The 144,179-nt window shown below is 45.5% G+C and overlaps 1 protein-coding gene, 2 long non-coding RNA genes and 3 other non-coding genes across 7 annotated transcripts; 3 read left to right on the top strand and 3 right to left on the bottom strand.

Moving 5' to 3' along the window:
* Positions 1-4,859: 4,859 nt before the first annotated feature.
* trnan-guu (transfer RNA asparagine (anticodon GUU)) lies at positions 4,860-4,933 on the bottom strand. Its single transcript has one exon. It is a non-coding gene; the product is annotated as a tRNA-Asn (tRNA).
* Positions 4,934-20,982: 16,049 nt separating this feature from the next.
* trnan-guu (transfer RNA asparagine (anticodon GUU)) lies at positions 20,983-21,056 on the top strand. The gene has a single exon. It is a non-coding gene; the product is annotated as a tRNA-Asn (tRNA).
* Positions 21,057-23,832: 2,776 nt separating this feature from the next.
* LOC140460053 (uncharacterized) lies at positions 23,833-24,639 on the top strand. Its single transcript, XM_072554459.1, has one exon. It carries the CDS (start codon positions 23,833-23,835, stop codon positions 24,637-24,639), a length of 807 nt encoding a protein of 268 aa, XP_072410560.1.
* Positions 24,640-46,770: 22,131 nt separating this feature from the next.
* On the top strand, positions 46,771-96,101 carry LOC140460957 (uncharacterized). Its single transcript, XR_011954419.1, has 3 exons — positions 46,771-46,903; positions 51,897-58,831; positions 95,003-96,101. It is a non-coding gene; the product is annotated as an uncharacterized lncRNA (long non-coding RNA).
* Positions 96,102-102,936: 6,835 nt separating this feature from the next.
* On the bottom strand, positions 102,937-122,158 carry LOC140460958 (uncharacterized). 2 transcript variants are annotated; one of them, XR_011954420.1, is made up of 3 exons: positions 122,029-122,158; positions 114,312-114,523; positions 102,937-103,245 (listed from the first exon to the last, which is right to left on the bottom strand). It is a non-coding gene; the product is annotated as an uncharacterized lncRNA (long non-coding RNA). The 2 variants fall into 2 exon arrangements; XR_011954421.1 differs by lacking the exon at positions 102,937-103,245 and adding an exon at positions 112,046-113,507.
* trnaw-cca (transfer RNA tryptophan (anticodon CCA)) lies at positions 108,642-108,713 on the bottom strand. The gene has a single exon. It is a non-coding gene; the product is annotated as a tRNA-Trp (tRNA).
* Positions 122,159-144,179: the final 22,021 nt, after the last annotated feature.

Genomic DNA, 144,179 nt, shown 5'->3' with positions numbered 1-144,179 from the left:
CAAGGCGAGGTGCAGAACAGAGCGCCCTTAGACGGGTAAGCTGCTAAAGACGACGTTACGTGAATAGGAGAGAATAGGACATGGCGGATCTCAGGCCCTAAAGTCATGGAACTCGATATTGAAGACTGGGGCGCTGTCGGTCTTCAAGTGGAAAATGAGGCGTTGTTCTTCAATCTGGAGCTGAGCTTTGCATGTCTGAGACAGAGATGTTGGCCAGGGAACAGGGTGGCGTGTTAAAGTAGCGGGCAACCAGAAGCTCAGAGCCTTTTTTGCGGGCAGAATTGAGATGATCTGCAAAACAGTCACCCAGGTTATGCTTCATGCTACTTTGGGAAAACCACACTGTGAGCACCGAATGCAGTAGTCTGGGTTGTGGCAAATGTGCAGGAAACGTGCTGCTTTACCTGGCGGGTATGTTCGAGCCCTTGGATATTCAGGAGGGAGCAGGTAAATGGGCAGGTGTTACACATTCGGCAGGTGAAGCGGAAAGTACCTTGGGACAATGGGAGGTGGGTGTGGAGTGTTGCGAGTGAAGGAAGAGTGGACCCGAGGTGTAACCCTGCCCACTTACCTCCTCTCATATATAAATCCGTGAAGTTGAAAGAACATTCCATACAATGATTCAGTACCACGTGACTCACGAACTAATTTGTATTCATGTTCCGGGGCCAGCATCATTATTGTGTCACAGCAGCTGCAGGCCATCACCGGGGGCTCGCCCTATGACGTCACGGTACGGTTGGACGCCGCCGGGACAGTTTATCAAACTGTCCTGTGGGTCAGGGCAACCCTGCATCGGGAAGCACTGAGATGGTCAACCACGACCAGTTAACATGGGGAACACATCTCCACATTCCGCAGCCTCGAGGCAAACTTCCCGTTCTTCTACCTCAAGTTCAAGAGCCCTCAGACCGAAATTCCCCAGGTACGTTTGGAAGATTTTTTGCCACGTGTTCGCAAAATATATCTGTGAGCAATTTGTTAAAGTTTGAATTTTGTGAGTGTTGAAATTTTGTGCTTTTAAGCGAAATCGCAGTTCGAAAAAACAGAATGTGGGAATTGAGACAGAGTTCATACTTGCACGACGGCGATATGTCTGCGGGTGCATGATGGGAGCATCACCCAGAAGGGAAACCATCTCTCCTATTCACTCAATGTCCTCTTTAGCAGCTTTCCCGTATAACGGCGCACTGTTCTGCACCTCGCCTTCTCATCTGCTTCCCAAACCACTTCGACATAAATATTTCACATTGATACACAGGCCCAATGTGCACAGTTGAGATGACACACTCGTGGAGGTCTGCGTAGTCTTCTCCTGTTCTCTGTTGAGGAGGGCAATGCTTGTCACTGGTCACTCAAGTGTCAGAGAGAAGTTTCGAAACAAAAAGGTTTAATTTTCTGCCAGTAGAGAGGGCTCGGATCCTGAAGACGGGACAAACGGCAGCAGAGAGACAGAATGAGAAGCAACTGTTCTGGAAATTGTTTGCATGACCCCATTAAAAGCAGGCAACTTCGAAGCCAAGGAAGAGCAGCGAGCACACCGCCCTTGGGTGGGCTCGAACCACCAACCTTTCGCTTAACAACAGAACGCGCTGACCAATTGCGCCACATAAACAGGTGCAAACGGGCCTCCCCGCCAGGAATTACAATTGTCGTCTATCTGATTTACTTGTCCACAATCAAGCCTGGGAAATGTGTTGTGGAGATACCGGGAACAGTCTGCAGACACATCCATGTCACGAGGAACTAGCTTTCTTACTCCGGGGCCGGCGCCCTTCCAGCCTTTCAGTGTTTTGCCTGTTCCCGAGTTCTCTCATTGGCTCGCAGGGGAGAAGGGGTTTGAATTCCTGATGTGCAGGAACGACAATTCTTTCAATGTCTCAGATCAGGTCATGTGCCGAGAACATCAGAGTCAACCTCCCGGCCTCTTCAATTAGGGGACGGTGTCTGGACTGTCTCTGCTCAGTCGGACAGGTCATCTTTCATTCTCCTCTAAATCCGCTTCCCAAAGTGTTTCTAAAGGTTCACAAAGCTGGAGACTGGGATTTCTGTTTTGCTTCATGAACATTTGAACATTTTTCCATTTCCAAACTGACAATATTTTGCCAAATTCTCTTCCCTTGCCTCATGTCCAGGGATGAGGAATTTCCATTCTGGGGAGACATTCCCAAGGTTGAGAATGTTCGCTTTGGAGCAAAGAAGGATAACTGGAGATTTCCTGGGGCTGTTGGTCATGATGGGAGAAGAAGCGGTGGGAATGGGCAGATTAATGATCAGAAGAACCAATTGCCACTGACCAGAGTCAGTTACCTGAGGACAGGGATTGAAGTTCTTGAATGAAAAGCAGCACTTGTGCCTAATAAACACAGAGAATACTGCAGAAAGCCAACAGGTCGAGCAGCATCTGTGGAAAGGCAAACAGAGCTGACGTTGTGAGTCTGATACGTTGTTTGTTCAGAACCCGAGTTTCCTGCATGGCAATCAATTCCCAGACATGAGAAAACGGGTCTTTATCGAGACGGGTTTTGTGAAGTTTGAGCAATAATGCAACCAACAGGAAGTCATTTAAAATCGCCAGCGAAGAAAGCATAGCCAGCAGGTTACCACCCTGGGCGGGGAGCCCCAAATGATCTCTACGCCAACACCTTAAATGTTCGGCCACAACTACACGCCCAAAGTTGTGGTCTAAACTTTCTCATGGAATAGTTCTAACAGGAAAGGTGAGTATTGGGCTTATCCTGTCCGCACCATAGCCCCAACGTTTCCTGTTCCCCTGGATTTGATCAGGACAGAGGAGGCTGATGGGAGATCGAATTGAACTAAACACATTGATGAGAGATAGAGCGGGTGGGAAGGATCCATTCCCATGCGTAGAGAGATTAATAATCAGGGCCGAAAATAAGGAGCCACTTCAAGAAATTTGGGGTTCATTCAGCAAAGCTAATGTAGAACTGTTCAAAGAAAATTGTGATGAAAGTCTCTCGAGTTATTTTGATGAGAAGCGTTGATGATGCGAATACAATCGATAGGATGAACGTAGATTGGTAAATGTATTTGGTGACAGTTCTGTTCTAGCCCTGTGAGCGAAACCTGGATCTGAAGGAGTAGAAGGGACATTAACAACATCGATCTGAAATTGGACACGTGACAAGAAGCAGAGCCATCATGAACAGTTGGCTTTTGAACTGGAGAAAGTTTCTCGTGAAATGAGCTTGAGGATTGAGTTATGCAAGGCCAAGATAATTTAGGTAAAACACAGAAACGCTATCCTCATTAGCAGACAGTGAAAGGATTACAAGACACAATTTAAACACTTTCGACAAGTGATACAGGGGACTGGGAAGATAAGTATTATAAACTGTGAACAGCAAAGTTCTGGAGCACAACACTTACTTTCAAAGACCGAAAACATCCAGGTCCTGATTAATCAGATTGCATTGTGGTGCTTTTTTTGCAAAACATCCACTTGCAATGTCCTACAAAAGAGTGACAAAACCCATCCCTCTCAGCCCAGGATAGAAAATCCGAAGGGATGAACGTTTGCTGATTTTCTGAAGATTCAAAGAGCTTAGACTGGGTTTTGGTGATTGTTTCTTTTCCACTGCCAGGAGCCGCAGTGGTTGAGGAGTTGAGTTGGGGAGAATAAAATGTGCCCGTGAGCAGCATGTGGGGCTATTTCAGCTTCCCCTCATCTGACTGCGCTGTGAGTTGACTCAGATGTTCTCAGGGACATTTACTGACGCGAGACAGTGAAAGGATTCTCATTCCCGCAGATCTGGAATTCAAACCGTGTGCCGGCTTCAGGACAATGAGAAAGATTAATTGGGGTGTGTGAAGAAGCTTTGAGCTGCATTTCAAACAGGTAGGTGGAGTCAGATGCATCATCCATTGTGCCCCGGGCCTGTGCATATCTCACGCCACCATGCTGCAGAGTTCTGACGTTAACACGGACATGCGCAGCAATGGGAACATTCACAATGTGAACAACCAAAGATAATCACCGTCACTGATTCCCTTCCACAGGCCCAACTTTGTGAAGCAGTATCTTTCACTGGCAAAGGAAACTCCCTTGTCCTCAGGTGCCTGCTTCATTTCGATCACGATTTCAAGCTCCTCACTCTTCTAGTCTCATTTCCAAACACTTTGCTCATAGCCTCAAAAGAAGCTCTGCGGGTATCTGCTTGTTCCACTCGAACAGGCAGTGGGTTGCAGATTCCCACCAGTCCCAATTTGAGTGAAATAGTTTTCCCCCTCCACTTATTTGAATCTTAAAGAAGAAGCCGGGGAGCAAGCTCCCTTTCTTTTCGACGACATTTCTCATTTTGTTCTCGGAAGGGTTCACACCTGCGTGGGGAAACCGCAATGGATTTCAAGTCCAACGCATTAACCACTCGGCCCACGAATACAGAACCACACTGACAGCTTGACTTTCCAGGTCTGTCTGCCTGTGGAGCTGAGAAAGAGTGAATCATCGCAGAGTTTGTTTGAATCCAATCACTTCAGAGTGATTCGAAAGCGTTAAATATCTGCACATGATGTTTGCAGATATTTAGGTGTTTCACCCCAAAAGATGAAATGAACTTTCAGTTAGAAATTGCAGGAGGACCTCAGCAGGTCAGGCAACATCTGTGGAAAGAGAATCAGAGGCAACATTTCAAAATTGTGTTTTCTCCGACAGGTACTGTCAAACCTGCCGAGTTTCTCTTTTGGTCTGGTCTTCTCAGCAGACGCAGTCCCTTCCATTAGACATTAATTCAATTCAGAAACCCCTTTGTGTAGAAGATTTCAGTTTGGGCAAAATTTTCCTGACCCCATGAAAAACGCACAGGTTCGAAGCCAAAGAAAGGCAGCGAACACACCGCCTCTGGGTGGGGTCGAACCACCAAAATTTCGGTTAACAGCCGAACGCGCTGACCAATTGCGCCACAGAGACAGTCGCAGGTGCTGGTTGCAGCATTGTCGTCTATCTGTTTTACTTTTCCATAATCAAGCCTGGGAGATCTCTTGTGGAGATACCGGGGACAGTCTGCAGACACATCCATGTCACGAGGAACTAGCTTTCTTCCTCCGGGGCCGGTGCCCTTCCAGCCTTTCAGTGTTTTGCCTGTTCCCGAGTTCTCTCCTTGGCTCGCAGGGGAGAAGGGGTTTGAATTCCTGATGTGCAGGACAATTCTTTCAATGTATCAGATCAGTTCATGTGCCGAGAACATCAGAGTCAACCTCCCGGCCTCTTCAACAAGGGGACGGTGTCTGGACTGTCTCTGCTCAATCGGACCGGTCATCTTTCATTCTCCTCTAAATCCGCTTCCCAAAGTGTTTCTAAAGGTTCACAAAGCTGGAGACTGGGATTTCTGTTTTGCTTCATGAACATTTGCACATTTTTTCCATTTCCTAACTGACAATATTTTGCCAAATTCTCTTCCCTTGCCTCATGTCCAGGGATGAGGAATTTCCATTTTGGGGAGACATTCCCAAGGTTGAGAATGTTCGCTTTGGAGCAAAGAAGGATAACTGGAGATTTCCTGGGGCTGTTGGTCATGATGGGAGAAGAAGCGGTGGGAATGGGCAGATTAATGATCAGAAGAACCAATTGCCGCTGACCAGAGTCAGTTACCTGAGGACAGGGATTGAAGTTCTTGAATGAAAAGCAGCACTTGTGCCTAATAAACACAGAGAATACTGCAGAAAGCCAACAGGTCGAGCAGCATCTGTGGAAAGAGAGATAGAGCGGGTGGGAAGGATCCATTCCCATGCGTAGAGAGATTAATAATCAGGGCCGAAAATAAGTAGCCACTTCAAGAAATTTGGGGTTCACTCAGCAAAGCTAATGTAGAACTGTTCACAGAAAATTGTGATGAAAATCTCTCGAGTTATTTGATGAGAAGTTTTGGTGATGTTAATGCAATCGATAGAATGAACGTAGACTGGTAAATGTATTTGGTAACAGTCCTTTTTATAGCATCGCCCTCTTGTTTAATTAATTCGACCCTCCTCATCTCTATGTACAGTAATTGCTCCCCAGCCTATGTCGCAACTCTGTAACAAAATGCATCAAAATTACTTAGTAAAGTCTGAGTACCAGATCAAGGCACAATCCAGTGGTTCCATGAGCATTGAAAGTAACATAAAACGGACCAAAGCAACGATTGCTCTGAGATAATCTGGGTGACGAAGTTTCTTAATTTCTTTCCTCGAAATGAATCACATCTTACTCATTTCAGTGTTCTTTAATATGGACTGGTATTAATTCCCATAGCACTTGACCGTTCTGATTCTGTGAGTGAGCCATTTATTGGCCTCGATGCATGAGTAGAATCTGTCAATTTTCAAGTGCCACCGTTAACGCACAACTACAAACTTGTCTCCCGTTCACTCTCAGCTTTCCCTCATAACCGAGCAACGGGGACAGTAAGAAAACGAACGTGAGTAAAACTCAGTTTGAATATGATTCGATTGCCAGTTGAAGAAAGAGCGAATTTTCCGCACAAAAAACAAAGTTTAACGGGAACATTGCACAATATGGATGTCAAACTCACGACCTCAGAATAAAAATCTTTTGTTCTACTACTGAGGTATTCGAACATATAGTCAGGGTGTGACCAGTTCTTTTATCAGGGCGAAATAACTTTTTAAAATTTACGAAAATACATACATTGATCAGCAGAAGTCCACAGCTCCAATGCTTTCTGCTCAAAACTCAGGAAAATCATTAAGATTCCACTTCCTTTTTGCTTCTTTCTCAACGCTAACATCCAGTTTCTTCAGTTTCTCTTCTTGAATTTAAAGTTGTTTGTCTTTTTTTTGCCTTTTTTTGAAAGCAAATTCGCTTCAATATCAACAAAACTGACAGGCAAACCTGACATACAAACAGCCATTCGCGACCACATATCCCCAATTCTCACTTTCAGATTTGCAAAGGTCAATAAAATAAAGGAAGTAAGCAGTTGAGCACGTTTAGAAAGTAGATGACTGACTTTTATGGGTGAGTCGCTTGGGCCTTTGCCAACGCTGCTCGCAGGTTTCGTGATCAGGCCATAATCTCCCTCAGTTTTGCTGAGCCTGTGCTCGGTTCATTGGGAGATTAGGCCCGGGTTGCAGTCGACCCCAACTTAAGTTGCATTGTTGCTTTTCACTGGCAGCAGAAGATTGGAGATTATAGGACCAGAACATTGCTGCTTTTCTATTTTTTCTTGTGTCGTTCCATCTGGGACTGAGGAAAGCGAATCATCATCGGGAAACCAAGAACAATACGTTTCTAATGATTCAAGTGCAGGAATTCAATCAGTTATCTGTTCTGTGACTGTGTTTGTCCGAATATTGGTATAAGATGCCTGGGTATGCCTGTATTCGATATTTCAAGAACAAATAACTGGAGAATATTTTCTTGCAGATTGTGTCCCCAATAACAGGCCGGAAATGTGCAACAAGAAAACGGTTAAGATTATAGGAACATAGGAATATGAGTAGGCCATTTAGCCCCTCAAGTGTGTTCCAACGTTCAAAGAAATCATGGCTGATCAGAGGCCTAACTCCATTTATCTGTCTTTGGCCCATGTCCCTTAATACCTTTCCTGAACAAAAAAAATCTGTTTCGGATTTAAAGCTGACAAATGATCCTGTACCCACTGCCGTTTATGTAGGATATTTCCAAACATCTGACAAACTCAATGTGTAGAAGTGCTTCTGAACATGTACCCTGAAAATCTGGACCTAATTCTATAATTTTGCTCCATTTCGACTTCCAACTATTTTGGTGAACAGCCGGACTTGCTGACTAAATGCACCAAAGAGTCTGAGATGTAAAAAATCAGTAAGATCACTAAACCCGAGTGTTAGCATATTCCAGCTTCAGACTACAATTACTGAAATAGCAATTGTCCTTCATCAGTGTGACTTTACCAAACTAAAGGTTGGGACATTCATTGTAAACAGTCTGACCACAGACACTGCAGACACACTCATGTCACAGAAACCACCCCTGTGTGGGGATACAAACAGAGTGGTATGGCAGCCTGTCTGCAATTTCGTTCGTTTCACTTGCATTGTCACTATTGTCTCGCTTTAGAAACACGAACTGTCTGAGCGGAATATAGTCTTTCTCAGCCGTAAGCATACGGTGCTTTTATCGCACGATCACTGCTTTAAGTATTGGTCGAGTAATTCGGGAACGTGGTTTAGAAGCCGATGGCTCTCACCGTGTTCAAACTTTACCAAATGTCTGCAGAAATCATTAGCCAACATCGGGAAAAAGTGCTTTTAAACATACCTGAGGAATTTCGGGGTTTGATAGGTCTTGAACTTAAGTGGAAGGAAGGGAAGCCCCGATGCAGGGCCTGCCTGACCCTCTTTAAAAAACTGTCACCAGAAATTCCAGCCGCAACACGACGTCATAGGACAGGCCCTGCGATGGCCTGCAGCTATTGTGACGCAATAATGATGCTGGCCCCAGCAACATGAATATTAATTCGGCATGGGTCACGTGGCGCTGAATCAAAAAAACAAGTTTTCAGAACATCTGCTTCTCATTCTGTCTCCCAGGACCCGGGCGGGTCTCCACTGGCGGATAATTACACCATTCTGTTTTTAAATTTGGCTCGAACACCCTAGTGGCCAGGGACAAGCATTACCCTCCTCAACAAAGGGGACAGAGAACAGAAGAACACCACCCTGAACTCCACAAGTGTGTAACCTCAACTTTCTACATTGGGCCAGTGTATCACTGTGATGATATTTAGTTCACATCTTCAAAGATTTGTTGGGGAAGCGGGTGAGGAGGGAAAGCTGCAAAAGATGACACTGAACGGATAGCAGAGGATGGCTTCTATCCATCATCCTCCGGTTATGGGCCCAACACGGTCCCGATGCACTACTCTGCTATGCTACGCTACAGCCTTTCCAGACAAGTTTTCAGCTTTTCATATGGTGTCTGACAAGCACGTTCGAGATTGATGTCAAAAGATCTTCACTACTCTCGTGAAATATGCTGTTGCAAAGATGTATCGCTGTTGTGCAAATATAAACGTTGTCTAAATTCCATTATTCTGCTTTTCGAAGTGTGATTTCGCTCAGAACTACATAATTTCAAAAATCACCAAGTTCAAACGGAAACACAGTGCCCACAGAAAGAATTAGCCATCCCAATGCTTCCCGATGCAGGGCTGCCTGACCCTCAGGGAGGTTTCTTTGATAAACTGTGTCCAAGCATTCCAGCCGCACGTCATTGGGTATGCACGAGGATGGCATGCAGCTATTTGTGACACAATAATGATGCAGGCCCCGGGAACATGAATAAGAATTAGCCGTGGGTCACGTGGTAGTGAATCATTCAAACGAATGTTATTCCATGTCCAGGGTTTATTTGAGGGATGAGGTAAATGGGCAGGAGTTACACCTGGGGTTCACTCTTCCTTCACTCCCATCACCCGCCCATAGCCCCATGGCACTTTGCCCTGCAACGGCCGAAATTGTAACACCTGCCCGTTTCTCCCACCTTCCTCAGTATTCAAGGGCCCGAACATACCTTCGAGGTGAAGCAACAGTTTACCTGCACTTTGCACAGCCAAGACTACTGCATTCGCTGCTCACAATGTGGTCTCGTCAACATTGGAGAAACAAAGCGGAGACTGGGTGACTGCTTCGTAGAACATCTCGGTTCTGCCCACACAACGACCCTGAGCTTCCAGTTGCCTGCTCCTTCAGCACACCACCCTGTTCCATGTCCAGCATCACTGTGTCAGGCTTGTTGCAGTGTCCCAGCAGAGGAATTTTGCACTTGGGGGCCCTACAGACCCCCTCAATATTGAACTCAATAATTTTAAGGCCTGAACTTCCCCACATCTTAGCCCCGTACCACGCACACAAGGCCTTGTTATCACGTAGTCTGCCATTACATATCACATATTATTAGCCACTAACAGTTTCCTTTAACAGCTATTCACCCTCCCAGACAGTTCGTTATCAATTCCTTTGTCTGTCCAACCATTCTTGTCTCACTTTGGGCTCTATCCCTATCTATCATTTACTCCGCCCACCTTCCTCCCACCCTCCCATCTGCATATTAACCGACATTTTCCTATTCATCACCAGCTCTGTGGAAGGGTCACCGGATTCTTCTTCACAGAAGCTGCCAGATCTGCTGAGCTTTTCCAGCAACGACTGTTTTTGTTTCTGAAATACAGCATCCGCAGTTTTTATTCAGAAAGAGTTGCAAATTGGTTTGAGAGACAGAGTGAGAGAGTGAGTGAGACAGAACAGCCATGAACCGTTGGTCTCCGTTCTAATCATAAAGTAAAATCATTGTAGTACGATCATTGTAGTAAGGGCTTGTGGCTTGTGGCGCAACGGGAGCGCGTCTAACTGCAAACCAAAAAGTTGAATGTTCAAATGGTGTCAGCCTCAGTGTGCATCATAGGAGCTCCATTCCTGCTGTTTCAGCTTAGAATAACAGAATGTGCCGCAGCCCACCCTGGCTCTGCTGCTTCTTTGCAATGAGCAAGTTAGTGTCTTTTTTCGTACCGTAAGCTTGCCTTCTCCCTGTCAGTCTCTGCTTTGTTCCTTTGACCATGACCACCCCGAAATCCCTTCTGTGTCCATTGAATCTGCCTCTCTGTCACTGTCAGGCAGCCTTTCCTGATCCCAACCACTCCCTCTGCGAAAACGTTCTTCTTAATATCACTTTTCCTACTGACTTTCAGTCTCTGCCTATTCGCTTTCAATCCTTTCAGGCATGGAAGCATTTTCACCAAAGCGGGAATCATACGCCTGGACCACTCCACCATACATCGTGGGCCCTCTCACCTCCCGAAGCAACTGGGACTTGGTCACTATGGAATACATTCTACATTCCTTCAATAATTGCAAGGATGCAACGGTTTCCAGAACATCTGCTTCTCATTCTGTCTCCCAGGAGCTGGGCTATCTACACTGGCAGATAATTACACAATTCTGTTTCTAAATTGTTCTCTCACACCCGAGCGGACAGGGACAAGCATTATCCTCCTCAACAAAGGGAACAGATAACAGGAGAGCACCACATGTGCGTCACCTCAACTTCCTATGTTGGGCCAGGATATCGGTGTGAGACATTTAGTTCGCATCTTAAAAGGCAAGATACAGAACATAGCACCAGTGTAGGGGAAAGCTGCTGAAGGAAACATCGAGAGGAGCATCGCGGATGGCTTCGACCCATCGACTGCTGGGTTATGAGCCCAACACGCTCCCGCTATGCCACTCTGCTATGCTGCATGGCAGCTTTTCCAGAGAAGTATTCAGCTGTTTGCCCCATGTTTGCACCAGGAACATAAAGAGATCCGGAGTTGAGTGATTTTGCTCAACTGGAAGTGAGATCTATGAGCACGATATTGCAAAGCAAGTGCTGCCTGATGTTATTGTTGTCGACTTGTTATCACCGATTGGGAATAACAATCCATCTTTCTGGCGAACACAATATGGATGCTCTGTCAAGCAGTCACCCAGTCTGCACTTCGTTTCAACCGGGTCCGATCCATCTCCCGCAATTCTGCCTTCCCACTCTCGTGTGCAATGACGTCACGATGCGGCTGGAAGTCTAAGGGACAGTTTATCAAAGAAACCTCCCTGTGGGTCAGGCAGCCCTGCATCGGGAAACATGGGATGGCCACCCATTCTCAGTTTACATGGGGAACACTTCTCCATATTAAACGGCCTCGATGCAAACTTCCCTTCCTTCTGCTTAAATTTCGAAATCACAGTTCGAAAAGCAGAATGTGGGAATTTAGACAAAGTTAAGTTTGCACAACATCGATATGTCTGTGCAACAACATATGACCCGACAGCAGTGAAGATCTTTTGACATCAATCTCGAACGTGCATGCCACAGTCCAGATGAAAAGTTGAATACTTCTCTGGAAAAACTGCCATGCAGCACAGCAGAGTGGCATAGCGGGAGCGTGCTGGGCCCATAACCCAGAGGTCATAGAGTCATCGAGATGTACAGCATGGTAACAGACCCTTCGGTCCAAACCGTCCATGCCGACCAGATATCCCAACTCAATCTAGTCCCACCTGCCAGCACCCGACACAAATCCCTCCAAACCTTTCCTATTCACATACCCATCCAAATGCCTCTTAAAGATTGCAATTGTACCAGCCTCCACCACATCCTCTGGCAGCTCATTCCACACATGTACCACCCCCTGCGTGAAAACGTTACCCCTTAGATCTCTTTTATGTCATTCCCCTCTCACCCTAAACCTATGCCCTCTAGTTTTGGACTCCCCGAACCCAGGGAAAATACTTTGTCTATTTATCCTATCTATGCCCTTCATAATTTTGTAAACATGTATAAGGTCACCCCTCAGCCTCCGACGCTCCAGGGAAAACAGCCCCAGCCTGTTCAGACTCTCCCTGTAGCTCAGATCCTCCAACCCTGACAACATCCTTGTAAATCTTTTCTGAACCCTTTCATGTTTCACAACATCTTTCCGATAGGAAGGAGACCAGAATTGCATACAATATTCCAACAGTGGCCTAACCAATGCCTGTACAGCCGCAACATGACCTCCCAACTCCTGTACTCAGTACTCTGACCAATAAAGGAAAGCATACCAAACGCCTTCTTCACTATCCTATCTACGTGTGACTCCACTTACAAGGAGCTATGAACCTGCACTCCAAGGTCTCTTTGTTCAGCAACACTCCCGAGGACCTTACCATTTAGTGTATAAGTCCTGCTGAGATTTGCTTTCCCAAAATGGAGCACCTTGCATTTATCTGAATTAAACTCCATCTGCCACTCCTCAGCCCATTGGTCCATCTGGTCCTGATCCTGTTGTAATCTGAGGTAACCCTCTTTGCTGTCCACTACACCTCTAATTTTGATGTCATCTATAAACTTACTAACTGTACCTCTTATGCTCGCATCCAAATCATTTCTGTAAATGACAAAAAGTAGAGGGCCCAGCACCGATCCTTGTGGCACTCCACTGGTCACAGGCCTCCAGTCTGAGAAAAAAAAAGCTTCCACCACCACCCTCTGTCTTCTACCTTTGAGCCAGTTCTGCATCAAATGGCTAGTTGTCCCTGTATTCCATGAGACCTAACCTTGCTAATCAGTCTCCCATGGGGAACCGGATTCTGGGTAATCCAAGTTGGAGGATGGGAACAATTTCTGGCTATAAGAGCTGCTCCTTTTTTGAGGTATTTTAAGTGTTGGAGCCGATTTCCTCCCATTCCAGAACCAGCAATTACTGTTTTATATGCTGTTGCATTGTTTTGGAACTTTTGGAAAAAAAGACAAAATAACAGCTGTTTTAATGGGGAGAAGAGCAGACAAAGGACAGTGTGAGGACAGTGCAGGAGACAGAGAGAGGGAGAGAGAACCTGCACAGTTCCCGCCTTTGCTGTTTGAATTCGTGTATCGCTGGACATCGGAGTGCATCTGGGAAGATTAACAAACAGTGAAATTCACAACTAATCTTGGAGTCGATGGGTCGAAGCCATCCTCGACTCTCCTCTCGATGTTTCCTTCAGCAGCTTTCCCCTACACTAGTGCTATGTTCTGTGTCTTGCCTTTGAAGATGCGAACTAAATATCTCACACTGATATACTGGCCCAACATAGGAAGTTGAGGTGACGCACATGTGGTGCTTTCCTGTTCTCTGTTCCCTTTGTTGTGGAGGATAATGCTTGTACCTATCCGCTCGGGTGTGAGAGAACAATTTAGAAACAGAATGGTGTAATTATCCACCAATGGAAATAGCCCGGGTCCTGGGAGACAGAATGAGAAGCAGATGTTGTAGAAACTCTCGCTGCATGCAATTCTTGGAGGAATGTAGAATGTACTCCACAGTGAGCAAGTCCCAGCTGCTTCAGGAGGTGAGAGGGCCCACCGTGTATGGTATGGTGGTCTAGGCGTATGATTCCCGCTTTGGTGAAAATGCTCTCACGCCTGAAAGGATCGAAAGTGAATAGGCAGAGACTAAAAGTCATTGGGAAGAGTAGGAAAAGTGATATTAAGATTAGATTACATTACATTACAGTGTGGAAACAGGCCCTTCAGCCCAACAAGTCCAGACTGACCCGCCAAAGCGCAACCCACCCATACCCCTACATTTACCCCTTACCTAACACTACAGGCAATTTAGCATGGCCAATTCACCTGACCTGCACATCTTTGGACTGTGGGAGGAAACCGGAGCGCCCGGAGGAAACCCACGCAGACACGGGGAGAACTGATATTAAGTAGAACGTTTTCACAAAGGGAGTGGTTGGGATCAGGAAAGGCTGCCTGACAGTGACAGAGAGGCAGATTCAATGGACACAAAAGGGATTTCGGGGTGGTCATGGTCAAAGTAACAATGCAGAGATATATAGGGAGAAGGCAAGATTACGATACGAATAAAGGTACATTGCTCATTTTGGAGAAGCAGCAGAGCAAAGGTGGGCCGTGACACATTCTGTGATTCTGAATGAACTGTCAGTTGGACCAACATAAGGTGGCAATTTATCCAAAGGTTATGTTTACACAGCCTCGACACCAGCAGCGTGAGATCTAACTTCTTGATTTGAAGCAGCAGAAAATGCGCCCCACTGAGCTTGATGCGACTTGAACGCGCTCCCGTTGCGTCACAAGCCAACACGACGCAGGGTGAGGGAAGTGATCGTACTGCAATGATTTTACGTTATGATTGAGAACGGAGGCCAACGGTTCATGGCTGTTCTGTCTCACTCACTCTCTCACTCTGTCTCTCGAACCAATTTGCAACTCTTTCTGAATAAAAACTGCGGATGCTGTATTTCAGAAACAAAATCAGTAGTTGCTGGAAAAGCTCAGCAGGTCTGGCAGCTTCTGTGAAGAAGAATCCGGTGACCCTTCCACAGAGCTGGTGATGATTAGGAAAATGTCGGTTACTATGCAGATGGGAGGGTGGGAGGAAGGCGGCGGAGTAAATGGTAGATAGGGATAGAGCCCAAAGTGAGACAAGAATGGTTGGACAGACAAAGGAGTTGATAGCGATCTGTCTGGGAGGGTGAATAGCTGTTAAAGGAAACTGTTAAGGGCTAAGAATACTGGGTGTGAACTGGCAGACTACGTGACAACAAGGCCTTGTGTGCGTGGTAGGGGGCTAAGATGTGGGGAAGTTCAGGCTCTAAAATTATTGAATTCAATATTGAGGACGACTGTAGTGTCCCCAAGTGCAAAATTGTTCTGCTGGAACACTGCAACAAGCCTGAGACAGAGATGCTGGACAGGGAACAGGGTGGTGTGCTGAAGTGGCAGGCAACTGGAAGCTCAGGGCTTTTTTGCGGGCAGAACCTCGATGTTCTGCGAAGCAGTCACCCGCTTCGTTTCTCCAATGTTGACGAGACCACATTGTGAGCAGCGAATGCAGTAGTCTTGGCTGTAGAATGTGCAGGTAAACTGTTGCTTCACGTCGAAGGTATGTTCGGGCCCTTGAATACTGAGGAGGGTGGGGGAAACGGGCAGGTGTTCCAATTTCGGCTGTTGCAGGACAAAGTGCCATGGGGCGAAAGGCGGGTGATGGGAGTGAAGGAAGAGTGAACCCCAGGTGTAACTCTTGCCCATTTACCTCATCCCTCAAATAAATCCCTGGACATGGAATAACATTCGTTTGAATGATTCACTACCATGTGACCCACGGCTAATTCATACTCATGTCCCGGGGCCTGCATCGCTGTTGTGTCACAATACCTGCATGCCATCATCGTGCATGTCCGATGACGTGCGGCCGGAACGCTTGGACACAGTTTATCAAAGAAACCTCCCTGAGGGTCAGGCAGCCCTGCATCGGGAAGTATTGGGATGGCTAATTCTTTCTGTGGGCACTGTGGTTACGTTTCAACACGGTGATTTTTGTAATTGTGTAGTTCGGAGAGAAATCACAGTTCGAAAAGCAGAATGTTGGAATTTAGACAACGTCAATATTTGCACAATATCGATGCATCTTCGCAACAATATTTCACGAGACTAGTGAAGATCTTTTGACATCAATCTCGAACGTGCATATCGCACGCCAGATTAAAAGCTGAAAACTTGTCTGGAAAGGCTGCCGCATGGTATAGCAGAGTGGTGCAGCGGGCGGATAGAAGCCATCCTCTGCTATCCGCTCAGTGTCATCTTTTGCAGCTTTCCCTCCTCACCCGCTTCCCCAACAAATATTTGAAGATGTGAACCAAATATCATCACAGTGGTACACTGGCCCAATGTCGAAAGTTGAGGTTACACACTTGTGGAGTTCAGGGTGGTGTTCTTCTGTTCTCTTCCCCCTTTGTTGAGGAGGGTAATGCTTGTCCCTGGCCACTCGGGTGTTCGAGCCAAACTGAAAAACAGAATGGTGTAATTATCCGCCAGTGGAGACCCGCCCGGGTCCTGGGAGACAGAATGAGAAGCAGATGTTCTGAAAACTAGTTTTTTGGATTCAGTACCACGTGACCCATGCCGAATACATATTCATGTTCCTGGGGCCAGTATCATTATTGCGTCACAATAGCTGCAGGCCATCACTGGGCATGTCCTATGACGTCGTGTTGCGGCTGGAATTTCTGGTGACAGTTTTTTAAAGAGGGTCAGGCAGCCCCTGCATCGGGGCTTCCCTTCCTTCCACTTAAGTTCAAGGCCTATCAAACCGAAATTCCTCAGGTATGTCTGGAAGCACTTTTTCCCGATGTTGGCTAATGATTTCTGCAGGCATTTGATAAAGTTTGAACACGGTGAGAGCCATCGGCTTCTAAACCACGTTCCCGAATTACTCGACCAATACTTAAAGCAGTGACAGTGCTATAAAAGCACCGTATGATTACGGCTGAGAAAGACTGTATTTCGCTCAGTCAGTTCGTGTTTCTAAAGCGAGACAAAAGTGACAATGCAGGTGAAACGAACGAAATTGCAGACAGGCTGCCATACCACTCTGTTTGTATCCCCACACAGGGGTGGTTTCTGTGACATGGGTGTGTCTGCAGTGTCTGTAGTCAGACCGTTTACAATGAATGTCCCAGCCTTTATTTTGATAAAGTCACACTGATAAAGGACAATTGCAATTTCAGTAATTATAGTCTGAAGCTCGAATTCACTAACACTCGGGTTTCGTGATCTTACTTTTTTTTTACATCTCAGAACAGATAACTGATTGGATTCCTGCACTTGAATCTTTAGAAACTGAATGTTCTTGGTTTCCCGATAATGATTCGGTTTCCCTCGTCCCACATGGAACAACACAAGAAAAAAATAGAAAAGCAGCAATGTTCTGGACCTATAATCTCCAATCTTCTGCTGCCAGTCAAAAGCAACAACGCAACTTAAGTCGGGGTCGACTGCAACCCGGGCCTAATCTCCAAATGAACCGAGCACAGGCTCAGCGAAACTGATGGAGATTATGTCCTGATCACGAAACCTGCGACCAGCGTTGGCAAAGGCCCAACCAAGTCACCCATAAAAGTCAGTCATCTCCTTTCTAAACGTGCTCAACTGCTTACTTCCTTTGTTTTATTGGCCTTTGCAAATGTGAAAGTGAGAATTGGGGATATGTGGTAGCGAGTGGCTGTTTGTGTGTCAGGTTTGCCTGTCAGTTTTGTTGATATTGAAACGAATTTGCTTTCAAAATAAAGGCAAAAAAAAAACCAGACAAACAACTTTACATCCAAGAAGAGAAGCTGAAGAAAGTGGATGTTAGCGTTGAGAAAGAAGCAAAAGGGAAGTGGAATCTCAAAGATTTTCCTGAGTTTTGAGCAGAAAGCATTGGAGCTGTGGACTTCTGCTGATCAATGTATGTATTTTCGTAAATTTTAAAAAGTTATTTCGCCCTGATAAAAGAACTGGTCACACCCTGACTATATGTTCGAATACCTCAGTAGTAGAACAAAAGATTTTTATTCTGAGGTCGTGAGTTTGACATCCATATTGTGCAATGTTCCCGTTCGTTTTCTTCCTGTCCCCGTTGCTCGGTTATGAGGGAAAGCTGAGAGTGAATGGGAGACAAGTTTGTAGTTGTGGCTTAACGGTGGCACTTGAAAATTGACAGATTCTACTCATGCATCGAGGCCAATAAATGGCTCAATCACAGAATTAGAACGGTCAAGTGCTATGGGAATTAATACCAGTCCATATTAAAGTACATTGAAATGAGTAAGATGTGACACATTTCGAGGAAAGAAACTGGTAAACTTCGTCACACAAACTATCTCAGAGCAATCGTTGGCTATGGTACGTTTTATGTAACTTGAAAAGCTCATGGAACCACTGGATAGTGACTTGATCTGGTACTCAGGCCTCACTAAGTGACTTTGATGCATTTTGATACCGTGTTGCTACATACGTTGGGGAGCAATTACTATACATAGAGATGAGGAGTGTTTAACCAATTAGACAAGAAGGTTATGCTAAAACAGAACAGTCACCAAATACATTTACAAATCTACGTTCAAACTATCGATTGTATGAGACTAGAACAGTGAGGAGCTTGAAATCGGGATCGAAATGAAGCAGGCACCTGAGGACAAGGGTGTTTCCTTTGCCAGTGAAAGATACTGCTTCACAAAGTTGGGCCTGTGGAAGGGAATCAGTGACGGTAATTATCTTTGGTTGTTCACCTTGTGAATGAACCCATTGCTGCGCATGTCTGTGTTAACGTCAGAACTCTGCAGCATGGTGGCGTTAGATACCCACAGGGCCGGGGCGCAATGGATGTTGCATCTGACTCCACCTACCTGTTTGAAATGCAGCTCACAGCTTCTTCACACACCCCAATTAATCTTCTCATTGTCCTGAAGCCGGCATACGGTTTGAATTCCCGATCTGCGGGAATGAGAATCCTTTCACTGTCTCGCGTCAGTAAATGTCCCTGAGAACATCGGAGTCAACTCACAGCGCAGTCAGATGAGGGGAAGCTGAAATAGCCCCACATGCTGCTCACGGGCACATTTTATTCTCCCCAACTCAACGCCTCAAACACTGCGGCTCCTGGCAGTGGAAAAGGAACAATCACCAAAACCCAGTCTAAGCTCTGTGAATCTTCAGAAAATCAGCAAACGTTCATCCCTTCGGATTTTCCATCCTGGGCTGACAGGGATGGGTTTTGTCACTCTTTTGTAGGACATTGCAAGTGGATGTTTTGCAAAAAAGCACCACAATGCAATCTGATTAATCAACCCTGGATGTTTTCGGTCTTTGAATGTAAGTGTTGTGCTCCAGAACTTTGCTGTTCACAGTTTATAATACTTATCTTCCCAGTCCCCTGTATCACTTGTCGAAAATGTTTAATTTGCGTCTTGTAATCCTTTCACTGTTTGCTAATGAGGATAGCGTTTCCGTGTTTTACCTAAATTATCTTGACCTTGCATACCTCAAGCCTCAAGCGAATTTCACGAGAAACCTTCTCCAGTTCAAAAGCCAACTGTTCATGATGGCTCTGTTTCTTGTCACGTGTCCAATTTCAGATCGATGTTGTTAATGTCCCTTCTACTCCTTCAGATCCAGGTTTCGCTCACAGGGCTAGAACAGAACTGTCACCAAATACATTAACCAATCTACGTTCATCCTATCGATTGTATTAGCATCATCAACACTTCTCATCAAAATAACTGGAGAGACTTTCATCACAATTTTCTGTGAACAGTTCTACATTAGCTTTGCTGAATGAACCCCAAATTTCTCGAAGTGGCTCCTTATTTTCGGCCCTGATTATTAATCTCTCTACGCATGGGAATGGATCCTTCCCAGCCGCTCTATCTCTCATCAATGTGTTTAGTTCAATTCGATCTCCCATCAGCCTCCTCTGTCCTGATCAAATCCAGGGGAACAGGAAACGTTGGGTCTATGGCGCGGACAGGACAAGCCCAATACTCACCTTTCCTGTTAGAACTATTCCATGAGAAAGTTTCGAGCACAACTTTGGGCGTGTAGTTGTGGCCGAACACTTAAGGTGTTGGTGTAGAGATCCTTTGGGGCTCCCCCGCCCAGGGTGGTAACCTGCTGGCTATGCTTTCTTCGCTGGCGATTTTAAATGACTTCCTGTTGGTTGCATTATCGCTCAAACTTCACAAAACCCGTCTCAATAAAGACCCGTTTCCTCATGTCTGGGAATTGATTGCCATGCAGGAAACTCGGGTTCTGAACAAACAACGTACCAGACTCACAACGTCAGCTCTGTTTCCCTTTCCACAGATGCTGCTCGACCTGTTGGCTTTCTGCAGTATTCTCTGTGTTTATTAGGCACAAGTGCTGCTTTTCATTCAAGAACTTCAATCCCTGTCCTCAGGTAACTGACTCTGGTCAGTGGCAATTGGTTCTTCTGATCATTAATCTGCCCATTCCCACCGCTTCTTCTCCCATCATGACCAACAGCCCCAGGAAATCTCCAGTTATCCTTCTTTGCTCCAAAGCGAACATTCTCAACCTTGGGAATGTCTCCCCAGAATGGAAATTCCTCATCCCTGGACATGAGGCAAAGGAAGAGAATTTGGCAAAATATTGTCAGTTAGGAAATGGAAAAAATGTGCAAATGTTCATGAAGCAAAACAGAAATCCCAGTCTCCCGCTTTGTGAACCTTTAGAAACACTTTGGGAAGCGGATTTAGAGGAGAATGAAAGATGACCGGTCCGATTGAGCAGAGACAGTCCAGACACCGTCCCCTTGTTGAAGAGGCCGGGAGGTTGACTCTGATGTTTTTGGCACATGAACTGATCTGAGACATTGGAAGAATTGTCGTTCCTGCACATCAGGAATTCAAACCCCTTCTCCCCTGCGAGCCAATGAGAGAACTCGGGAACAGGCAAAACACTGAAAGGCTGGAAGGGCGACGGCCCCGGAGTAAGAAAGGTAGTTCCTCGTGACATGGATGTGTCTGCAGACGGTCCCCGGTATCTCCCCAACACATCTCCCAGGCTTGATTATGGAAAAGTAAAACTGAGAGACGACAATCGTAATTCTCGGCGGGGAGGCTGAATCATAAAATCACTAAGCGATGGCGCAACCCACCACCGCGCCTGTCTCTGTGGCGCGATTGGTCAGCGCGTTCGGCTGTTAACCGAAAGGTTGGTGGTTCGAGCCCACCCAGGGGCGGTGTGTTCGCTGCCCTTCTTTGGCTTCGAAGCTGTGCGCTTTTAATGGGGTCAGGAAAATGTTCCCCAAACGGAAATCTTCTCCACAAAGGGATTTCCGAGTTGAATTAATGTCTAACGGCAGGGACTGCGTATACTGAGAAGACGAGACCAAAAGAGAAACTCAGCAGGTTTGACAGTACCTGTCGGAGAAAACAGAATTTTGAAATGTTGCCTCTGATTCTCTTTCCACAGATGTTGCCTGACCTGCTGAGTTCCTCCTGCAATTTCTAACTGAAAGTTCATTTCATCTTTTGGGGTGAACCATCTAAGTATCTGCAAACACCATATGCAGATATTTAACCATTTCGAATCACTGTGAAGTGATTAGATTCAAACAAACTCTGCGATGATTCACTCTTTCTCAGCTCCACAGGCAGACAGACCTGGGAAGTCAAGCTGTCAGTGTGGTTCTGTATTCGTGGGCCAAGTGGTTAATGCGATGGACGTGAAATCCATTGCGAGTTCCCCACGCAGGTGTGAACCCTGCCGAGTACAAAATGAGAAATGTCGTCGAAAAGAAAGGGAGCTTGCTCCCCGGCTTCTTCTTTAAGATTCAAATCAGTGGAGGGGGAAAAATATTTCACTCAAATTGGGACTGGTGGGAATCTGCAACCCACTGCCTGTTCGGGTGGAACAAGCAGATACCCGCAGAGCTTCTTTTGAGGCTGTGAGCAAAGTGTTTGGAAATGAGACTAGAACAGTGAGGTGCTTGAAATCGTGATCGAAATGAAGCAGGCACCTGAGGACAAGGGTGTTTCCTTTGCCCGTGAAAGATACTGCTTCACAAAGTTGGGCCTGTGGAAGGGAATCAGTGACGGTGATTATCTTTGGTTGTTCACATTGTGAACGTCAGAACTCTGCAGCATGGTGGCATTTGATCCGCACAGGGCCGGGGCGCAATGGATGATGCATCTGACTCCACCTACCTGTTTGAAATGCAGCTCACAGCTTCTTCACACACCCCAATTAATCTTCTCATTGTCCTGAAGCCGGCATACGGTTTGAATTCCCGATCTGCGGGAATGAGGATCCTTTCACTGTCTCGCGTCAGTAAATGTCCCTGAGAACATCTGAGTCAACTCACAGCGCAGTCAGATGAGGGGAAGCTGAAATAGCCCCAGATGCTGCTCACGGGCACATTTTATTCTCCCCAACTCAACGCCTCAACCACTGCGGCTCCTGGGAGTGGAAAAGAAACAATCACCAATAATTCATAAGGAAGAAAAGCTAATTGACAGATCTGTGAAGCTTGACTAATTACTCCTACAGACCCTAAGCCATTCGTGAGGTGGGAACCTGCTAGTGAGATAAACTCCTCTCATAAAGAGGTGACAGTCTCAGCTAATTGGAGAGTTCACAAGATAACCTTGCACAGCTCACATTGTCAGATACAGTTCTTTTATAAAATGGCTTCTTAGTAAGGAGGGCAAACGTTCAATCATAAAATGGCTTCCCGACACATTGTGCAAGAATCTCTTCAATATTCAACCTTGAATATTTTCTAAGCTAGGAGCAGACTCTTGCTTTTTCAGCTCTAAACCATTCTGTACCTGAGGCAGAGATATTACCATAAGGTTGCATTCAAACTGATTCATTCGTCTTCAAATGAAACATGCCTACTTTTCAAGTTTGTGATTCAAATTCAAATAAGACATAAGATCTAATTAGTTAGAATTGACAGTGGGGCAGTCTGTAAAAACAGCAAGTAAGTTAACGCTTTATCAGTATTTCTTTTTACAGAATTTGCACTTCAGAACCAGAATTGGCTTCTCAAAATGCAATTAAATTCAGTCCATACCAGCTAAGCACTAAGAGTTAATTTTCTGCTGGATTCAACAGCCTCAGCACTAAAATGGTGTCTCTCTCTAGTGTCCTTTTGAACTCTCATGTCAGGGTTTTGTAACAGCAAAGATTTATTTTCTCTGACTGCCCTGCTTGCAAGGGGTATACGAATCCATTATAATTGACAGCAACTGAGTGTTAATTCCAAAGTTTTTGATAGTACCGAGTTTCGTTTCAGGGTCAGAATCAAATACTGTCATTAATTTCACAAGGGAACGGTTGTGAATGTTATCACTTGGTGTCCTGTTCATACAGATTCACCGATGCAAAGGCAAACCTTCTTAATTGTCTTACAGCATCCTGTTATCACTTGGTCAGCCCAGGTGTCCCTATCTTTTGCATTCTTTAAGATGCCCCCCTTTTCTGAGTCTTGTTGTCTGTCTATTTTGTGTTCTATAATTCAGCATTACATTTAGTCTAAATATTTAAAGACAAGTTTTAAGGCTATAGACCTTCTCAGTGACAATGATGACTTTTGTAATCTCTTTTTACAGAGTATTTGATCTGAAAACTGAAGTTTAAAAATCAACAGATGAAGGGCTTATGCACAAAATGCCGACTCTCCTGCTCCTCAGATGCTGCCTGACCTGGTGTGCTTTTCCGCACTTTTTGACTCTGACTCTCCAGCGTCTGCTGTCCTCAATTTCAAGTCAATGTCTGACTGTCATTCAGTCCATTGGAACTGTAACGAGTTTTGACTAAGATTCTGTGAGAAGGATCAAAGTTTTTTGGTCCCTGTTTCAGTACGTTTTCACCATCAATGGGACTGAATGAGAGACCCTACTGTTACAGCATACTGAGTGTGGAACCTAAAACAGTTATCCAGCCTGGAAAGAGGAATTCACAGCAGGGACGGACTGTACACGTATTTGTGTGCCGCTGAAGCTTCAGCCATGGAGAAACCAGAGAAATCCCGCCCCGTGGAGAAACCTTGGAAGTGTGGCGAGTGTGGGAAAGCCTTCCATGTCCCGTCTGTCTTGGAGGCTCATCAGCGCAGTCACACTGGGGTCAGGCCATTCTCCTGCCCAGAGTGCGGGAAGGGGTTCAGCAGTTCCTCCACCCTGCTGAGGCACCGACGGGTCCACACAGGAGAGAGGCCCTTCAGCTGCCCTGAGTGCAGGAAGGCTTTCAGCAATTCCTCTGACCTACTGAAGCACCAACAGGTCCACACCAGGGAGAGGCCATTCGCCTGCCCAGAGTGTGGGAAGGGGTTCAGCAGTTCCTCCGCCTTGCTGACCCACCGGCAGGTCCACACAGGGGAGAAGCCCTTCAGCTGCCCTAAGTGTGGGAAGGGCTTCACCCAGGCCTTTTCCCTGCTGAGGCACCACAGTGTCCACACAGGGGAGAGGCCATTCACTTGCCCAGAGTGCGGGAAGGCGTTCAGCGATTCCTCTGCCCTGCTGACCCACCAGCGGGTCCACACAGGGGAGAAGCCTTTCAGCTGCCCTGAGTGTGGGAAGGCCTTCACCCATGTCTCCAACCTGCTGACCCACCGGTGGGTCCATACTAGGGACAGGCCCTTCAGTTGCCCCGAGTGTGGGAAGGCCTTCAGCAATTTCTCGCACGTGCTGATCCACCGACGGGTCCACACCGGGGAGAGGCCATTCGCTTGTCCTGAGTGTGGAAAGGCCTTCAGCAATTCCTCTGACTTACTGAAGCACCAGCGGGTTCACTGGGGAGAGGCCCTTCAGCTGCCCTGAGTGCGGGAAGGCCTTCACCCAGGCCTGCAACTTGCAGAGACACCAGCGGAGGCACCAGCACTCCCAACAATCGAATTCTGCCGGTGAGGCTGCTGTGGGTCACCCCCAGGACAGAACCTCCTGCCCAGTCTGACAGTGGAAGAGTTGGTGGGCTTGTTTTGTTTTCTGCTGGACTGTACCCACTCCTACGGTGGCTCAGTGGTCAGTAGCATTGCCTCACAGTGCCAGGGACCCAGCTTTGATTCCACTATTGGGGCAACTATCTGTGTGGAGTTTGCACATTCTACTTCTGTGCCTGCGTGGGTTTTCTCTGGGTGTTCCGGTTTCCTCCCACAGTCCAAAGGTGTGCAGGTAGGGTGGATTGGTGAAGTTAAATTGTCCCAGTGTTCACGGATGTGTAGGTGTGGTGCATTAGTCAGGGGAAATGTCGAGTAATAGGGTAGGGAAATGGGTCTGGGTGGGTTACTCTTCAGAGGGTCAGTTTGAGCTTGTTGGGCTGAAGGACCTGTGTCCACACTGTAGGGATTCTGTGATTCTATGAACTTTGATCCATTGGGCGCTGCTGCTCGTTGAGCCCAGGACTGCACATTCCCACTGAAACAATCCGCACAAACCCAAGCCTGCGAGACCTTTGGAGCAGAAGTTAGGCCATTCAGCCCATCGAGTCTGCTCTGCCATTCGTTAGAGACAAAAACAAACTGCAGATGTTGGAATCCAAAGTAGACAAGCAGGAGGCTGGGAGAACACAGCAAGCCAGGCAGCACCAGCAGTGAAGTCAGTGTTTCAGGTGTTAACCCAAATCATTGACTTCTCGACCAGAAATGATTTACCAGGATGTTGCCGAGTGTTTGGGCTACAGGGAGAGGTTGAATAGACTGGGGCTGTTTTCCCTGAAGTGTCAGGGGTTGAGGGGTGACCTTATAGGGGTTTATAAAATCATGAGGAGTATGGATAGGGTAAATAACAAGGTCATTTCCCTGGAGGTTGGGCAGTTTAGAACCAGAGGGTTTATGGTGAGAGGGAAAAGATTTAAGTGGGACCTAAAGGGCAACCTTTTCATACAGAGGGTGACACATGGATGGAATGAGCTGCCAGAAGATGTGGTGGAGGCTGGTACAATGACAGCCTTTAAATAGCATCTGGATGGGGACATGAATAGGAATGGTTGAGAGGGATATAGGCCAAGTGCTGGAAACCGACCCTTTGGTCCAACTCATTCATGCTGACCAGATATCCTAAATTAATCTAGTCCCATTTGCCAGCACCCCTCGAAACCCTTCCTGTTCATACACCCATCCAGGTGCCTTTTGATTAGATTCCCTACAGCGTGGAAACAGGCCCTTCGGCCCAACAAGTCCTCACCGGCCCTCCGAAGAGTAACCCACCCTAACACTACAGGCAACTTAGCATGGACCTCAAGGGACAGGTTTTCACACAGAGGGTGGTGCATGTACAGAATGAGCTGCCAGGGGAAGTTGTGGAGGCTGGTACAATGACAACATTTAAAAAGCATCTGGATGGATATATGAGCTAAATGCTGACAAATGGGAGTAGATTAAATGTTGGATGTCTGGTCAGTATGGACGAGTTGTACCGAAGGGTCTGTTTCAGTGCTGTACATCTCTACGACTCGGCCTCTCGGGTTCACACACAAAGAATCTGTCAGTAACGTTGGGTTTCAGAGTTCGGTTGAAGCAATGTGGTATCTTTTGGTGACTTCGAGTCAAAAGAGATGCACAGCAGGGAAACAGACCCTTCAGTCCAACTCGTCCATGCTGACTGCACATCCTAAATTAATCTCATCCCATTTGCCAGCACTAGTCCGTATCCCTCGAAACTCTTCCTATTCATGTTCCAATCCAAATGCCTTTTAAATGTTGAAATTGTACCAGATGCCACCACTTCCTCTGGCAGCTCATTCCATACATACACCACTCTCTCCGTGAAAAGGTCTCCCCTCAGGTCCCTTTTAAATCTATTCTCCCTCATCCTAAACCTCTAGTTTTGGATTCCCCACCCTGGGGAAAAGATTTTGACTATTTACCGTATCTGTGCCCCTCAATTTTATTAATATCTACCAGGTCACTCCTCAGCCTCTGATGTTCCAGGGAAAAATACCTGCACCTTATTCAATCTCTCCCTATAACTCAAACCCTCCAACCTCACCACCATCCATTTAAATCTTTTCTGAACCCTTTCAAGTTTCACTACATCCTTCCTGAAGACACAATTTGCAGGTGTTCAGTGTTATGGACCAGGCCAGATCCCCTCAAAACATTCTGGGAAGGTAGCCCAGACCCTAACTTTTTTTAGTTGTTTTAGGCAGAGCTATCTCAGGAGTGATGTAACTGGTCAAATCACTTGGCTTCCAGGAAAACAATTTATTTACACACCGCCGAATGAAACCTTTGTGACCACTCCATTGACCTGTGTTGCCACCTTCAGGGTCCAATCGACTGAACACCCAGATCTCTAACTCCCCCTCGCGAGGGCCAAGAGTCCTCAGTTCTATTGAGGGGGGGAAATTGGATGTCAGTCATCTCTGTATTAGAGAATGTATCATTTAAAAAAAACTGAGAAGGGCATTCCTGACAGAAGATTCAACAGAAGGTGGCACAGAATATTCCAAGAGACACGTAACCTGGCTGTAATCTGAGAGACTAAATTCTATTTCTTTGTTACAAGAGGGAATCATATTTATTGGATCAGCATATCACGAGAATCTTGTTTTATTCCGGAACAGTCAGTAGTTAGAAGGGATTTATTTGGTTTGTTAATAGTTTAGTTCATCTGTTCACCGTTACTGTTAGATAACTAAATGGATTTTTGTTGATTTTAAAGTGTCAGGGATTTATTTTTAAACATTAGAGCAGGTTACACCACTTTTCACATTAATTTGACAGATTATAGGGTGATGCGCTTGTCTTTGGGTGTTTCGGTTTGAGATCTCTGGTGGGGTAGGAGTTGGTGTCAGCTTTCCCTTTCTAACAGTATTGACGTGATGTCATGCTGAATGCAGTGGAGTCAATATTAATCCCAGCCTCTTGCTCTGGTTGTGGGTGAATCGCCTTAATTTGGTCACTGACTCAGAAACAACACACAGAACCAACTGCTGAAACAATGATTCACACTTCATTGCACGTAAAAACTAAAACTAAAAACCCTCAAGTCAGCAAGTTCAGTCTCACCGCTGCCACCTGATTGCTGGCAGAATTTAACCGAGTTTCCATCGACAGTGCCCATCTCTGGAAGGGTCAAGGGGTTTGACGCAATATTGTTCTTCCAATACTGCTGCTGCATTGTTCTGGAGCGAGAACGTAGAACAATACAGCACAGTTCAGACCCTTCAGCCCTCGATGTTGTACCAGCCTTTTATCCAACTTGAAGATGAGACTAGCCAGCACACCCCTCAATTTACTGCCATCCATGTGCTTGTTCAGCAGTCGCTTAAATGTCCTTAAATGTATCTGACTCTCATTCCAACCCTGGAAGTGCATTCCATGCACTCACCATTCAGAGTAAAAAACCTACCTCTGACATCTCCCCTAAACCTTCTTCCAATTACCTTAAAATTATGCCCTGTCATTTCTGACCTAGGGGAAAAAGTCTCCAGCTATTCGTTCTATCTATGCCTCTCAACATTAGTACACCTCTATAAAGTCACCTCTCATCCTTCTTCGCTTCAATGAGAAAGGCCCTAGCTCCCCCAACCTAAGACATCCCCTCCATTCCAGGCAGCATCGAGGTAAATCTCCTCTGTACCCTCTCTCAGCTTACACAGCTTCCTGTTGTGGTTCTGTTCGCCGAGCTGGGAATTTGTGTTGCAGACATTTCGTCCCCTATCTAGGTAACATCCTCAGTGCTTGGCAGCCTCCTGTGAAGCGCTTCTGTGATGTTTCCTCTGGCACTTTCCCACATCTTCCCTAAAATTAGGTGAATAAAAGTGAACACAATATTCCAAGTGTGATCTAACCAATACTCCATACAGCTGCAGCATAACCTTGCAGCTCTTAAGCTCAAACTCCCTGCTCATGAAAGCCAACACACCGTACACCTACGTAACAACCTTCTCAACCTGGGTGGCAACTTTGAGCGATCTTTGGACTTGGACTCCAAGATCCCTCTGTTCCACCACATGGTCAAGAATCCTGCCTTTAACCCCATAGGTTGAACAAACAGAGGAGTTTGGTGAAATGAGAATCATTAGATAAATGCTATTGAGCGAACTGATGGTGCTATGGGCTGGGAAATCTCTGGGTACAGGTGGATTTCATCATAGAATTTTAAAAGGTGGCTAATGAGTTCATATTTGCATTAATGTTAATTTTCCAAGATTTATTAGATTCAGGCAAGTTTTCCTCAGACTGGAGAGTAACATATTTAATATTTCTGTTCTCAAAGGGAAAGATGTGGTCCCTTGGGTCTATGGCAATTAAACATTTGTTTTTGAACCAATTAAGGAGATTATAACCACCATGTCAAAAAGCTCATGGTAATTAAAAGGAATCAGCATGCTAATATGAAAACGAAATGTTGTTTCACCAATTTATTCATAGAATTCCAAGAGTGTGGAAAGAGACCACTTGGCCGATCAAGTCCTGCACCAACCCTCAAGTGCATCCCACCCAGATCCAGACCGCCACCCTACTCCCGTAACCCTGCATTTAGCATGGCTAACTCACCTAGCTTGTACATCCAAGGACATTACGCAATCCAGCATAGCTAATCCACCCAACCTACACATCTTTGGACTGTGGAGCCCCCAGTGGAAACTCACAAAGACATAGACCGAACAAGCAAACTCCAGATAGTCGACTCAAGGCTGAAATCAAATAGGTATCTCTGGCCGTGAGAGGGAGCCACTGTGCCAACTTGCTGTCCTAAACGAATTCTTTGAAAGAGTATGTAAATTGAAGCCTGTGGATATACTGAACTTGAATATCCTAAAGGTGTTTGACATGTTTTCACGAAAAGCATATTGCACAGAGGAGCTCATAGTGTAAAGTATAGTTATAGAACATCAACTGACTGGCAGAAAACAGAATATGCAAAAATGGTTCTTTTGTCAAATTGGTTGTTTATGACAATGTATGGTGGGGTTCCAATAGGCATCTCTGCTGGCTCCTCAACTTTCTACAATTATATAGATGACTTACAGGAGGGGATCAAAGGTATGTGGTTACATTTGCAGGCAACACAAAAATAGATGGAGATGTACATTGTGGAGATGACATATCAATTATGCAGATTGATAGATTGGTTAAATAAATAAGCAAAACTCTTGCAAGTGGTGTACAATATGGTAAAATGCAATTTGCTACCTACTTGGAGAACAACTGCATAATTCTGAGATGCAGAGGGATCTGGGGGCCTTGCAAATAAGTCACAAGTTAGAATGCAAGCACAGCAAGTGATTAGAAAGGCCAATGACAGAAATGTAAGGCGATTATGCCTCAGTTACAGAGCAATGGTGGGACTACACCTTGAACACGGTGCTCAGTTTTGATATCCTTACCTAAGGAAGAATGAAAATGCATTAAAGGCAATTCACAGAAGGTAAACTAGATTGAAACCCACAATGAACAGACTGTCTAATGGAAAATCATGAGACAGACAGGTCTGACTTTCAACCAGAGTTTGGAATAGCAAGGGGTGATTTGATTGAAGTTTCTATGAGCCTGAATGGTCTTCAAAAGATGGATGTTGAGGGATGTTTACTTACTGTTGTGAACGAACAATTAGATCACCCATTTATAGAGTCATCGAGATGTACAACATAGAAACAGACCCTTCCGTCCAACCAGTCCATGCCGACCAGATATCCCAACCCAATCTAGTCCCAACTGCCAGCACCCGGCCCATATCCCTCCAAACCCTTCCTATTCATCTACCCATCCAAATTCCTCTTAAATGTTGCAATTGTACCAGCCTCCACCACTTCCTCTGGCAGCACATTCCATACACAAACCAACCTCTGCGTGAACGTTACCCTTAAGGTCTCTTTTATATCTTTCCCCTCTCACCCGAAACCTATGCCCTCCAGTCTGGACTCTACGACCCCAGGGAAAAGACTTTGCCTATTTATCCTATCCATGCCCTCATAATTTTGTAAACCCTCTATAAGGTCATCCCTTAGCCTCCGATGCTCCAGCAGCTCAAATCCTCCAACCCTGGCAACGTTCTTCTAAATAGTTTCTGAACCCTTTCAAGTTTCACAACATCTTTCCAACAGGAAGGAGACCAGAATTGCACGCAATATTCCAACAGTGGGCTAACCAATGTCCAATACAGCCGCAACATGTCCTCTCAACTCATGTACTCAATACTCTGACCAATAAAGGAAAGCATACCAAATGCCTTCTTCACTATCCCATCTACCTGCAACTCCACTTTCAAGGAGCTATCAACCTGCACTCCAAGATCTCTTTGTTCAGCAACACTCCCGAGGACCTTCCCAATAAGGGCATAAGTCCTGCTAAGATTGGCTTTCCCAAAATGCAGCACCTCGCATTTATCGGAATTAAACTCCATCTGCCACTTCTCAGCCCATTGGCCCATCTGGTCAAGATCCTGTTGTAATCTGAGGTTAACTCTCTGAGGTCCACTACCCCTCCAATTTTAGTGTCATCTGCAAACTTACTAACTGTACCTCTTCTGCTCGCATCAAAATCATTTTGGTAGATGACAAAAAGTAGAGGACCCAGCACCGATCCTTGTGGCATTCCACTGGTCACAGTCTCCAGTCTGGAACACAACCCTCCACCACCACCCTCTGTCTTCTACCGTTGAGCCGGTTCTGTATCCAAGTGGCTAGTTCTCCCTGTATTCCGTGAGATCTAACCTTGCTAATCAATCTCCCATGGGGAACCTTGTCAAACGCCTTACTGAAGTCCATATAGATCACATCTACTGCTCTGCCCTCATCAATCCTCTTTGTTACTTCTTCAAAAAACGCAATCATTTGTGACAAAGGAGGGAAATTTTTTGGAAGGTTGTGCAGCTTTGGAATACTTTGCGACAGAAGATAGTGAAGCCAGGACCATTGAATATTTCCAAGGCAGAAGTAGATTAATTCCTTTGCCAAAGAAGAATCTAAGGATATGGGGATGGATGCGAATGTGCAATGTATAACACAAAGTAATCAGCCATCATCTTCTTGGAATGGAGCAGCTTAATGAGCCGAATGGCTTACTTCAGCTCCTAATTTGGACATTCATATATTCTGCTAGCTATAATGACCTGAGTTTGACTAGCATATATTTCCAATAAGCCCATGTTGATTCTGCTCAGTCCTATCATTAATTTTTAACTGTCCTGTTGTTGTACCTTTTATTATAGATTCCCTGTGCTCTCTTCCTTCTTTCTAAAACAGTGGGTTGACATGTGCCACTTTCCAATTACCACTTTCCAGTGAACTAGCGTTAACCACCAAGCCCAGGGAATTTAGCTACTTTAAATCCTATTCATTTCTCTGATGCATTTTTGTTTCATACATATTAATATCCTTCAGTTCTTCATTTATACTAGCCCCGACATTCGCCATAATTTCTGGGAGCTATTAGTATTTTCCGCTGAATGACATTTCCATCACTGAACCTCTTACCAGCAACATCCTGTGATTTAAACCTGTGACCTCCTGATTCAGAGAGAAGGCTGATCCCTACTAGCAGCTGGTTTGGGTGTATGACTGTCACCAACACTGTGACAGTTTGGGAAATCCATTCTTGTTGGGCCAGTAAATACTCAATTCACGCTGCTCAGTATCAAAGGAGTTGACAGTGTCATGACAGTGTCAGTATCAAAGGAGTTGACAGTCAGTAATTTGATTTATCTGAAACAGGTGAGATGTTTCCTGCCTCTGTGCCAAAAGCAAAGATCATGTCCAAAGAATCTGTCCCTAGTGGAGGTTTCCTACTAACAGTTGGAGTCCAAGACCTTTGTCCTTGGTTACTGATAGCTTATTGCTCGAGGGGTTGGATCAAGGGGACACCTATCCAGTTCTTGGTCAACTATCAACTATCCAGGGACAGAGGGGCATCAACTTGTGCAGAAAGGAGCAGGAAGAAGCTAAACAGCATTCATGGGTTAAAGGAATGAGTGGAAAAAATGTTTAATGTCACCCAATACGACAACATCAGAACCATTTACTTTTCACCCAAGAAAGACTGATTGGAGAACTGCTAAATTATTAGAAACTAAGCACTATAAAAGGGGAAAAAAGACTTTGGAGACCAAGTACACAAATCATCAAAAGTAGCAGACAGGTACAAAAACCAATTGAAAAATACAAATAGAGGTCTCTATTACAAAGGAGATGAAATACATGGGGTTGAAAGTTATGTTTCAGTCCCAAGCATCATAGAATTCTAACATCACAGACAGACACCATTGGCCTGTCATGTCTGATAATTGAATTCTGGTGGAGTTTCCTCGCTTTCAAATTTATGGTGTTAAATTCTAACATCACCTCTGCACACTTCTGGAGACCTCCAGTTTACAGAATCGCACCACATTCCTCTCTACCTCCTCCAGGAATAACTATTTCTCCTGAGATACTGCCAGTTCCTCAGATTACCTGGTACACCGGAATACAATCCGCATGTCAGGAAATCTCTGGTGCTGCCCCGACACCAACAGTCACCCTTGGAACTGAAGAAAATGCAGAAATCTAAGGTGCAAAGAGACTTGGGTGTTCTAGTCCAGGATTCTCTCAAGGTAAACTTACAGATTGAGACAGTAGTTAGGAAGGCAAATGCAATGATGACATTTAATTTGACGGGACTTGAATGTAAAAGTAGGGATTTACTTGAGACTTTGTAACACTCTGGTCAGGCCACATTTGGAGTATTGTGCGCAGTTTTGGGCCCAAATCTCAGGAAGGATTTACTGGCCTAGGCGTGTGTTCAGAGGAGGTTAACGAGAATGGTCCCAGGAATGAACATCTGAACAAATAAGGAATGTTTGAGGACTCTGGGTCTATAGTTGGTGTAATTTAGAACGATGACGGGGGATCTAATTGAAGCCGACAGAATTCTGAACAGACTGGATGTTGGGAAGATGTTTCCTTTGGTAGGAAAGGCTAGGAGCCGAGGGCACAGCCTTAGACCAAAGGGAAGACCCTTTAGAATGGAGGTAAAGAGAAACTTCTTCAGCTAGAGTGGTGAATAAATGGAATTCACTGCCACCGAAGACTGTGGAGGCCAGGTCATTGAGTACATTTAAGCTGTGAAAGATAGTTTCTTGAGTATGAAAGGGACCAAGGGTTACTGGGAGAATGGGGTTAAGAAACTTATCAGCCATGACTGAATCGCAGAGCAGTCACAATGGGATGAATGGCCTAATTTCAGCTCCTATGGTCTTATGATACACTGATGTGTGGAGGGGTGAGGAACGGGGGGGAAAGAGATGAAGAGAGGAATACAATTAAGGGGAAGCTGGATACAGATGAGGGAGAAAGGAAGAGAAGGAAATACAAGAAGTGTACATTAAATTAGAGAACGCATAGGAGATCTGGCATACAGAGGGATCTGGGCATATAGATCCCTGAAAGTGGCAAAGCAGGCAGGCACGTGGTCATGAACGCATACAGCACGCTTGCCTGGAGTGTAAGAGTTAGCGAGTAATGTTACAGCTATTTATTCCAGCCACATTCATAACATTGCGTGCAGTTCTGGCCAGCATGCTACCGGAAGGACGTGGATGCTCTGGGAGAGGGTGCAGAGAAGGTTCACTTGGACGTTGCCTCTCATGAAAGCAAAAATCCTCTTTGGATTTCTTTTGATTAGCGAAAACAGGTACTAATGTGGGTCTTTTGTAAAAGCAAAGTGGCATAAAGCAAACGTGCGATAAGTGGGGGATATCAGTTTGCTGATGAGGGATGGGAAGGGGCGATGAAGAGGGGTGGGTGGAGGCTCAGGCAGAGCGAAAACACTGACAGAGGCCAATTGAGCCGACCAGCCTAGCCCTGTCCTGGAGACTCAATGGGACAGAGACAAATGTATCTATTTCAGACCTACCTGCGGGGGTTGGACAAACATTACGCTCCATCAAGGGTAAAAATGTCCTCCATCTGCTCCTGCAGATCAATTCCGTAGGGAAGGTGCTGTCAGACAGCACTGGAAATAAAGTGGGTGCGAGAGCAGCAAGTCCGACAGAAAGGATCCTCTTGCCCCTCCCACTTCACCCACTAAACAGGGTTCAAGGTGCGACTCAGCAGCAGTAACAGCAGAATATACTGGCACTAGAGTGTGTCCATCAGAGATTCACACGATCGATCCCTGGAATGGTACGCCTAACACACGATGAATGGCTGATGATCCTGGGATTGTATTCATTAGCGTTCGGAAGGTTGAGGAGAGATCTAATAGAAACTTACAAGATTATGCTTGGCTTAGAAAGGGTGGATACTGGGAAGTTGTTTCCATTAGGCGGAGGAGACTAGGATCCAGGGACACAGCCTGATAATTAGAGGGGGTCAATTTAGAACAGAAATGAGGAGACATTTCTTCAGCCAGAGAGTGTGGGCCTGTGGAATTCATTGCCAGGGAGCGCAGTGGAGGCCAGGACATTAAATGTCTTCAAGGCAGAGATTGATAAATTCTTGATGAAGGAATTAAGGGCTACGGGGAGACTGTGGGTAAGTGGAGCTGAAATGTCCATCAGCCATGATTAAGTGACAGAATGGACTCAATGGGCTGAATAGCCTTACTTCCACTTCTATGTCTTATGGTCTTAATTCATTGATGTTGACTAGATATTCTAAATTAATCTAGTCCCAAATGCCAGCACATGGCCCATACCCCTCTGAACCCTTCCTATTCAGAAACTATCCAGATGCCATTCACATATTGTAATTGTACCAGCCTCCACCATTTCCTCTGGCAGCTCATTCTTTACGCTCACTACCCTCTGAGTTAAAAAGTTGCCCTTAGGTTTCTTTTAAGTCTTTGCTCATCCACCTCACCCTAAAGCTATTACACGTTAGTTCTGGACACCCCGAAACCCAGGGGACAATATCTCGTCTATTTACCCAATCCATGCCTTTCATGATTTTATAAATGTATACAAACACATTTGCCACACTCGGGAAAACAGCCCAAAACAATTCAGCTCAAACCCTCCAACACTGGCAGCATCCTTGTAAATCTTTTCTGAACCCTTTCAATTTTCACAACGTCGTTTTGATAGGAGCAAGAGCAAAAGTGGCCTAACCAATGTCCTGTACGGCCACAACATAACCTCCCAACTCCGATACTCAGAGGATTGGGAAAGTTGTATTTTGTGGGTCTTGAAAACTGGGAAAGAATGGAAGTATAACCTGAACTTTTGAGGGTCAGCTTGGAAGCATCAACACTTCGGGGGGGGGGGGGGGGGGGGGGGAAGTGCAGAAAGAAGAGGTGAGGGAAGGAAGCCAAATGTGCTGCAGCCAACACGGAGCAACAACAGAGGATGTAAAACTGTTGCAGCCAGCTTGAAGCTGCAATGTGGATCATTGCACGTGCTGTACTTGAACCTGATGCATTTATTTGTGGGAATCAGATGCATTTTAAAAATAAAAATAAAGTATCTCCCCCTCCCCAATTGCTATCATCCGTCCCTCCTCACCCGGGTAATTAAGACACATACCTGAGTTGGCAGAGTAGATTCCCTCCTTGAATTCACTCCAGTTGCTACAAGTGAACAGATTACCCCCTCCCTCTCTCCCTCCCAGGATGAGGAGTTGCCCAGAGGAGGGTGTTTCACATTGAAACTGATACGGCCACTTCCGCGTTGTGATGTCAAAAAAGGGGCAGGGAGCGGGAACAGGCCGACAGCGGAATTCTGCAGCAGATGGAAGGAGAGCAGTTTGCAAAAATCCCTTCCCTTCAAAGAATCCTCACAGTGTGGAAGCAGGCCACTCGGCCCAACAAGTCCAAACCAATGCTCTGAATGGTAATTCACCCATATCCCTCCCCTTATTGCCCTACATTTATCCCAGAGTAATACACCGAACTTACACATCCCTGGACACTATGGAGGGAATTTAGCCTGGCCAATCCACCCTTGAAGATCTGGATCCCAGGCGGGACCCCTCCGTCTCGAGATCGGTCAAAGAACAAACGGAATGCGGACTGTACAAAGCAAAGTTATCAGTTTAATAAAGCAAGGCAGTCTGACGCAATTCTGTCCAGCAACACAGAAGTTGAAGCTTCTGAGCTCCGTGGCGAAATTGCAGAATTACTTTCAAAATTTACACATCATTTACATGGTTTTTAAGAGACAGCACAGCCTTAAAAGACCAATCAAATGTAATAAGGTGACATGATTGACAGCAGGTTAGTCCAATATTTCCTAGGAAACAGATTGTTTTACACTCAAAATCATCCAGTGCTTGCTCGTTCAAGGTTAGTTCCAATACCAAATTCATATGATTCATATTATTAAACTCCATTGTTTTCATTTCCCCAAAGCTAAGCAACTCAGCAAAGCAGCAATTCAAGTTCACAGTATCAAATCATAACCTGAAGCCATTTTAAATTGAAAAGCCATTCTGTGTGGACTTGCCATTGCCAGCATTGGTGCACAAGAGGGAACAGTTTACCTGTGCGATCCTGAGCAACCAGAGACAGTGCATCAACTGTGCCAGGAAGATGTTCTCGTCTGCTGAGGGACTGAACATTACCAAGAATGACTATTGCAGTGGTCAGAGATTGAACAGTTCATTTACAGAACAAGTCTAAATGGTCTTTACCCTGTAAAGGTGTTGTGTGCCAGTTTGATACCAGTTGTGCTATGAGCTACCCTGGTAAGCCTTGCCCCAACCAAATAGGTCACACCGCAAAAGAGAAGATAGTTAAATGTTATCTTTCGATGACAATTTGTTTCTTCAGCGTCACAATAGAATATTTGGCAGGGATGAAGTGGTCTGTTATGTGCTGACTTCAGCAAAAGACTCTTTGACCCCCGACTGACACCAATGTCTTCCCAATTATGGGATGGGTGGAACTGTTCTGGGACAAGAACTGCATCTCTTAACAAAAGACCTGTCTATTGAACAGCCTCAAGGAAGTCACAAAGACAGGCATGCCTCTTACATGCCCCTTACCTACACTAAACCTGGTTATTATTTTGAATAAACTAAGTACTCCTCATGCTGTAACTGTAGGAATACAGTCTCCCCTGAGTTTTGCATAGAATGGAAGAATCCAAAAGCTCTACAAAACTGTAATATCACTCTTTGGGATATGCAGCTCTCAGTGACTTTTTTCTGTAGGAGGATTTTCAGGAGTTATTAGCCATCAAAACCGTACTTATATCGTTTGTGGTCTCAACCTTTTGGGTAATGAGACAACTGCTGCTTTATTGAGATCAGGATTTAAAATTTGAATTTAGGCTGTTGTTAGGAGCAACAGGTGTATGTAGATTTTTATTAACCACAAAATGGCATTTCAATTGTAAATAATATTTTAAAATAAATATAACAAAATGGCTTTAGGTTATGATTTGACATTGAACTTGAATTGCTGCTTTGCTGAGTTGGTTGGATTTAGAAATAAAAGAGAACAATGGAGTTTGCATAATATGAATCATAAGTAATTTGGTATTCGAACTAATCTTGAACTAACAAGCATGGGATGATTTTGCACGTAAAACAATCGGTTTCCCGGGAAATATCATTGGACTAACCTGCTGTCAATCATGTCACCTTGTTACATTTTATTGGTCTTTTGTAATTCAGGCTGCGCTGTCGCAAAAATGAATAATGCGTAATTTTCAAATGTAATTGTGTAATTTTGCCACGGAACACAGAAGCTTTTAACCTGTGTTGCTGGACAAATCTGTGCTAGGCTGCCTTATGTCATTAAGCTGATAACCTTGCTTTAAATAGACCGTACTCCTGGTGATTCTTTTGACCGATCTCGGATCGAGAGAGCCGATTGAGGGGGTCCAGACCTTCACCCTAACCTGCAGAACCCCGAACACTATGGATAAACTTACCTCGGCCAATCCACGCTAACCTGAACATCTCTGGACACTGGGGGTAAATTAGCATGGTCAACATACACTAACAAGAACATCCTTGGGCATTATCAGTAATTTAGCATGGCTGAACCCCCCCTAACCTGCACATCGCTGGACAGTCTGGGGAATTAAACTCGGCAAAGGCCGAGGTTACCACGAGGTTGGAATTCTCTCCCAGAAATGACAGTTGATGGTGCCCTCACCAAGATGGCCGCCCGCGCTCCCCGTCCCAAGACAACATGCGCCTGACCCTCACAAAGATGGCGGCCGGTTGCCCGGGCAACCCGAGAGCTCCTTCGCCGGTGAAGTAAACACTGGGCCTGTGGTGATTTTATTGGAGGCCTCAGGCCTCCCCCTAGGAGTTTATAAACTCCCCAGTCTCCCTCCTCCCGCGGTTCCCAATCCTACCCCGTCTCACTGTCTCCTCTCCCCGGGGGCAGGAGCCAGGTCTTGCCGCTCGGGCCTGGCGACCTCCCCGGGATGTTTCTGAAACCTGGTCCTGTTCTGAAGGAGGATCACCGGGACCCGAAATGATTTCTCTCGGCACGAGCTGCCGGACCTGCTCAGCTTTTCCAGCGGTTCTTATTACTTCAGCCACCAGCATCATTCTGCTCCCACACTCAGTAACACCGCCTCAGTCCCGCTACAGGACCTGCACTGCACATGCGCCAGCTCGCAAGGGGCGGGGTCCAGGCATGTGACGTCTCCTGGGTTGAGGGGGCGTGGTTGGGGAGGACACCAAACAATCGGTGACAATGGGGGCGGGGCCCAGGTATGTGACGTCTCCTGGGTTGAGGGGGCGTGGTTGGGGAAGCCACCAAACAATCAGTGACAATGGGGGCGGGGCGATCGTTTTGCCGGCCCCCAGCCTCCAGAAAGGTGCATTTTAAAAAAGTTTCAACGTCGTGTTTTTTTTAACTTTTCAGCCTGTTGTGAAATGTTATTCTGGACCTTTGGAAGGGTCAAACATTAGGAAAGTTTCAAACATAAACAACGGCATATTAAAATATATAAATAAAAATAGGTAAGTTAACTTCCAAAAGAGACCTCACGCTAAATATCAAAAAGGACAGCAAAAGCTTCTGTTGGAATGCGAATGGGACCAGAGTCGCTGAGCTCAGTGTGGTACCTTGGAAGATGAAAACTGTGAGTTCATGGGGGAACACTGAAGTGGCAGAGATAGAACATAAACATACAGCACAGAACAGGCCCTTCGGCCCACGATGTTGTGCCGAACTTCTAACCTAGATTAAGCACCCATCCATGTACCTATCCAAATGCCGCTTAAAGGTCGCCAATGATTCTGACTCTACCACTCCCACGGGCAGCGCATTCCATGCCCCCACCACTCTCTGGGTAAAGAACCCACCCCTGACATCTCCCCTATACCTTCCACCCTTCACCTTAAATTTATGTCCCCTTGTAACACTCTGTTGTACCCGGGGAAAAAGTTTCTGACTGTCTACTCTATCTATTCCCCTGATCATCTTATAAACCTCTATCAAGTCACCCCTCATCCTTCGCCGTTCCAACGAGAAAAGGCCGAGAACTCTCAACCTATCCTCGTACGACCTACTCTCCATTCCAGGCAACATCCTGGTAAATCTTCTCTGCACCCTCTCCAAAGCTTCCACATCTTTCCTAAAGTGAGGCGACCAGAACTGCACACAGTACTCCAACTGTGGCCTAACCAAAGTCCTGTACAGCTGCAACATCACTTCATGACTCTTGAATTCAATCCCTCTGCTAATGAACGATAATACTCCATAGGCCTTCTTACAAACTCTATCCACCTGAGTGGCAACCTTCAAAGATCTATGTACATAGACCCCAAGATCCCTCTGTTCCTCCACCTGACTAAGAACCCTACCATTAACCCTGTATTCCGCATTCTTATTTGTTCTTCCGAAATGGACAACCTCACACTTGGCAGGGTTGAACTCCATCTGCCACTCCTCAGCCCAGCTCTGCATCATATCTAAGTCCCTCTGCATCCAACAACAGCCCTCCTCACTGTCCACAACTCCACCTATCTTCGTATCATCTGCAAATTTACTGACCCACCCTTCGACTCCCTCATCTAAGTCATTAATAAAAATTACAAACAGCAGAGGACCCAGAACTGAACCCTGCGGAACTCCACTTGTAACTGGGCTCCAGGCTGAATATTTACCATATTTACTGATGATCTCAGTTTTAATGTTGGCAGACAACAGAACTATTCCTATTAGAATTGGCAAGTCAGAGGCTATAGAAAGGGTAGAACTTAAACAATCAATGTTGAGAGGGTAAAGGTACACAGGAAACTATTTGGATTGAGGACAGACAAGTCCACTGGTGCTGATGGCCTACACCCTGGGTCCCGAAGGAAGTGGCAGCGGAGATAGTGAACTCATTCGTTACAATATTCCAAAAATCTGTGAACATGGGAAAGATTCACTGCGTTTATTTAAGACTGAGATATATATGTGTTCCTGATTGTCCAGGGGATCAAAGGTTACGGGAAGAAAGCTGGAGAATGGAGTTGAGAAACATCTCAGCCATGATTGAATGGTGGAGCAGACTCGATGGACTGAATGGCCTAATTTTTGCTCCTGTGTCGTATGATCTTATGGTTCCATTGGATTGGAAAAATGCTAATGTAACACCTGTATTCAGAATGGGAGGGAGGCCATATGTGGGAAATTGCAGACCAGTTCGTTGAACATTTGTTATAGCGTCATAGAGATGTGCAGCACGGAAACAGTCCAACTTGACCATGCCAAAGGATATCCTAATCTAATGCAGTCCCATTCGCCAGCACTTGACTCATATCCATCTAAACCCTTCCTATTCATCTACCCATCCAAATGTCTTTTAAATGTTGCAATTGTCCCAGCCTCCACCACTTCCTCTGGCAGCTCAAGCACACCCTCTGCATGAAAAGGTTGCCCCTTAGGTCCCTTTTACATCTTTCCCCTCTCACCCTAAATCTAAGTCAACTCGTTCTGGACTCCCCCACCCCATCGAAAAGACCTTGTCTGTTTATCCTATCCATGTCTCTCATTGTTTTATAAACCTGCATAAGGTCACCCCTCACCCTCCGAACCTCCAGGGAAAACAGCCCCTGCCTATTAAGCCTCTCCCAAATGCTCCAACTCTGGAAACATCAGTGTAAGTCTTTTCTGAACCTTTCAAGGGAGAAGGCAGGAAAATGGGGGTGATGAGCAGTCTTGATCGAATGGCGCAGCAGACTTGATGGGCTGAATGGCCTAATTCTGCTCCTATATTTGTGAACTTTTGAACTCTGGAGCACGCAGGACTTGAACCCGATCCAGGGTTAGGGTCGCTACCTCTGTGCGACAAGACATCCAGAAAAATATCAAATCCTCCCCATCGGGGAATTGCACCCCCAGTGTCCTGAGTCACAGATGGGGATACTAACCACTACACTACCGAGGAAGCTGGACACTTGCAAGATGATGGAGATAGGGGTGGAGAATAGGTGGGTGTTTCATGAACTATTATAGACATGAAAGTGTGAATGGCATCCTTATGTACTGTGTAAAAACAAGGACTGCAGATGCTGGAAACCAGAATCTAGATTAGAGTGGTGCTGGAAAAGCACAGCAGGCCAGCAGCATCCGAGGAGCAGGACTAAGCCAGCCAATGATCTGACCTGTGCCACACAAACACAGTCCCCCTGGAGTGTTACCAGAGGTGTGTTCAGGCTGTAGGAAGAGATCCAATTCCCGGTTTGACCTGGAATGTAATCCCCACAGGCACACAGGGAGTGGTGATCCACTTGCTCCACATGCGGGAAGGGATTCACTGAGTCATTCAAACCTAAACACATCATTGACTTCCTACTGGACAGAAAGGATTGAACTTCTCACCAACAACCGCTTTTAAAAAAATTCCATTTTTATAGTCGTAGCGAGAATCATAGTTTTCCAAACTGTGGGCCAATACTAGTGATGTTGAGAGACCAGATTTGGAATGCATGGCCGCCCAGGTAACAATGGTTGCTATGGGGCTCACAGTGATGACTGAGGGGCCGTCCCTTTAGATGCTCAGTTGTTTCTGTGTTGTTGATGAGGCTTGGCCTCAAGAACTGCTCTCTGAAGTCAGATTTAAAAGAAGCTTTGAAAATTATGAGAAAAATCATACCCAGAAAAGACAGTGAAAAACTGTTCACCATGGTAAGAGCATTGAGAATAAGAATGCAGATTTCAAATCCATTACAAGGAAGAAAGTGTGATGTGAGAAAGAAATTTCACACAGTGAGTAAATAGATCTGGAAGACATCGCATGGAACAGTGGTTGAAGCAGATTCAGGTAAGAGAATTGGAAAATTATTTGATGACAAGCAATTTACCATTTTCCAAGGAAACGTCAGGAAAATGGCACATCAGAAAGCTCATTTAGAGAGCTGCATGGACACGATGGACTGAATGGCCTGCTTCTGTGATTTAGTAATTCAGTGGTTCATAATTGCTTATCAGGTCTTCGTCAGTTGTGAACGTCAAGGTAACATCTGCTATTTTGTATGGTCAGTCAGATTGATGTTTTATAACTGCAGGGATTGGGACTAGGACCCCAGGTATTCACAGTATGTGTCAATGATTTAGATGAGGGAACTAATTGGAATATGTCACAAATTGCAGATGACACGAAGCTGGGTGGAAGGGTGAGCTGTGAGGAGGATACAATGTTATTTGGACAGTCTGAGTGAGTGGGCAAATGCATGTCAGATGCAGTCAGTGTGGATAAACGTGAGGTTATCCACTTTTCTAGCAAAAATAGAAAAGCAAATTATTTGAATAACTGTAACCTAGGAGATGGGAAGGTTTACCAAGAACTAATCCAAGATGGAGGATTGGAAGATTTGTGGCTGTAAGAGCTGCTCCTTTTTTGAGGTATTTTCAGTGTTGGAGGCGATTTCCTTGAATTCCAGGAGCAGCAATTAATGTTTTATATGTTGATGCATTGTTTTGGAACTTTAGAGTAAAAAAATCAAGACAACAGCAATTTCAAAATGGAGAAAGACAGCCAAAGGCAGCAAGCACATGGTCTGTAAAGGAGAGAGAGAGAGAGAGAGAAAGAAACGTATACTACGAACGGATATAGCAGTGAATCTGCATAGTTACTGCCTTTGCTGTTTGAAATCATGTATCTCTGGACATCTTGGAAAAATTAACAAACAACAAAATTCACAGCTGATCTTGGAGGAACATGTGTAGGAGAGCTCACAGCACAGGAACAGATTACTGCAGAGTTTTTAACGTGTAACCTTCCCGTAAGTCTGCAGTAGTGAATAGAGTGGGTTCTTTGTTGATTATATGTTTTGAGATTTTAGAAGTTCACCAGCGAGTCCACAACAGGGAATGGCTGATCACCTGCTCCAGGCACAGGAAGGGATTCATCAATTCTTCCAGCCTGGAGACGCACTAGCGGGTCCACACCAGGCACAGCATGCTCACCTGCTGTCAGTGCGGGAAGGGCATCACCCCCTCCTCCCACCTGCGGAGGCACCAGTGAGTTCATGTGCCATCACAGGGTGATTGAAGGAACAAGGGCCGAGTACCATTATCGACTGGACTATCAAACCAGTTCTGGGGACTCCTCGGGACTCCTGGGTTTCAATCCCACCACAGCAGATGGCGGAATTGGAATTCAGTCAGAAATCTGGAGTTCAGAATCTAATGATGAAATCATTTTCTGGGGAAAGAAAACCCTCTGATTCACTCATGTTAGAGTCTGTCTGCAAACCAATCTTGAGTCAGATTGGTTCTGTTTCCAAAGTAGGGATTTATAACATGTCACATGGATTGTGTGCTTTTTGAGCAAAATATAATGTATCTGCAAATAAAATTCTGCAATTGCAATTTCACCCCATAACCTGATGTGTGTGCATGCATGAGAGCGTGTGTGTTTGTGCATAAGAGCATGTGTTTGCTTTCGACCATGCTTGGTAACGTGTGTGAATAATGGGGTACAAGTCTGTGTGAGTGCGGTCACTTGTCGTGTGACATGAAACCAAGGTCCCTGTTGAGGCCATCCTCATGGGTTCCATACTTGGCTATCAGTTATACAACACACATTGGAGAGGGCAGGGTGGGGCTTGTCTTTCAATTTGCAGAAGGTGGGAGGCTCTGGATGCTGTGATCCAGGGCAAACACATCATGGAGGACATTCGTTCAGAGAGATGGAGCTGGAAGCCAGGCTGCAGACATGTTGAGGGTAAAGTGGGAAAGTTAACCAGGCACCTTATTCTGGGAGATGGTCATTCCCTTCTGGAGAGAGCCTTTTGTTTGCATCAGTGGACAGGGTCGGGAGGGTGTAAATGCAGGTCTGGCAGGTAAAGGAGATCTGAGAGAGGGCTGCAGGTGGTAGGAGCTAACTGGTTGGGCAGTGGGAGTAAAAACAACATTGGGGAGGGGGAGGTGGTGGTAAGGGACAGAACAGTGACAGGGATGGTCTCCGTTCTCTGCAGTTGTCAGCAGGAGCACAGATGGCATTGGTGTCTGTTTGGTGCCAGGATTCAGGAACTGATGTGCTCAGGGCTGGAGAAGTGGGAAAGGGAGGTTGCAGTGGGTATGGTCCAACAATGTCAGGAGGAGAGAGCCTCTGCTGAGGGTACATGAGAAGTTAGAAACTACGAGGACAAAGCAGAACATGAAAGCTCTGCGCGGCACAGTGGCTCAGTGGTTCGTAGCACTGACTCACAATCGCAGGGACCTGGGTTCAGTCCCACTCTTGAGCAGCTGTCTGTGTGGACTTTAACACGTTCTCACCCTTCTGTCTGGGTGCAGTTCAGGGTGGATCGGCCGTGCTAAAGTGTCCACATATGTGCAACCGAGGGTCGGTTAACCATGGGGAACTGCAGGAAAAACGGGTGGGTCTGGATGGGATACTGTTTGGAAGGTCAGTCTGAATTTTATGGGCCAAATGGCCTAGCGGGATTATATGATTCTACTGCATTTGCCAAGCATCTATTGAGAAACAATTGCCTCAGGTCTGCTGTGGGTGGAGTGGGTTCCAATTCACGAAACACTGACACCAGTCCTGAGGAAGGTGGGATTTGTGCTGTTAGTCCCCCAACCATTTGGTCCCTGTCCACTCTCTCTCCTCACACTCTGCACCCTACCAATTCTCTGTGCTCAGCCTTCTTCTCTCTCTTCCCCTCATTTTCTGCACCCCACCCTCTGTCCCCTGTCATTTTCTCCCTCTCTCTACCCCCACTCCCCTGTCCATTCTCCCTCCATTCTACCATACTTTCTCGTGCCCTCTTTGATTGCTGTATCTCTTTCTCAGGAAAGAGAGAGAATCGATAGTGATGACTCTACCTGGAAGACAGGGGTGCGCAAGAAATGGCTGATCTTTAAAATTAAGAACAGCTAAAATGATATATTCAGAAACATTGTTAACATCTAAAAGCATATTAATTTATTTTTTTAAAAAGCTGCAGTCATGTTTCTGAAACTTGCATTGAAATAGACGCATAGAGTCATACAGCACAGAAACAGATCCTTCAGTCCAACTCGCCCATGCCCTCCAGATATCCTAAATTGATCCAGTGACCCATTTGACAGCATTTCGCCCATATCTCTCTCACACCTTCCTATTCAGATACCCATCCTGACCCTGATGCCTTTCAAATGTTGTAATTGTAGCAGCCTCCACCACTTCCTCTGGGCAGCTCATTCCATACACACACCACACTCTACATGAAAGTTACCCCTTAGGTCCGTTTTAAATCTTTCCCCTCTCACCCTTAACCTATGTCGTCTAGATTTGGACTTCCTCTACCCTGGGGAAAAGACATACAAAGCCGAACGAAATTCAAAAGGAATAAAATGTCGAGCCACAGGGAAAAATAAAATTGTGGCTGCAGCTTTTTTTCTCCTATTGACATTTGGACGCTGAAAATCTGTCAGGAACGCCAACACCTCCACAGAGCGTACTGCGCATGCTTCTCGGTGTCAGCAACAACTGCGCATGTACTGCGGTGTCTACAACAACTGCGCATGTACTGCGGTATCAGCAAAAGTACTGAGCATGCTCGTCGCTGTCCGCGGAAACAGCGCTTGACTTCCTTCTGAAGGACCAATGGTGAGACCCGGAGGACCGGAAGGAGCCTGGTCCTCCTGCCATTCAGAACAGCCTCTTTGTCTGAATGCGGAAGTTGGGCCGTGAGTTTCTCAAGATGCGGTTGTTCCTCTCTCCCTTTGAACGAAGGTTGAGCTTCACCCCAGACTGCAACTCTGTCCAACATCTGTGGGTACGGCACTCTTTTTTCTCACCCACTTTTTCATTTCTTTTTCGTTCTGGGATTCAGTAGCTGACTTGCACGAACTGAAGGGAAAGGGAGTGAATCCAGGGAGGGGACAGACTTTGGAAAAGTTGGTCCACGTCTGTGTCTCAGTTGGCAAACGCACAACAAATGCAGTACCACAATGTAAACTTAAAGCCTATTGCTTTAAAAAAAGGCAGAAAGGAGGTGCATGGTTTAAATGATAATATATTGGTATGTGGAGAAAGTGAGGACTGCAGATGCTGGAGATCAGAGTCAAGTGTGGTGCTTGAAAAACACAGCAGCATCCGAGGAGCAGGAGAGTCGATGCTTTGGGCACGAGCTCTTCATCAGGAATGATGTGTGGATGTACAAAGGGACCTCAGCATCCTTCTGCATCAGATGTCAGACAGGTGCAGCAAGCAGTCAGCAAGGCAATAGGAATTGAGTTCAAAACTGGGGTTGACTTCCTGCAATTGCGGGGGGGGGGGGTGGTCATTGAATATGTTCAAGGCTGAGGTCATCTGACTTTTGAACAACAAAGAAGTGGATGGTTATGGGGAAGGCAAGAAAATGGTTTTGAGACCATTACAGAATCATACAGCACAGAAATAGACCCTTCAGTCCAACTAGCCCATGCTTTGTTTGCATACTAAACTAATCCCATCTGCCAGTGTTTGGCCCATATCCTTCTGTCATGAAGCTGGTCCTTTTTCTAAAAGCTGGTCCTTCTTCTCAAGGATACCATGTCCTTGGTTTTTTTCAGAGTGGTGGTAAAACGGCCCCGGGCTCCAAAATGGATGGTTTTTTTTACAAAAATGAAAAGGGTATTGGTCGGCTTTTTTGTTTACACGTCAACCGATGACACTTTAGGCCCAAGTTTTTATGTTTTCGAAATGACCTGCATAATGAAAGACAAGTGATCTGTTGTGAAAGCTGAGGCCTTGTTTGAGTGAGTTCAGCAGTGGACTGTGTGGAGAAAGGAACAGCATAATTAAGTCTAGTTTAGATAGACTGAGTTCTGTGGGTATTCTATATTCTGTTCTTTGTGTTTCATTCTGTATTCTTGTGAATACATTTATCTGTTTTAAATCCTGGTAGTCAACCTAGCTAACTTTGGGTAATTTTCACTGTGCACTTACTGAAACAAATAGCAAAGTTATGGTCTGCGCTGCCTGCTTAAGAAGGTTTTGAGTGGTCTGGCCTAGTCCATAACACCTCCAAATCTTTCCCATTCATGTCCTTATTCAAATGTCTTTTAAACGTTGTAACTGTACCTGCATCCCCGCTTCCTCTGGACATTCATTCCACATACGAACCATTCTCCATGGGAAAACAAAGATGTCCCTCCTGTCTTTTTAAAATCTTTCTCCACTCACCTTCAAAATTTGCTCCCTAACCTTGAAACCCCCACTCTAAGGAAAGGACACCCATCATTCACCTCATCTGTACCCCTCATGACTTTATAAAGCTTGATAAGATCACCTCTCAACCTCCTATGCTCCAGTGAAAAAGGTCCCAGCCTATCCACCAAGATGTAGGTATTTTCATATCCAGTTCAATGTTGGTGCAGGCTTGAAAGACCAAATGGCCTACTCCTGCTCCCAGTTCTCTCTCACTATGTCTAGGACAACAAGAGACCATAAGACCTAGGAGCAGAAATTAGGCCATTCAGCCAATCAGGTCTGCTCCACCATTCAATCATGGCTGACAAGTTTCTCAACCCCATTCTCTTGCTTTCTCCCCGCAACACTCAATATCATTGATACACAATAACCTATTTATCTCTGTCTTGAATATACTCAGTGACTTGCCCAACACAGTCTCTGTGGCAATGAATTCCATAGGTTTCGCAATCTCTGGCTACAAAGGTTTCCCCTTTATCTACGTTCTAAAAGGTCTTCCCTTTACTCTAGGGCTGTGCACTTGGGACCTAGTCTCTTCTACCAATGGAAACATCTTCCCAACATCCACCCTGTCCAGGCCAATCAGTATTCTGTATGTTTCAATTAGATCCCCCAAGCGTGGGCTGTAAATCAGCGTAAACCAGACCCTTCAGGGTGAGGTTCAGCATGGATTAGGTTCAGCAAAGTGAGAATGGAGGGAGAAAGTGGGGATGGAGATTTTCAGTGTTTAGGAAATAAGAGAGGAAAGAAAGTTCAATCTAAATTAGAATTGAACGGATGGGCTGATGGGCCAAGGAGTGTCAGATAAAGTTTCATTTAGATAAATGTGAGGTGTTGCATTTTGGAAAGGCACATCAGGGCAGGATTTACACACTGGCTGTGGAGAGTGTTCCTGCATCAAGAACCCATGGAGTGCAGATTTGTAGTTCTGTGAAAGTGGAGTCACAGGTAGACACGGTAGTGAAGAAGGCGTTTGGTGGCACTTGCCTTTATTGAGCAGAGCATTGAGTACGGGAGTTGGGAGTCATGTTATGGCTGTACATGACATTAGTTAGGGCACTTTTGGAATACTGCATTCAGTTCTGGTCTCGTATGTTAGAAAGATGTTGTGAAACTTTAAAAGAGTTTGGAAATGATTTACAAGGCTGTTGCCAGAGTTGGAGAGTTTGAGTTATAGGGAGAGGCTGAAAAGACTGCGGCTGTTTTCCCTGGAGCGTAGGAGGCTGAGAGATGACCTTATAGAGGTTTATAAGGGGCATGGATAGGAGTCCAAAATGAGGGAGAGAGAAAAAGAAATTTACATTGCAGTGAATCTGCACAGTTACTGGACATTGCAGTGCATCTGGGAAAGGTTAATGAACAGCAAAATTCACAGCTGACCATGGAGGAACCTGTGTGGGGGAGCTCACAGAACAGGAACAGAGAAGTGTATAGTCTTTAATGTGTAACTTAGCTGTAAGTCTGCAGTCGTGAATGGAGTGGATTCTTTCTTGATTATATGTTTTACTGACAACTGTCTCTTGATTAAATTTTAAAAATATAAACCACAAGTACTGTGTTAGCCCAGAGCACTATTTTAGAGCAAAAAGACGGTGCTATTTTCTGGGTCTGTAGATTGTGAAGGAGCAAAGGTGGCCTTTGTGAGAGTGATATGCTCTTCCTGTCAGATGTGGGAGATTAGGGAGAGTATCCATGTTACTGATGATTATGTCTGCAGTAAGTGTGTTTGCTTGCAAATCCTATTGGATCGCGTGGATAAGTTGCAGCGACAGTTCGAGGTAATGAGGTATTTACAGGACCTGGGGGTATGATGGTTTGGCAATGATAGGATGGGAAAAAAGCCGCAGCTACAATCTGGGAGATGGGTTAACTCCAGGAAAGGTAGGAGGGGTAGGCAGGTAGTGCAGGAGTCTTCTGTGGCTGTCCCCATTTCAAACAAGTCTGCTGTTTTGGAAAATGTAGGGGGTGATGGTCTCTCAGGGAATGTAGCACGAACAGCCAAGTTTCTGGTCTCGAGACATGCTCTCATGCAATGAGGCGAACATCGGGTTCCAAGTGATCAATTGTGATAAGGGGCTCTCTAGTCAGTGGTACAAACTGACGCTTCTGTGGTTAGCAGCGAAAAATCAGAATGGTGTGTCGCCTCCCTGATGCCAGGATCAAGGATGTCTCCGAGAGGGTGCAGAATGTTCTCAAAAGGGAAAGGGACCAGTTGGAGGTCATTGTACACATTGTAACCAATGACATAGGAAGGGAAAAGGATGCGATTCTGAAGGGAAAGTGTAGAAAGTCAGGCACAAATTTTTAAAAAAGAGGTCCTACAGACAAGAAAAATCTGGATTTTGCCAGTGCTATGAGCTAGTGAGGATTGGAATAGAGAGGACAGAGCAGATGAATGCATGGCTGAGGAGCTGGTGCATGGGAGAAGGGTTCACATTTTTGGATCATTGGAATCTCTTCTGGAGTAGATGTGACCTGTACAAGAAGGATAGATTGCACCTGAATATTGGAAGAGAGCTAATATACTGGCAGGGAAATTTGCAAGAGCTGCTCGGGAGGAATTAAACTAGCAAGGTGAGTGCGTGGGGAGGTACCCAGGGAAATAGTGAGGAAAGAGATCAATCTGAGACTGGTACAGTTGGGAAAGGGAGTGAGTCAAACAGTCAGGTCAGGAAGGGACAAAGCAGAGAGCAAGGTAGGACTGACAAATTAAACTGCATTTACTTCATTGCAAGAGGCCGAACAGGGAAGGCAGTTGAACTCAGGGCATAATTAGGAAGATGGGATATGGTATCATAGCAATTACAGAAACGTGGTTCAGGGATGGGCAGGACTGGCAGCTTAATGTTTCAGGATACAAATGCTCCAGGAAAGAGAGAAAGGGAGGCAAGAGATGAGAGGGAGTGGTGTTTTTGATAAGGGATAGTATTCCTGTTGGACTTAAGGAGGATATTCCTAGGATTACATCCAGGAAGGTTATTTGGTTGGAACTGAGAAATAAGGAAGGGACGATCACCTTATTGGGATTGTGTTGTAGACACCCTCATGGTCAGTGGGAAATTGAGAAACAAATTTGTATGGAGATTTGAGTTACCTGTCAGAGTAATAGGATGGTTATTGTTAGGGATTTTAACTTTTCAAACATAAACTGGGATTGCCATAGTGCTACGGGTTTAGATGGAGAGCAATTTGTTAGAAACGGAGCTAAGGGGCACGTTTTCATGCAGAAGGTGGTGTGTGTACAAATTTGCCAGAGGAAGTGGTGGGTGCTGGTACAATTATGACATTTAAAAGGCACCTGGATAGGTATATGAATAGGAGGGGTTTAGAGGGTTATTGGCCAAATGCTGGCAAATGGAACTAGATTAATTTTGGATATCTGGTCGACATGGATGAGTTGGACCAAAGGGTATGTTTCTGTGCTGTGTCTCTCTCTGACTCTGGCTTGCCACTAACGTTTGCCACGTCTCGATGTTCAGTTTCTATCTGGTGTCGGTGTCAACACCTTGTTGTCTCATTCCGACCCCACCTCCCCCCGGATTGACAATGCTGATTTTTGTAATCTCTTTTTACAGACTATCTGAAGACGGAAGTTTCAAAATCAACAGCTGATGCTTGACTCTCCTGCTCCTTGGATGCTGCCTGACCTGCTGTGTTTTTCCAACACTACACTTTTCGACTCTGATCTCCAGCATCTACAGTCATCATTTTCACTTCGATGTCTGACAGTCACTCAATCCATCGGGACAGCAAAGATTTTCAACTATGATTCTGTGAGATGGAGCAATGCTTTTTGGTTCCTGTTTCATAACGTTTTCAGCATCAGTGTGACTGGATGAGAGACCCTACTGTTGCAGTGCACTGAGTGTGGAGCCAGAAACAGTTATACGGCCTGGAAAGAGGAATTCACACCGGGGAGGGGCTGTACACACGTTTGTGTGCGGCTGAAGCTTCAGCCATGGAGAAACCCGAGGAATCCTGCCCCATCGAGAAACCTTGGAAGTGTGGCGACTGTGGGAAATGCTTCAGTTTCCAGTCTGCCCTGGAGACTCATCGGCGCAGTCACACCGGGGAGAGTCCATAAGACACAGGAGTGGAAGTGAGGCCATTCGGCCCATCGAGTCCACTCCGCCATTCAATCATGGCTGGGCATATCAACTCCACTTACCCGCATTCTCCCTGTAGCCCTTAATTCCTCGAGACAACAAGAATCTATCAATCTCTGCCTTGAAGACATTTAGCGTCTCGGCCTCCACTGCCCTCTGCGGCAATGAATTCCACAGGCCCACCACTCTCTGGCTGAAGAAATGTCTCCGCATTTCTGTTCTGAATTGACCCCCTCTAATTCTAAGGCTGTGTCCACGGGTCCTAGACTCCTCACCTAATGGAAACAGTTTCCTAGCGTCCACCCTTTCCAAGCCATGTATTATCTTGTACGTCTCTATTAAGTCTCCCCTTAATCTTCTAAACTCCAATGAATACAATCCCAGGATCCTCAGCCGTTCCTCATATGTTAGACCAACCATTCCAGGGATCATCCGTGTGAATCTCCGCTGGACACGTTCCAGTGCCAGTATGTCCTTCCTGAGGTGTGGGGACCAAAACTGGACACAGTACTCCAAATAGGGCCTAACCAGAGCTTTATAAAGTCTCAGCAGCACAACGGTGGTTTTATATTCCAACCCTCTTGAGATAAGTGACAACATTGCATTCGCTTTCTTAATCATGGACTCAACCTGCATGTTGACCTTTAGAGAATCCTCGACTAGCATTCCCAGATCCCTTTGTACTTTGGCTTTACGGATTTTCTCACCGTTTAGAAAGTAGTCTATGCTTTTATTCTTTTTGCCAAAGTGCAAAACCTCGCATTTGTTCACGTTGAATTCCATCAGCCATTTCCTGGACCACTCTCCCAAACTGTCTAGATCCTTCTGTAGCCTCCCCACTTCCTCAGTACTCCCTGCCTGTCGACCGAACTTCGTATCATCTGCAAACTTCGCTAGAGTTCCCCAGTCCCTTCATCCAGATCTTTAATATATAATACGAACAGCTGTGGCCCCAACACTGAACCCTGCGGGACACCGCTCGTCACCAGCTGCCATTCCGAAACCATTCCCCTGCCCAGAGTGCGGGAAGGGCTTTACCAGTTCCTCCAACCTGCTGGTCCAACAGTGGATCCATACTGGGGAGAGTCCATTCTCCTGCCCCGAGTGTGAGAAGAGCTTTGCCCAGGCCTCTACCCTCATGGCCCCCCAGCAGGTCCACACTGGGGTGAGATCCTTCCCCTGCCTTGAGTGCGGGAAGACCTTCAGCAAATCCTCCAACCTGCTGGCCCACCAGTGGGTCCACACTGGGGAGAGGCCCTTCAGCTGTTCCGAGTGTGGGAAGGCCTTCAGCAATTCCTCTGCCCTGCTGAGGCACCAGCATCTCCACACCGGGAGAGGCCGTTCCCCTGCCCGAGTGTGGGAAGGGCTTTAAACGCTCCTCTGACTTCCTGGACCACCAGCGGGTCCACACTGGAGAGAGGCCGTTCAGCTGTCCTGAGTGCGGGAAGGGCTTTACCCAGGCCTCCAACCTGCTGAGGCACCAGCGGGTCCACACCGGGGAGAGGCCGTTCCCCTGCCCCAAGTGCAGGCGGAGGTTCACGTCGTCCAGTAACTTGCAGAGACACCAGAGGGGGCACCAGCAGATTCCGTCGGCGACGCTGATGAGGGTCACCCCCAGGACTGAACCTCCTGCCCGTTCTGACAGTGGGTGCAGTGGGAGCGTCAGCGAGCTCTCTTTGTTTTCTGCTAGACAGCACCCCCACACCCCTCCCATCTTCCCCCAACCCCAGGTTGGCTCACAGGTGGCACAGTGGCTCAGTGATTAGTGCCACTGTGTCACATCGCCAGGGACAGGGGTTCGATTCCACCCTCAGGGTGACTGTCTTTGTGGAGTTTGCACATTCTCCCCCCATGTCTGCAAGGGTTTCCTCTGGGTGCTCCCACAATCCAAACATGAGCAAGTGAATTAGCCAAGCTAAATTGTCCCAGAGTGTTCAGGGATGTGTCGGTGCAGTGTATTGTTTAGGGGGTAATGTAGACTAATGGGGTAGGGGAATGGGTCTGGGTGGGTTACTCTTCAGAGGGTCGGTGTGGACTTGTTGGGTTGAAGGGCCTGTTTCCCTGTAGGGATTCTGTGAGCTTTGCTTGCAGTGCTGCTCACTGAGCCTGGGACTGCACGTTCCCACTGAAGTGATCCGCACAAACCTCAGATGGCATCCAAACCAATGTACCAAACTAAAGGGGTAGCCATGGGCACCCGCATGGGACCCAGCTATGCCTGCCTCTTTGTCGGGTACGTGGAACAGTCCATTTTCCTCAGCTACACCTGTTCCTCCAGTACATCGATGACCATATTGGTGCCACTTCACGCTCTCACAAGGAGTTTGAACAGTTAGTCATCTTTATCAACACCTTTCACCCCGACCTCAAATTCACCTGGACCATCTCCCTTTCCAGGACCTCTCCGTCTCTGGCTACCGACTAACCGTGGACATCTACTACAAGCCCACCGACTCCCGCAGCTAGCTAGATTACGCCCCCCTCACCCCACCTCCTGTAAAAACGCAATCCCTTATTCCCAATTCCTCCGCCACATCTGTTCCCAGGATGACCAATTCCACCGTAGAAAATCCCAGAGGGCCTCCTCCTTCCAAGTTCGCAATTTCCCTTCCCACGTGGTCGACAATGCCCTCCAGCACATCTCCTCCACATCCTGCAACACCACCCTTGAACCCCAACCCTCCCAATGGAACAAGGACAGGACCCACCCCCAACCGTCCTCGCCTTCCACCCCACCAACCTCCGGATACATCACATCAGCCTCTGCTACCTACAAACGGACCCCACCACCAGGTATATTTTTCTCTCCCCACCCCTACCAGCATTCCAGAGAGGCCATTTCCTCTGCGACTCCCTCGTCAGGTCCATGCGCCCACAACCAGCCCACACCCCACTCCCGGCCCCTTCCCTGCCACCACAGGAAGTGTAAAACATGTGTCCATACCACTCCTCTCACCTCTATCCAAGGCCCCAAAGGATCCTTCCACATCTGACAGAAATTTCCCTCGACCTCCACCAGTGTCATCCACTGTATCCATTGCATCCAATGTGGTCTTCTCTACGTCAGGGAGACAGGACGCCAACTTGTGGATTATTTCAGAGAACCACTCTGGGACACCCACAAACCCCACCGCCCTGTGGCTGAACACTTCAACTCCCCCTCACATTCCATCAAGATCATTGAGGCCCAGGCCTGTCTCCATTGCCAAACCCTGACCACCTGACACCTGGAGGAAGAACACCTCTTATTCCACCTTGGGACTCTGTAACCACATGGGATCAATGTGGAATTCAAAAGTTTCCTCATGTATCCTCCTCCTCCTCCTCTTTCCCCTCCCCACCTTATCACAGCCCCAAGCCTCCACTCGCCCTCCTGACCTGTCCATCATCTTTCCCATCTATCCGCCCCACCCTCCTCTCCGACCAATCATCTTCATCTGCTCATCACATTCTCAGCTACCTTCTCCCCAACACCACCCCCCCCTTCCATTTATCTCTCAGCCCTCCCGATCCACAAGCCTCATTGATGATGAAGGGTTTATGCCCTAAACGTCAATTCTCTTGCTCCTTCGATGCTGCCTGACCTGCTGTGCTTTTCCAGCACCACACTCTCGACTCTGTCCACTGATGTTGTCAGAGATATAGGACCTGCTCCAAACTGATCCACAGTCCAGTTGATGGGACAGGAAACCGCTTCCTTTCTCGAGACAAGTCTCCCGAAGAGAACTTGCTGGCTAACTGATGTACTGAACTTCACAGTGCCCCACTGCTCTCAGTTATCTGGAAGGTGTCCACACATGTGCCTAAGGTGGTGCTCGAGACCTTTAATATCTCTTTGGGATTGATCCCCATTCATTTGACGCTGTGTCGTCATACAGCCTGGAAACAGACCATTCAGTACATGATCCCCAACTAAACTAGTCCCACCTGCCTGCTCCTGGCCCTTATTCGATAGTCATAGTCATAGAGATGCACAGGACGGAAACAAACCATTTAATCCAACTCATCCATGCTGACCAGATATCCTCATATAATCCTACCGAAGGATGCAGGATTAAGAGTACTCTTTGGCAAGAGACCTTAACAAACTGTAGTAATGGACTCAAAGTATGCGATCATATTTCATCTCATATTTTAGAGACATGGTAACTAGATTTAGACTGTCTACAATAATATATATAAAGAGGAGGGGATCATAACACAGGTAATGGAAAAATGAATAAGGAATGGAAGGGGTGGGGGGGTGAATGGTAGCTAAAATACAGTGAAATGGGGGGGGGATTTCATTCAAAACTAATTTAGAGGTATGTATCAAAATATAGAGACTGCAGTACTGAATATGACAGTAAAATGTCCCTTTCAGAAAGCAGCATGTGCAAGAAATCAGACAGAGATCATAAAATCCCTACAGTGCAGAAAGAGGCCATTTGTCCCAATGATCCTGCACTGACACACCAAAGAGCATCCCACACAGGTTCATCCCGTTCTCCTGCATTTAGTATGACTAATCCACATAACCTACACATCACAGAGCAATTTCGCATGGTCAATCCACCTAACCTGCACATCTTTGGACTGTGGAAGGAAACCCATGCAGACAGGGAGAACATGCAAACTCCACACAGACACTCACCTGAGGCTGGAATTGAACCTGGGTCCCTAGTGCTGTGAGGTAGCAATGCCAAGCACTCTGCCACCTCAATATGATATAAAATTTAAACAAATGCCCTCAGCTGCAAATTTGTCCATGTGAAGAACTTACTGCAAATGATTTGAAGCAAGCTTCATATGAATTGGTGTTTTGGGAGAGATCCAGAACATATTTCATTCATGATTGAAAATCTTCGACCTTTGGAATGGTCTGCGAGAGAGAGTGTTGGAGTCAGATTCAATTATGGCATTCAAAAGATAGTTGGATCATTAAACTGAAAAGGAAAGTAATCAGTGTTCGGTGAAGAGTAGCACTGGATACTGTGGTGATTATAATTAGGTCAGTCAGGTGAGTTCCCTTATTGGGGGTTTTCACCTGCTCTTCTGAACATTTCACTTCAATAACCTTTAGATTCCCAATATCTGTCGGGCGCTTTCTCTGTTCAAGTGTCTACTCGAGTGACTCAGTGTCAAATTTTGTTTATGAATTGTTCCTCTGATATCTCATGAGAGGGGCTATGATATTAACAGTGGTATCTAAATAGTTGTGGGTCACAATGTGCTCAAGTGAGAAAGAATAAACTGACCATTCTTAAATATTCATTTTTAAACCATGGAAATAAAATTAATGCTTGGAAAATATACAACTTGTCATGTATTAAGAAGATCAGAAATAGGAATGGGAATAGGTAATTGACTGTTGAGATGCTCTGTCTTTCATCACCATCCATGGCTGATCGTTTATCTGAATTCTCTTTCCTGCACGTTTTGTTTTCCATGTCTTCACCTGATGAAGAGGCTACGCTCCAAACGCGTGCGATTTCAAATAGACGTGTTGGACTATAGTTGTGTGACTTATGACTGAAAAAAATTGAGTATGTTATTACACAGACTGGAGCAGTGGGATTTAAACCTGAGCCTCAGGGCTCTATGGAACACTACAGCTGCATCACAAAAAAAACCCTGTGTAGTAAATAGGTCCTCTTCTGTTGAATGAATGGAAACACCTTCCCCCTCAACATGAGACATGACCACTGTACCCCCACAGTCCATTACAGTAAATTGAGCCCATCTCCTGTTGAATGAATGAGTGAGAACACCTTCCTCCTAAACACCTCGAGCCCATTGTAGTAAAGGGGCGGGGACAGTGAAGAGCCTGTGAACCTCTCCACCAATCCCAAAGGCTGCGGTCGGTGCGGACGAATCGGAGAGCGACATTCCGGGTTGTGGCTTCCTTTTTGACTGCAAGGCCGGCCGCCATTGGTCAGCTGGAGTAAGGTGAGTTTTGATTGGGCGGGGCGGGGATGACGCGCGTCACTGAAGGAGGAGACGGAAAGAAGAAGAAAAACATAGATGGCGGCGCGAGGCTGCGGTTTTCTCATCGACTCAGCGGGCGGTTTCTGACGGAGGGAGGGGGGCAGACAGGCATCGTTTACCTCAGAAAATACCTTTAAAATACATTTCAAATTAAAGTCGGAACTTTTCAAACAAAAGTTGTGAAGAAAAGGAGACAGTGCCCGGTGGGCTTTATTGTTTATTTTTGTATAATTTCCGGGGCCCGGGAAGGGGGAGGTGACGGTTACCGGGTGAACGAGAAAACAAATTAAAAATGTCGGCGGTGGAGGAGAGAGAGCCGGCGCCCGCGGCTTCTTCGGCGGCGGCCGGAGCCCAGGAGCTCAACAACCCCCCGGAGCTGGAGGAAGGTCCGAGCTCCAAGAAGCGGGGGGTCCGGCTGGAGGCTGGATTTGCTCAAGGCTTGTATCTATTAACTTATTTAAATGGTACCTACTGTATGGGGCTATGGTTTACATTAAAACCGGAGGATCATATTAGAGTGTTTGTTTATATTTAGCAGTTGTAGTTGGTAAAATACACTCCCTGGAGGAGCACCTTCTATGATGCTGCATTTCTTACCTTCTGCCCTTCCCCCATTTGTTATCTCACATCTCGATTTTACATTTTATTTGGTCAAATTTAATTTCATATTAATGAGACTTGGTATTCACTGTGTTATTAATTTGTTTGTTGGATTATTGTAAGAAAAAATTAATGGTGTCATGTCATTTCTGATGTCAGAGTTTGACATTAAATGTGCAGATGTGAATATTAGTAAGTTATGAAAATAAATCAAGAACTTGTGGTTCTAACAAAAAAGCAGTTCACTGATTGTGAGAAACAAAGCTCACACACCTCAATAATTGCAGTCCGAGACAAAATCTGAATCAGCAGTGTCCTTTAGTTTACACTTGCAAGTGGGTGAGATGTCCAGTGCCTATAAGGTAGAGGACATACACACACCAAGTTCAATTCATACATAATATTTATATGATTTGATGTCTTTTGTTTTACATCGCTCCTCCCCTGCTTCCATCGTCCACTTCCCTAAGACCGGTCCCCATTACCCCCGTTTATCTCTTGCCTTATCCGGCCTTGTCTGTGACAAAATGCTTATTCCTGGCCTCACAAGGCTGTTTGACCTCATCCTGCTGTAGGTCATTGTTGGGCATATTCTTTCTTCATCATTATCTACCCCCTTCATCTGTGCCTTTCCCGAGGCTGTTCTGATCCCTATGACCCTTTTAATTGGGGTTTGTTCCTGTGTTTTTGTAAAAGTGGGAAGCAGATGTTTATACCTACTGGTTGTACAGGCGTATCTAGCTTAACTTCATCCCCTCACAACATCTTATCTATTTGCCCGTAATGTCTGCCATTGTTTTACTGGCACATCTCATTCTGACATACAATTTTAGCTAAGACAGAAACAATTATATATTTCCTCCACATCGTTTCCATTCTTGTTGACTCAGCTCGTGGCTAAAACAATTACACACTGGTGTGAGTTCATTTTACTTTGTAAAATGGAATTGCAGAAATAACATTAATTTACCTATATCCCACAATTTCCCCCTTTTCTTTAATTACCATTTGTTATCTTCTGCATTTTTCTTTTAGGGGCACCTGTTTCATCAATGCTGTTTCAATCAGTCTTTGGGTGAGCCCTCGCATACAGGGTATGATACAACAGCCAATGGCCACTAATACCCCGACTACTACTATCAGGGAAGTAAGGATAGAAACCACCATCCCCTTCTACCTTCCAAACCAGGATTCAAGCCATCCTGTGAGAGATGTATCTACTCCTGAATTCTCAGCCAGTTCCTCTGCTAAGGTAGTCAATCCTCTTAAGGCCCGAGTAATTGAACCACCAGGTGCAGTGTTATTAGGAATAAATGTACAACAGCTTCCTCCTAACATCACACACACACATACCCCCTTTTTCTGTTAAAATCCTATCAAGGGCCATTCTGTTTTCCCATACCGTCCTACTTGTCTCATCAAGCTGGTCTGATATTCCTTTAACCGCATCTCTTGTATAATTTATAAATCGCTGTTGATTATAGAAAATGTAATTTATCCAATCTACATTTTTATTAATTGTTACCCACCAAAAGAGAGCTGACACAAAGCCTGCTGCAATCTGGTTACGAGCCTTGAATTCATCAGGTACCCCCCTCGGGACTCCTACAGAATCGAGATAAATCCTGTCATCGAAAGAAGTGTCTAACAGTAATCTCTTACCCCTTCCCTTTTTCCCTCCTATGTTTTCCTTCTCAAATGCCAGGGTAAATGGAATTGTCAATTGTACAATTGCACATATCCCTCTCCAGTCTGGAGGTAGCGTGGGTCTCAATATTTCGCCTCCACAGATCCGCTCAGGCAACCTTTAATGCTGAGTAGTTCCCTCCCTTCTCCGTTTCGGTAACATTCTTAATCTCTGTACATAATTTCAGCTCCCCCAAATCTTACGACCGACTTGTACCTCGTCTACGCACACATGATGTGTGATTTCCAACTGCTGCAGAAAACAGGGGGGGACCTTTTGCATCTTTCTTCTCCAAGGGAGGGAACATCAGAGATAGGGAGGTACAATTCCTATCATTCCACGCAGTCTCATCCTGATACAGGGCTATCATACATTTCATGCCCTTCCTGTCTCGCTTCCACCCGAGCGGAAAGGGAACCACCTGGGTCACTGGCCCACCGGAGGCACATGCATAGCAATTGCTTTTGTTCAGACTTTTCACAGTATACTTTACTCATTCAACCCAGGCATTTGCATCCCCGTACCCAGTTTCTATTTCAATGGTCTGTTTCAAGTCCTTTACCTCTATAAATTTTACTACTTTAGGATCATCGGGAGGGGTGAAAGATTGTATCTTATTACCCAGTAGTTCTCCCCGTTTTCCCTGTCCTACACTAATTGAAGAACAAGAGCCCAAGAAATCCTTCCCATTTGCTTTCATTTCTATCCCAAACGTTTCATTTCATTGTATCTCATAGGTGCCCCCCCCCACCCCACCCCACCCCACCGCCCCAGGATTGTTTTGTGCCATGTAGTTTTCCTTATCGTTAGGTATATTGGGTTACACTTTTTATCAGGACAATCACGAGCTGGTCGGAAGGGGGCCTGGTGTACTGTGACGAGACCATTATACTAAGTACCATCCCCAAGGCCATCCCCATAGGACGTAAGATGTATCTCAGAGCTGCGGTACTGTCTCTGATTATCTACATCCCCACAATTTACTAAGCTGCATACATCAGCGTCTATTACTTGTAGATTATCAGATTCAGGAACCGTTAATAATACATATGAAAATGATATTTGACGAAATCCCAATACTAAAAGGGCTAGCATCATAATTCTAGCAGCATTCCCAGTATTCTAAACATCATGCTGAAGCACAAAAAGACTTAATATACAATCTTACAGAAATAATCCCGCGCTCGCGTCGCCACTGTATAATTAGTTACTCAAAGTCTCTTTAGTCTGAGTTTCAGCGGACCTTGCGTTAATTCGGCTGTCCAGACTTCTTCCTCAACTGGAGATTCCACTGGCCCTTTGATCCGAGTGTAATGAGTCCAGCCTTTCTCCGCTGTCCTTATTGCCGTTTCGGTAGTCAAAAGAGCCTGGTACGGCCCTTCCCAGTCCGGCTGCGATTTAGTCTCTGTCCATGATTTTCCTAAGATTCAATCGCCCGGCTGGATGGGATGAACGGTGAATTCAAGGGGTGGAGTCTGTGCCAATAAACCCTGTTTCCTGAGGAAAAACAAAGAGGAGGACAAGCCCAGTATGTACTTCTTTAAAAACAAATCTTTAGTTTCGGGAATTGGCAATTCTCCATTCGTTCCCAAGTAAGGTAATCCAAATAAGATTTCATAGGGGGATAGTCCCAAATCTTTCCTTGGGGCTGTTCGTACTCGCAAGAGAGCTATAGGTAAACATTTGGTCCAAGGGAGTCTGGTTATTATCAATTTCGAGAGCTGTCGTTTGAGTGTTTGGTTCATTCTCTCAACCCTTCCCGATGATGGCGGGTGCCATGGAGTATGGAACTCCCAGGAAATTCCCAACCATTTCATTACCCCCTGTAACACTTTAGAGGTAAAGTGAGTTCCTTGGTCGGAATCAATATGGTTCACGAGCCCATATCGGGGAATTATGTGGTCCAATATTGTTTTAGACACTCCACTCGCAGTGGCAGTAGCTAGGGGGTATGCCTCAACCCAACCAGATAGATGATCTACTATGACTAGCATATATTTTAGTCTTCCTACCCTGGGGAGTTCAGTATAATCTACTTGTATACTCTGGAAAGGTCTCAATCCTGGGTCTCTTCCTCCCGGGGTCTGTTTTCTCAAGACTTTCTTATTTACCTTTCTGCATATTATACATCCCTCACATTTGTTTAGCAATTGTATATATTTCTTTACATCCATATTCCCTAAGAACTAAATCACACATTGCTTGTACTCCCCAATGGCTGCCTTGGTGTAGGACAGCCATAATTTCTCGCATCATCATTTTGTTTAACATTTCCCTTCCATCAGGTAACCTCCAATGCCCGTCTGCTGTTTTTACAGCCCCTAAATCTCTCAATTCATTTTCTTCACTTTCAGTAAATATAGGAGCTTCCCTAGGACTTGGGACAATAGGTATTAGGGAATGAATCACCACTTCTTGTGGGTTCAGGGCTGCTTCCTTAGCCACTTCATCGGCTAATCTATTTCCCCTAACTTCTAGTTCATTTCCTTTCTGATGACCATTTACATGCACTACTGCTATTTCTCAGGGAAGTAATAGGGACTCCAAGACCCGTTTAATCAATTCTTCATGTACTAATTCTTTCCCTCGGCTATTGATCAGCCGTCGTTCCTGCCATATCTTACCGAAAGTGTGCACAACACCAAATGCATATTTAGAGTCAGTGTATACTGTTCCCTCTTTATTCTCTTATGCCCTAAGGGCTCTTTCCAATGCATAGAGTTCACAAGTCTGAGCTGACCACCCATTTGGCAACCGTCCTGCCTCCACCACACTAATGTTTGTCCCGTCTACGACTGCATACCCATTATGTCTTTTCCCTTCAGTCACCCGGGATGATCCGTCTATAAAAAGTCTAGCCCCTGCATGAAGTGGAACATCTCTCAGGTCCATGCGGACCTTAGTTTGGTATTCTATAATGTCAAAGCAATCGTGCCCTGGATTCTGAGGAGAGTCTCCTTCCCCTTTCCAAAGAAAGGCAGCTGGATTTAAACAATTGTCAGTGACCAACACTAGATCATCCTTTTCTATTAATATTGCCTCATATTTCAGAATCCGCGAGTCTGTCAACCATCGCCCAGCTTTTTGGTTTAGGATTATTCTCACTTGGTGTGGAGTGCTTACTATTAGGGCTTCCCCAAATGTAAGCTTTCTGCTTTCCTCCACCAACAGTGCAGTGGCAGCCACGGCCTGCACACACTCAGGCCACCCCCGGGATACTGGATACAGTAGCTTCGAAAGATATGCTACTGGTTGTCTCATTCCTCCCCACCTCTGGGTCAATACTCCCAAAGCCGCTCCCTTATCCACGGTAGCAAAGAGGTGGAAAGGTTTATCTAGAGAACGTAAGGCTAACACGGGGGCATGGATCAGATCTCTTTTGAGTTTCTCAACTAGGTCTTTTTCCTCATCATCCCAACTTAGACATTTTGGTTCCCCTCTAATAGTTTGAGATATAATTTCTTAGTCTTCTGTGCATAGGAATCAATCCACAATCTGCAATAACCCATTAGACCCAAAAATTTGCGTAACTCCCGTTTAGTGCTGGGCAGTAGCATCCCCACTATTCCCTCCGTCCGTTCCGGGCTTATCTTTCGCTTTCCCTCACTAACTAAATGTCCCAAGTATTTCACTTTTTGCTCCACGTATTGTAGTTTGTTTTTAGATATTCGCAGTCCCTGCTGACCCAGGAAATTTGATAATATGTTAGTGGCTTCTACTACTCTTTCTCTTTTTTTTTTCCTATTACTAAGAGGTCGTCTACATCCTGCAACAGGGTAGTCCCCTTGGGGCTGCTAAATTTCTCCAAAATTTGTTCTAACATCTGTCCAAATAAATTCGGGGATTCCGTAAACCCCTGGGGAAGCACAGTACACCGGTATTGCTGTTTCTGTCCTGTCTTAGGGTCTTCCCACTCAAAGGCAAACAAATTCCTACCTTCCTCTGCCAAGGGACAAGCCCAAAAGGCATCCTTTAAATCTATCACACTAAACCATTTGTGGTTATGAGGGATCTCACTTAATAAGGTATAGGGGTTTGGGATCACTGGGTGCCTGATCTGTACTATTCAATTTAATGTTCTCAAATCCTGCACCATTCGATAAGTTCCATCGGATGTTCGCACTGGTAGAATTGGGGTATTATAAGGAGACATACATGGCTCCAACAGTCCATCTCTAATCAATCCTTCAATTACTGGCTGCAGTCCTCGTTTACCTTCTATGGAAATGGGATATTGTCGCTCACAGACAACGTCCCCTTTTCCTTTTTTTAAAATTTACTTCAAGGGGAGGGATCTGTAGTTTTCCACAATTCCCTTCCCTAGCCCATACAATAGGGTCTATCTCTCTCTCCACATCCTCTGTCAACATTGCCTTTGTACAACTAATTCTTTTTCCTGAATTCCAATCCCCAGTCCTAAGAGGATAATTAAGTCTCTCCCTAATATGTTACTTCCTATATCAGGGATATACAACAGTTCCCCTGTGACCCTATCCTTAGGACCTTCTATCATCATAGGTTCAAATACTGGAACAGTAAATCCTTCCCCTTTTACCCCCGAAACAGTAATTGACCGTGTTGACATTCCTACTTTCTTTGGTTTAAAATTCAGCGATGACTGTGCTGCCCCGTATCTACTAGGAAGACTACCCCTTCCCTACAGGGTCCCACCTTCAGGTTTATCAAGGGTTCCTGGTGGGCCCCCGAGGGCAGGAACCCCTGACACCCCTATTCTTCATCAAAATTCATAAGCGGAATTGCCCTCTCTTCCCTTTTCAGAGCAGGACACTCCCGCTTAAAGTGCCCTATCTTTCCGCAATAATAGCATCCTGCCTGTGGAGACCTCCAGCTCTGCCCCTGTCGCTCGAACCCTCTATCAAACGCTCCCCCTTGTCCTCTCTGTCTGACATGCTGCCACCCACCGCTCCGGTTGCTCACTATTGGTTCCACTCTTTTCTTAACTACCTCATCAACCGCAGCTACCATCATTTTCACCTTCTGCTTCTGTCTCTCATCCTCTCTCTTTACAAACACTTTCTGTGCCTCTCTTAACAATTCATCTAATGGCTTTTCACTCCACCCTTCTATCTTCTGTATCTTTCTCTGTATGTCTGGCCATTCCTTTGTCACAAAATGTACTTTCAAAAGACCCTGTGCCACTGGGTTCTCAGGGTTCGTTCCAGAATATTTCCACATTGCGTCTCTTAATCTCTGCAAAAAAAAGCTGAAGGATTCTCACCTTTCTCCTGTCTAATTTCAAAGACATTAATCAAATTCTGTGACTTCGGAACTGCCTCTCTTATTCCTTTTAGAACCAGGTCTTTCAATTCCCTCATTTCTTCTCTATGCTCCGGATTTTGACTTTCCCACTGGGGGTCTCTGAAGGGAAACTTCACTTCTCCCTGTCCAGCATCCCCATCTCCAATGGGGTGTTCCCTGTCCTATATTTTAATGGCTGCTCCCCATATAAGTCCCCTTTCTTCCCTAGTAAATAGTATATTCAAAATAGACATGAACTCAGCCCAGGTATACAGACTGGGCCCCCAAAATTGATCAATTTGTTCAGACAACCCCACCGGATCCTCAACCAGGACCTTCATTTCTTTTTTAAATGTTCTGACCTCCCCACTGCTGAGGGGGACACTTACAAACCCAATCTTTGTCCCCGATTGGTACCTCCCGAAGGGGATAGGTCATTACGTTCTTCCCCTTTTTCTTTTTTTAAAGAAATATTGCAATATTTCTAGCTCCCCATAACTTCAAACACCAATTCATCAATTCATGCTTGACTAACTTTAAAGCCTGTTCCAAACTTGTAAATATATTTATATATTTATGTTCATTTATTCAGTATTTAATATTCAAAATGTAAAATGCATACAGTTCTCAATTTTGAAATCCACTGTAATCACCAAGTTTTAGTCCCTTAATTTAAATCCAAAATTAGTTTTCTTAAGTAGTCCTGACCAATCATTGCTCAATTACAATACTATAGGTCGTGAAATAATCAGAGCTGCCTTAAAAGAATTTGTCTATTCAAGTTAAAAAAAATATTTCTAATGCATGAACAATGGCAAAATCCAAGGTCACAGATATTAACCATAGAATTTTGTTTTTACTACAATCTAATGTTGAACTGAAACTTCAACTGTCCTCCATAAATCACTTTCATGTAAAGATAAAAGAGATTAGTTAGAAACTGATAGTAAGGCAGTCATGACCTGGAAGAAGAACATTCTGTTTTTTCATAATCTCGATAGAATCCTTAACCTTAAAAGAATTCATGTTAAGTTTCCATAATAAAAATCAGATTCAAAACAGTCCCGGAACTCAAACTCCAGGGAATAAAACGCAAACATTCAATCACCAACAAACAAATGTGCATTCAAACCAAATCACAAAGGGTTAAACTTTCTACCAGCTGTACAGCTCTTTTCATTCTCTCTCTCTCTCTCACTCATTGACAAATAAATTCAGATATTTACAAACCCAGTCTTTGTCCGACCTGTATTTTGGCCAGAAGACGGCAGGACGAAGAATGGATTCCTTAGTCCATATGAAGCAACAATATTTAATCATCTTTTTCCCCTGTACAAGTATTATTTTGCCAATTCCACAACATCCTGCCAAAAGGACTTTCTGGAGGTATGTTGTAAGGGACCCCCCCTCCATTTCCATTGCCTTTTCCTTCTTTTGTTTTCCCGGAGGCTTTTTCCTTACCCACGGCACAACCCATATTGAGTTCCTTCGTTAGTCCCTTATTAACGACTAAAACTCAATCCCAGCCACCAAGGCAATACTTAAAAGTCAGGTTTCTTACCTTGGTCTGTGCACAGAGTTGCCTGGCCCCTTGTCGCCGTACTTTCTATCGAACGCCTATCCCTGTCTGATTCAGATGTCTCTCTTGTGGGATTCGTACCAGTCGCCCAAGGGAGCAGACCAAACCAGGACACGAGACCGCTCCTCAATGGGGAACGGGACGCGTCTTCCCAGTGTCCAAGGCCAGCCACTCCCCCCGGTGATGGAAGAAAATCCCGGACAGCCCCCAATTGTGAGAAACAAAGCTCACACACCTCAATAATTGCAGTCCGAGACAAAATCTGAATCAGCAGTGTCCTTTATTTTACACTTGCAAGTGGGTGAGATGTCCAGTGCCTATAAGGTAGAGGACATACACACACCAAGTTCAATTCATACATAATATTTATATGATTTGATGTCTTTTGTTTTACATCGCTCCTCCCCTGCATACATCGTCCACTTCCCTAAGACCGGCCCCCATTTCCCCTGTTTATCTCTTGCCTTATATGGCCTTGTCTGTGACAAAATGCTTATTTCTGGCCTCACAAGGCTGTTTGACCTCATCCTGCTGTAGGTCATTGTTAGGCATATTCTTTCTTCATCATTATCTACCCCCTTCATCTGTGCCTTTCCCGAGGCTGTTCAGATCCCTATGACCCTTTTAATTGGGGTTTGTTCGTGTGTTTTTGTAAAAGTGGGAAGCAGATTTTTATACCTACTGTTTGTGCAGGCGTATCTAGCTTAACTTCATCCTCTCACAACATCTTATCGACTTGCCCATAATGTCTACCTTCTGACATACAGTTTTAGCTAATACAAAAACAATTATACATTTCCTCCACATCGTTTCCATTCTTGCTGACTCAGCTCTTGGCTAAAACAATTACACACTCATGTGAGTTCATTTTACTTTGTAAAATAAAAATGCAGAATTGCAGAAGTAACATTAATTTACCTATATCCCACATTATCATTTAAACCATGCACCTCCTTTCTGCCTTTTTTTTAAAAGCAATAGGCTTTAACTTTACTTTGTGGCACTGCATTTGCTGTGCGTTTGCCAATTGAGACACAGCCGTGGACCAACTTTTCCAAAGTCTGTCCCCTGCCTGGATTCACTCCCTTTCCCTTCAGTTTGTGCAAGTCAGCTACTGAATCCCAGAACGAAAAAGAAATGAAAAAGTGGGTGAGAAAAGAGAGTGTCGTACCCACAGATGTTGGACAGAGTTGCAGTCTAGGGTGAAGCTCAATCTTCATTCAAAGAGAGAGAGGAACAACCGCATCTTGAGAAACTCACAGCCCAACTTCCGCGTTCAGACAAAGAGGTTGTTCTGAATGGCAGAAGGACCAGGCTCCTTCCGGTCCTCCGGGTCTCACCATTGGTCCTTCAGAAGGAAGTCAAGCGCTGTTTCCGCGGACAGCGACGAGCATGCTCAGTGCTTTTGCTGACACCGCAGTACATGCGCAGTTGTTGCTGACACCGCAGTACATGCGCAGTTGTCGCTGACACCGAGAAGCATGTGCAGCATGCTCTGTGGTGGTGCTGGCTTTACTGACAGATTTTAAGTGTCCAAATGTCAATAGGAGAAAAAAAAGCTGCAGCCACAATTTTATTATTCCCTGTGGCTCGACATTTTATTCCTTTTGAATTTCGTCCGGCTTTGTATGTCTTTTCCCCAGGGTAGAGGAAGTCCAAAACTAGACGGCATAGGTTCAGGGTGAGAGGGGAAAGATTTAAAACGGACCTAAGGGGTAACTTTCATGTAGAGTGTGGTGTGTGTATGGAATGAGCTGCCCAGAGGAAGTGGTGGAGGCTGCTACAATTACAACATTTGAAAGGCATCGGGGTCAGGATGGGTATCTGAATAGGAAGGTGTGAGAGAGATATGGGCGAAATGCTGTCAAATGGGTCACTAGATCAATTTAGGATATCTGGAGGGGATGGGCGAGTTGGACTGAAGGATCTGTTTCTGTGCTGTATGACTCTATGCGTCTATTTCAATGCAAGTTTCAGAAACATGACTGCAGCTTTTAAAAATATAAATTAATATGCTTTTAGATGTTAACAATGTTTCTGATTATATCATTTTAGCTGTTCTTAATTTTAAAGATCAGCCATTTCTTGCGCACCCCTGTCTTCCAGGTAGAGTCATCGCTATCGATTCTCTCTCTTTCCTGAGAAAGAGATACAGCAATCAAAGAGGGCACGAGAAAGTATGGTAGAAGGGAGGGAGAATGGACAAGGGAGTGGGGGTAGAGAGAGAGAGAGAAAATGACGGGACAGAGGGTGGGGTGCAGAAAATGAGGGGAAGAGAGAGAGGGCGGCTGAGCACAGAGAATTGGTAGGTGCAGAGTGTGAGGAGAGAGAGTGGACGGGGACCAAGTGTTTGGGGGACTGACGGCACAAATCTCACCTTCCTCAGGACTGGTGTCAGTGTCTCATGTATTGGAACCCACTCCACCCACAGCAGACCTGAGGCAATTGTTTCTCAATAGATGCTTGGCTAATGCAATAGAATCATATAATCCTGACAGGACATTTGGCCTACAAAATTCAGACTGACCTTCCAAACAGTATCCCATCCAGACCCACCCGTTTTTCCTGCAGTTCCCCATGGTTAACCGACCCTCAGTTGCACATATGTGCACACGTTAGCACGGCCGATCTACCCTGAACTGCACCCAGAGTTAACTCATGCAGGCAGAAGGGTGAGAACGTGTGAAAGTCCACACAGACAGCTGCTCAAGAGTGGGGCCGAACCCAGGTCCCTGACATTGTGAGTCAGTGGTATGAACCACTGAGCCATCGTGCTGCTCAGAGCTTTGATGTTCTGCTTTGTCCTAGTAGTTTCTAACTTTTCATGTGCCCTTAGCAGAGGCTCTCTCCTCCTGACATTGTTGGACCACACCCACTGCAACCTTCTCCAGCCCTGAGCACATCGGTTCCTAAATCCTGGCACCAAACAGACACCAATGCCATCTGTGCTCCTGCTGACAACTGCAGAGAACGGAGACCATCTCTGTCACTGTTCTGTCCCTTACCACCATCTCCCCCTCCCCAATGTTGTTTTTACTCCCTCTGCCCAACCAGTTAGCGCCTACCACCTGCAGCCCTCTATCAGATCCCCTTTATCTGCCAGACCTGCACTTACATCCTCCTGATCCTGTCCACTGATGCAAACAAAAGGCTCTCTCCAGAAGGGAATGACAATCTCCCAGAATAAAGTGCCTGGTTAACTTTCCCACTTTACCCTCAACATGTCTGCAGCCTGGCTTCCCGCTCCATCCCTCTGGACGAATATCCTCCAGGATGTGTTTGCCCTGGATCAAAGCATCCAGAGCCTCCCACCTTCTGCAAATTGAAAGACAAGCCCCACCCTGCCCTCTCCAATGTGTGTTGTATAACTGATAGGCAAGTACGGAACCCATGAGGATGGCCTCAACACGGACCTTGGTTTCATGTCACACGACAAGTGACCGCACTCACACAGACTTGTACCCCATTATTCACACACGTTACCAAGCATGGTCGAATGCAAACACATGCTCTTATGCACAAACACACACGCTCGCATGCATGCACACACATGAGTTTATGGGCTGAAATTGCAATTGCAGAATTTTATTTGCAGATACATTATATTTTGCTCAAAAAGCACACAATCGTCAGGCAGTCAATCCATGTGTCATGTTATAAATCCTTACTTTGGAAACAGAACCAATCTGACTCAAGATTGGGTTGCAGACAAACTCTAACATGAGTGAATCAGAGGATTTTCTTTCCCCAGAAAATGATTTCATCATTATATTCTGAACTCCAGATTTCTGACTGAATTCCAATTCCGCCATCTGCTGTGGTGGGATTCAAACCCAGGAGTTCCGAGGAGTCCCCAGAACTGGGTTGATAGTCCAGTCGATAATGGCACTCGGCCCTGTTCCTTCAATCACCCTGTGATGGCACATGAACTCACTGGTGCCTCTGCAGGTGGGAGGAGGGGGTGATGGCCTTCCCGTACTGAGAGCAGGTGAGCATGCTGTGCCTGGTGTGGACCCGCTAGTGTGTCTGCAGGCTGGAAGAATTGATGAATCCCTTCCTGTGCCTGGAGCAGGTGATCAGCCATTCCCTGTTGTGGACTTGCTGGTGAACTTCTAAAATCTCAAAACATATAATCAAGAAAGAACCCACTCTATTCACTACTGCAGACTTACGGCACGGTTACACGTTAAAAACTCTGCACTAATCTGTTCCTGTGCTGTGAGCTCTCCTACAAATGTTCCTTCAAGGTCAGCTGTGAATTTTGCTGTTTGTTAATTTTTCCAAGATGTTCAGAGATATATGATTTCAAACAGGAAAGGCAGCAACTATGCAGATTCACTGCTGTATCCGTTAGTAGTATAGGTTTCTCTCTCTCTCTCTCCCTTACAGACCATGTGCTTGTTGCCTTTGGCTGTCTTTCTCCATTTTAAAATTGCTGTTGTCTTGATTTTTTTACTCTAAAGTTCCAAAACAATGCATCAGCATATAAAACATTAATTGCTGCTCCTGGAATTCAAGGAAATCGCCTCCAACACTGGAAATACCTCAAAACAGGAGCAGCTCTTACAGCCACAAATTTTCCAGTCCTCCATCTTGGATTAGTTCTTGGTGAACCTTCCCATCTCCTCGGTTACAGTTATTCAAATAATTTGCTTTTCTATTTTTGCTCGAAAAGTGGATAACCTCACGTTTATCCACGCTAACTACATCTGACATATATTTGCCCACTCACTCAGACTGTGAAATAACATTGTATCCTCTTCACAGCTCACCCTTCCACCCAGCTTCGTGTCATCTGCAATTTGTGACATATTCCAATTAGTTTCCTCATCTAAATCATTGACACATACTGTGAATACCTGGGGTCCTAGTCCCAATCCCTGCAGTTATAAAACATTGATCTGATTGACCATACAAAATAGCAGATGTTAGCTTGACGTTAACAACTGACGAAGACCTGATTAGCAATTATGAACCACTGAATGACTAAATCACAGAAGCAGGCCATTCAGCCCATCGTGTCCATGCAGCTCTCTAAATGAGCTTTCTGATGTTGTGCCATTTTCCTGACGCTTCCTTGGAAACTGGTACATTGCTTGTCATCAAATAATTTTCCAATGCTCTTAACTGAATCTGCTTCAACCACTGTTCCATGCAATGTCTTCCAGATCTATTTACTCACTGTGTGAAATTTCTTTCTCACATCACATTTTCTTCCTTGTTATGGATTTGAAATCTGCATTCTTATTCTCAATGCTCTTACCATGGTGAACAGTTTTTCACTGTCTTTTCTGGGTATGATTTTTCTCATAATTTTCAAACCTTCTTTTGAATCTGACTTCAGAGATCAGTCCATGAGGCCAAGCCTCATCAACAACACAGAAACAACCGAGCATCTAAAGGGACGGCCCCTCAGTCATCACTGTGAGCCCCATAGCAACCATTGTTACCTGGGCAGCCATGCATTCCAAACCTGGTCTCTCAACATCTCTATTATTGGCCCACAGTTTGGAAAACTGTGATTCTCACTACGAGTATAACAATGGATTTTTTTTAAAGCGTTGTTGCTGAGAAGTTTAATACTTTCTGTCCAGTAGGAAGTCAATGATGTGTTTGAGTTTGAATGACTCAGTGAATCCCTTCCCACATGTGGAGCAAGTGGATCACCGCTCCCTGTGTGCCTGTGGGGATTACATTCCAGGTCAAACCGGGAATTGGATCTCTTCCTACAGCCTGAACATACTCCTGGTAACTCTCCAGGAGGACTGCGCTTGTGTGGCACAGGTCAGATCATTGGCTGGCTTAGTCGTGCTCCTCGGATGCTGCTGGCCTGCTGTGCCTTTCCAACACCACTCTAATCTAGATTCTGGTTTCCAGCATCTGCAGTCCTTGTTTTTACACAGTACATAAAGATGCCATTCACACTTTCATGTCTATAATAGTTCCTGAAACACCCACCTATTCTCCACCCCTATCTCCATCATCTTGCAACTGTCCAGCATTCTCGGTAGTGTAGTGGTTAGTATCCCCATCTGTGACTCAGGAGACTGGGGGTGCAATTCCGTGATGGGGAGGATTTGATATTTTTCTGGATGTCTTGTTGCACAGAGGTAGCGACCCTAACCCTGGATCGGGTTCAAGTCCTGCTTGCTCCAGAGTTCAAAAATTCACAAATATAGGAGCAGAATTAGGCCATTCAGCCCATCAAGACTGCTGTGCCGTTCGATCAAGACTGCTCATCACCCCCATTTTCCTGCCTGATCCCTTGAAAGGGTTCAGAAAAGACTTACACTGATGTTTCCAGAGTTGGAGCATTTGGGAGAGGCTTAATAGGCAGGAGCTGTTTTCCCTGGAGGTTCAGAGGGTGAGGGGTGACCTTATGGAGGTTTATAAAACAATGAGAGGCATGGATAGGATAAACAGACAAGGTCTTTTCGATGGGGTGGGGGAGTCCAGAACTAGTCGGCATAGATTTAGGGTGAGAGGGGAAATATGTAAAAGGGACCTGAGGGGCAACTTTTTCATTTAGAGGGTGTGCTTGTATGGAATGAGCTGCCAGAGGAAGTGGTGGAGGCTGGTACAATTACAGCATTTAACAGGCATCTGGATGGGTAGGAAGGGTTTAGAGGGATATGAGTCAAGTGCTGGCAAATTGGACTAGATTAGGTTAGGATATCTTTTGACATGGTCAAGTTGGACTGAAGGGTCTATTTCCGTGCTGCACATCTCTATGACTCGAGAACAAATGTTCAACGAACTGGTCTGCAATTTCCCACATATGGCCTCCCTCCCATTCTGAATACAGACGTTACATTAGCATTTTTCCAATCCAATGGAACCATAAGATCATATGACACAAGAGCAGATATGAGGCCATTCAGTCTATCGAGTCTGCTCCCCCATTCAATCATGGCTGAGATGTTTCTCAACTCCATTCTCCAGCTTTCTTCCCATAACCTTTGATCCCCTTGACAATCAGGAACATATATATATATCTCAGTCTTAAATAAACGCAATGAATCTTTCCCATGTTAAGAGATTTTTGGAATATTGTAACTAATGAATTCACTATCTCCGCTGCCACTTCCTTCAGGACCCAGGATGTAGGCCATCAGCATTAGTGGACTTGTCTGTCCTCAATCCAAATAGTTTGCTGTGTATCTTTACCCTCTCAATGTTGATTGTTTAAGTTCTACCCTTTCTATAGCCTCTGACTTGCCAATTCTAATAGGAATAGTTCTGTTGTCTGCCAACATAAAAACTGAGATCATCTCTGCCCCAATGAATGTTCAATGTTCAATGTTCCCCCATGAACTCACAGTTTTCATCTTCCAAGGTACCACACTTAGCTCAGCGACTGTTTCCATTAGCATACCAACAGAAGCTTTTGCTGTCCTTTTTGATATTTAGTGCGAGGTCTCGTTTATAAGTGAACTTATCTATTTTTATTTATATTTTTAAATATCCCTTTGTTTATGTTTGAAATTTTCCTAATGTTTGACCCTTCCAGAGGTCCAGAATACCATTTCACAACAGGCTGAAAAGTTAAAAAAACACGACGTTGGAACTTTTTAAAATAGCCCCTTTCTGGAGGCTGGGGGCCGGCAAAACGATCGCCCCGCCCCCATTGTCACCGATTGTTTGGTGGCCTCCCCAACCACGCCCCCTCAACCCAGGAGACGTCACATACCTGGGCCCCGCCCCTTGTGAGCTGGCGCATGTGCAGTGCAGGTCCTGCAGCGGGACTGAGGCGTTGTTGCTGAGTGTGGGAGCAGAATGGTGCCGGTGGCTGAAGTAATAAGAACCGCTGGAAAAACTGAGCAGGTCCGGCAGCTTGTGCCGAGAGAAATCATTTCGGGTCCGGTGATCCTCCTTCAGAACAGGACCAGGTTTCAGAAACATCCCGGGGAGGTCGCCAGGCCCGAGCGCCAAGACCTGGCTCCTGCCCCCGGGGAGAGGAGACAGTGAGACAGGGTAGGATTGGAAACCGCGGGAGGAGGGAGATTGGGGAGTTTATAAACTCCTAGGGGGAGGCCTGAGGCCTCCAATGGAAGCCCCACGGGCCCAGTGTTTACTCCACCGGCGAAGGAGCTCTCGGGTTGCCAGGGCAACCGGCCGCCATCTTTGTGAGGGTCAGGCGCATGTTGTCTTGGGGTGGGGAGCGCGGACGGCCATCTTGGTAAAGGCACCATCAACTGTCATTTCTGGGAGAGAATTCCAACCTCGTGGTAACCTCGGCCTTTGCCGAACTTCAGCCATGCTAAATTACTGATAATGTCCAAGCATGGTCTTGTTAGTGTATGTTGACCATGCTAATTTACCCCCAGTGTCCCGAGATGTGCAGGTTAGAGTGGATTGGCCGAGATAAGTTTATCCATAGTGTTCGGGGTTCTGCAGGTTAGGGTGAAGGTCTGGACCCCCTCAATCGGCGCTCTCGATCCGAGATCGGTCAAAAGAATCACTAGGAGTACGGTCTATTTAAAGCAAGGTTATCAGCTTAATGACATAAGGCAGCCTAGCACAGATTTGTCCAGCAACACAGGTTAAAAGCTTCTGTGTTCCGTGGCAATATTACACAATTATATTTGAAAATTACACATTATTTATTTTTGCGAGAGCACAGCCTGAATTACAAGAAAAGACCAATAAAATGTAACAAGGTGACATGATTGACAGCAGGTTAGTCCAATGATATTTCATGGGAAACAGATTGTTTTACGCGCAAAATCATCCCGTGCTTGCTAGTTCAAGATTAGTTCGAAAACCAAATTACTTATGATTCATATTATGCAAACTCCAATGTTCTCTTTTATTTCTAAATCCAACCAACTCAGCAAAGCAGCAATTCAAGTTCAATGTCAAATCATAACCTGAAGCCATTTTGTTATATTTATTTTAAATATTATTTAAAATTGAAATGCCATTTTGTGGTTAATAAAAACCTACATACACCTGTTGCTCCTAACAACAGCCTAAATTCAAATTTTAAATCCTGATCTCAATAAAGCAGCAGTTGTCTCATTACCCAAAAGGTTGAGACCACAAACGATATAAGTACGGTTTTGATGGCTAATAACTCCTGAAAATCCTCCTACAGAAAAATGTCACTGAGAGCTGCATATCCCAAAGAGTGATATTACTGTTTTGTAGAGATTTTGTACTCTTCCATTCTATGCAAAACTCAGGGGAGACTACATTCCTACAGTTACAGCACGAGGAGTACTTACTTTATTCAAAATAATAACCAGGTTTAGTGTAGGTAAGGGAGGGACCTTGCCAGTAAGAGGCATGCCTGTCTTTCTGATTTCCTTGAGGCTGTTTAATAGATAGGTCTTTTGGTAAGAGATGCAGTTATTATCCCAGAAAAGTTCCACCCATCCCATAATTGGGAAGACATTGGTGCCAGTAGGGGTCAAAGAGTCTTTTTGCTGAAGTCAGCACATAACAGACCACTTCATCTCTGCCAAATATTCTATTGTGACTTTGAAGAAACAAATTGTAATCGAAAGATAACATTTCCCTATCTTTTCTTTTGTGGTGTGACCTATTTGGATGGGGCAAGGCTTACCAGGGTAGCTGATAGCACAACTGGTATCAAACTGGCACAGAACACCTTTACAGGGTAAAGACCATTTAGACTTGTTCTGTAAATGAACTGTTCAATCTCTGACCACTGCAATAGTCATTCTTGGTAATGTTCAGTCCCTCAGCAGACGAGGACATCTTCCTGGCATAGTTGGTGCATAGTCTCTGGTTGCTCAGGATCGCACAGGTAAACTGTTCCTTCTTGTGCACCAATGCAGAATGGCTTTTCAATTTAAAACGGCTTCAGGTTATGATTTGATACTGTGAACTTGAATTGCTGCTTTGCTGAGTTGGTTAGCTTTGGGGAAATGAAAACAATGGCGTTTAATAATATAAATCATATGAATTTGGTATTGGAACTAACCTTGAACTAACAAGCAGGGGATGATTATGAGAGTATAACAATCTGTTTCCTAGGAAATATTGGACTAACCTGCTGTCAATCATGTCACCTTATTACATTTGATTGCTCTTTTAAGGCTGTGCTGTCTCTTAAAAAACATGTAAATGATGTGTAATTTTCGAAAGTAATTCTGCAATTTCGCCACGGAGCTCAGAAGCTTTAACTTCTGTGTTGCTGGACAGAATTGTGTCAGACTGCCTTACTTTATTAAACTGATAACCTTGCTTTGTACAGTCCTCATTCCATTCGTTCTTTGACCGATCTCAAGACCGAGGGGTCCCGCCTGGGATCCAGATCTTCAAGGGTGGATTGGCCATGCTAAATTCCCTCCATAGTGTCCAGGGATGTGTAAGTTCGGTGTATGACTCTGGGATAAATGTAGGGCAATAAGGGGAGGGATATGGGTGAATTACCATTCAGAATGTTGGTTTGGACTTGTTGGGCCGAGTGGCCTGCTTCCACACTGTGAGGATTCTTTGAAGGGAAGGGATTTTTGCAAACTGCTCTCCTTCCATCTGCTGCAGAGTTCTGCTGTCGGCCTGTCCCCGCTCCCTGCCCCATTTTTGACATCACAACGCGGAAATGGCCCTATCAGGTTTCAGTGTGAAATACCCTCCTCTGGGCAACTCCTCATCCTGGGAGGGAGAGAGGGAGGGGGTAATCTGTTCACTTGTCGCAACTGGAGTGAATTCAAGGAGGGAATTTATCTGCCAACTCAGGTATGTGTCTTAATTGCCCGGGTGAGGAGGGAAGGAGGATAGCAATTGGGGAGGGGGAGATACTTTATTTTTATTTTTAAAATGCATCTGATTCCCACAAATAAATGCATCAGGTTCAAGTACAGCACGTGCAATGATCCACATTGCAGCTTCAAGCTGGCTGCAACAGTTTTCCATCCTCTGTTCTTGCTCCGTGTTGGCTGCAGCACATTTGGTTTCCTTCCCTCATCTCTTCTTTCTGACCCCCCGACCCCGAAGTGTTCATGCTTCCAAACTGACCCTCAAAAGTTCAGGTTATACTTCCATTCTTTCCCAGTTTTCAAAACCCACAAAATACAACTTTCCCAACCCTCTGAGTATCGGAGTTGGGAGGTTATGTTGTGGCTGTACAGGACCTTGGTTTGGCCACTTTTGCTCTCGTTCTTATCAAAAGGACATTGTGAAACTTGAAAGGGTTCAGAAAAGATTTACAAGGATGCTGCCAGTATTGGAGGGTTTGAGCTGAATTGTTTTGGGCTGTTCTCCCGAGTGTGGCAGAGGCGTTTGTATACATTTATAAAATCATGAAAGGCATAGATTGGGTAAAGAGACAAGATATTGTCCCCTGGGTTTGGGGGTGTCCAGAACTAAAGTGTAATAGCTTTAGGGTGAGGTGGATGAGAAAAGATTTAAAAGAAACCGAAGGGCAACTTTTTAACTCAGAGGGTAGTGAGTGTAAAGAATGAGCTGCCAGATGAAATGGTGGAGGCTGTCACAATTACAGTATGTGAATGGCATCTGGATGGTTTCTGAATGGGAAGGGTTCAGAGGGGTATGGGCCAAGTGCTGGCATATGGGACTAGATTAATTTCGAATATCTAGTCAACATCAATGAATTAAGACCATAAGACATAGAAGTGGAAGTAGGCCATTCAGCCCATTGAGTCCATTCTGTCATTTAATCATGGCTGATAGATATTTCAGCTCCAATTACCCACACTCTCCCCGTAGCCCTTAATTCCTTAATCAAGAATTTATCAATCTCTGCCTTGAAGACATTTAATGTCAGAAAGGCAAGGTTACATTGATCATGGGTGACTTCAATATGCAGGTGGACTGGGTAAATAATGTTGCTCGTGGATCTAAAGAAAGGGAATTCATGGAATGCTTACAGGATGGCTTTTTGGAACAGCTAGTCATGGAGCCCACAAGAGAGCAGGCTATTCTGGACCTAGTGCTTTGCAATGAACCAGACTCTATAAAAGATCTTAAAGTAAGGGAACCCTTAGGAAGTAGCGACCATAATATGGTAGAGTTCAGTCTGGAGTTTGAAAGGGAGAAGGCGAAATCTGATGTAATGGTGTTACAGTTGAATAAAGGTAATTATGAGGGCATGAGAGAGGAACTGACTAAAATAGACTGGAAGCAGAGGCTAACCGGGAAGACACTAGAGCAAAAATGGCAGGAGTTTGTAGGTATAATTGAGGACACTGTACAGAGGTTCATTCCCAAGAAAAGAAAGATTAACCGGGGAGGGATTAGACAACCTTGGCTGACAAAGGAAGTCAGGAAATGTATTAAAGAAAAAGAGAGATCCTATAAAGTGGCTAAGAACAGTGGGAAATCAGAAGATTGGGAAGGATACAAAAGCCAACAGAGGATAACAAAGAGTGTAATAAGAAATGAGAGGATCAAATATGAAGGTAGGCTAGCCAGTAATATTAGAAATAATAGTAAAAGTTTCTTTCAGTACATAAGAAACAAACGACAGGCAAAAGTAGACATTGGGCCACTTCAAACTGATGCAGGGAGCCTAGTGATGGGAGATAAGGAAATAGCAGGAGAACTTAACAAGTACTTTGCGTCAGTTTTCACAGTGGAAGACAGGAGTAATATCCCAAAAATTAAAGGGTGTCACGGGGCTGAGTTGAGTATGGTTGCCATTACGAAAGAGATAGTGCTAGAAAAGTTAAAAAGTCTTAAAATTGATAAATCTCCTGGCCCCGATGGGATACACCCTAGAGTTCTGAGAGAGGTTGCTGAGGAAATAGCAGAGGCATTGGTTGAGATCTTTCAAGAGTCACTGGAGTCAGGAAAGGTCCCGGACGATTGGAAGATGGCTGTAGTAACCCCCTTGTTCAAGAAAGGATCAAGGCAAAAGATGGAAAATTATAGGCCAATCAGCTTAACCTCAGTTGTTGGTAAAATTCTAGAATCCATCATTAAGGATGAGGTTTCTAAATTCTTGGAAGAGCAGAGTCTGATTAGAACAAGTCAACATGGATTTAGTAAAGGGAGGTCATGCCTGACAAACCTGTTGGAATTTTTTGAAGAGGTAACAAGTAGGTTAGACCAGGGGAACCCAGTGGATGTGGTCTATCTGGACTTTCAAAAGGCCTTTGATAAGGTGCCACACGGGAGACTGCTGAGCAAGGTGAGGGCCCATGGTGTTCGAGGTGAGCTGCTGGGATGGATTGAGGATTGGCTATCTAACAGAAGGCAGAGAGTTGGGATAAAAGGTTCTTTTTCAGAATGGCAGCCGGTGACGAGCGGTGTCCCGCAGGGTTCGGTGCTGGGGCCACAGCTGTTCGCATTATATATTAATGATTTGGATGAGGGAACCGGGGGCATTCTAGCGAAGTTTGCCGATGATACAAAGTTAGGTAGACAGGCAGGTAGTACTGAGGAAGTGGGGAGGCTACAGAAGGATCTAGACAGGTTGGGAGAGTGGTCCAGGAAATGGCTGATGGAATTTAACGTGAGCAAGTGCGAGGTCTTGCACTTTGGCAAAAAGAATATAGGAATGGACTACTTTCTAAATGGTGAGAAACTTAATAAAGCCAAAGCACAAAGGGATCTGGGAGTGCTAGTCGAGGATTCTCTAAAGGTAAACATGCAGGTTGAGTCAGTGATTAAGAAAGCGAATGCAATGTTGTCTCTTATCTCAAGAGGGTTGGAATATAAAAGCAGAGATGTACTACTAAGACTTTATAAAGCTCTGGTTAGGCCCCATTTGGAGTACTGTGTCCAGTTTTGGTCCCCACACCTCAGGAAGGACATACTGGCACTGGAACGTGTCCAGCGGAGATTCACACGGATGATCCCTGGAATGACAGGTCTAGCATATGAGGAACGGCTGAGGATACTGGGATTGTATTCGTTGGAGTTTAGAAGATTAAGGGGAGATCTAATAGAGACGTACAAAATAATACATGGCTTTGAAAAGGTGGATGCTAGAAAATTGTTTCTGTTAGGCGAGGAGACACAGCCTTAGAATTAGAGGGGGTCATTTCAGAACGGAAATGCGGAGACATTTCTTCAGCCAGAGAGTGGTGGGCCTGTGGAATTCATTGCCACGGAGTGCAGTGGAAGCCGGGACGCTAAATGTCTTCAAGGCCGAGATTGATAGGTTCTTGTTGTCTAGAGGAATTAAGGGCTACGGGGAGAATGCTGGCAAGTGGAGCTGAAATGCGCATCAGCCATGATTGAATGGCGGAGTGGACTCGATGGGCCGAATGGCCTTACTTCCACTCCTATGTCTTATGGTCTTATGGTCTAATGTCCTGGCCTCCACTGCGCTCCATAGCAATGAATTCCACAGGCACACATTCTCTGGCTGAAGAAATGTCTCCTCATTTCTGTTCTAAATTGACCCCCTCTAATTATCAGGCTGTGTCCCTCGATCCTAGTCTCCTCCGCCGAATGGAAATAACTTCCCAGTATCCACCCTTTCTCAGCCAAGCATAATCTTCTAAGTTTCTATCAGATCTCTCCTCAACCTTCCGAACGCTAATGAATACAATCCCAGGATCATCAGCCATTCATCGTATGTTAGGCGTACCATTCCAGGGATCCATCGTGTGAATCTCTGCTGGACACAGTCTAGTGCCAGTATATTCTGCTGTTACTGCTGCTGAGTCACACCTTGAACCCTGTTTAGTGGGTGAAGTGGGAGGGGCAAGAGGATCCTTTCTGTCGGACTTGCTGCTCTTGCACCCACTTTACTTCTAGTGCTGTCTGACAGCACCTGCCCTACTGAATTGATCTGCAGGAGCAGATGGAGGACATTTTTACCCTGGATGGAGCGTAATGTTTGTCCAACCCCTGCAGGTTGGTCTGAAATAGATACATTTGTCTCTGTCCCATTGAGTCTCCAGCACAGGGCTAGGCTGGTCGGCTCATTTGGCCTCTATCAGTGTTTTCGCTCTGCCCGAGCCTCCACCCACCCCTCTTCATCGCCCCTTCCCATCCCTCATCAGCAAACTGGTATCCCCCACTTATCGCACGTTTGCTTTATGCCGCTTTGCTTTTACAAAAGACCCACATTAGTACCTGTTTTCACTAATCAAAAGAAATCCAAAGAGGATTTTTGCCTTCATGAGAGGCAACGTCTGAGTGAACCTTCTCTGCACCCTCTCCCAGAGCATCCACGTCCTTCCGGTAGCATGCTGGCCAGAACTGCACGCAATGTTATGAATGTGGCTGGAATAAATAGCTGTAACATAACTCGCTAACTCTTACACTCTAGGTAAGCGTGCTTTATGCCTTCTTGACCACGTGCCTGCCTGCTTTGCCACTTTCAGGGATCTCTATGCCCAGGACCCTCTGTATGCCAGATCTCTTATGCGTACTCTAATTTAATGCACACTTCTTGTATTTCCTTCTCTTCCTTTCTCCCTCATCTGTATCCAGCTTCCCCTTAATTGTATTCCTCTCTTCATCTCTTTCCCCCCCGTTCCTCACCCCTCCACACATCAGAGTATCATAAGACCATAGGAGCTGAAATTAGGCCATTCAGCCCATTGTGACTGCTCTGCGATTCAGTCATGGCTGATAAGTTTCTTAACCCCATTCTCCCAGTAACCCTTGATCCCGTTCATACTCAAGAAACTATCTTTCACAGCTTAAATGTACTCAATGACCTGGCCTCCACAGTCTTCGGTGGCAGTGAATTCCATATATTCACCACTCTAGCTGAAGAAGTTTCTCTTTACCTCCATTCTAAAGGGTCTTCCCTTTGGTCTAAAACTGTGCCCTCGGCTCCTAGAATTTCCTACCAAAGGAAACATCTTCCCAACATCCAGTCTGTTCAGAATTCTGTTGGTTTCAATTAGATCCCCCGTCATCGTTCTAAATTCCATTAACTATAGACCCAGAGTCCTCAAACATTCCTTATTTGTTCTGATGTTCATTCCTGGGACCATTCTTGTGAACCTCCTCTGAACACACGCCTAGGCCAGTACATCCTTCCTGAGATTTGGGCCCAAAACTGCGCACAATACTCCAAATATGGCCTGACCAGAGTGTTACAAAGCCTCAACTACATCCCTACTTTTACATTCAAGTCCTGTCAAATTAAATGTCATAATTGCATTTGCCTTCCGAACTACTGTCTCAACCTGTAAGTTTACCTTGAGTGAATCCTGGACTAGAACACCCAAGTCTCTTTGCACCTTAGATTTCTGCATTTTCTTTAGTTCCAAGGGTGACTGTTGGTGTCGGGGCAGCACCAGAGATTTCCTGACATGCGGATTGTATTCCGTGTACCAAGTAATCTGAGGAACTGGCAGTATTTCGGGAGAAATAGTTATTCCTGGAGGAGGTAGAGAGGAATGTGGTGTGATTCTGTAAACTCGAGGTGTCCAGAAGTGTGCAGAGGTGGTGTTAGAATTTAACACCATAAATTTGAAAGCGAGGAAATTCCACCAGAATTCAATTATCAGACATGACAGGCCAATGGTGTCTATCTGTGATGTTAGAATTCTATGATGGTTGGAACTGAAACATAACTTTCAACCCCATGTATTTCATCTCCTTTGTAATAGAGGCCTCTATTTGTATTTTTCAATTGGTTTTTGTACCTGTCTGCTACTTTTGATGATTTGTGTCCTTGGTCTCCAAAGTCTTTTTTTTCCCTTTTATAGTGCTTAGTTTCTAATAATTTAGCAGTTCTCCAATCAGTCTTTCTTGGGTGAAAAGTAAATGGTTCTGATGTTGTCGTCTCGGGTGACATTAAACATTTTTTCCACTCATTCGTATAACCCATGAATGCTGTTTAGCTTCTTCCTGCTCCTTTCTGCACAAGTTGATGCCCCTCTGTCCCTGGATAGTTGATAGTTGACCAAGAACTGGATAGGTGTCCCCTTGATCCAACCCCTTGAGCAGTAAGCTATCAGTAACCAAGGACAAAGGTCTTGGACTCCAATTGTTAGTAGTAAACCTCCACTAGGGACAGATTCTTTGGACATGATCTTTGATTTTGGCACAGAGGCAGGAAACATCTCACCTGTTTCAGATAAATCAAATTACTGACTGTCAACTCCTTTGTTACTGACATTGTCATGACACTGTCAACTCCTTTGATGCTGAGCAGCGTGAATTAAGTATTTACTGGCCCAACAAGAATGGATTTCCCAAACTGCCACAGTGTTGCTGACAGTCATACACCCAAACCAGCTGCTAGTAGGGATCAGCCTTCTCTCTGAATCAGGAGGTCACAGGTTTAAAGCACAGGATGTTGCTGGTAAGAGGTTCAGTGTTGGAAATGTCATTCAGTGGAAAATACTAATAGCTCCCAGAAATTATGGCGAATGTCGGGGCTAGTATAAATGAAGAACTGACGGATATTAATATGTATGAAACAAAAATGCATCAGAGAATTGAATAGGATTTAAAGTAGCTAAATTCCCTGGGCTTGGTGGTTAACGCTAGTTCACTGGAAAGTGGTAATTGGAAAGTGGCACATGTCATCCCGCTGTTTTAGAAAGAAGGAAGAGAGCACAGGGAATCTATAATAAAAGGTACAACAACAGGACAGTTAAAAATTAATGATAGAACTGAGCAGAATCAACATGGGCTTATTGGAAATATATGCTGGTCAAACTCAGGTCATTATAGCTAGCAAAATATATGAATGTCCAAATTAGGAGCTGAAGTAAGCCATTCGGCTCATTAAGCTGCTCCACTCCAAGAAGATAATGGCTGATTACTTTGTGTTATACATTGCACATTCGCATCCATCCCCATAACCTTAGATTCTTCTTAAGCAAAGGAATTAATTTACTTCTGCCTTAGAAATATTCAATGGTCCTGCCTCCACTATCTTCTGTCGCAAAGTATTCCAAAGCTGCACAACCTTCCAAAAAAATTCCCTGCTTCTTTGTCACAAATGATTGTGTTTTTTGAAGAAGTAACAAAGAGGATTGATGAGGGCAGAGCAGTAGATGTGATCTATATGGACTTCAGTAAGGCGTTCGACAAGGTTCCTCATGGGAGATTGATTAGCAAGGTTAGATCTCACGGAATACAGGAGAACTAGCCACTTGGATACAGAACTGGCTCAAAGGTAGAAGACAGAGGGTGGTGATGGAGGGTTGTGTTTCAGACTGGAGGCCTGTGACCAGTGGAATGCCACAAGGATCGGTGCTGGGCCCTCTACTTTTTGTCATCTACCAAAATGATTTTGATGCGAGCATAAGAGGTACAGTTAGTAAGTTTGCAGATGACACCAAAATTGGAGGTGCAGTGGACAGTGAAGAGAGTTACCTCAGATTACAACAGGATCTTGACCAGATGGGCCAATGGGCTGAGAAGTGGCAGATGGAGTTTAATTTAGATAAATGCGAGGTGCTGCATTTTGGGAAAGCCAATCTTAGCAGGACTTATGCAGTGATTGGTAAGGTCCTCGGGCATGTTGCTAAACGAAGAGACCTTTGAGTGCAGGTTCATAGCTCCTTGAAAGTGGAGTCGCAGGTAGATAGGATAGTGAAGAAGGCATTTGGTATGCTTTCCTTTATTGGTCAGAGTATTGAGTACATGAGTTGGGAGGACATGTTGTGACTGTATTGGATATTGGTTAGCCAACTGTTGGAATATTACGTGCAATTCTGGTCTCCTTCCTGTTGGAAAGATGTTGTGAAACTTTAAAGGATTCCGAAACTATTTACAAGAACGTTGCCAGGGTTGGAGGATTTGAGCTGCTGGAGCATCGGAGGCTGAGGGGTGACCTTATAGAGGTTTACAAAATTATGAGGGCATGGATAGGATAAATAGGCAAAGTCTTTTCCCTGGGGTCGGAGAGTCCAGAACGAGAGGGCATAGGTTTAGGTGAGAGGAAAAAGATATAAAAGAGACCTAAAGGGGCAACTTTTTCAGGTATGGAATGAGCTGCCAGAGGAAGTGGTGGAGGCTGGTACAATTGCAACATTTAAGAGGCCTTTGGATGGGTAGATGAATAGGAAGGTTTTGGAGGGATATGGGCCGGGTGCTGGCAGGTGGGACTAGATTGGGTTGGGATATCTGGTCAGCATGGACAGGTTGGACAGAAGGGTCTGTTTCTATGTTGTACATCTCTATGACTCTATAAATGGGTGATCTAATTGTTCGTTCACAACAGTAAGTAAGCATCCTTCAACATCCATCTTTTGAAGACCATTCAGGCTCATAGAAACTTCAATCAAATCACCCCTTGCTATTCCAAACTCTGGTTGAAAGTCAGACCTGCCTGTCTAATGATTTTCCATTAGATAGTCTGTTCATTGTGGGTGTCAATCTAGTTTACCTTCTGTGAATTGCCTTTAATGCATTTTCATTCTTCCTTAGGTAAGGATATCAAAACTGAGCACCGTGTTCAAGATGTAGTCCCACCATTGCTCTGTAACTGAGGCATAATCTCCTAACATTTATGTCATTGGCCTTTCTAATCACTTGCTGTGCTTGCATTCTAACTTATGATTCATTTGCAAGGCCCACTGATCCCTCTGCATCTCAGAATTATGCAGTTGTTCTCCAAGTAGGTAACAAATTGCATTTTACCATATTGTACACCACTTGCAAGAGTTTTGCTTATTTATTTAACCAATCTAACAATCTGCATCCTTGATATGTCATCCCCACAATGTACATCTTCATCTATCTTTGTGTTGCCTGCAAATGTAACCACATACCTTTGATCCCCTCCTGTAAGTCATTGTAGAAAGTTGAGGAGCCAGCAGAGATGCCTGTTGGAACCACACCATACATTGTCATATACAACCAATTTGACAAAAGAACCATTTTTGCATATTCTGTTTTCTGCCAGTCAGTTGATGTTCTATAACTATACTTTACACCATGAGCTCCTCTGTGCAATATGCTTTTCGTGAAAACATGTCAAACACCTTTAGGATATTCAAGTTCAGTATATCCACAGGCTTCAATTTACATACTCTTTCAAAGAATTCATTTAGGACAGCATGGTGGTACAGTGGCTCCCTCTCATGGCCAGAGACACCTACTTGATTTCAGCCTTGAGTCGACTATCTGTTTGGAGTTTGCATGTTGTGTCTATGTCTTTGTGAGTTTCCACTGGGGGCTCCACAGTCCAAAGATGTGTAGGTTGGGTGGATTAGCCATGCTGGATTGCGTAATGTCCTTGGATGTACAAGCTAGGTGAGTTAGCCATGCTAAATGCAGGGTTACGGGAGTAGAGTGGCGGTCTGGATCTGGGTGGGATGCACTTGAGGGTTGGTGCTGGACTTGATCGGCCAAATAGTCTCTTTCCACACTCTCGGAATTCTATAAATAAATTGGTGAAACAACATTTCGTTTTCATATTAGCATGCTGATTCCTTTCAATTACCACGAGCTTTTTGACATGGTGGTTATAATCTCCTTAATTGATTCAAAAACAAATGTTTAATTGCCATCGACTCAAGGGACCACATCTTTCCCTTCGAGAACAGAAATATTAAGTATGTTACTCTCCAGTCTGAGGAAAACTTGCCTGAATCTAATAAATCTTGGAAAATTAACATTAATTCAAATATGAACTCATTAGCCACCTTTTAAAATTCTATGATGAAATCCACCTGAACCCAGAGATTTGCCAGCCCATAGCACCATCAGTTCGCTCAATAGCATTTATCTAATGATTCTCATTTCACCAAACTCCTCTGTTTGTTCAACCTATGGGGTTAAAGACAGGATTCTTGACCATGTGGTGGAACAGAGGGATCTTGGAGTCCAAGTCCATAGATCGCTCAAAGTTGCCACCCAGGTTGATAAGGTTGTTACGAAGGTGTACGGTGTGTTGGCTTTCATTAGCAGGGAGTTTGAGCTTAAGAGCTGCAAGGTTATGCTGCAGCTGTATGGAGTACTGGTTAGATCACACTTTGAATATTATGTTCACTTTTAGTCACCTAATTTTAGGAGAGATGTGTAGGAAAAATCACAGAAGCGTTTCACAGGAGGCTGCCAAGCACTGAGTATGTCACCTAGACAGGGGACGAAATGTCTGCAACACAAATTCCCAGCTCAGCGAACAGAACCACAACAGGAAGCTGTGTAAGCTGAGAGAGGGTACAGAGGAGATTTACCTCGATGCTGCCTGGAATGGAGGGGATGTCTTAGGTTGGGGGAGCTAGGGCCTTTCTCATTGGAGCGAAGAAGGATGAGAGGTGACTTTAGAGAGGTGTACTAATGTTGAGAGGCATAGATAGAACAAATAGCTAGAGACTTTTTCCCCAGGTCAGAAATGACAGGGCATAATTTTAAGGTAATTGGAAGAAGGTTTAGGGGAAATGTCAGAGGTAGGTTTTTTACTCTGAATGGTGAGTGCATGGAATGCACTTCCAGGGTTGGAATGAGAGTCAGATACATTTAAGGACATTTAAGCGACTGCTGAACAAGCACATGGACGGGAGTAAATTGAGGGGTGTGCAGGCGAGTCTCATCTTCAAGTTGGATAAAAGGCTGGGACAACATCGAGGGCTGAAGGGTCTGAACTGTGCTGTATTGTTCTACGTTCTCACTCCAGAACGATGCAGCAGCAGTATTGGAAGAAGAATATTGCGTCAAACCCCTTGACCCTTCCAGAGATGGGCACTGTCGATGGAAACTCGGTTAAATTCTGCCAGCAATCAGGTGATAGCCGGGTGGGGGGAGGGTGGCAGCCGTGAGACTGAACTTGCTTACTTGAGGGTTTTGAGTTTTGGTTGTTAAGTGCAATGAAGTGTGAATCATTGTTTCAGCAGTTGGTTCTGTGTGTTGTTTCTGAGTCAGTGACCAAATTAAGGCGATTCACCCACAACCAGAGCAAGAGGCTGGGATTAATATTGACTCCACTGCATTCAGTATGACATCACGTCAATACTGTTTGAAAGGGAAAGCTGACACCAACTCCCACCCCACCAGAGATCTCAAACCAAAACACCCAAAGACAAGCGCATCACCCTATAATCTGTCAATTTAATGTGAAAAGTGGTATAACCTGCTCTAATGTTTAAAAATAAATCCGTAACACTCAACAAAAATCCATTTATTTATCCAACAGTAACGGTGAACAGATGAACTAAACTATTAAAAAAACCGAATAAATCCCTTCTAACTACTGACTGTTCCGGAATAAAACAAGATTCTCGTGATATGCTGAAGCAATAAATATGATTCCCTCTCGTAACAAAAAATTGAATTTAGTCTCTCCGATTACAGCCAGGATACGTGTCTCTTGGAATATTCTGTTGAATCTTCTGTCAGGAATGCCCTTCTCAGTTTTTTTTTAAAATGATGCATTCTCTACAACAGAAATGACTGACATCCAATTTCCCCCTCTCAATAGAACTGAGGATTCTTGATTCTCACGAGGGGGAGTTAGAGATCTGGGTGTTCAGGCGATTGTACCCTGAAGGTGCATATCTTTTATATCTTTCCCCTCTCACCCTAAACCCTAAAGCCCTCTAGTTCTTGACTCCCCGACCCCAGGGAAAAGACTTTGCCTATTTATAAAGAGACCGAAGGGGCAACTTTTTCATGCAGGGGGTGGTGCCGATCCTTCCAGGCGTGGGAACATTTTGACTACGTTACGTTCTCTGCCTAGACTTCGCATGACTTGAAAAGCTTCAATCGGGCCAGATTTCAAACTTCCGTACTCCGAAGAGAGCTGTCCCAAATTTCCAATCGACCCTCATCGCTGACATCCCTCACGTCAACTTATTCAACGCTATCTCCAATCATTTCACTTCGCTGCTTTCTGTCCCATTGGTCCTCCAGGGAGCCCAACCTCGTTTTACGAAGGTGCTTTGTGAGAAAATTAAACAAGCACTTTCGCGCGAGTCATGAAACTCGGGCTCGTCCAGGATTTGAACCCGGGACCCCTCGCACGTCTGCGTCGACGAAGACCCAAAGCGAGAATCATACCCCTAGACCAACGAGCCCACGGTTGGTGCGCCGGCGTTCCTGCCCCCGCCCTTCCTCTTGAACCAGCTGAGTCTTGCTCAGAGTAAAGTCCAGTTGACATTGAACAGGCTGGGGCTGTTTTCTCTGGAACGTTGGAGGGTGACTTTATGGAGGTTTACAAAATTATGAGGGGCATGGATAGGATAAATAGGCAAAGTCTTTTCCCTGGGGTCGGGGAGTCAAGAACTAGAGGGCTTTAGGGTTTAGGGTGAGAGGGGAAAGATATAAAAGAGACCTAAGGGGCAACCTTTTCACGCAGGGGGTGGTGCGTGTATGGAATGAGCTGCTAGAGAAAGTGGCGGAGACTGGTACAATTGCAACATTTAAGAGGCGTTTGGATGGATATATGAATAGGAAGGGTTTGGAGGTATATGGGCTGGGTACTGGCAGGTGGGACTAGATTGGGGTGGGGTATCTGGTCGGCATGGACGGGTTGGACTGAAGGGTCTGTTTCCATGCTGTACATCTCTATGACTGTATGAACAGTTGCTTCTCATTCTGTCTCTCTGCTGCTGTTTGCCCGTCCCCAGGAACCGGGCCCTCTCTACTGGCAGAAAATTAAACCGTTTTCTTTCTAAACTTTTCTCTGACACTGGTGTGACCAGTGACAAGCATTGCCCTCCTCAACATAGGGTACAGAGAACAGGAGAAGACCCCGCAGACCTCCACGAGTGTGTCATCTCAACTCTGCATACTGGGCCTGTGTATCAATGTGAAATATTTACGTCGAAGTTTTTTGGGAAGCAGATGAGAAGGCGAGGTGCACAACAGTGCGCCGTTCTACGGGAAAGCTGCTAAACTCGACATTGAGTGAAGAGGGAAGATGGTTTCCCTTCTGGGGTTTGCACCCATCGCGCACCGGCAGACATATCGCCGACGAACAAATATTAACTCTGTCTAAATTGCCACATTCTGTTTTTACGAACCGTGATTTCACTCAGAAGCACAATTTACCTGCTCCCTCCTGAATATCCTTCCAGGCTCGAACATACCTTCCAGGTGAAGCAGCACTTTACCTGCACATTTGCCGCAACCTAGTCTACTGCATTCGCTGCTCACAGTGTCGTTTCCCCAACGGAGCACGAAGTATAAACTGGATGACTGCTTCGCAGAACATCTCGGCTCTGCCCGCAAAAAAAGGCCCTGAGCTTCTGCTTTCCTGCGACTTTAACACGCCACCATGTTCCCTGGCCAACATCTCTGTCTCAGGCTTGCAGCAGTGTTCCAGCAAAGCTCAGCTCCAGATGGAAGAACAATGCCTCATATTCCACTTCAAAACCCTACAGCCCTCCGGTCTTCCAGATCGAGTTCCATGACTTTAGGGCCTGAAATCCCCCATGTCCTTGACCCCTACCACACACATACGAGCCCTTGTTATCACATAGTCTGCTACGACACACTACTTATTGTCAGTCACTAACGGTCTCCATTAACAGTTATTCACCCTCCCACACGGTTCGTTATTTACTCCTTTGTCCCTCCTATTGTTCTCTCTCTGAGCTGGCGGGAAAGAGAGCAATGTACACTGGAGACTCTGAGCCAGCTGAAACTTGCTCAGTGTGAAATACATTCCACTTTGCTCCAAGAATTGCAAGCAGCAAAGAGTTTGCAGAACATCTGCTTGTCATTCTGTCCACGGGATGCGGTTTCCGACATGCGGATCGTATTGTCATTCAAGTCGGAACGGACTTGGCGAACTACTGCAGGGAAGGCACGAAACCACAAGGCATGCGTTTCAATTTTATCAGTTCATTGGCATCTCAGAGAAGTGGTTTTGCGATTCAGTTCATATGAAACCGACGAAGAACAGGAGAAGACCACTCAGACCTCCAAAAGCACGTTACTTGAACGGTTTGAAAGGCAAGGTGCTAAACAGACTACCATCGCAAAGGCAAGTCGCTCATGGAGGCATTGAACAATAGCACAGGGTGGTTTCGATCTATCGACCTCTGGGTTATGGGCCCAGCACGCTGCCGCTGCGCCACTCTGCTCGCACGGTGTGTCGTGCCACAGGTCCCTTCAGCCTTTCGGCTGGCGCGTGGCACGCACGTTCGAGACTAATGTCAAAGATCTTCACTGCTGTCGTCTTATATGGTGTTGCGCAGACGTATGGAGGCTGTGTAAATATCAACTTTTTCTAACTTCCCACATTCTCTTGTGATTTCACTCTAAATAGACGCCATGCGGCCCACCTTCGATCTGCTGGGTCGACACAGTAAGTAAACGTGGGTCTCTATTCGTATCATTCTCTTGCCTTCTCCATGTAATTCTGCACATTGTTACTTTAAACACGATCACCGAATTCCCGTTTGCGTCTAATGAATCTGCCTCTTTGTCAGTGTCAGTTAGGGATTTACTGACCCCAACCACTCCCTGTACGAAAGCATTCTTCCGAATATCACTTTTGGTTCTTTTCCTCATGCCTTTAAAACTCTGCCGAATCGTTGCCGATCCTTTACGTCGAAATTTTTTAGGAAGCAGATGAGAAGGCGAGCTGCACAACAGTGCGCCGATCTACGGGAAAGCTGCTAACGGCGACATTGAGTGAATAGGGAAGATGGTTTCCCTTCTGGGTTTTGCTCCCATCATGCACCGGCAGACATATCGCCAACAAGCAAATACTAACTCCGTCTAAATTGCCACATTCTGTTTTTACGAACCGTGATTTCACTCAGAAGCACAATTTACCTGCTCCCTCCTAAATATCCTTCCAGGCTCGAACATACCTTCCAGGTTAAGCAGCACTTTACCTGCACATTTGCCGCAACCTCGTCTCCTGCATTCGCCCGTCCTCGTGAGTTTAAATCTATGCCGAATCACTATAGATCCTTTCAGGCATGGGAGCATTTTCACAGCATTGTTTCCTGTTTCTAGGCCCCTACTGACTTGGACAACTTTGGTTCTCCGAGAAGAGCTGGCCCAATTTTTCAACCTACCTTGATTGCTGACATTTTTACCTTATTCGTCAAATACCGCACCACTGACGTCAACCTGTTCAACGCGATCTCCAACCATTTCACTTCCCTGTTTTCTGCCTCATTCGTATTCCTGGCAGCCCAACCTCGCTTCACGAAGGTGCTTTTTGAGAAAATTAATGGGGCATTTTTGCACAAATCAAGTTAAGAGACGCAGCCTCGTCTGGGATTTGAATCCCGGACCGCGCACAAGTCTGCACTGTTAAGGACTCTATGTGCGAATCATGCCCCCAGACCAACAAGCCAAACAGCGGCTCTTTCTGCATCCACCACACTCCTCTTGAGCCAGCTGAGACTTGCTTAGTGTGAAATACATTTGACATTGCTCTCAGAATTGCAAGTGACAGAGTTTCCAGAACAGCTGCTTCTCATTCTGTCTCCCTGCTGCTGTTTGTCCCGTCCCCAGGAACCGGGCTCCCTCCACTGTTTCGAAACTTTTCTCTAACACCCGAGTGGCCAGTAACAAGCATTGCCCTCCTCAACATAGGATACAGAGAAGAGGAAACCCCTCAGAGGTTGTCACCTCAACTGTGCACATTGGGCCAGTATATCATTGTGAAATATTTATGTCGGAGCTTTTTTTGGGAAGCGGATGTGAAGGCAAGGTGCAGAACAGAGCGCCGTTATACGGGAAAGCTGCTAAAGACGACCTTGAATGAATAGGAGAGAATGGTCTCTCTTTTGGGTTACGGTCCCAACACGCACCCGTTGTGCCATTCTCTTGCATTGCTCGGCAGTTTTTCCACAGAAGTATTCAGCTTTTCATCTGGCGTGTGGCAGGCACGTTTGAGAATGAGGTCAGACGATCTTCACTGCTGTCGTATCATATGCTGTTGTGCAGACATATCGTCGATGTGCAAATATAAACTCTGTCTAAATTCCCACATTCTGTTTTTCGAACTGTGATTTCGCTCAGAATCACTAATTTTCAAAACTCACAATATTCAAACTTTAATCATTTCTATGAGCAATTTGTTAGTGAACACCTGGAAGAAATTCTTCCAAACTTACCTGGGGAATTTCGCTTTGAGGGGTCTTGAACTTTAAGTGGAAGGAAGGGACGTTTGCCTCGAGGCTGCTAATGTGGAGATGTGTTCTCCATGTAAACTGCTCGTAGTTGACCATCCCAGTGCTTCCCGATGCAGGGCTGTCTGACCCCCAGGGAGGTTTACTTGTAGCAACTGGAGTGAATCCAGAGAGGGAGCAGATTCTGCAAAGGTGCTCAAATACTTTCTATCTCTATTTTAGGTATTTTCCTTGTGTATTCCCTCAGTTTGGCACGTATGCAGTTTGCACCCTGGAAAATGATTGCTTTTTTCCTCATGTTCACAATTAAAAGTGTAGTTTCTCATGGAACTGAGCCGCATTGAAAGGATTGTCATATTGATATATATATGTACACGTATTTAGTTTAAGATTAGATTAGATTTGAATTAAGGTTTCCTCTAAACACACCTGAGCCTATCTGGCTGCATGAGGGATTTCAGGTTTCTGTGTGCTGGGTATTATGTGATCAGCAGGCATCTGGCAAACTACAGGAACTGCCACCTATGTTATGTTCGTTTAAGTGTACTGCCAATGATCACTTATTTTGTGATTTTTTTTCCAGGAAGACGTGCCGAAAGAAATCTGAAAACAAATGATACATCAAGTTCTGACAAAGCCGCTTGATTCATTGGGACTTGAATATCAGCAGCCATTCCAATCAAGAAGACATGGTTGCTTTTGTTTGCTTGAGAGATTTTGGACACTGATGTGGCAGGAAGAACACTGAGACACCGAGTGAGGGAGATTCAGTGCGCTGACTGTGAAAAGTGCTTTACACCATTTACTCAGCTTTGGGGAATCAAAGTCTCATCCCTGACGGTGGGGAAGACTATGTCCCTGTTCTGATTGTAATTTCAAACCCAGACCAACACAAGGAAAGCTCCCCCAATGGAGAAATTTTGGAAATGTGGGGACTGAGGGAAAGGATTCCCTTCCCCATCCGTGTTGGAAACCAACAGACGTATTCACAGCGGGGAGAGGCCATTCACCTGTTCGGTGTGCAGGAAGGGCTTCAGTCGGATCAGCCATCTGGAGACGCACGAGTGGGTCCACAAGTGAGAGAAGCCATTCATGTGCCCCATGTACGGAAGGGGGTTCACTCAGTCAGCTGCACTGCTGACCCACCAGTGGATCCACACCGGAGAGAGGCCGTTCACCTGCTGTCAGTTCCAAAAGGGCTTCACCTGCTCCTCCCACCTGTGGAGGCACCAGCGCGTTCACGTGCCATCGCAGGGGGGATGGAAGGAGCGATGGCCGAGCGCCACTAACAACCCAGCTCTGGGGACTCTCAGGTTCGAATCCCGTCGCGGCAGATGGCAGAATTGGGATTCGGTCAGTAATCTGGACTTCAGAATCTAAGGATAAAACCGTTTTTAGAGGGTCATGTCCTTTTCAGTGATGGAAACTGCCGTTGTGCGAAAGGATTCACTCAGTCGTCCCAGCTGCATGCTTTACCCGGCTGTACGAAGGATCCAGTTACAAAGGGACAACTCAACGAACCAATAATAAAGAAAGTGTGGTGGGGGGAGTGGGGGGTGAGTGTGCGCACTTTGAGCTTGAGGAGCTTTTTTTTTAAGAAAAGCTACTTTTTGTACGCCTTGTGATGTGGAGATCAGAAGCTGTAACAAAGTTGGGTCGCAGTAAAGGTTACCTGAACTTACTGCCAGGCTTAAACTATTTCAGAATCCTGAAGAGGAGTTGTTGGACTCGAAATTTTAACTCTGCTTTCTCTCCACAGATGCTTCCAGTCCTGCTGAGTTTTTCCAGTGTTCTCAGTTTTTGTTTCAGATTTCCAGCATCCACAGTTCTTTGTCTTATTTATCAAATTCAATTCTAGCCCTTCACAAGTGTCTGGAACTTCATCTCCCTGATCTACAAACTGTTCACTTACCCTAGAAATGACCGCTACCTTCTTATCAAAGTAGACCCCTTTGTTGCATAATGATTGTTCAATTCTGTGACCAAAATTATTGCATTCGTAATTACTTACACCAGGGACTCTCAATATCTCAGGCCAGAGCACAGCTAGATTATTTCAGACAGTACATTTATGTGATTTGATGCAATTCCCTATTCCCTACTTTGCCAGTGTGTTGCTGGGAATGGAGGGTTTGAATTAAGAAGAAGCTGGGACATTTTTCCAACAGAGCCGAGCAAGTTGACAGATAGCTTTATCAAGATTTTTAAAATCAGGAGGGGTATAGATAAGGTGTCATTTCCAGGAGTCTCAGAATATTTTGTTGCTCCAGAAGGTGTAAAAGGGGGTCAAAGCTTCAACAGAAATCGAGCAGAGCTGAGAACAGACAACATTTAACTCTGTGGGAACAGGGAGATCAGAGGACAGAGAAATCAGGACCTGAAATCCGAACTGACACCAGACTACCATGTTATCAGTGCTTTGATTAGCAGTGCCCACCCTCTACCTTTACTGAGCCTCTCACTCGATTTGAATGCCACATCTCCCCTCGATATTCCGGATCCAATCCTTGTCATTCTGAAGCCATATCTCTGTAAGGAGTCTCAGATCATAATTATTCTCTTCAATGTGTGCAGTCAATTAATTCGCTTTTTTTACAATGCAGCTTTTAGTTTTATTTTTTGTGATGGTGAGAATCCAGTTTTGATTGCTAGTACATTTATTCTCCTTGTCCCTTTCTCTCATTCTCTGGTGTTTGGTTTCCACATCACTACATTGCTCACTGCTCTTGATTTCGATTGGCTATGCTAAATTGCCTAGTGTCCAGGGATGTGCAGGTTAGGTGGGTTGACCATGGGAAACGCAGGGTTATCGTTTCAAAGTAATAGAAGGAGTAGGCCATTTGGCCCATCGACCCTGCTCCGCCATTCATTACAATCATGGCGGATCGATCAATAGTCTCAGCTCCTCCTAATTGCATTATCCCAACTTCCCTTAATTCCCTTACCACGCAAAAAAAAACCCATCCAACAGTGTCTTAATGAAGCTGCCTCCACTGCTTCTTTGAGCACAGAATTCCATTAATTTACCATTAACCGCATAGGTCCTGCCCTGAGTTGCCTCATCAAAATGCAACAGCTCATATTTGTCTAAATTAAACTCCATCCACGACTCCTTGGCCCATCGGCTCATCTGATCAATTATAATTTATATTAAACTTTCTTTCCAAACTTACTCCCTAAAAGCTGAAAATCTCCATCCCACACACTCACCCTCCATTCTCACTTTGTTGAGTCTAATCACGGATGTCCTCATCCTGAAGGGTTTGATTCATGCTGATTAACAGGCCCACATTCAAGGGAGATCTAACTGAAACGTACAGAACATTGAACGGCCTGGACAGAGTGGACATTGGGAAGATGTTTTCATTGGGAGGAGAAACTAATACCCATGGGCATAGCCTTAGCATAAAGGGAGAATGGAGATTAGGAGAAACTTCTTTAGCCAGAGAGTGGTGAATCTATGGAATTCATTGTCACAGAAAACTGTGGAGGCCAGGTCACTGCGTATGTTGAACATTGAGGTAGAGATGTACAGCATAGAAACAGACTGTTTGGTCCAACTTGTCCATGGTGACCAACTATCACAACCCAATCTAGTCCTACCTGACAGCACACGGCCCCATATCCCTCCAAACCCTTCCTATTCATAGACCTACCCAAATGCCTTTTAAATGTTTCAATCGTACTAGCCTTCAACACTTCCTCTGGCAGATCATTCAATAAACGTACCATTCTCTGCGTCAAAAAGTTGCCCCTTAGATCTCTTTTGTATCTTTCCCCTCTAACGCGAAACCCATGCCCTCTCCTTCTGGACACCCCCACCCCAGGAAACGACTTTGTCTATTTATCCTATCCATGCCCCTCATGATTTTATACATGTACAGTTACGACGTTCAAAAGACATTTGGATAAGTACATGAATACGAAAGGTTGGAAGGGTTATGGGCCAAACACTGGTAGGTGGGACGAGTTTAGTTTGAGAACATACTCAGCATGGACTAGTTGGATGAAGGGTCTGTTCAGTACTGTCTGACTCTGTGACTGATCTGTACTGGTCTTAAAACCATTTTCTTACCTCCCCCTATAAGCATCCACTTCTTTGTTGTTCAAAACTCAGATGAACTTCGCCTTGAATATGTTCAATGACCCCACTTCTGAACTCAATTCCTCTTCGTAATATACCACTTGCCTTGCTCATTGCCTGCTGCATCTGCCCGACAGCTGGCATTGACTGGTGTGGAGGGACTCTGAGACCCCTTAGTACATCCATACATCATTCCTGATGAAGGGCTTGTGCCCGAAACGTTCACTGTCCTGTTGCTCAGATGCTGCCTGACCTGTTGTGCTTTTCCAGTGCCACATTTTTCGACTTTCACCTCTAGTCCTCACTTTCTCCACATTCCAAGATATAATCATTTTAACAATGCACTGCTATTTTTTTTAAACAGCAAAGGCTATAACTTCACATTGCGGAACTGTACTTGCCATGTGTTTGCCAATTGAGACACAGACCTGGACCAACTTCGGGAAGAGGCAAAAGACTGAGTTCTGAACAAAAACCGTAGCACACTCAAAACGTCAGCTCTGTTTCCCTTTCCACGGATGCTGCTCGACCCGTTGGCTTTCTGCAATATTCGCTGTGTTTGTTCGACACAAATGCTGCTTTCCATTAAAGAACTTCAATCCCTGTCCTCTGGTAACTGACCCTAGTCAGTGGCAATAGGTTCTTCTGATCATTAACCTGCCCATTCACACCACGTCTTCTCCCATCATTGCCAACAGCCCCTGGAAATCTCCAGTTAACCTTCTTTGCTCCAAAGAGAACATTCCCAAACTTGGGATTGGAAATTGCTCATCCCTGGACATGATGCAAATGTTACAATGGGGAAGAGGTTTTGTCAAAATATCGTCAGTTAGCAGGTGGAAAAATGTTCAGGAAGTAAAGCAGAAATCCCAGTCTCCAGCTTTGTGAATCTTTCGAAACTCTTTGGGAAGTGGAATTAGAGGAGAATGAAGGATGAACTGACTGACTGAGCAGAGACAGTCCAGACACCATCCCCTTGTTTAAGAGGCTGATTGACTCTGATATTCTCGGGACCTGAACTGACCCGAGACATTGAAAGAATTCTCTGCACATCAGGAATTCAAACCCCTTCTCGGCTCGGGGCCAATGAGAAAATTCAGGAAGAGGCAAAACACTGAAAGGCTCGGAGGGCGATGGCCCCGGTGGTGGAGAGCTCGTTCCTCGTGACATGGATGTGCCTGCAGATGGTGGGATCAGGCTGTCCCCATGTCTCCATAATGAATGTCCAAGGCTTTATTATGGAAAAGTAAAACTGATAGAAGACAATGGTAATTTTGGGCGGGGCGAGTTGAATTATGAATTGATTAGTAGGTTCCTCAAAGACACTGCAAGCAGCACTGGGACCTGTCTCTGTGGCGCAATTGGTCAGCGCATTCGATTGTTAACCGCAAAGTTGGTGGTTCAAGACCAACCAGGGACGGCGTGTTCCTTGTTCTTGCTCCTACCGCTTTCTTGGCTACGAAAGTGCACGTTTTTAATGGTGTCAGGAAAATGTTTCCCAAACGGAAATCTATTCCACTGAGGCAGCACAAAGGGGTTTCTGAATTGATTGAATTTCTAACATAAATGACTGCGGATGCTGAGAATCCGAGACAGAAAGCGAAACTGCTGGAGAAACTCAGCAGGTTTGGCTGGACCTGGATGAGGAAAAAAACGAGTTCTGAAATGTTGTCTCTGATTCTCTTTCCACAAATGCTGCCTGACCTGCGGAGTTGCTCCTGCAATTTCTGTTTTTGTTTTTAACTGAACGTCCATTTCATCTTTCGGGATGAAACACGCAGACTCGCCATTTGCAGAAATTTAACCCTTTCGAAACCTGAGAAGTGATTGAATTCAAACAAACTCTGCAAGGATTCACTTTTTCTCAGCTCCACAGGCAGAGAGACCTGGGAAATGAAGCTGTCAGTGTGGTTCTGTATTGGTGGGCCGAGTGGTGAATGCGATGGACATGAAATCCATTGCGGTTCCCCCACGCAGGTGTGAACCCTGCCGACTACAGTTGAGAAACGACGTCAAAAAGAAAGGGAGATTGCTCCACGGTTTTTTTAAAGATGCAAATCAGTGGAGGGGTTGAAGTATTTCAATCACATTGGGACTGGTCGGGAATTTGTAGCCCACTGCCTGTCGGGGTGGAACAAGCAGATACCCACAGAGCTGCTATTGAGGCGATGAGCCAAGAGTTTGGAAATGAGATCGAACAGTGAGGGGCGTGAAGTCGTAATCGAAGTTAAGCAGGCACCTGAGGACAAAGGTGTTTTATTTGCCAGTGAAAGATACTGCTTCACAAAGTTGGGACTATGGAAGGGAAGCAGTGACGGTGATTATCTTTGGCTGTTCCTCTTGTGAATATTCCCATTGCTGCGCATGTCCGTGTTAACGTCAGAACTCTGCAGCATGGCGGCGTCAGATCCGCACAGTGACAGGGGCGCAATGGATGACGCATCTGACTCCGCCTACCTGTTTGAAATGCAGCTCACAGCTTCTTCACACACCCCAATTAATCTTTCTCATTGTCCTGAAGCCGGCATACGGTTTGAATTCCTGAACTGCGGGAATGAGACTCTTTTCACTGTGTCGCGTCAGTAAGTGTCCCTGAGAACATTAGAGTCAAGTCATAGCGCTGTCAGAGGAGGGGAAGCTGAAATAGTCCCACACGCTGCTCACGGGCACATTTCACTTTTCCCAACTCACCGCCCCAACACTGCGGCTCTTGGGAGTGGAAAGGGAACAAACACCAAAACCCAGTCTCAGCTTTGTAAATCTTCAGGAAATAAGAACACGGTACATCCCTTCGGGTCTTCCATCCTGGGCTGACAGCGTTGATTTTAAATGGCTGTCCAGTCAGTGCCGATTCGTTTCGGCTAAAAAAAATCTTCCTTTTCTTATCCCAGCATTTCTTGCCACAGAGAACTGTGAGGCAGAGTTCATGTATATATTTCCTTGTATGGTATTTTGTAAATAACATTCGTTTGCTGGTTGTTTGTATCGGGTATTTCAGGTTCATTAGCCCCTGTTTAAGTGAGTTGGTCGGTTTGTGGGCTACCATGATGCTGAGAGGGTTGAATTGTCTGGACATCATTTCCCAGATGTCTTTAATGTAAAGTAATGTGGCTAAGGTTTCTGCAGACGTTGTGTCTGCTTGTGTCAGTTTGTTGATGTGAAATCGGCACACTGGGTTTATTGGGTAGGCAAAAGTGAGGACTGCAGATGCTGGAAACCAGAGTTTAGATCAGAGTGGTGCTGGAAAAGCACAGCAGGTCAGACAGCTTCCGAGGAGGAGGAAAATCAATGTTTCAGGCAAAAGCCCTTCATCAGGAATAGAGGCAGGACCCCTCCAGAGTGGAGAGATAAATTGGGGGTGGGGTGTGCTGGGCCGAAGGTAGCAAAAAGTACAATAGGTGAATGGGGGTGGGGATGGAGGTGACAGATCAGAGAGGAGGGTGGAGCGGATAGGTGGGGAGGGAGATTGGCACGTAGGACAGGTCATGAGGACAGCGCTCAGCTGGAAGGTTGGAACTGAGGTAAGGTGGGGGGAGGGGAAATGAGGAAACTGGTGCAGACCACATTGATGTCCTGGGGTTGAATGTATCCGAGGCAGAAGTTGGGACGTTCTTCCCCCAGACATCGGGTGGGGAGGGAGCGGCGATGGAGGAGGCCCAGGTCCTGCATGTCCCTGGCAGAGTGGGAGGGGGTTTGAAATGTTGGGCCACAGGGCAATGGGATTGATTGTTGCGGGTGTCCTGGAGATGTTCCCTCAAACGCTGTGACTTGAATCTGTGGCGTGGCTCCAGTCTCCCCAATGTAGAAGAGACCGCATCGGGAGCAATGGATACACGAAATGACATTGGTGTTCGCCTTCTAACTTGGTGACCCGGGTTCGACTTCCGGGCAGGGAAGCAATTTTCAGGAGAGCTGTCAAACTTTGCCTATGTCTAGCTGGTGGTCTAGTGGTTAAGATTCGACGCTTTCACCGCTGCGGCCCGGGTTCAATTCCCGGTCAGGGTAGCAATTTTCAGCGTGTTGCTTGGCTATCCATTCTCCTTAAAAGCGCTGTACAGTTACTTATTGGTCTTCGTAGTGACTGGGTGCTGCAGTGCGTCGTGTTTCGTTGAAACAGTGCCCTCGTTCAGATTTGTTTGGATGTGTAGAGATGATTACTTCTGTACCTAAGTACTTGAAACGCGTGTGCTGTTTTCCTGGAGAGGCTGTTTTGAATTTAGCATTGATTGTTCGGTCGACTGTGACATCTAGAAATGGCACTTTGTTGTTGTTCTCCTCTTTTGTGAATTTTATGCCAGGAAGGAGATTGTTGATGGTGTTGTACGTTTCCTCTCATTTGTTTCATTTTTTGATGACAGAAGTGTTTCATGGGCGTTTCGTTGATTTGTTTGTAGGGCTTGTTACTGAATATGAAGTGGGTGGTAAGGCACAGTTCCACGAGGTTGACAGTGTTATCTTTGCTGCTGAAGTTGGTTCTGTGTTTTCGTCTTTAGTTCTTCGAGTAGTGTCTTCAGTTTTCTTTGGCCACGTTGATGTTAATGGATGTGAACAGGGCTGTTATGTCAAAGGACAACATTATTCCATCCTCTTCTATCTTCGTGTCTTTGGTGTTCAGGAATTCTTGGATGGAGTAAATGGAGTGGCATGAATCTTCGACTTGGTGTTTTAGTCCTCAGTGTAGGCCTTTGACTCGTCTGTATATTGGTGTTCCAAGTCGTGAGACTATGGCCTGAGGGGGGCTCCTGGTTTGAAAAAGAGGAGAACAACAATAAACTGCATCTGAAGCACAGATGTCACAGTAGAGCGAACAGTCAATGGGGAACTTCAAACTAGCATCTACATAAAAACAACACACACAAACCAAATACTTAACCACAGAAGCAATCATCCCAACACCCACAAACGAAGCTGCATCAGGACATTATTTCAACGAGCCACTACACACTGCAGCACAGAGAAACTACGAAGACCACAAGAGAAATACGTATATAGTGTATTTAAGGAGAACGCGTCCCCAATAAACCCATTCCGCCGATTTCTCAGTGATGCTTCCAAGCTCACTCTCAAAAATTCGGTTTGTCCCTCCATTCTTTCCTGTTTGTTTTTTGTGGGTTTTGAAAGCTTTCCCAATCCTCTGACTGAGTATTGGAGTTGGGAAGGTAAAAACAATGACTGCAGATGCTGGAAACCAGATTCTGGATTAGTGGTGCTGGAAGAGCACAGCAGTTCAGGCAGCATCCAAGTAGCTTCGAAATCGACGTTTCAGGCAAAAGCTCTTCGTCAGGAATAAAGGCAGTGAGCCTGAAGCATGGAGAGATAAGCTTATGTCTCCATGCTTCAGGCTCACTGCCTTTATTCCTGACGAAGGGCTTTTGCCCGAAACGTCGATTTCGAAGCTGCTTGAATGCTGCCTGAATTGGAGTTGGGAAGTTATGTTGTGGCTGTACAGGACATTGGTGAGACCACTTTTAGAATATTGTGTGCAATTCTGGTGTTCCTCCAATCAGAAGGATATTGTGAAATTTGAAAGGGTTCTGAAGCACCAATGGGTCCACAGAGGGGAAGAGGCCCTTCTGCTGCCCTGAGTGTGGGAAGGCCTTCAGTGATTCCTCTGCCCTGCTGACGCACCAGTTGGTCCACACCGGGGAAGGCTGTTCTCCAGTCCCAAGTGCGAGATGGCCTTCAGCAGTTCTTCCCACCTGTTGAGACACCAGTGGGTCCACACTGAGAGGCCGTTCTTCTGCCCCAACTGCAGGAGGGGCATTGCTCTTTCCTCCGACGTACTGGCCCATTGGTGTGTCCAAATGGTAGAGAGGTCGTTCAGTTGCCCTATGTGCAGGAAGGCCTTCAGCAATTCCTCGGCCCTGCTGAGGCACCAGTCTATCCACACCGGGGAGAAGCCGTTCTCCTGCCCCGAATGTGGGAAGGTCTTTACCTGCTCCTCCACACTGCTGAATCACCAGCTGGACCACCCGGGGGTTTGGGGCAGGGGGGGGAGAGTGGCGGAGGAGGGGAGGCCATTCTGCTGCCCTAAGTGTGGGAAAGCCTTCATCAATTCCTCTGCCCTACTGAAGCACCAATGTGCCCACACCTGGGAGATGCCCTCCAGCTGGACCGAGTGTGGGAAGTGGTTCATGTTTTCCTACAACTTGCGGAAGCACCAGCGGGGGCACCAGCGCTCCCAGCAATCAGATCCCACCAGTGATGATGCCTTCAGTCACCTCCCAGGTCTGAACCTCCTGCCAGTTCTGACAGTGGGTGCAGTGGGAGAGTAGGTGGGCTGTTTTAGTCTTCTGCTGGACTGCAATTGCCTTCCCGACACCCCACAATCACAACTCCATGATGGCTCAGGGTTAGCACTCCTGCCTCATGGCACCAGGAACCCAGGAATAATTCCACCCTTGGGAGTCTGTGTGCAATTTATGGAGGGTAGGAAAATGGATCTGAGTGGGTTAGTTTTCGGAAGATCAGTGCAGATGTGTTCGGCTGAAGGACTTGTTTCCACATTGTGGGGGTTCTATGATTCTATGAGCTTTGCCTTCAGTGGACACTGTTTCTCATTGAGCCCGGGACTGCACATTGCCAATGAAATGATCCAGAGAAACCTAAGACCGCAAGACCATCGGAGAAGAAGTTTGGCCTACTCTGCCATTCGTTAGTAACAAAAGTATTGGATGAGATTAGCTACAGTGTGGAAACAGGCCATTTGTCCCAACAAGTCCACACCGACCCTCTGAAGTGTAACCCATCCAGACCCATTTCCCTCTGACTAATGTACCTAACTCTATGGGCAATTAAGCATGGCCCATCCACATGACCTGCACATCTTTGGTTTATGGAAGAAAACAGGACCACCCAGAGAAAACTCACTCAGACATTGGGAGAAAGTGCAAATTCCTCACAGACAGCCACCCAAGGCTGGAATCAAATCTGGGTCCCCGGCACTGTGAGGCTGCAGTGGTAATCACGGAGACACTACATATTGCAACCCGAAGTTGGCAAGCCGGGGGTTGGGAGAATACAGCAAGCCAGGCAGCACCAGGATGTGGAGTCGTCAGCGTTTTGGGTATTAACCCTTCTTCATGACTGAAAGAGTGACTTATCTATGAGAAAAGATTTACATGAATGTTGCTGGGGGTTGGAGGGTTTGAGCTACAGGGAGAGGCTGAATAACGTGGGGTTGTTTTCACTGGAGCATCGGAGGCAGAGAAGTGACCTAATAGCGGTTACAAAATCATGAGGGGCATGGACAGTGTAATAGACAATGTCCTTTCCTTGGGGTGGGGGAGTCCAGAACTAGAGGGCATAAGTTTAGGGTAAGAGGTGAAACAAATTAAAGGGACAACTTCTTCCTGCAGAGGGTGGTATATATATGAAATGAGCTGCCAGAGTATATCGGTCAGGTGCTGTCAAATGGGACTAGATTAATATAGGATATCAGGTCAGCATGGACAAGTTGGACCGAAGGGTCTGTTTCCATGCTGTACGTGTGTCTGACTACTGGTCCTGATGTAAGTTTAAAATAGAGTCCAAGTAACTTTGAATAGTTCAATCTTGTTGAGCTCACCTCCTGAAAAGTTTCAGATGAATCCCTCTGAGAGATACTGTTTAAACATGCTGAGTTGGACAAAGTATCCCATCAAGTTCAACACAAACCCAGAGTTGAAGAAGTCAGAAGTCAGAACACCAAGGGGACCAAAACTGATCACAATATTCCAGGTGCGGCCTGATCAACGTCCTGTATAACTACAACATAACTTGCCAACATCTATACTCACTTCCCTAACTGATGAAGGCCAGTGTGCTGAAACCTTTCTTCACTGCCTTGTGTACCGATGTAATCAGAGATATAGGACCGACTTTAAACTGATCCACGATCCAGCTGCTGGGAGCACAGAAGTAGAGAATTGCTGCGTGAGTGTGCTGGGCAGATAACCCAGAGGGCGATGGGTAAAAACCATGTGATTCTATTGCTCAATGTCTCTGTAAGCTGCTTTCATATACAAAGGTTCTCTGTTCTGCATCTTGCCTTTGCATCTGCTTCCCAAAGCTTCTTCAATGGAGGCGTGGCCGCTGGAGCCCAGGAGTTCAACAACCCCCCGGCGCTGGAGGAAGGTCCAAGCTTCAAGAAGCGAGGGGCGGGGGGTAAGGCTGGAGGTTGGATTTGCTCAAGGCTTGTATTTTTAACTCATTTAAATGGTACCTACTGTATGGGGCTATGGTTTACATTAAAACCGGAGGATCATATCAGAGGGTTTACATTTAGCAGTGGTGGTTGGTAAAATGCACTCTCTGGAGGAGCACTTTCTATGATGCTGCATTTCTTGCCCTCTGCCCTTTCCCCATTTCTTATATCCCATCTTGATTTTATATTTTTTTGGTCAAACTTAATTTCATATTAATCAGAATTGGTATTTATTCGCTGTGTGCTATTAATTTGTTTGTTCGAATATTGTAAGTCAAAATTAATGCTGTAACTTAATTTCTGATGTCAGAGTTTGACATTGAATGTGCAGTTGTGAATACCAGAAAGTTGTGAAAATAAATCAAGAACTTGTGGTTTTTAACAAAAAGAGCAGTTCACTGATATTCATGGCATCGTCTCATTTGGGTGTGATGATTCAAATCTGACCAACAAACCGTTTCATGCAGTCATCCAATTGAATAAAAAAATTCTTTCATTTAATTAAAGAAAAAAACTCTGGCAGGCTAAGATTTATGCAGTCTATTTATAAGATTATGTCCATTGCTCGCAATATGGTCTCATCCACATTGGGGAAACTGGACGCCAACGAGCGGAACATTTCAGGGAACAACTCTGGGACTCTAAATCTAAACGACACACCGCCCTGTGGCGGAACACTTTCACTCCCCCTCCCATTCCACCAAGGACATGCAAGTCCTGGGCCTCCTCCACTGCCAAATTCTTGCACACTTGTAGGAAAACACCTCAACTTCGGCTTTAGGACCCTCCAACCACATGGTATCAATGCAGATTTCATCAGTTTCCTTATTTCCTCTCCCCCACCTTCTCCCAGATCCAACCTTCCAATTCGACACCAACCTCTTGACCTGTCATACCTGTCCACCTTGCTTCTCACCTATTTGCTCCATCCTCATCTCTGACCTATCACCATCAATCCCTACCTCTATCTACCTATTGCACTCCCAGCTGCCTTCCCTCCAGCCCCACTTCCTTCCCATTTATCTCTCAGCCCCCTTGGGCCACCCTTTATTCCTGATGAAGAGCTTATGCTCTAAACCAAGACTGTGATGAAGCAACATCCTCAACAAATAGGAAATAGTTCCCAAGTCAGATTTCATCCCCTCTTCTGTTTCCCAGTTCTTTCAGAAATAAGGAATGTCTTTTTCTTCCACTAGAAAGTGGTCTTCCCCTTTGCGCTGTCTGAAGTGTTATCCCTCACCACTCCTTCAGACACCTTTTAAGAATCCTTTCAACCTGTTTTTCTAACAATTGTGGAGGTGACCACAAGCAAACATTTCACTCCTCCTCAATGCCCCATTTCTCCTCCTATGAGCCATTTTGTCATGTTGTCTCTGTTACAAACAGCCGAGTGCACTTGGTTTCTGAACTGAAATTTGGCCATTGAAGTGAACAGGATTAATATTTATCGATGGCTAGCTGTGTTTGCACTAACTGTAATTATCCACCAATATGATGTCTTTTGTTCCACCAAAACTGGAAACAATGATCTGTGTTTATATTGCAGTCGGATGTAGAAAATCATCCCAGCGATCTTCACGTTATTATAGTTTACTGAGGCCATAACATCATTACGTGGCAGTTTGATGTGACTAAAACCTGGATGGAAATCTCTAGATTATGTTGTAAAAATATCGGTATAACGTTATTCACACCCCGCGGTCACCAACTGAACGAAGCGGTTGTGTGTTTTAATCCCGTGATGAACAGTCTGTGTTTTACTTCTCACATTGCGGGGAGCTGAGCATTTACCCAAACAATGGGCACACCACCTCCCTACCACAGTGCTCACAAATCAAACTGACAGCAAAGATTCACGTGTGATCGAAAGTTTGCACAAAGAACTTTCGATACAACCGTTTTACGGAGTGAACGTGAACTTTCTTCATTTGAAATGTTAGATGTTGATTGTCGTGAGCCTGACGTGATTTGAACACGCAACCTTCTGAGGTGGAGTCAGACGCGCTACCGTTGCGCCACAAGCTCACAGATGGCCCATGCCCTCTATTCATGCTTAAGGGAAGTGATCGCACTACAATGATTTTACGTTCATGTCTGTTCTGTTTCTCCCCCTTCTCCTTCTGTCTCTCGAAACAATTTCCAACTCTCTCTCAATAAAAATCTGAAAGAACTGCGGATGCTGTATATCAGGAACAAAAAACAGGAGTTGCCGGTGACCCTTCCACAGAACAGATGGTGATTGGGAAAATGTCGGTTTATATGCAGGAGATATTGTGGGAGGAAGGCGGAGATCAGGACAGAGCTCAAAGCGAAGGAAGATCTGTTGGACAGAAAAAGGAGTTGATAACGATCTGCGTGGGAGGGTGAATAACTGTTAATGGAGACTGTTCGTGGCTAAGTAGTGTGGAATGACAGACTATGTGATAACAAGGCTTGGTGTGTGTGGCAGGGACGAGGATACTATGGAGTTCAGGCCCTCGAATTATTGAATTGGAATATTGGGACCGGAGGGATGTATGGTCCCCAAGTGAAATATTCAGTGCTCTCCGTTCTGCTGGTGCTGAGCTTCGCTGGGACAATGCAGCAAACCTGAGACAGAGATGTTGGCCAGGGAACAGGATGGGGTGTGGAATTGGCAGGCAACTGGAAGCTCAGGGTTTTTTTTGCGGGAAGAACGTAGATGTTCTGGGAAGCAGTCACCCAATTTATGCTTCGTTTTCCCCAATGTGGATGAGACCACATTGTGAGCAGCAAATGCAGTAGATTGGGTTGTGGGAAGAGCAGTTAAAGTGCTGCTTCACCTGGAAGGTAAGTTTGGGCCCTTGGATAGCGAGGAGGGAGCAGGTAAATGGGCTGGTGTCACACATTCGGCACTTGCAGGGGAAAGTGCAACTCAACCTGCAAGTTTACTTTGAGAAAATCCTGGACTTGAACTCCCAAGTCTCTTTGCATTTCGGATTTCTGAATTTTCTCCCCATAATCCTGTTCCAACAGTGAATATCTGGTGTCAGAGCAGCACCAGTGATTTCCTGACATATGGATTGTATTTGGGGATACCAAGGAATGTCAGGAACTGCGAGTATTTCAGGTGCAATCGTTATTCCTGGGGGAGGCAGAGAGGAATGTGGTGCGGTCCTGTAAACTCCAGAACTTTGATAACTTCCTGAGGCAGCAATAACTCCTTCTGGACCAAGAAACGAAAGGGCCAATGAGAAACTGCTACAAATAACATACATACATTCACTATCGCTGGGAAGGAGGAGGCAAAACAATGAGCTGTTCCTTTGGACAGATGAGATAATGGTGTTTAATAACTGTGTGACAAAAGGACAATTACTTCTGCCTGTAGAAGGAAGGCCTTGGCGTAAAAGGGGTTAATTGCAGGACAGGCTGTTTCAAAAAGGTGGAAAACCCTCAAGGATAAGAAGGTAAGCTACAGACCAGAGGTCTCCAGAAGGGTGGGGAGGTGGTGCCAGAATCTAAAGAATCGTTACACCACAAATCTGAAAGTGAGGGAATTCCACCCGAATTCAACTCCAGAATGATTTAGCAGCAGTACTTGGAAGAACAACACTGCATCAAACCCCTGTAAACTTCCAGAGATGGGCACTGTTAGTAGAAGCAATGTTAAATTCTGCCATCACTTGGGTGATAACCAAGATGGAGAGGGGTGGGGGCGGGGGGAGAGAGAGGCTGAACTTGCTTACTTGAGGAGTTTTATATTTTGGTTGCTACCTACAAAAAAGTGTAAATCATGGTTCAACAGTTGGTTGTCTGTGCAGTTTCTGAGTCAGTATTCAAATTAAAGCGATTCACCCACAACCAGAGTGAGAGGCTGGGATTAATAATGACTCCTTTGCATTCAGCAGGACGGCACGTCAATACTGTTATAAAGCGAATGCTGAATCCCCTCCCCTCTCTGAGATCTCAAACCGAAGCACCAAAAGAGGAGCGCATTGCTCTATAATCTATAAAATTAGTGTGAAAAGTGGTGTCATCTGTTCTAGTCTTAAAAACAAAAATAAATCCCTGACACTTTAAAATCAGGAAAAAGCAATTTACGTATCTAACTTGAATGGTGAACAACTGGACTAATCTGTTAACAAACCGAATAAATCCCTTCGAACTACTGACATTTCTGGCATAAAACAGGATTCTTGTCATATGCTGTTCCAATAAATACAAGACCCACTAATACAACAAGAAATAGAATTTAGTCTCTCTGATCACAGCCAGGTTACATGTCTTCCAGAATATTCTATGCATCCTTCTATTGAATCTTTTGTCAGGAATGTCTCCTCCAATTCCTGCTCTTCTGTTTTTTTTTTGTAAATGATGCTCTCTCATTCACAGATGACTGTCAGAGCTGATGTCTCTTTCTAGAGCTAAGTTTGGGCTAAGTTTTTACAGTAGGATTGGTCCTCTGTTGTCAGATTTAGGTTTAACAGGTTCTGGTAGCCAAAGGACCTGATTTAAATTAATTGTCTAAATTGAAAAGTCATTATCTCGGCCTGCTAACTGCACGACCTTTTGATAGAAATGTTTCAGCTTGTGTGCCCTCTGTTGTGATGATGTTAATCCTTTAAGAAGATTCTGTAGTTCTTGATTTTCTTTCCCAACAGGGGTTGTAAAAGGCAGAGGGTCTGATCCGTTTGGACTAAGGGACTTCACTAATTTAAAAGGGACTTCAAAACATTGCCCCTTACGTCCCTTTTAAATCTCTCATCCAGCCAAATAGCCACTCCCTGCAGCTCAAACCCTCCAACCCCCGGCAACATCCTGGTAAATTGTTTCTGATACAGAAGTCAATATTTTGGGAAGAACCCTTCTTCAGTCCTGAAGGAGGATTAATACCTGAAACACTAACTTCACCTCTTAATGCTGCCTGGCTTGCTGAGTTCTCCCAGCCTGCTCCTTGCCTACTTTGGGTTCCAGCAATCGCAATTTTTATTTTGTTTCTAACAAATGGCGGAGCAGACTCAATGGGCTGAATGGCCTAAAGTCTGCTCTTATGGTCTTAGCTTTCTGCGGATTGTTTCAGTGGATACGTGCACTCCCAGACTCCGAGCAGTGTTGCCCAATGGAAGCAAAGTTTAAGGAATCACAGAATCCCTACAGAATGTAAACAGGCCCTTTGGCCCAACAAGACAACACCAACCCTCCGTAGAGTTACCCACCCAGACCCATTCTCTTAACCCTATTACTTTATATTTACTCGGAGAAAGTGAGGACTGCAGATGCTGGAGATCACAGTCGAGAGTGTGGTGCTGGAAAAGCACAGCATATCATGCAGCATCCAAAGATCAGGGGAATCAACGTTTCAGGCATTATTCCTGATGAAGGACTTCTGCCCAAAACGTCGATTCTCCTGCGCCTCAAATTTTGCCTGACCTTCTGTGCTTTTCCAGCACCACACTCTTGACCAGTCTACATATACCCATCACTAATGCATCACACTTGCACATCCCTGAACACTATGGACAATTGAGCTAGGCTAACTCACCCTAACATGTACATCTTTGTATAGTGGGAGCAAAACCGGAACACCCGGAGGAAACCCATGCAGACACGGGAGAATCAAACAGTTGAATCAAACCCGGGTCCATGGCTCTATGAGGCAGCTGTGCTAACCACTGAGCCACCACGTCGCCCCGAACCACTTTAGGATTGCACTTGGGGGTGCGAGGCAGGGTGCAGTCCAGAAAATGTTTTTAAAAGCCCACTAACTTTCCCACTGCACCCATTGTCAGAGTGGGGCACAAGGTTTAGTCTACAGTAGCGTCACTGGCGGTATCCGGTTGTTGGGAGCACTGGTGCCCCCGCTGGTGTCTTCGCAAGTTGCTGGAAAATGTGAACCTCTTGCCGCACTCAGGGCAGCTGAATGGCCTCTCCCCTGTGTGGACCCGCCGGTGGGTCAGCAGGTTTGAGGAATCGCTAAGCCTTTCCTGCACTTACGGCAGTAAAACGGCTACACTCGCGTGTGGACCCACTGGTGGGTCAGTAGGTGGGAGAAGCGGTGAAAGCGTTTCTCGCACTCTGGGCAGGAGGACGGCTTCTCCCCGGTGTGGACCCACTGGTGCTTCAGCAGGTCAGAGGATTTGTTGAAGGCCTTCCCACAATCAGAGCAGTGGAAGGGCCTCTCCCGGGTGTGGACACGCTGATGCGCCAGCAAGTGGGAGGAGTGGGTGAAGCTGTTCCCGCACTCAGGGCAGGTGAATGGTCTCTCCCCAGTGTGGACCCGGCGGTGGTCCAGCAGGTGGGAAGAACGGATAAATCCCTTCCCACACTGTGGGCAGGAAAACGGCCTCTCCCTGGTGTGACTGCGCTGATGAATTTCCGGGGCAGATGGGACACTGAAGCCTTTCCCGCAGTCACCACACTTCCACGGTTTCTCCATGGGGCGAGATTCCTCTGGTTTCTCCATGGACAAAGCTTCAGCTGCACACAAATACATGTACAACCCCTCCCTGCCGTGAATTCCTCTTTCCAGGCTGTATAATTGTTACAGGCTGCACACTCAATGCGCTGCCATAGTAGCGTCTCTCACTGATGCTGAAAATGGACTGAAACAGAAAGCAAAGAGTTTTGCTCCTTCTCACAGAATCATAGTCGAAGATCGTTACAGTCCCAATGGATTGATTGATTGTCTGTCATTGACGTGAAAATGAGGACTACAGACGCTGGAGAGTCACTCAAAATGTGTGGTGCTGAAAATGCACAGAGGTCAGGCAGCATCCAAGGAGCAGGAGAGTTGCTGTTTTGGGCATAAGCCCTTCAACTATTGAATTTGAAACTTCAGTCTTCAGATCTTCAAATGCACTTGAAAAAAAGATTATGAAAGTCATCACTGTCAGTCAGGGTAGAAATTCAAAACAAGCAATTCTCCTTTATGCGGAACATTCTTTTGTAATTCCATGAAATTGAAAGCACCATTAACCCTACTCCAATTGCTCTACATTTACACCTGATTAATGCATCTAACCTACACATCCTGGACACTATGGACAATTTAACATGGCTAATTCACCCAAACCTGCACATCTTTGCATAGTGAGAAGAAACAGGTGCAGTGGAAGAAATCCGCCGCAAGCACCAGTCGGAGAATGTGCAATATCCACACAGACAACGGTCCCGAGGCTGGAATTGTACCTGGCTCCCTGGTGCCATGAGGCAGCAGCACTAACCACTGAGACACCGTACCTTCCTTTTCCAGTCCCGCCACCAAGTCACTCAGCTTGAGCTCAAGCAAAGCACTACGTTTAATTTTCGCTTCACGTTCACTGAACTTTCAGCCCGTCCCCACTTCCCCTCCGGGAAATGCAAAGAGCTGGGGGTTGCCACTTCAAATCCCTACAGTGCAGATTGAGGCCATTTGGCCCAACAAGTACATACCAACACTCCGAAGAGTAACCCACCCACACCCATTTCCCTACTCCTATCACTCTCCATTTACCTCCGACTAATATACATAACCCACACATCTCTGAATACTATGGGGCAATTTAGCATGGCCAATTCACCCTAACCTGCACAGCTTTCGACTGTGGGAGGAAACCGGAGCACCTGGATGAAACCCACACAGCTACAGGGGGGACAATGTACAAACTCCACACAGACAGTCACCTGAAGCTGGAGTCAAATCCTTGTCCCTGGTGCTGTGAGGCGGCAGTGCTAACCAGTGAGCCACGTGCTGCCCGTGTGTGCAGAAAGAGATGCAATGTGCCACTTTATTGACTGTACCGCACAGTGGATTGTTGAGTAAGGTCGAGTCTCGAAGATCTGGGAAGAGGTAGCCAACATTTAGGAGCGCATTGCGACAGATGCTGGAATCCGTCCTGAAAACAACAAATGCTGGAGATCACAGCTGGTCAAGCAGCATCCACATAGAGAGAGCAAGCTAACATTTCAGGTCTTAGAGATTTATAAAATCTTGCTGGATACAGAGAAAATGAATCTCAGGAGTCATTTCCCTGGAATGGGGGATTTCAAGACTAGCGGACATACTTTTAAGGTGAGAACAGCAAGATTTAAAAACAAAATAAGCGGCAACATTTCACACAGAGACAGCTTCATGTGTGGAATGAATTTCCAGAGGAAGTGGTAGATGCACTTACAGTCACAACATTTAAATGACATTTGGAATAGTACATGAATAAGAAATGTTCAGAGGGATATTGGGCCAAGCACATGTAGGTGGGTCGATTTTAGTTTGGGATTATGGTCGACATGGACTGGTTGGACTGAAGGATCTGTTTCCATGCTGTGTGACTCTGACTGGAAACAGTGGATATGGGGAAGATGTTTCCACCAGTAGGAGAAACGAGGACCAGAGGACACAGGCTCAGGGTGAAGGAGTGCCCTTCAGAACTGAGAGGAGGAGGAATTTCTTCAGCGAGACGATGGTGAATCTGTGCATCTCATTGCTGCAGAGCGCTGTGGAGGCCAAGTCATTGAGGGCATATAAGTCAGGGATAGATAGGTCTTTGATAAGTTAGGGGATAAAGGGTTACGAGGAGAAGGCAACAGAATGGGGTTAAGAAACATATCGGCCATGATCGACTGGTGGAGCAGACTCAATGGGCCAAATGGCGTTATTCTGCTCCTGTATATTGTAGTCTTAAAACTGGGCAGATTACTGAAGTGGTTTTCATGAACAATGTCAGAGTCCTGACGTAAAGTCGTAGAGGTGTACAGCATGGAAACAGATCCTTTAGTCCAACTCGTCCATGCCGACCAGTTATCCGAACCTAATCTCGTCCCATTTGCCAGGACTTAGCCACTATTGCTCTAAACCCTTCGTAATCATATACCCATCCAGATGCCTTTTAAATGCCGTAATTGTACTATCCTCCATCACTTACTCTGACACTCATCCCATACATGCACCACCCTCTACATGAAACACTTGCTCCTGAGGTCCCTTTGAAATTCTTTCCCCTCTCACTCTAAACCTATGACCTCTAATTCTGGACTCCACAAACAAGGGAAAAGACCTTGTCTGTTTATAAAATCATGAGGATTATAGATAGTATAAACGTGTGGAAGGTTTATTTCCAACCCCCCACCCCCTCCCGCCAAAGAAAAGCCACTTACGCATGGCACTCATCCACAGACTCTATCAGCAAACACATCGACCTGGACCCAATATACCGGCCACTACAGCAGATAGCTCGAACTGACAACCGGAAGCGGCAGAGACAGGCCACTATAAATGCCGGAGGAAACAGCACAGAAGCGCTTCACAGGAGGCTCCCAAGCACTGAGGATGTCACCTAGACAGGGGACGAAACGTTTGCAAGACAAATTCCCAGCTCGGCGAACAGAACCACAACAACGGGCTAAGGAATGACAGATGGAGTTTAATTTGGATGAATGTGAGGTACTGCATTTTGGAAAAGCAAACCAGGTAAGGTCCAAGGGAGTATTGCTGATCAAACAGACCTTGGAGTGCAGGTTCAAAGCACCTTGACAGTCGAGTCGCAGGTAGATAGAACATTGAGGACGGCATTTGGTATGCCTTCCATTATCGATCAGTAGTAAAGTTGAGAGGTCACGTTGCAGCTGTATAGGACACCTGGTTAGGCCACTTTCGGAATATTGTGTGCAATTCTGAACACCCGAGCTACAAATCTTCTCCCAAACTTTGAATTCCTTAGCCCATTGGCCCATCGGATCAAGATCCCGTTGTGATCTGAGGGAACCTTATTTGCTATCCACTACACCTCCAATTTTGGTTTTATCTACAAACTTACTAACATACCTCTTATGCTCACATCCAAATCATTCATATAAATGATAAAAAGTAGTGGAACTAGCACCAATCCTGTGGTACAACACTGGTCACAGGCCTCCAGTCTGAAAATCAACCCTTCACCACCATCCTCTGTCTTCCACCTTCAATCCAGATCTGTATCCAAATGGCTAGTTCTCCCTGTATTTCTCAGATCTAACCTTGCTAACCAGTCTCTCATGAGGAACCTTGTTAAATGCCTTTCTGAAGTCCATGGAGATCATGTCAACTGCTCTGCCCTCGTCAATCTCTTGCTACTTCTTCAAAAAACTCAAACAAGTTCGTGAGACATGATTTCTCACGTACAAAGCCATGCTGACTATCCCTAATCAGTCCTTGCCTTTCCAAAGGCATGTAAATCCCGTCCCTCAGGATTACCTCCAACAACTTGCCCTCTGGCAATGTCAGGCTCACTGGTTGATAGTTACCTGGCTTTTCCTTGCAATCTTTCGTAAATATTGGTACCATGTTAGACAACCTCCAGTCTTTCATCACCACACTTGTGACTATCAATGGTACAAATACCTCAGCAAGGGACCCAACAATCACTTCTCTAGCTTCCCACAGAGTTCTAGGGTACACTTGATCAGATCCTGGGGATTTATCCACTTGCATGCATTTCAAGACATCCAGCACCACCTCCTTTGTAGTATAGACATTTTTACATTTTTCAAGATATCATCTGTTTCCTCACATTCTATTTCTTCCATGTCCTTCCCTACAGTACACACCGATGCAAAATACTTGTTTATTATCTACCCCAACTCCTGCAGCTCCACACATAGGCTGTCTTGCTGATCTTTGAGGGGCCCTGTTCTCTCCCTACTTACCCTTTTCTCCTTAATGTATTTATAAAAACCCTTTTATTCTCCTTAACTCTACTTGTCGAAGTTATCTCATGTTCCCTTTTTGCCCTCCTGAGTTTACTCTTAAGCATACTCCAACTGCCTTTGTACTGTCAGGATTCACTCAATCTCTCCTGTCTATACTTGACATATGCTTCCTTCTTTTTCTGAACCAAAAGCTCAATTCCTCGAGTCATTCAACATGCACTACACCTACCAGCCTCCCCTTTCACCCTAGGTTCTAGATTAGATTGCTGCTGGAGAAACACAGCAGTTCAGGCAGCATCTGAGGAGCAGGAAAATCGATGGTTTGGGCAAAAGCCCTTCGTCTAATCAATAATCTGGTTTCCAGGATCTGCAGTCCTTGTTTTTAACTAGTTTTTCCCCTTTCACCCTAACAGGAATATACTGTCTCTGGACTCTCAGTTTCTTATTTTTGAAGGTTTCTCATTTTTGAGCAATCCCTTTACCTGCGAACATCTGCTCCCAGTTAGTTTTTGAAAGATCTTGCCTAATACCAAGTTAGCCATCCTCCAATTAGATCTAGTGTATATTTTATCATCACTCTTTTATAGCTCATACAATTATGGTCACTGGCCCCAAAGTGCTCCTCCACTGACAGGTCAGTCACCTGCCCTGCCTTATTTCCCAAGAGTCGGTCACGTTTTGCACCTTCACTAGTCAGAACGTCCACTCACTGAATCAGACAATTTTGTTGTACACATTTAAATTCCTCTTCATCTAAACCCTAAACACTATGGTAGTCCCAGTCTATGTTTGGAAAGTTAAAATCCCTGACCATAACCACCCTATTATTATTACAGATAATTGAAATCTCCCTGCAATCTTTTTCTCAATTTCCCTCTGACTATAAGGGAGTCTGTAATACAATCCCAATAAGGTGATCATCCCTTTTCTTATTTCTCAGTTCCACCCAAATAAGCTTCCTGCATGTATACCCAGGAATATCCTCCATAAGCACAGTAATATATCGCTGATTAAAAAAAGCCACTCTACCTCCTCTCCTGCCCCCCTTTCTATCCTTACAATAGCATGTGTGTTCTGGAACATTAAGCTGCCAGTCCTGTCCATCCTTGAGCTATGTTTCTGTAACTGACATGATATCTCAGTCCCAAGTTCCTAACCATCATCTGCCTTCCCTGTTTAGCCTCTTGCAATTGAAATAAATGCAGTTTAATTTACTAGTCCTACCTTGTTCTCTGCTTTGTTACTTCCTGCTCTAATTGTTTGACTCAATCCCTTTCCCAACTGGACCAGTCACAGATTGATCTCTTTGCTCACTATTTCTCTGGGTCGAGCAATCCCTGCCCCCCACCCACCCCCACCTTACTAGTTTAAATCCTCCTGAGCAGCTCTCACAAATATCCCAGCAATATATTAGTCCCTTTCCAATTCGGGTGCGATCGATCCTTCTTGTACAGGTCTTTTCTACCCCAGAAGAGATTCCAATATTCACATTTTTGGATCCTTTCTCCCATGCACCAGTTCCTCAGCCACACATTCATCTGCCCTGTCCACCTATTCTCACCCTCACTAGCAACATTCCCCATTAACTGGTTAAGTCCTGGATTGCTTTCCTAAAATGCAACACCTCACGTTTGTCTAAATTAAACTCCATCTGCCAATCCTCGGTCCGTTATCCCGTCCGATCGATTATAATTTATAGCAAACTCTCTTTCCTCCCTTATTCCCTAAAAGCTGAAAATCTCCATCCCACACACTCTCCTTTCATTCTCATTTTACTGAACCTAATCCCTGCTCTGCCTCATCCTGAAAAGTCTGGTTCATGCTGATTAACAGGCCTACACTCAGGGGGGATTTAATTGAAACATAAGAATGCTGAACGGCTTGGACAGAGTGCATGTTGGGTGAGATGTTTCCGGTGGTAGGAGAGATGAGGACTTGAGGACACAGCCTTCGAGTGAACGGAAGTTTTTTTCGAACGGAGATAAGAAGAAACTTCTTCAGCCAGACAGTGGCGAATCTATGAAATTTACTGCCACAGAAAGCTGTTCTAGCCAAGTCACTGAGTACATTTAAGACTGAAACAGACAGGTTCTTGAGTATCAAGGGGAGAAAGCTGGAGAATTGGGTTGAGAAACTTATCAGCCATGATTGAATGGTGGAGCAGACCCAGTGGACTGATTGGCCTAATTTCTGCTCCTGTGTCTATGGTCTCCTGCTGTTTTGGACACAGTGAGAGAAACTTGGGAGCAGGAGTAGGCCATTTGGTCTTTCAGCCTGCACCAGCATTCAACAGATCATGACTGGATATTAATCTGCCGACATCTAGGTGGATAAACTGGGATTTTCTTTCACTGGAGCATAGGATACTGAGAGGTGAACTTACAGAGGATTATAAAATCACGAAGGATAGAGATGTCCTTTCGCTCAGATGTGAGCTTCAAGATTAGGGAGCAAATTTTTAAGGTGAGAGGAGAAAGATTTTAAAAGGACATCAGAAGCACCCTTTTTAAAGAGTGGTTTGTGTGTGGAATGGATGTCCAGAGAAAATCCAGAGGTCAGATCAGTTTTCCTTCGTGTGAATCCAAGGAATGCGATGGGTCAGATGTAGGACCAGGCCGTGCACTCAGAGCATGTGCAGATCAACTGGCAGAGGTCTTCTCGGATATCTTCAACCTCTTCCTGCAGCAGGTGATTGTCCCTGCCTGTTTCAAGAGGGCCAACATCATCCCTGTGCCTCAGAAGACTCATGCAACATGTCTCAATGACTACCGCCCAGTTTCCCTAACTTTGGTGGTGATGAATTGCAATTAAAAGCTGGTCATGGCATTAATCTTGCAGCCTTCTCACCACTCTTGGCAAATTGGGATCCACGTCAGATGCCATATCATTTGCCCTTCCCTCCTCCCTAGAACATCTTGACACCAAGAACAGGTACGTAAGAATCCTACTTGACTACAGTTCAGCCTTCAACACTATTATCCCCTCGAGACTGATTACTAAACTTCATGATCTCGGACTAAGCCCCACTCTCTGCAACTGGATCCTCAGTTTCCTGACCCACAGGCCACAATCAGTGAAGATTGCGGACAATATTTGATCCTCACTAACACTCAACACTGGAGCCCTCCAGGGGGGCATACTCAGCCCCCTACTGTACTCACTGTATACCCATGACTGCATCAACAAATACAAGACTAATGCCATTTACAAGTTCACTGGCACCACCAGAGTCAGTCAAATCTCAGATGGCAACAAAACAGACTGCAGACGGGAGGTGGAAGACCTGGAAAAATGATGCACTGAAAACAACCTAGATTTCAATGCGAGCAAAACCAAGAAACTCGTTATTGACTTTTGGCGGGATGTTACTCATGGCCTCATACATATTAACAGCACAGAGGTGGAATGAGAGGAGAGTGTCAAGCTCCTGGGAGTGGTCATCCACAACTAGCTGTCTTGGATGTACCACTACCTAGTATGGCAACTGTACCATTCAAGATTGGAGATGGTTACAGAGAGTGGTGAACTCAGCCCAGACAACCACAAAGGCCAACTTCCAATCTACAGAATCCATCTACCAGGCCTGCTGTCAAGGGAAGGCCACCAGCATTCTTAAAGATCCATCCCACTCCGGCAATGTTTGTCCACAACTTCTACCATTGGGGAGAAGGTACAGAAGCCTGAACACACGCACCAGCCAGTTTTGTAACAGTTTCTACCCTACTATTGTTAGAACACTGAATGGACTCTAAAACTCTCAGGATTTGCCCGAACCTGTGTCTTTGTTTTTGCCACTGTTTACCTATTATTTACTATGCCACTTAACTCTGTGATCCTACATTTTGATCGCAAGACAATGCTTTTCACTGTGCCTCAGTACATGTGACAATAAATAAATTCAATTCAGTTCAAGTGGTGGGTGTAGTCCAGTTAAAAGGGTTAAAAAGCATTTGGATCAGCACATGAATAGGAATGGTTCAGAGGGATATGGGCCAAACACTGGCAGGTGCAACTAGTTTAGTTTGAGAACATAGTCAGCATGGACTAGTTGGATAGAACAGTCTGTTTCTGCACTGTCTGACTGTCTAACTGTTCTATACTGGTCTTAAACCCATTTTCTTTCCTCCCCCATAACCATCCACTTCCTTGTTGACAAAAATTCAAATGAACTCAGCCTTGAATATATTCAATGACTCCCCTCCCCCCCAACTGCAGGAAGATATCTCCACATCTGAACTCAATTCCTCTTGCTAATGTACCACTTGCCTTGCTCATTGCTTGCTGATATAGAAGGACGCTGAGGCCTGTTTGTACATCAACACATCATTCCCGATGAAGGGCTCGTGCCTGAAATGTGGAATCTCCTGCTTCTCAGGCGCTGCCTGAACCTGCTATGCTTTTCCATCCCAACACTTTTCGACTCTGATCTCCAGCATATGCAGTCCTCACTTTCTTCACATCCCAATATATCACTATTTAAGGAATGTGTCTCCTTTCTGCTTTTTTTTTTAAACAGCAAATGCGATAACTTCACATTGTGCTACTGCATTTGCCATGTGTTTGCTAATTGAGACACAATCTTGGACCAACTTTTCCAGAGTCTCTCCCCTCGCCGGGATTCACTCCCTTTCCTTTCAATTGCTGCAAAACAAAAATTGAACCCCAGAATGAAGAAAAAAATGGAAAAGGGGGTGAGAAAAGAAAGTGCCATACTCACAGATGTTGGACAGAGGAAGGAAGTTGCATTCTAGCATGAAGCTCAATCTTTATTCAGAGAGGAACAACAGCAGTAGCAATTTCAGAAGCCCATGGTCAAACTTCCTCTTCAGACAATAGCGGGGCTCTGATTGACAAAAGAACCAGGCTCCTTCCGCTCATCCCGAGCTCCCCATTGGTCCATCAAAAGAAGGTCGCGGTCCGTAAATGGGACAGCGCAGAGCATGCGCATTTCTTGTTAACACCGCTGAACATGCTCAGTACTTACTGACACCGAGGAGTATGCGCAGTGTGGTCTGTGGCGATGCTGGTGTTGCTGACAAGATTTTGTACCCGAATGTCAAATGTCAACAGGAGTTTAAAAAAAAGCTGAAGCCACATTTTTTTTAACCTGTAGCTCGACATTTTATTGCGTTTGCATTTTGTGTGACTCCTCAACTTTTGAATGTCTTTTCCCCAGGGTGGGGGAATCCCAAGCTCGAGGGCATAGATTTCGGTTGAGAGGGAAAAGATTTAAAAGGGACCTCAGGGTCAGAAAAAACAGTTGGAAAGTTAATTCCCCTCAACAAATGCCCCCTCTTATGCCCTGAACAAGATAGAATGTTCACAGCCTATTAATCATGAGTCGCAATGATGTTGTGAAACTTAGAAGGGTTCAAAAACGATTTATAAATATGTTGCAAAGGTTGGAGGGGTTCAGCTGCAGGGAGAGGCTGAATAGGCTGGGGCTATTTTTCATACAGCATTGGATGCTGAGGGTTTATAAAACCTTATAGAGATTTATAAAATCATGAGGGGCATTGATATGTTAAATACACAAGGTCTTTTCGCTGTGGTGGGAGAGTCCAGAAATAGAGGGCATTCATTTTGGGTGAGAGGGGAAAGATATAAAAAGGACCTGGGGGCAAATTTTTCACGCAAAGGGTGGTACATGTATTGAATTAGCTGCCAGAAGAAGTGGTTGAGTCTAAAACAATTACAAAATTTAAAAGACATTTGGATGGGTATATGGGCCGAGATTAATTTAGGATACCTGGTGAGCATGGACCGACGGGTTTGTTTCCATACTGTACAACTCTATGGTTCTATTTCTGCATAGTCAGAATCAATTTCACAAGACTAGGAATAGGCCATCCACAACTTATACCCTCTCCTCAACTGTGGACTAATTGAACATATTTGAATGCAAGTTTCAGAAAGATGTCTGCAGCTTTTCTATAAAGTTGAACATGCTTTCATGATATTTCTGAATATATCATTTTAGCGATTCTCAATTTTAAAGATCAGTCATTTCTCGTGCAGCCGTGTCTACCAGGTAGAGTCATCAACATCCATTCTCTTTCTCTCTTCCTAGAAGGGTTTGATACAGCGATCGAAGAGGGTTTGAGGCATCCGCAAGCACAGGGAGTGGCTGGAAGAGAAGGAGAGAGAATGGTCGGAGGGGCAGAGTGTCAGGGGGTGAGAGAGATAATTGACAGGGGGACAGAGGGTGGGGGGATGAGAAAGACTGGGGGGAACAGAGGGTGATGGGAATGGAGAAGATTGTGGGGACCGATGGTGAGGGAAAGTGAAAGACTGGTGGGCAGAGGTGGGGAGGAAAAGAATGCAGGGTAGAAGGGTGGGGGTTGAAAGATAATGGACGGGGACAGTGGGTGGGGAGAGATTGGACAGGGGGGTAGAGGGTGGGGGTGGAGAGACTGCCCAAATCCCACCTTCCCCAGGACTGGTGTTGATATCTCATGAATTGGAACCCACTCCTCCCACATCAGATGAGTGTCAATCATTTCTCAATATATACGTGGCGAAAGCAGTAGAATCATAATTCTGACAGGCAATTCGGCCCATCGAATTCACACTGACCTTCCAAATAGCATACCATCCAGGCCCATCTGCTGACCTTACAGCCCTGCATTTCCTCATGGCTAACCCACTCTAATCTGTACACTTAAGCATGGCCAATCCACCCTAAACTGCAGATCTTTGGACTGTGGGAGGAAATCAGAGCACTCGCAGGTAACCCACACAGACACAAGGAGGAGGACGTGCCAAAGTCCACACAGATAGTTACCCAAGGATGGAATCAAACACGGACCCCTGGCACTGTGAGGCAGTGGTACTAACCACTGAGCCACTGTGCTGTCCAGAGTTAGCTTCTAACTCTTCACGCACCCTCAGCAGAGGCTCTCTCCTGACATTTGTGGACCACACCTGCTGAAACCTCCTTTTCCCACATCTTCAGCCCTGAGCACATTGGTTCCCGAATCCTGGCACCAGATAGACACCGATGTCATCTGGCCTCCTGCTACCAACTGCGGAGACCGGAGACAATCCCTGTCACTATTCTGTCTCTTACCACCATCTCCCCAATGTTGTTCGTACTCCCAGCACCCAGCCAGTTCGCGTCTCCACTCCCTTGCAGCCCTCTCTCAGATCCCTTTACCTGCCTGATCCACGCTCACGCCTCCTGACCCTGTCCATTGACTCAATCAGAAGGGTCTGTCCGGAGAGGAATGACCAACTCCTGGAATAAAATGTCTGGTTATCTTTTTCATCAAAGGTCTGCAGCCTGGCTTTCAGCTCCATCTCTCTGAGCTGAATGTCCACCAGCATGTGTTTGCACTGGATCACAGCATCCAGAGCCTCCCACCTTCTGCAAATCAACAGACAAGTCCCACCTTACACTCTCCAACGTGTGTTGTGTAACTGCTTAATCATTTCAGGTGGCCGAGCAGAGGCTAAGTTCAACTTGGATTCCAAACTTGGGTATCAATAGCCATGAGGATGGCTTCAAATGGACCTTTGGTTCATGTCACACTACAGGTGACTCCACTACACTATACAGTCTCTCTCTCACACACACACACACAGACACACACACACACACACTCATACACACACTCATACACACACACTTGCACGTAAGTCAGTAGGGTGAATTTGCGGAATTATATTTGCAAATACATTATATTTTGCTCAAAAAGTGCACAATCTGCAGGCAGTAAATGCATGTAATATTTTATAAATTCCTACTTTGGAAATAGAACCAGTCTGACTCAAGATTGGGATACTGACAGTCTTGAACCTCACACCTTCCATGCATTGTCTGAGCTATCACTTCTTTTTATAAAATAGAGTGATAGAGTCTTAGGGATGTAAAGCATGGAAACAGACCCTACTGTCCAATCTGTCTACGCCCACCAGACATCCCAACCCAATCTAATCCCACCTGCCAACACCCAGCCCATATCCCTCCAAACCCTTTCTATTCATATACCCATCCAAATGCCTCTTAAATGTTACAATTGTACCAGCCTCCACCACATCCTCTGGCAGCTCAATCCATACACGGACCACCCTCTGCGTGAAAAAGTTGCCCCTGAGGTCTCTTTTATATCTTTCCCTCTCACCCAAAAGGAATGCCCTCTAGTTCTGGACTCCCCGATCCCAGGGAAAATACTTTGTCTATTTATTCTATCCATGCCCCTCATAATTTTGTAAACATCTTTCAGGTCACACCTCAGCCTCCAACGCTCCAGGCAAAATAGCCCCAGCCTGTTCAGCCTCTCCCTATAGCTCAAATCCTCCAACCCTGGCAAGATCCTCGTAAATCTTTTCTGAACCCTTTCAAGTTTCACAACATCTTTCCGATAGGAAGGAGACCAGAATTGCACGCAATATACCAACAGTGTCCAAATCAATGTCCTGAACAGCTGCAACATGACCTCCCAACTCCTGTACTCAACACTCTGACCAATAAAGGAAAGCATACCAAACGCCTTCTTCACTATCCTAATTACCTTAAGTTATCTCGAGGATGTGACTTAAAAGAAGTTCTATGATGTACATATTAATGAACTGAAACCTGCAACCCATTCTAAAAGATGAAAGACTTAACAGCAATCTTGGTTTGTTCAATATATCATTTCAGTTGCATGACACTGATCTTTTGCTATAAATTCTGTGTCTTATGATCCTGCTCCACAGCTACCTGATGAAGGAGCAGCGGTTCGAAAGCTAGTGCTTCCAAATGAACCTGTTGGACTATATCCTGGTGTTATGTGATTTTTAACGTTGTTTCTCATGAACACAGCCACAACACCTTCTGCTGGTGGTAGTAAACATTACGATGTTGATGAAACGATGCAGTACCTGCAGAGATCTTAACAGTTTCTAACGATACTTGCAACTGATTCACTACTCCTTCTGATCAAGACTTTGGCAACTTTGTGCTGGGAGCTGAATGAGCAGCTTTAAATCAGAAGCCTATTGGATTTTAAATCTTTCAATGTCTGAGTCCGAATTTAGGCAACCTTTATTGCGACCCAACTTTATTACAGCTTCATGATCTCCCCAGCAAAAAAATTACGGCCTCTCCCCATTGCGGACCCAAGAATGTTTCAGCAGGCCAGGAGAATTGACGAATGTATTCCTGTACTTGGAGCAAGTGAATGGTTTCTCCCCGGTGTGAACATGCCAGTGCATCAGCTGGTTGCACAACCAACTGAATCCCTTCCCACACACAGAGCAGGAGAATGGCCTCGTTTCTGTGTGAATGCTTCTATGAGTCTCCAGCACTGACGGGAAGGGAACCCTTTCCCACAGTCCCCACATTTCCACAGTTTCCCCATGGGGAGAGCTTTCCTTGTGTCGCTCTGGGTTTGAAATTACCAATAGAATGGGTACACAGTCTCTCTCCACCGTGAGGGGTGAGACTTTGATTCCCCAAATTGAGTAACTGGTTTCAAGCACTTTTCACAGTCAGTGCACTGAATCTCCCTCACTCGGGTGTCTCCGTATTCTTCCTGCTTAAGTGTCCAAAATCTCTCAAGCAGAGAAAAGCAAACATTTCTTCTCAATTGGAACGGTTGCTGATATTCAAGTCCCAATGAATCAAGTGGCTCTGTCAGAAGTTGATGTATAATTTGCTTTCAGATTTCTTTCTACATGTCTTCCTGCAAAAATAAGTTCACAAAATACGTGATCACAGACAGTACTGTTAAATGAACATAACATAGGTGACAATTCCTGTAGTTTGTCAGATGCCTGATCGCATATTATCCAGGACACAGAAACCCGAAAACCCTCATGCAGTCAGATAGCCTTAAGTGTGTATGGAGGAAATCTTCATTTCGGTGACAATAACCTGGAACAAGCTGCCTCCAAAGGCGCTGGAAATGGAGCTGAATCAAGGACAATGAAAATGAAATGTCAAGGCTACTTGAGAAAAACAAACCTGTAAAGTTGCTGAATGACTTTCTGCTGTCCTATTCAATAAAAAAGATGACAAGAAATACAGAACATAACTTCAGTGCGAGATTAGAATGTGAAAAATAATCGCCACAAAGCTTTTATAACAGCGAATAATATCAGATCTACACCATATGAAGCAACATTTGTCCACATTTTATATCAACGTGCCAATCCCTTAGATTCTGCTCCATCCCACGATTAACTACCCTTTTAATTCTGAACATGAGGAAAGAAGCGATCTTTTTCCACAATGCAAATTGTATTTAAATAAACGTGTCAAACTGAGGTGAAAAAAATTAATATACCGCTAAGAAGAACAGAGAGCGTCTGACACCTTTGCAGAGTCTCCTACCTCCCTCGATTCACTTCAGTTGCTACAAGTGAATAGTGTTTCCTCCCTCTCTCTCTCCTTCCCAGGATGAGGAATGGAAAGGGTGAAGATATTACTTTGCTCCCACGATTTCACTATGATGTGGGAATCCTTGTCTCTCTCCAGCTTTGACAATCGGTTGAAAGACCACTCATGTACGGAACGTGTTCCATCTATTGCTGCTGCGACTGGGGTGTTGCTATTTCAGGCTGTGGTACCCGCTTAAAGCTCTTCCCACGGTCAGTTCATTGGAACAGTCTCACTCAGATATGCACACCTCAGTCTCACTGATGTTTGAAACCTTGTGAAGCAGACAGGAAAGGATAGAAATAAAAAAAAATCTACAAGATTCAAAGGTTGATGATATTCCCGTGTCAATGAATTGATTGTCTCTATCAGATCTTGTTTTAAGATTTCTGGCTGTAAATCCTCCCTTTCTCGTATCCTGTAAAAGGAGATTACAGAAGACATTGCTGTCTAGACAGTAGAGAAATTCAAAATAGACAATTCTGGTTTCTGCGGAACATTCTTTCTTTTCTCCTTCCCTCAAAAATGTGAATCTTAATGCTACAGTCTCCCTCCAAACTTACTCTGCTGTAGCTATTATCACCCTCATTCCCGCTCTCCTAAAAATGCTGACAAATGTTGACTGACAGATCTATGCTCGCCTTCTCCCGTCCTGGACATAGGCTGTAAGAGACTGGGCCAGGAGTGGGCCATTCAGCTCATGGGGCTTGTTCTGCAATTCCACAAGATCATGTCTGTGCTGCTGTGGCCTTAACTCCATTTCCTGCCTGCTGTCTATAACCTTTCAAATACCTGTCACTCAAAATTATGTTCAATTCAGCCTTGAAGACATTCCATGGGCCAGAATCCATTATTCTCTGAGGGGAAGCATTACACAAATTAACGAGAGAATAAATTCATCATTTCTGCCTGATATTGGGAGAGCCCTGATTTGTAATCTGTGTAAGTGAGCTCTAGACTTTTTGACTAGGAAGCATTTTATCAGAACCTGTGTTGATGAGAACCATCAGAGTTTTATTGGTTTAAAATGACGTCACCCCTCATTTTTCTCAAAGCCAGTGACTGCTTACCCAATCTGCTCAACCTCTCCTCATAAGACAATCCTGTTCATGCCAGGAATCAGTCGAGTGAACCTTCTCTGAACTGCTTCCAATACAAGTACATCCCTCCTTAAGGAAATGACCCAGAAATGCACAGAATATATTTGAGCTGTGGTCTCACCAATACCATGAGCAGCTGGAACAAGCCCTCTCATCCTATAAACTCTATCCCACTTTCATCTCCTGCAAAGCCAAAAAGTTAACCTCAGAATGAAAAAATAAATGGAAAAGGAGAGGGTGAGAAAAGAGTGTGCGGTACTCACAGATATCATATAGAGGAAGGAAGTTGCAGTCTGGGATGAAGCTCAATCTTCATTCAGAGAGAGAGGCGCAGCAGCAACAGCTTCAGGAACTCATGGTCCAACTTCTGCAGTCAGACATAGGGGGTTCTGATTTACAGGAAGACCTACCAGCCTTCCGGTCCTCCAGGAATTCCAATTGGTCAATCTCCAGGCAAATGCGAGGGCAGTTGACCAATGCGAGACAGGCAGTTTAAAACACATGGAAATCACTGGCTGGCACTGCGGCTCCAAGGCCTTCAAATTTCTTCCTCTCCTGGGGTCCCCACTGGTACCCCTCCAATGACACACTCATTCATTTGGCTGAACTGGTTCTCACCCAAAATAATTTCTCCTTTCAATACTCCCACTTCTGCTAGATCACAGGGGTAGCCATGGGCACAGGCGTGGGCACCAGCTATGCCTGTCTCTTCATCAGGTACATAGAAAAGGCAGTCTTCCGCAGCTACACCGGGACCATTCCCCACCTTTTCCTTCGTTCCATTGATGGCTGTATTGGTGCCACCTTGTGCTCCCACGAGGAGGTTGAACTCTTCATCAATTTCACCAACACATTACACCTTGACCTTTAGTTCACCTGGACCATTTCAGACACTTCCCTCCCTTTCCTGGACCTCTCCCTCTAACAGTGACCGATGCAACACGGACATCTTCTACAAACCCACCGACTTCCACAGCGACCTGGACTACAGCTTCTCCCATCCTGCCTCGTGTAAAAACGCTATCCCTGATTCCCAATTCTTCCGCCTCCACCACATCTGCTCCCAGGAGGACCAGTTCCACCACAGAACACACCAGATGGCCTCTTTCTTCAAAGACCACAATTTCCACTCCAAAATGATCGATGATGGCCTCCAAGTGCATCTAATCTGCTCCCCAACCCAACCCACTCTCCAATCTTGGCACCTTCCCTCACCACTGCAAGAATTGGAAAACCTGCGCCCACAGCTCCCCTCTTGCCTCTGTCCAATGCCCTAAAGGAGCCTTCTACGTCCATCATAGATTCACCTGCACTTCCCCACACATCATTTACTGTATCCATTGCTGCTGATGCGGTCTCCACTACCTTGGGGAGACAGGACAACTACTTGCAGAACACTTCAGAGAACATCTTCAGGACAGATGCACAAAGCAACCCCACTGCCCAGTGTCTGAATGCTTTAACTCCTCCTCCCATTTCGCCAAGGACATGCAGGTCCTGGGACTCCTCAATCGTCAAAACCTAACCACCCGATGCCTGGAGGAAGAACGCCTCATCTTCCACCTTGGTACCCTTCAACCAGACGGGATTGATGTGGATTTCACCAGTTTCTTCATTTGGTCTCCCCCCACTTTATCCCAGACCCAACCTTCTAACTCAGCACCGCCCTCATGACCTGTCCATCTTCCTTCCCACTTATCCGCTCCAAACTCCTCGCTGACCTATCGCCATTACCCCACCTTCACTATCTGTCACACTCTTAGCCACCTTCCCCCACCCACCCACATCTCCACCCCCCCTCTCATTTATTTCTCTACCCCCTTGGCTCACAAGCCTCATTCCTGAAACGCCAATTCTTCTGCTCGTCGGATGCTGCATGACCTGCTGTGCTTTATCAACACCACACTCTCAGCACTGCGGCTCTGATTGGCTCCTCCAAGAATTCTCTGCCATGATTATGGACGTCACAACGCAGAAGCAGCCCTATCAGTTTCAGAGTGAAACTCTGTACCTCTGCGCGACATCGGGGAGAAAAATAACGTTTCTCCCTTCCCATTCCTCATCCTGGGAGGGAAAGAAAGGTGGCCGGGGGGGGCGAAAAACCACTGTTCACTTGTAGCAACTGGAGGCCGAGGCTGTGAATCCATGGGTAGGAATTTCACATTCTTTCTCTCCAGGCTTTCAGATCCTCATGGCACTTATCAGTATTGGAACGTAAAAAGGGACACAGATCTGTCTGGTGTTACTGAAGCATTTAATGCACTATCCGTGATTCTCTAAGATTAGATGATAATTATTTGTTGTAATATTGTGTTTTAGATATGTCAATATACTCCCAATTATACTGTTATTGAAGGGGACAGTAAGTGAGCATTGGACGGAGAGTCACAAAGATGTACAGCACGGAAATAGTCCAACACATTCAGTCCAACACATTCATGCCCAGCAGCTATCCTGGACAAATCTAGTCCCATTTGCCAGCATTTGACCCATATCCCTCTAAACCCTTCCTATTAATGTCCCCATCCAGACGTTTTTTAAGTGTAGTAATTTTACTAGCGTTTACCACTTCCGCTGACAGCACACACCACCCTCTGTGTGAAAAGGTTAACTCTTTATGCCCCTTTTAAATCTTTTCCCTCTCACCTGAAATCTCTGCCCTTGGACAGTTTTGGACACCCCACTCTGGGAAAATACCTTGTCTAATTACCCTACCCATGCCACTCATGATTTTATAAACATCTACTAGGTCACCCTTCAGCCTCTGATACTCCAGAAAAACAGCCCCAGCCCATTCCGCCTCTCTCCATAACTCAAACACTCCAACCCTGGCAAGATCCTTGTGTATCTTTTCTGAGTCGTTTTAAGTTTAAAACCCTTCCTAAATCAGGGAGAGCCGAACTGAACACAGTATTCCACAAGCGGCCTGACCAATTTGGGATACCTGATCGGCATGGACATGTTGGAATTGAAAGGCCTGTTTCTGTGCTGTCGAGCTCTGTGACTCTATCATAGGGATGTAACCCAAGTCTACATTCCCTTCTCCGTCCTGCCACCTGTTGTGTGGCTCAGACCTTGGAAACCTCAGTTGGTAACCAAACCCTGACAATGTCCAAAAACCTCTTGGCATTTCTCACAAAAGTCACCAGGATTGTAAGCTTCCGTCAGAAACATTATTTTGCTACTTGTGCAACCTGAAAAATGGATGACAATTCCCTGTTTCACATGCGTGGTCTTCTCCTGTTCTCTGTATCATATGTTGAGGCGGGCAAGGCTTGTCAATGGCCGCTCGGGTGTCCGAGAAAAGTTTCGAAACGAAATGGTTGAATTATCTGCCAGTGAAGAGAGCCCGGTTCTGAGGGACGGGACAAACAGCAGCAGGGAGACTGGATGAGAAGCAGCTGTTCGGGAAATACTTTGCCGCTTGCAATTCTGAGAGCAATCTCAAAGGTATTTCATACTGAGCATGTCTCAGGACGCTCACGAGGTGTGGGGCGTTACACATGCGCATGCTATCTGGTTCGTTGGTCTAGTCGTATGAACCTCGCTTACGATCGATGACAGTATCAACTTGCAAGAGGGTCTGGGTTCAAATCCCGGACGAGCCAGTTTTTTTTTTAACTTGCCTTATGCAAAACTGCCTGATTAACTTTCTCAAAAAGCACCTTCGAGAAACGACCGTGGGCTGCCTGGAGTACGAATGAGGCAGAAAACAGAGAAATGAAATGGTTGGAGGTCGTGTTCAACAAGCTACTTGGATGCTGCCTGAACTGCTGTGCTCTTCCAGCACCACTAATCCAGAATCTGGTTTCCAGCATCTGCAGTCATTGTTTTTACCATAGTGCTCAACAGGTTGACGTGAGTGGTGCGGTGTTTGAGGAATGTCAGCAATCAAGGTAGATTGGAAAATTGGGACAGCTCTCCTCGGAGAACCGAACTTTTCCAAGTCATGAGGGACCTAGAAACAGGAAATAATGTTGTGAAAATGCTCCCACGCCTGAAAGGATCCATAACGATTCGGCAGAATTTTAAGTCACGAGGAAAAGAAGTAAAAGTGACATTAGGAAGAACGTTTTCGTACAGGGAGTGGTGAGGGTCAGTAAGTCCCTGTCTGACATTGACAAAGAGGAAGATTCAATGGACCCAAAAGGGAATTCGGTGGTCACGTTCAGATGTGCAGATTTACGCTGAGAAGGCGAGAGAATGAAACGACTCGAGTCACACGTTTACTTCAGTGTAGAACCAGCAGAGCGAAGGTGGGCCGCAGAGCCTCCGTCTGCGCTGTGACACATGTTGTGATTCAGTGTGAAATCACAGTTCGACCGACAGAATGTGGGAATTTAGAAAAAAGTTTATATTTACACAGCCTCCATACGTCTGCGAAACAGCATATCACACGACAGCAGTGGAGGTCTTTGACATCAGGCTCGAAGGTGCCTGCCGCGTGCCAGACAAAAACCTGAAGTGTTCTGTGCAACGAGCGTCACCAAGCGGCAGCAGAGTGGCGCAGCGGGAGCGTGCTGGGCCCATAACCCAGAGGTCGATGGATCGAAACCATCCTCTGCTGTCGTTCACTGTCACCTTGATCTGCTTTTTTTCAGCCAGCTTCCTTCGCATCTGCTTTCCGTGTGTCCAAATGGCATGTTCGTATCGACGCATTCACGGGATGTGGTTTTAGAGGTCTCAGTGATATTCTGTTCTTGGTCGGTCTCCTCTGAACTGAATCGCAAAACAAGTTCTCGACGATGCTTATGAATGAGCTGGTAAAGTTGTAAACCCATGCCTTGCGGTTTCGGCCATTCCCTGCAGTAATTCGCCACCCTTGTTCAGACGTGAATGACAAGCATGTCAGAAACCGCATCACGACTCAGACATCGTCCCCCACTATTAGGACGGATACCACCGATCGTGACTAACCTTAGAGAGAGAGAGAGACCAAGTGACAGACAGTCGCCGTGGAATCCATGGGCCGAATGGCTTCTGTCTGCGTGAGAATGATGCTCCGTGTTTTTGCCGTCCCACTGCCTGTCTCTGGGACCGGAGGGCTGTCAGGTCTCCAAGTGGAAAATGAGGTGTTGTTCTTCCATCTGGAGCTGGAACACTGCTGCAAGCCTGAGACAGGGATGTTGGTCAGGGAACAGGGGGACCTGTTAAAGTGGTAGGCAACCGCAAGGTCAGGGCCTTTTTAGTGAAACTGACACCTCTCACCCAAAGGATTCAGAAAGAGGGAGACAGCTGAACCGCAAAAGTGCTAGATCACTGTTCCACAAAAGCATCTTTGTTAAACGAGATCGGATTGCCAGAAGTTGGGGATGGGGCTGAGCTACCATTGCAGCGAACACTGCGGAGGGAAACATTTGTTCAAAGTTAGAACATGTTTTGCAGATTGTTCGCCCACACAATCCGAGTCTGAATGAATTCTCCAGCTGCGTTATTGCTAAAAATCTGCGAGTGAAATTTCAGGAAGCGGGGAATTGAAGTGATTGGAGACAGCGCTGAACAGGTTGTCGTGAATTGTGCCGTGTATGAGGAATGTCAATAATGAATGCAGATTGGAAAGTTGGGACAGTTCCCCTTGGAGAACAGAAGTTTGAAATCTGGCCCAGTTGACGTTTTCCAAGACATGAGGGATCTAGACAGAGAAAATATTACCATGAAAATGGTACCACGCCTGAAAGGATCGCTAACAATTAGGCAGAGTCTTGAGCAAAGGAAGTAAAAATGACATTATGAAGAACGTTTTCGTGCAGAGAGTGGTTAGGGTCAGATTTACACAGTTGCGCTGGCACCCTTGGAGAGCTCTGAGTTGTTTTGTCCTCTTCTGTCGCTGTGTTCTGATCTCAAGTGTGAAACCTCTTCCCTCAGATGGTAATGAACTGGTGAAGTAGAAACACATGACTTGCTGTTTTTGTCCATTTCCTGCGGTAAAGAAACAGACGCCCTTGTAACAAAATACTTTCTGCAGGATTGCTGTGTCAAGGCAAATTCTGAACACCAAACAGGCTGCACAAGAAGGCACTCATATCAATTTACCTGAGGGAAGAGTCTCCGGTGTCCATTTCTGCCTGTCCCGATACCACATCACCTTGTCATTTCTCCGAGAACAGACCTTTGGAACAAGTTTAAAGTTGCCATTTGATGGATTCGTGTCAATGACGTCTCCTCCCCCAAGTGATAGGGAGAGAGAGCAGAAGAGCGAATGGGCTCTGTCTTCCACCAGCACAGCTTGGAAGGAGAAACAAAATGGTTCAATGATCCGCTAGTGGAGAGAGCCCGGTCCCTGGGGACGGGACAAACAGCAGTGTCCTGGGAGCAGGAGACAGACTGAGAAGCAGATGTTCTTGAAGCTCGTTGCTGCTTGAAATTCTGGGAGTAATGTACAATGTATTTGGTACTGAGCAAGTCTCAGCTGCTTCTGGAGCTGGCTGCGCCCATGGCATGTGGCTCGTTGGTCTCAGGGTATGAACAGGTTGACATGAATGGTGCCGCGCCTGAGGAGTGTCAGTTCTGAAGGTAGATTGGAAAGTTGGGACAGATCTCCCTGGACCTATGGTTACTGTGGAGGAGGATGATAAGACACAGAATATCGAATAAAATATTATAGTGTTAGCAACATAAATGATATATTGAAGAAACCTAGGTTGCTGTTGAGTCTTTCATCTTTTAAAACGGGTTGTAGATTTCGGTTCATTCATCTGTAAATCCCAGAACTTTTTAAAAGTCACATTCTCCAGGTAACGTAAGGTTCTATAAAAGGAGGTGACACCTCAGGTCAGACAATGCATGAAAGCTGTGAGGGTAGGGTCTATCTGTATCCTAATCTTGAGTGAGACTGGTTCTATTTCCAAATATATAATCCTGAAAACGCAGATTCACCCCAAAGACTTCTATATGTGAGTGCATGCATGAGAGAGAGCGTGTGTGTGTGTGTGTGTGTGTGTGTGTGTGTGTGTGTGCGCGCGTGTGATGGAGTATAAGCGTGTGAGATGGTGTATGCGTAAGTGTGAGTGTGGGGATGTATTACTGTGTGTCTGAGAGAGAGCATGTCTATCAGAGAGGATCTGCACGAGCGTGTGAGTATGTAAGAGAGTGTGCTTGTGTGTGTGAGAGTGTATTGTGTAGCTGGGTCTCCTGTAGTGTGACGTGAACCCAGGGTCGAGGCTGAGGCCATCCTCATGTGTTCTAAACTTGGCTATCAGCCTCTGCTCGGCCACTAGATCAAAGAGGGCTGAGGCACCAGAAAGGACGGGCGGGGGCACTGGTGGTGGTGGAGAAGGGAGAGAAATGGAGAGGGGATAGAGGTTGGGGAGTAAAGAATGACGGGTTCAGAGGGTTGGGGAGAGAATCGGGGTGCAGTGTGAAAAGGGGAGAAAGGGCGGGGGCAGTGGGTGGGGAGAAAATGTACAAGGGGCAGAATGGGAAGCGAGAGACAGCACAAATCCCACCTTCCCCAGGTGTCAGTGTCCCACGAACTGGAACCCACTCTTTCCACAGCAGTTTTGGGGCAACCATTTCTCAATATAAGCATGGCTAAGGCATATCATCCCTGCAGGCCATTCACACCGACCTTCCCAACAGCATCCCACTTAGACTCACTCGATTACGCTACAGCCCTGCAGTTCCCCATGGCTATTTCCTGATGAAGGGTTTTGCCCGAAACGTCGATTCTCCTGCTCCTCTGATGCTGCCTGACCTGCTGTGCTTTTCCAGCACCACACTCTCGACCCTAATCTCCAGCATCTGCAGTCCTCACTTTCGCCCTGTAAGGGGTGAATGTTATATTCCTAGTCTTCTAAATCTTTTAAAATCTTTTCCCCTCACCCTAAACCTATACCCTGTAGTTTTGGAATACCTCTACCCTGGGGAAAAGACAGAAACGTTGAGCCAGACAAAATGCAAAAGGAATAACATGTCGAGGCACAGGGGAGAAAAAAACATTTCGACAAAAAATTGCTTTGGTATTTTTCTCTCGTATTCGCATTTGGACACTTAAAATTTGTCATGATCTGGAGGTGCCCGTGTTGGACTGGGGTGTACGAAGTTAAAAATCACACAACACCAGGTTACAGTCCAATAGGCTTGTTTGGAAGCACTAGCTTTCGGAGCGCTGCTCCTTCATCAGGCGGTTGTGGAGGATAAGATCATAAATTCTGTGTCTTACGATCTTATACTCCACAACCACCAGATGAAGGAGCAGCGCTCTGAAAGCTAGTGCTTCCACATAAGTCGGTTGGACCATAACCAGGTGTTTTGTGATTTTTAACTTTAAAATTTGTTACAAATTCCTGCACACTGAGCATGCTCCGCGGTGTCAGCAATCAATGTGCATGACCGCCAGTGTCAGCAAAGCACTGCGCATATTCCTTGGTGTCCGCAGAAACTGCGCGTCAGCTCCTTTCCATGGACCAATGAAGAACCTTGGAGGACCGGAAGGAGACTGGTCCTCCTGCCAATCAGAGCCGGCTATTGTCGAAATGTGGAGGTTGGACCGTGAGCTCTGAAGATGCTGCCGCTCCTTTCTCTGTGAATTTCACCCCAGACTGTTACTTCCTTCCTCTGTCTAACTTTTGTGAGTACAACAGTCTGTTTCTCACCACTTTTTCCATTTTTGTTGCATTCTGGGGTTCAATTGTTAACTTGCAGCAACTGAAAGGAAAGAGTGAATCGAGGGAGGGGACAGACTCTGGAAAAGTTGATCCAGGTCTGTGTCTCAATTTGCAAACATATGGCAAATGCAGTGACACAATCTATAGCCTTTGATGTGTTTTAAAAAACGCAGAGAGGAGCCGCATTGTTTAGATGGTGATATGTTGAGATGTGGCGAAAGTGAGATGATGGAGATCAGAGTTGAAAATTGTGGCGCTGGAAAAGCACAGCAGGTTAGGCAGCAACTGAGGAGGAGGAGAGTCAATGTTTTGGGCACGAGCCCTTCATCAGGAATGATGTGTGGATGGACAAAGGGATCTCAGCGTCCTTCTACACCAGTCACTGTCAGTTGTCAGACAGGAGCAGCAAGCAATCAGCAAGACAAGTGATATATAAGCAAGAGAAGTTGAGTTCAGAAGTGGGGATGTCTTCCTGCAGTTAGGTCAGTCATTGAATGTGTCCAAGGCTGAGTTCATTTGACTTTGTAGAACAAAGAAGTGGATGGGTATTGGGGGAAGGTAAGAAAATGGTTTTAAGACCAGAACAGAACAGTTCTAGACATACAGCACATAAACAGACCATTAAGTCCGACTAGTCCATGCTGACTGTGTTCTGAAACTCAACTAGTCCCACCTGCCAGTGTTTGGCCCTGACTCTCTGAACCTTTCCTATTACAATTGCAACATTTAAGAGGCATTTGGATGAGTATATGAATAGGAAGGGTGTGGAGGGATATGGGCCGGGTGCTGGCAGGTGGGACTAGATTGGGTTGGGATATCTGGTCAGCATGGACGGGTTGGACCGAAGGGTCTTTTTCCATGCTGTACATCTCTATGACTCTATGTACTTATCCAAATGTCTTTTAAACACTGTAACTGTACCTGCATCCACCACCTCCTCTGGACATTGATACCACATGAGAACCATTCTCTGTCTTAAAATAAAAAGGTGCCCCTCATGTCTTTTTAAACAATTTCTCCTCTGATCTTCAAAGTTTACTCCCTAACCTTGAAACACCCATCCCGGGGAAAGAATACCTGCTGTTCACCTCAACGATACCCCTGAAGATTTTATAATCCGCTCTAAGGTCATCTCTCAACCTCCGATGCTAAAGTGAAAAAAATCCCACCCTGTCCACCTAGATGCCGGTATATTTATATCCAGTTTTGAACTGTTCAATGCTGGTGCCGACTGGAAAGACCAAATGACCTATTCCTGCTCCCAATTCTCACACTCTGTGTCCAGGACAGCAAGAGACTATATGACATAGGTGCAGAAATTAGGCCATTCAGCCCATCAGATCTACTCCACCATTCAATCACAACTGATACGTTTCTCAACCCCATTTTGAAATGTTGATTTTGGAAAGGCAGATCAGGGCAGGATCTGCAAAGTTAATGGGGAGTGTTATTGACCAAAGATACCTTGGAGTGCTGGTTCATAGTTTCTTGAAGGTGGAGTCGCAGGTAGACAGGATTGCGAAGGAGGTGTTTGATGTGCTTGCCTTTATAGGTCAGTGCATTTCAGTACAGATGTTGGGAGGTCATGTTGCCCCTGTACTGAACATTTATTAGACCACTTTTGGAATACTGTGTTCAGTTCTAGTTACCCTGCTACAGGAAAAGTGTTGTGAACCTTTTATAAGGGTTTGGCAAAGATTTTCAAGGCTATTGCCAGAGTTGGAGGGTTTGAGCTATAGGGAGAGGCTTAATAGGCTGGGGCTGTTTTCCCTGGAGCATTGGAGGCTGAGGAGTGACTTTATAGAAGTTCATAAGGAGCATGGATAGGGTGAATAGCCAAAAACATTTCCACATAGTAGGGAACTCCAAAACTAGAGGGCATAGATTTGAGGTGAGAGGGGAAAGATTTAGAAGGAAGCTTATGGACAACTTTCTCACACAGAGAGTAATACAAGCATGGAATGAGCTGCCAGAGGAAATGGTGAAGGCTTGTATAATTACAGCATTTTAAATGACATCTGGTAACAGGGTAAATTGAAAGGCATATAGGCTAAGTGCTGACAAATGGGACTATGTTAATTTGGGATATCTGGTCAGCACAGACAATTTGGACTGAAGGAAAGCAGAAGTGTTGTTGTGAAGACTGGAATTTCAGAGCAGCTTTCAAAGATATTTTGTCCTTACTGGGAGCAGAAGCTACAATGAAATCTTTCATTTGAGAGACAGTAACTGAGTAAGTGAGGACATCCAGGATTTTGATGGAATGTGGGAATTTGTTGCAATGTGGGGTTGAAGTGTTTTAAGTAAAGTGTCCTGAGTGGGAAGCCTTTTGAAGGGTTAGGTGGGTTTTTGTTTTAAACTGCTCATTTCTTTCAGCCCCCAACAATGTATTTCCAATGCTGTGCATCAGAAGGAGCGGTGAATCAGTAACTGGTATCATCAGAAATCTTACGGTTTTCAGTACTGCAGGTATTGCATTGTTATATCAGCATTGTAAAGGTCACTGGCAGCAGCGGGAGGTGTGGGTTCTATTCACTGGAAGCGATGAAGCACTTAGATAACACACATATGAGAGGGCAGAGTGGGACTTGTCTTTCAATTTGCAAAAGTTGAGAGGTTGTGGGAGCTGTAGTTTTGGGCAAACACAACTGCAGTAAATCATAGAAGCCCTACAGTGTGGAAGGAGGCCATTCAACCCATCAAGTCCACACTGACCCATCGACCAGCATGCCATCCAGACCCACCCTATCTCGTCGTTTCTGCAGGTGGTTTAGACGAGGTAACAAGATAAGGGGGAGGCTTAAGGCAGAGGAGGAGGGACTACATTTCCTGCAGAGTGGTGAATCCATGGAATTCTTTGCCCAAGGAAGCAATAGAAGCAGGCATATTCAAGACAATCGATGGGATTTTGGATGGTAAGTGAATTTAGGGTAGTCAGGATAATGCAGGTAAGAGGAGCTGAGATGATGGATAGATCAGCCATGATCTTAAAGAATGACGGAGTAGGCTCGATGGGCCAAATGGCCTCTTTCTGCACTGCAGGGATTTTATGATTGCTTCATATGGTGTATATCTGATATTCGCTGTTGTACATGCTGCATGCCAATGATTTTTCACCTTCTAATATAGTAATGGAATTATATCCTGTATTTCTTGTATTCGTTTTTATTTAACAGGTCAGCAGGAAGTCTTTCAGCAACTTTACTGGCTTTCTTTCCTGAAGCAGCCTTGACATTTCATTTTCATATCCTTGATTCAGCTCCATTTCCAGCACCTTTGTAGGAAGGTTGTTCCAGGTCATTGTCACCGAAATGAAGTTTTCCTCTTTATATACCTAATGCTACCTTGCTGAATGAGGGTTTTCAGATTTCTGTGTCATCGATAATATATGATCAACAGGTATCTGGCAATCTAAGGAATTGTCACCGACGTTATGTTCATTTGACTGTACTGACTGTGACTTATTTCATGATTTCTTTTGCAGGAAGACATGGGGAAAGAAATCTGAAACCAAAAGATACATCAGCTTCTGACAGAGCCACTTGATTCATTGGGACTTGAATGTCAGCAGCCATTCCAGTCGAGAAGAAATGTTTGCTTTTGTCTGCTTGGACCCTGGTGTGGCAGGAAGAATACTGATACACCCGAATGAGGGAGATTCAGTGCGGTGACTGTGAAAAGTACAGTACTTCACACCACTTACTCAGCTTGGAGGATCAAAGAGACCGTTCACTTGCTCTCTGTGTGGGAAGGGCTTCACCCGCTCCTCCCACCTGCAGAGACATCAGTGAGTTCACCGACCATCACAGGGGGATTGAAGGAGCTTCGGCCGAGTGCCATTATCGACTGCATTAATAACCCAGTTCTGGGGACTCCTGGCTTTGAATCTCACCATAGCAGATGGCGGATTTGGAGTTCAGTCAGAAATCTGGAGTCCAGAATCTCATTATGATACCATTTATGGGGAACAAACTCACCAATCTGATTCACTCATGCTTTAGGGGAGGAAACTGCCGTTGTGGGAAAGGATTCACTCAGTTGTCCCAGCTGCATCCTTTCCCTGGTCTGGCCTACATGTGACTCCAGACCCACAGCAGTGTGGTTGATTCTTGACAGCCCATCTGCAAATGCACGGGGAGAATCTTACTTGCATACAGACTATGGGTTACAATTGCTGAGTGAAGCAATACTTCCTCCAGGCTAAGGCTGCACCAAGGATCGAATTACAAAGGGACAACTCAGCTGACCAATAGTGAAGAAAGTGGGATGCAGGGGAGTGTGTGTGTGTGTGTGTGTGTGTGTTTAAAAAAAAGCTACTTTTTGTGCACCTTTTTGCTGGGACGATCTGAAGCAGCAACAAAGTTCGTTCCCAAAAAAGTTACCTGAACTTACTGTCGGACTCAGACATTGAAGTCTATGAGATCCAACAGGTTTTTCTTTTAAAGCTGCTAATTTCTTTCAATCTCTGGCGTGAGGTTTCCAATGTCTTATATCAGAAGGAGCAGTCAATGTGTAGCTCGTAGTATTAGAATCATACATTTTTCAGGACTGATGGTTCATTGTTTCCTCAGTATTGTAAAGTTTACTGGCAGCAGTGGGAGGGATGGGCTGTTTTCACTGGGAACAAAGTTAAAAATCCAGTTATAGTCCAACAGGTTTATTTGGAAGCACTAGCTTTCGGAGTGTTGCTCCTTCATCAAGTAGCTGTATAGCAGGATCATAAGACACAGAATTTGAAGCAAAATGATATATTGAACAAACCTCGACTGCTTTCAAGTGTTTCATCTTTGGAATGGGTTGCAGGTTTCAGTTCATTAGTATGTAAATCCCAAAACTTCTTTTAAGTCACAGTCTTGAGATAACTTCAGGTTTTACAAAGAGGTGCCATCTCAGCCCAGACAATGCATGAAAGATGTGAGATTCGAGTCTGTCTTGAGTCATACTGGTTCTGTTCCCAAAGTAGGAATTTATAAAATATTACATGGAATGGTTGCCTGCAAATTGTGCACTTTTTGAGCAAAATAGAATGTATCTACAAATATAATTCTGCAAATGCAAATTCACCCCATGGTCTTATCTATGTGTGCATGCATGAGAGTGAGCGACTGTGTGCATACACGTGGGTCTGGCTGAGAGAGTGTGCATTTGCGTGTGTTCATGCTTGGTAAAGTGAGAGTGCGCAGGATGAGTCTGTGAGAGGATGTGTGTGTGGGTGAGACTGTGGGTGGGTACATGTGTGTGCATCTGAGAGAGCGCGTATATCTGAGCGAGTGCCTGCGTGAGTATGTGAGAATGTATGGCTGTGTGTGAGAGTCAGAGAGACAGAATGTGTACAGTGTAGTGGGGTCACCTGTAATGTAACATGAACCCAAGGTCCTGGTGGAGGCCATCCTCATGGGTTCCAAACTTGGCTATCAGTCTCTGCTCGGCCACTAGAAATGATTAAGCAGTTACACAATAGACACGGGAGGGGGCAGGGTGAGACTTGTCTTTCGATTTGCAAAAGGTGGAAAGCTCTGGATGATGTGATCGAGGGCAAACACAACTTGGTGGACCTTCGGCTCAGAGAGGTGGAGCTGGAAGCCAGGTTGCTGACACGCTGGGAGGGCAAGGCGGAAAGTTATTCAGATGCTTTTTATTCCAGGAGATGGTCTTTCCCTCCGGACAGAGCCTTCTGATGGGATCAGTGGACAGGGTCAGGAGGGTGTGAGCCCGGGTCAGGCAGGTAAAGGGGATCTGAGAGAAGGCTGCAGGGGGGAGGAGCTAACTGTGGGGTTGTGGGAATAAGAGCAACGTTAGGGATGGGGAGATAAGGGACAGAATAGTGACGGGGATTGCCTCCGTTCTGTGCTTCTGCTGCCAACTGCAGAGATGGCATCAGAATCTGATGGCAGGATTCAAGAACCGCTGTGCTCTCGGCTGGAGAAGTGGGAAAGGGAAGTGCAATGGGTGTGGTCCAACAATGTCAGCAGGACACAGCCTCTGCTGAGGGCGCATGAGAAGTTCAAAGCTGCAAAGACAAAGCAGAACCTCAAAGCACTGGTGGGATGGTGGCTCAGTGGTTAGCAATGCTGCTTAATAACACCAGGAACCTGGGTTTGATTCCACCCTTGGGTGATTGTCTGTGTGAAGTTTAACATTTTCTCCCCCTTGTGTCTGTGTTGGTTATCTCTGGGTATTCTGGCTTCCTCCCACAGTCCAAAGATCTGCACTTTAGGGTGGATCAGCTGTGCTAAAGTGTGCAGGTGAGCTTGCATCTTGGATGACCATGTTAGTTTCGGTTCCTTCATTTGTAAATCCCAGCACATTTTTAAACTTTCATTCTCAAGATAGCTTTTAACAATAGGTGTCATCTCAGCTCAGATAATGGATTGAAGGTGAGACATTAAAGTCTGTCTGTGTCCCAATGTTAGGTCAGACTGATTCTATTTCTAAAGTGGGAGCTACAGAATCTTACATGGATTTATGCAGTTTTTGAGTAATTCGGAATAAATGGACTTCTGCAAGGAAGTGTACAAACAACTGACCAGGAACACGATAGGCAACTACCAGCTGATCTGACCAAAGAGCACAACCGTGAACTGACAGCATTCATCAAGACTTCTGATCCAATCCTTCCAGAAGCTCAACATCCACGGACTAGTTGAATCCGTGGATGTGTCAGTACTCTACACCAGCATTCCTCATGATGATGGCATCACGGTAACAGCCTCAGTACTCAATACCAACAACTGCCAATCTCTGAGCACTGTCCTCCAACTCAGCCGCTTCATTTTCAACCACAACATTTTCACCTTTG

This window comes from Chiloscyllium punctatum, chromosome 36 (assembly GCF_047496795.1).
Source record: "Chiloscyllium punctatum isolate Juve2018m chromosome 36, sChiPun1.3, whole genome shotgun sequence".
Classification (NCBI taxonomy): domain Eukaryota; kingdom Metazoa; phylum Chordata; class Chondrichthyes; order Orectolobiformes; family Hemiscylliidae; genus Chiloscyllium; species Chiloscyllium punctatum.
This window is presented reverse-complemented; position numbering and strand designations above follow the sequence as displayed.

Bases quoted from the DNA above. Each gene is read 5' to 3' on its own strand.
- LOC140460053 (XM_072554459.1), top strand. From the start codon at position 23,833: ATGGAGAAACCAGAGAAATCCCGCCCCGTGGAGAAACCTTGGAAGTGT.